General features: G+C 36.6%; 1 protein-coding gene across 3 annotated transcripts; it reads right to left on the bottom strand.

The window, feature by feature from the left end:
* Window positions 1–362: 362 nt before the first annotated feature.
* Window positions 363–60,399, bottom strand: CENPE (centromere protein E). Of its 3 annotated transcripts, XM_087826308.1 has the most exons (45): window positions 60,335–60,390; window positions 58,741–58,832; window positions 56,624–56,713; window positions 56,393–56,511; window positions 55,416–55,535; window positions 54,795–54,876; window positions 54,575–54,642; window positions 54,435–54,497; window positions 50,581–50,632; window positions 48,983–49,070; window positions 48,513–48,642; window positions 47,339–47,458; window positions 45,818–45,976; window positions 41,822–41,966; window positions 41,043–41,131; window positions 39,462–39,629; window positions 35,939–36,013; window positions 35,600–35,719; window positions 33,886–34,008; window positions 33,637–33,802; window positions 33,065–33,219; window positions 32,528–32,842; window positions 32,157–32,417; window positions 31,841–31,999; window positions 29,561–29,851; window positions 29,248–29,406; window positions 28,790–29,077; window positions 28,538–28,690; window positions 28,171–28,458; window positions 27,495–27,653; window positions 27,031–27,312; window positions 25,409–25,699; window positions 24,662–24,820; window positions 24,202–24,492; window positions 22,975–23,082; window positions 19,757–19,975; window positions 16,892–17,089; window positions 15,962–16,165; window positions 13,953–14,180; window positions 10,337–10,522; window positions 9,219–9,331; window positions 7,359–7,456; window positions 5,593–5,776; window positions 3,604–3,857; window positions 363–730 (listed from the first exon to the last, which is right to left on the bottom strand). In XM_087826308.1, exons 1-45 carry the CDS (start codon window positions 60,388–60,390, stop codon window positions 636–638), a joined length of 7,263 nt encoding a protein of 2,420 aa, XP_087682434.1. In that variant the 3' UTR covers window positions 363–635. The 3 variants fall into 3 exon arrangements, with proteins under 3 accessions (XP_087682434.1, XP_016079111.2, XP_016079113.2); XM_016223625.2 differs by lacking the exon at window positions 24,202–24,492; XM_016223627.2 differs by lacking the exons at window positions 24,202–24,492; window positions 35,939–36,013 and having other exon boundaries at window positions 60,335–60,399.
* Between the last annotated feature and the right edge of the window lie 61,497 nt (window positions 60,400–121,896).

Genomic DNA, 121,896 nt, shown 5'->3' with positions numbered 1-121,896 from the left:
CAACAAATTTAGAGTGTTGTACAGGAAGTGGGGTGGGTGGGTAACGGAAAAGAACTTCTGCAGTTACTACAGTAAAAGAAGATTAAGACTAGAAAATAAAAAGGTCATAGCACTTGCTATCCCATAACTTAAATCTAGAGATCATGTGTGTATTTTCACAGCAAAATTCTAATGCCAACAAACAAGACAGGAGAATCAAACGTACTCTGAGTACCCCACTGAGAAACCATTAATTAATATTAGTTGCGATTCAGTACTAATCAAGTATTAATTGAATGTTCAAGGTACTAAATGAGGAGCTTATAATTTTGTTAAATCACAAGTGAATAACTTTACAGCAATAAAAATGGGTACAATTAAGATTAGAAGTTTCCTTCAATAACTTTATTCTTTAAAAAATATATAAATAAATAAGACAATTCCACTTCTGAGTATGACACCATTCAAGACAATGACATTGCTATCACCATCCTAAATTACTAGAATGCATTAATCTCCTGTCCTTTCACCTTCCAATTCCAATGGCAAACTAAAAATTGAATTGAAATTAAGTTGGACTGTGACATAATTGCCAGGGTTAGACACATAAACTAACAGCTGAGGAATGCTGGGCCCCAGAAAAGTGACAGAAGAGGCTACTGCATCTTGCACTCGGGCAGGTCTTTTTCCGAGAAGGCCTGACAAGCAGCTGACTGAGGATCCACATTTTCTGCTCCAGCAGTTGGCTCTTCTGAGGAAAAAAAACAAAAATAAAAAACAAACGCAATCTTATTTAAAAAATACACAAAAACCAAATATGGCTGGAAGTACAAAGGATGTTAAGACAGTAGAGATATGAAAAATGAAATTGCAACGTGATCATTAACTTCCTCATGTCTGGTTGCTAAAAACGGTGCATTTCACTTCATCAGAGATGGAGAAGTTTATTCTCCATTTTCTCATAAAGTGAATTGCAATTGCAAGAAAAATCATGTTGTCCATAAAACCAAGAAGCGATAGTCTTATTTGAACTCATAAATTTGAGATACAAAGTGAATCAAACATGGATTGAGTTTGATTTCCTTGTGTCCTATTTTCAGAGGAAAAAAAAAAAAAAAGGTGCCCTAAAATAGTATATATTTTAGAGAATATTTAGACATCTTTGGAAAACTTGTTTGAGCCTTTAAAGCATTTCAGCTGCATCTATTCGTTTATTAATGATACACATTCAAATCATGATATTTATAAAAGTATAGGTGACCCTTGAACAACATGCTTGAATTGCACAGGAATAAAAAAGAATTTTCTTTTCTCCAGCTTACTTTATTGTAAGAATAGAGTATATAATACATATAATATACAAAATACATTAATTGACTATGTCATCAGTAAGGCTTCCAGTCAACACTAGGCTATTAGTAGCTAAGTTTCAGGTGGAGTCAAAAGTTACGTCGATTTTTGAAAGTGAGGGTGGGGGCACATTGTTCAAGAGTTGGCTATAAATCTAGCATAACTGCTCTTACCAATTATCTCAAGGTCTTGAGATAATTTAGATTCCTTTTTATAATTAAGATTTTTAAAAACAGACTTTTTTTAGACTGATATTTTACTAATTTAAGCTGGGACTATGTCTTTTAATTCTGAATTGGTCAGTTCTTTGATTTGTATATACCTCCAGCTATTCTTTTTGTTCATCTCACTGAAAAAATAGTACCAGACAGATCCATATATTGATAAAAAGACTGATAAAGTTTTATTTGTGGTTGGATTAATTCATATTATGCCTGTGCTTCAGGCACCATCAGATAAAATAAGGTGGTTATAAAAGTTTGTTTTTCAAAACCCTTCTAAAATAGTGTGTATGCATATAGCAAAAATTCCATGGAAGTGCTAGCTATGGAAGGCCCTTAAATGTCTATTAAATACTATTCCAGGAAGTGAATAGTTAAAAAAACATTCTGCCCAGCCAGTGTTGCTCAGTGGTTGAGCACAAACCCATGCACAAGGAGGTCACTGGTTCCATTCCTGGTCAGGGCACATGCTCCATTTGTGGGCTCCATCCCCCAGCAGGGGGCATACAGTGGGCAGCCAATTGATGTTGATGTCTCTCTCTCCCCCTCTTTCTTCCTCTCTAAAATCAAAAACATATTTAAAAAAATTCTGAATTGTTTTGTGCTTTATAATATTCCCAGCACTTTCAGAATGCTGACTTGATACACTTTTGATGTGCAGTTGATGAGAACAAATTGATTTCTTGTGTCACAAAGGAGAGCTCTCATAACGCCGACAACCTTTGGTGAGGGCTTTAAGATGATTTGGCAGGTGTCTTTCTTAGTGTATAATTTTGTTGCATTAGATATCTACAGGGTATTTCAGACAGGCAGACACACTGTCACACAGGGCTCAGGCTATGCACAAGTGGGTACAGTGAATGCCACATGGTGAGAAAGACAACAAGCAACGCAACACAGACCTTCCCTTGCAATGATTCCCACCTGTGTGCAGCACCCCTGTAGAGCCGGGGGTCTTCCTCGACACTGCCCCACTCCATCCAAACAAGCACCTTGTACTGCTGATTTTACTTCCCAGTCTCTCCCATCTGTCTACTTCTCCCCATCTCTGGTGCACCTGCCAAGTCCACATTACTGTCACTCTTGCTAAGGTAACTGTCACAAACTCTTGCTCTCATTCTTTGTCGGTTACCTCACAGCAGAGGTAATGTTTTCAAAATGTATAAATCATTATGTTCCCTGGTCATTGTTTAAAATCTTTCAAAGGCTTTTCTCTACATGCTTTCAGGAAGAAGTAAAAATTCCTTTATACGGTCTACAATGCCCCACAGGCTTGGCTCTTCTCTCTCTCTCTGGCGCCTCTGACTTCATCCAGAGGCCAGTGCTCTGGCCACAACAATCTCTTTCAAACCTTCTCTGGTTGTGGTCCTCTTACCCTGGGGCTGTCACTGTTCCAACTGCCTGAATGCCTTTCCCTCCCCTGTTTGTTAAGCTAACTCACATTAACCTCTTAGATCTCAGTTCCCTTCTTTAAGGAAGACTTCCTTAGATTCCTAGAACAAAAACCCTATGATAAACTTTTGTGCTCTGAATTTTACTTGGTTTTTGATTACTTGATTACCAACTATACCTTCTATTAGACTGCAAGCTCTAGTGGGCAGGGACCATGTCTAGTTTTGCTCATCAATGTACCATCGGGGTCTAATGTGTGACACAGAGTTGTCAAAAAATTCTGTTTACTGAGTGAATTAACAAGTCTGTGAATATAAAGCTATTGAGAATACTGGCCTACTGAATGGATGAGAGTCTTTTTCAGTAAAATTTTTGTTTTTAGGGTAATGTCTTTATGTCCTTAAGTGAGTTGCCTTGTCTATCTTGGGAAAAGCCTGAGGGTTTAAGAGGCAGTATAAAGTCTTCACTTTATGTCCTTGAGAATAAAAAGTGACTGGACCTCAGAGCTGTGCGTTGGAGAAACTCTCAGAGACAGCAAACGAAGCCTGTGCACTGCCACTGGCTCACCTCCTTCTCTTGTCTAAACTTTGGGACCCCATATTAAAGATAAGTTCCAACTGTTACCCTCCGATTTCCAAGTAACCAGTATATATTTACCCACCTGGACAAAGGCCTAAACCAGAGTTATCAAAATAGCGAACTGGATGTGGTACTGGAAAAGACTTCGATCGGCTGTCAAAAAACCACGATTTTGGTGATTCCTTTGGCACCAAAGGATCTTGTAAATTATGTTCCTTGCACTGAGAGGGTGTACGTTGTCTCTTTTCAGAAGCTGTTCTAGTCATTTTAGGAGTCCTTGGAGAATTCTCACAAGTTACTTCTTTGAGAACTTCATTGGAAAGATGGTGATTATTGCTTAAATTAGGAGAAGAAAGAAGACTGTAAGACTGCTCATTTCCTGAAATGTATTCAACATAAAATATTTTTTAAAAATTATGGTAAACTATACATACACATAATTTACTATTTTATTATATATATATTTAAAAGACTAGCTTATTGATTTTGAGAGAGGAAGGGAGAGGGAGAGAAACATAGATGTGAGAGTGCAGTGTCCATCAGCTGCCTCCTGCACGCCCCCTACTGGTGATAGAGCCAGCAACCCGGGCATGCACCTTGACTAGGAATCTAACCAGCAACCTCCTGGTACATGGGATGATGTCCAACCGAGCCACACTGGTCAGGGCTCATATTTATATTTTAATTTCAACTTACTGCTTCCTGTTTGGTCTATTTCCATAGTTTAGAAAGTAAAATGAGGTCAATAGAAATTGAATTAATCTCTGTGATCATGGAGTTTTGAAAAGAAAGCTCAGGGCATGACATCAGGTTTTCAAATGAAGCAAATAACCAAAGTGGTTTATCTGCTGATAGTCTTCTGGATCAATGAATCTTTAATGTACCTTTCTTATTTTAAAATATTACACTGTGCATTTCTGGATGATAGTCTTGCTTCTTATAGGAAATGCCACCAGCATTTACCTAGTTCCTCCAAAGAGAAACCTGGGAAGCAATCCTAGAGGCACAGCTCTCCTTCATTTGATCAGTCAGCCAAGCCTGTTGATATAACCTCATTCTTATCCCTCAAATTCTCCTCTGTATTTTTATTCCCCATAGTCACTTTTAGCTTATTTTAATTTTTGGCCTGGACTACAACAAATAAGGTTCCTCCATTGGGTTCCCTTACACTGTTCTAGGAGCCAGAGATGCTATCTGAGCTCACCAGGCCCTGGCTTAAAATCTTCCAGTGGAGGTAATCCTCCCATTACATTTAGGATACCACCCAAACTTCCTCAGAATGACCTATAGGGCCGATGGAATCTGGAACCATTACCTACGGCACCTCATCTTGCACTGGTCTCATTCTCGATGCTCTGGCCACAGTAGCTGTTTTTAGTTCCACCGACTGGTTACTCTTTCTCACTCACAGCCTGTGCACATGCTGTTCCCTGAGCCCAGAAAGCTTACCCGTCTCTCCTTTCATCCAACCCAACTAGTACTCATTTCCCAGATCTCCTCATAGATTAGTCTTCTTGATCACCGCCCCTCCCAACACTTAGGTAAGCTTTGATCCCTCTGGTGAACTCTTTGATAATGTTTCATTTGTTGTTTTTGTTGTTTAACAACACTCATTACAAATAATTAGTTATTTGTATGATTATTTGTTTAATGCCTGTCTTTCTTCTACTACATCATTAGATTAGCACAAGATTCTAATCTTTGGTAGAAGACAAATAAGTTGGCTAGAATTGTTTATAAAGTAAAAGGAAACAGGCTACAATAGTTCTCTGTTAAGTGAAGCCTCTGTTAAGATATAGATGAAAATATATTTAAGCTGCCCCCTCAAAGATCTCTGTTTACATCTTGGTTCTGGGCCTAGTCAAAAAGAGGTCAGTTGATAGATAGCAAATATCTGGAATAGTGTTACCATAGTCTTATTCCTTTTAAAAAAGACACATTACGTGAGCTCTAAAAATTACTTTCCCAATGTGTGAAGAGTTGCTAACTGGGGGAAAAAAGTGTATATATCGTCCTCCCCAACATGTAACAGCCATAAGCATAATTTCTGTATCATGTAAGCAGATCTTACCTTAACGGTTCATTCTTTTGCTTTATTAGCTGTTCATTTTGCTGCTTCAACTTAGAAATTTCCTTTTTTAGTCGTACATTTTCACTTTTCAAAATAAGAGCTTTTGTACTCTGCACAATGCCACTGCCACCCCCACAGGTGAGGGGTTTATTTGAAGGTTTAGAATCATTATCTTCTAATACCACTGTGGGAGGAAAACACAGATAGGTGATGCTTTTAATTATCTCCAAAGTTCAAAATAAAGGAAACATTACTAAGTGCAATAAATCACTATAAAAATCAACATATCTCAGCCACCATCTCCCTGGAAATCATCCTTGAATTCCTTCTTCTACCTGACTTCCAATGTCAATTCCATTCATTATCAATTCTAAATATCTCTAGAATCCTTCCTGCTATTCTGCATCCACCAATTCTGCTACCATAATCCTGTAAAATCTTTCACCATGATGGCAGCAGTAGCGACCCTCTCTAATTAGAGTTGTACTCCACTGACCTATCTCCTACATGAGTGGAACCACCAGAAGGGCTTCTTCCAACACAGAATGTGTGTATGGGGTCCACCTGCCATTCAGTACACTATAAATACTCCACACTTTTCTGTTAACTAAACAAACCTCAGAATCATATTATAGCATATATTATTATATATTCTACACTACCTGTATAAAAAGTAGTATAAGAAATTGTTTTGTAAATTTTAGGTAAAACTGCATAAAAATCTGAGACGCTTATAAAGTTGAATAGTCCACTAAATCACTGATAATTTACAAAAGGGGTAAGGTGTGAAGATACTCCGTGTCCATTTTCTTTTCAATTATTTTGAATTCAGGTACAAGGTGTACCGGAAAAATCACTTATAATTCAAGAACCATTATCCTGACCCTAATGTAATATCAGAGAGTCCTCGGTTCTATTTTTATCCCTTTAAGTTTTCCAGGTAGGAGTTACATTAGACACTAGGGATGTTCAAACTAAATATGTATTAGAGACAACATCTTTAACACTATCTCTAAGTTCTTTTAAATAAGTGGACAACAATACACACATCATCTTATGTTTGCTTGACACTTAGAGTTTTCAGTGTGCTTTCACACACCCCTTTTAGTGTGATCCTTACAAGAAGTGTACACACATATGCTAGGAGGTCAGGTGTGGTCCCCTTGATTTCTCACAGCCATTAAGTGAGGGCACACAGCTGAGAGACCTGCCCCTGACTTTCAGAGATACAGAATAAGGTATAGTTTGAGGAATGTATATGCAGAAATTTGATCATTAGACTTGACAATTGTACCTAAGATAAATTTCAAAGAGTTTGCAAGTAAGCATAAACCCTGTATTTTCAGTGTTAAGAACAAGCAGGGTAATATTTACTTATCTGTATTGTGCACTAACTATATTTTACTATGCATATTGTTAAAATCTATTAAGATGTGTTTGGATTTTTATTGGGAAGGGTACTTCTATCTTGAAGTTAAGTCATTCTTTTATAGTACTGAAGTATGTTACTAATATGTAAAGATATGATAATGCAAAGTTAAAATTATATTTTTCAAGACTCTCTAATGGGTAAACAGCTGACATTACGGGACATGTCACAGGATAAATACAATTGTAATGGATACATTTTAAAAGTTCTTTCTAAATTAGTGATTAATCTAGGTTTATTCTTGACTATCACATATATAATAGTAGTCCTCAAATGTAACAAGTGTATTGAGAAGTAAAATGGACAGGATCTGGAAATACCAGCATTTTCTACTTACTTGAGGTATCTTGGGCCTGTTGATTTCTTCTAAGATTTTCTCTCAATACCCTTATAGCTTCTTTTTGATATTCTACAGTGGCTTTTGTAGAAGCAATTCTAATAAAAACAACAATAGATATACGTAAAAGCCCAGCAACTAACTTTTAATGGAAGAATAAATAGAACTGTTGTCAAGAATTTTCTATAAAGATACATCACACTGACATAATATCCATAAGTAGCAGTAGATAAATAGCTGCCCTCATGACATCCTCCCTGGTATCATGCACTTTGTAGCTGTAACACCACCAAATTGGAAGTATTCTGTTTGGTTGAAGGAGCAATGTTTTTAACATTGAAAAACCAATTCTTTTTAAATTTCTGGAAGCTCAATAGCTATTACTTGGATATTAAGCAAAATAATATTCAAAGGCACCATAAAATAATTGGGCTGTTTCCATGAGGTTCTCGAAACACCTTGAAGGTACAATTACTAGAACCTGAAAGTGAAAAGCAGCTTCCTTTCTATCTAATCATCAGGAAAGCAAACCCTAGGCTGCTAAGGTGATACAGTAAAAGGTCAAATTCTGCTCATTGTTCCCCAGTAAAAAGAGACACTTTATGAATTGTGGGCTTACGCATTAGTCAGTAATGATAAATTAGAAGGATTTCTGAGAGATTTAAAGTATCTGCTGATTTTAGTCTATAAGTAAAATGGCTCTGATAACGAAGAACTTAACTATGCATTATGTTTCATTACAACCAATAATCTTATTAATGGAAGGCTGGTTTGAATGCATCAAGATTCAGACTGCTATTTTTTGAGCAAAATTAGATATCACCATTAAATATAGGAAGAATAAAAAGTGTTAGGAACCAGAAGGGATCTTAAAAAACCTAATACAAACCTATCCTTTTATTAATTATGACTGTGAGGAGCAGAGAGATTAAACAACTTGCATATGTGATATATTAATAAGTGGCAACATTGTATCTCTAAATCAGTTTCCCCAACTATCTGTTTAATGTACTTTTCATTAAGCTATACACAAAGAACTTCAGGCATGCTAGTACAGTACGCATAGCGCCATATATAGATAAATAAATAAAAAGAGAATATGCCCTTGGGCACTAGGTACTATTATTTCAAATGAATTACAGGCTGTGGCAAAAGTGGGTTTACAGTTGCATGAGAAGGTACAAGGCACTTATTAATTACTGTATTATTTTCCAGACGAACAACTGTGAACCCACTTTTACCCCACCCTGCACAACCTTTACATAAAAACACAAGAGGGAGAACAAATGAAATGAAGAGAAGCAACAGACACTGCAGTCACACTGCTAAACACACACACACACACTCTTTTCTCTTCTAATCCTCATGGGGGGGAGGGGTGAGGGGGATGTGGGAGAGAAACATCCATCAGTTGCCTCGACTGATTGTCTCCCACAGGCACCCCAATCGGGGATGGAACCTGCACCTAGTTATGTGCCCTGACCGGAAATCAAACCTGCAACCTTCTGGTGCGCAGGACGATGGTCCAGCCAGCTGAGCCACCCGGCCGTGGCCACACACACATTTGCTTAACATGCACTTTCAAGCATAAAAAGGCCATTTTAAGCTGTTTATACATGATTAAGCAAGAAGCATCCAAAGACATAGTATGTTAATAATTGATCAGAATTATGCTTGTTTTTAAAAATCTTTGCATATGTAATGAGAATTTACTAAATTTAAATTTAAAATCTGTGGATGTTTGTATTTATTTAAAAAAAGCTATAATAATATTTTCAAAAGTTAACACAAAGAAACTTGTATCATTTGGAAAGAAAACTTAAGCTATTAAAGTCATGTTCAGTTAAGGCAAAGACGTACTCCTTTTCAAACTCCTTGGCAATTTTAATCTTCTCTAGATCCACTTCTACCAGCTTCACTTTGAGATCTTCAATTTCTTCCTTATAGGGTTTAGCTCCCACAGCAACTTTGTCCTGTTGTAGAGAAAAGTAAAATAATTTTAGAGTAGTTTCAAAGAGTTGTGAATTGCCTTTATCTGGTAGAAACATTTTAAAACAGCAAACTCTATACGAAAAGTGGGAAAGGCACAAATTTTAACCCTAAAATGAATAACAAATAGATTTTTGATATGAAGTATATTTCAAACTACTGGAAACTAATATGTAGAGAACACATGAAGAATTTTACTTCTTAAAACAAATTCTTTTCCCAATTAAAAAGTACTAAGCAAAATAAAACACTAAAGTTAAAAATAAATAAATGGGTAGACAAAGGTAATCAGAAAAATGTAACAAGAAGACATGAGAACATACTTTTTTATAATTTTTTAAATAAGTAATGTCTCATTGAATTAAGTGTTAAATAATGAAAAGAGCAGACATTCTTGACTTCTTTCTAATTTTAACTGGAATGACGAGACACTGGGGCCATAATAGCAAACTTAATGTCTACTAGGGTCAGACTCAAGTAGAAGTGTGAGAAGAGGCTGGGGCTAAAACAAAAGAGTGGTAAGGATGTGATGAATGAGTGTGTGCCATAAAATGGCATTCAAGCTAAAAACCATTGAAATGACTGCTATTTCTAAAGAAAACAGGTCATATTCAGCCTATAGGCTATTGGCTAACAGGTGAGACTCAATAATAGGGGCATTAAATAGAGAAAAATTCTTTTAAATGTACTTATCTAGCAAGGAGTGTTAAATATTTAGATAAGCATTTTAAAAAAATGAACATACATCTTAAACTATAAAAAAATAATATCTATGTCTTTTAAAAATTTTTCCAGAAAGATCAAAATAATCATTATTATACTCCTGCATTTCATTTCTAAATTGTCATTCCCTTTTTCAAAGCCTGAGTATTGAACCTGAGACATACCTAGCTAACAGGAAATTGAAATTGGTTGGATTCCCAAATGATCTGCCAAATTCAACAGTAAAAGGAAAACAATCCTTTTTATTTATGAGTTTGTGAAGTTACCTGAAGTACTTGGATCATTTCTTTTGTTTTTTCTAGGCATTTAGTTGATTCATTAACTTGCGCTTGAAGTTTTGCTATTTCACCATAAGTCATCTCAAGTTCTTTCTGCATCTTTATAATCTTGCCTTCCTTATGAATAGCACTTTCTTTAGCTTCACGTAGTGAAGTTTCCAGCTCTTGAATTTTCTATCAGAAAAAGGACACATATGGGAAAACTGGACAGGTACGTGCAAAAATATGAAACTAGATCACCCCCTTACACTATACACAAGAATAAACTAAAAATGAATAAAAGACTAACTATAAGTCATGAAACCATAAAAATCCTAGAAGAAAAACATAGGCATTAATGTCTCAGGCATCTTGAGTAGCAATATTTTTAATGTTGTATCTCACAGGGCAAGGGAAACAAAGGAAAAAAAAACAAATGGGACTACATCAAACTAAAAAGCTTCTCCACAGCAAAAAAAACCCCATCAATAAAATGAAAAGAGGGAATCCACTGTTTGGGAGGACATATTCACCAATGATATATCTGATAAGGGGTTAATTTCCAAAATATATAAACAACTTATACAACTCAACACCTAGAAAACAACCCAATTAAAAAATGGGCAAAAGACCTGAATAGATGCTTCTCCAAAGAGGACATACATGGCTAATAGAAATATGAAAAAATGCTCAATGTCACTAATCATCAGAGAGATGCAAATTAAAACCACAAGGTATCACCTCACGCCTGTCAGGATGGCTGCCATCAACAAATCAACAAACAAGTGCTGGTGAGGATGTGGAGAAAAGGGAACCCTCATGCACTTTGGTGGGAATGCAGATTGGTTGCAGCTATTCTGGAAAACATTATGGAGTTTCCACAAAAAAATTAAAAATGAAACTGCCTTTTGACCCAGAGATCCCACTTCTGGGAATATATCTGAAGAAACCCAGAACACTAATTCGAAAGGATATATGCACCCCTATATTCATAGCAGCACTATTTACAATAGCCAAGATCTGGATACAGCCTAAGTGCCCATCAGTAGATGGGTGAATAAAAAAGCTGTGGACATTTACACCATGGAATACTACATGGTTCTGAAAAAGGATCTCTTACCCTTTGCAAAAGCATGGACAAACCTGGAGAGAACTATACTAAGTAAAATAAGCCAGTCAGAGAAAGACAGACACCATATGATCTCACTAATACGTGGAATCTAACGAACAAAATAAATTGAGGAACAAAATAGAACCAGAGGCATGGATACATGCAGCAGAGTGACAAATGTCAGAGGGGAAGGGGTTGGGGGGAACTGGATGAAAGAAGGCGAATTGAGTAACCAAAAAATATACATACATAGACCATGGACACAAACAATAGAGTGGTGAAGGCCAGGGAAGGGTTTTGGGGGCTGGATTGGGGTGGGCATAGGGGGGAAAAATGGAGGACATCTGGAATAGTGTCAACAATATAAAAAAAAAAAAATCAGGGACACATATAAAAGGTCTGCCATGAAGACAGAATTACAGTATGTAAACTTAAAACAAAGATGATCACATATAGATATTAATTTTTCACAGGTTGCATTCGCAAAAGATAGAAGAGAAACCAAATGTCACACAATTTACAAATGTATTATTTTTTCATTTAGAAGCTGATGATTTTTGGACTAAAAATGCCCAAATTTTACATTATAATGTTTAGTGTTTATTTTATTTATTGGTAAGCACAGTAAAGTCCTAAGCATATTAACTTTGCACTCACATTTTAAATTACCATTACTACTTCGACTCTTTAAAGCAGGGGTGGGGAATGTACAGCCTGTAAAATCATTTGGTCTGGCCCTGCCAAGGCCTCACCAAAGAGAAGCAGTTCCAGCCATCACATTAGGGGTGAATTAATTAAATGTTTGACCAAATACAGCAGGCTAATTTTTAAGTTGATAATTTTTATGGCCTGCGAATGATGCTATAAATATCCAATGGCCCTTGGCAAAAAAAAGGTTCCCCACCCCTGCTTTAAAGTAATACACATCTTTCCCTTTATTTTTATTACCTAGATTTTAAATGGAAAAATATAAGTGGAAAAATTCAAAGGCATACAATGAAGGGTAGGTTTCTCCACCTCAGCCCCTCAGTTGACCCTGAAGCAATTACTGAACACTTTCAAATGTATCCTTCCAGAAACTTTCTATATGTACCTACACATATAAAAATATAGTTTATAAAAACAGTGAGTCATACATACAATAGGAACATACTAAACATACAGTTCCACATCTTTTTTGCAACCTGACAATGTGTTTTCCAGATCTTTCCATTATCAACATGTATAGATCTCTTACATTTTTGTTTTCATGGATACATACATCCTGTTTTATGAAAATACCATAAGTTAGTTAGCCCATCACCTACTGGTGAACATATAGATTATTTCCAATTTTTTGCAAGTAAAAAAATACCTGAATTTGTGCATGTTTATAAGATTATTCTCATGTATACACATGCAGGCTTTTCTGGAGAATGTCTGTTTCTTTTTGGCTCACCTAGATTTTATTTTTATTTAAAAAGTGAGGTAGGAATCCAGACCTATTTTCTGCCAGATGATAATCTGGTTGTTCCGGGTCAAATATTAAGTTACCATTATCATATATTAAATGTACTACTGAACTCCCTATGCTGTTCCACTACTCTATTTGTCTATTCCAGTATCATTATCAAACTAGTCTATGCTACTCTAATTTGGCTTAAACACTAAACTAAAAGCATATATTTTATTATCTGGTAGGGTATTTTCCCTGGGGTCACTGAAGATGGAGTTTCCTTCTGCTTCTTTATCTTACTGTTTTGGTAGATGAGCTTCATATTTCCACTATTTTTATATCTACCAACTGACTAAAGTCTGTTGTGATCAGCAAACCAATAAGCTGTATACTCCGGTTCTTCTAGTTTCCAATGGTAATTATTAAATTGTATGTATTTATTTTGGTAAAAGTGATAAATATAATTAACTCTTGGGTTCTTCAGTAACTCGTTTGTAGGCTAACGAAATAAAATAGCATGTCTGCTTTACAGACTCCCAAGTAAGGGTAGTTAGTAAACTAAGTGGATTATTCAAATAAGTACTAATTTTTGGACACAGGTTAATCTGCATAAGAAATGGATATTTTTAGCCTCTTATATTTTTTATTATAATATTAACCAATATTAAAGATGTTGATGCTAGTTGGAAAAAGGGAAATTGCTCTTTCCCTTTATTAGTTCTATATATAGACACAGATTACAGTTTAATAGAAAGTCACATGATTTAGGAAATTTATAATGGAGGGTAATAATGCCTTACATGACATATATACTTATTATTCAAATTAAGCTATGAGTTACTTCTGTTTTATAATCCAAAGGGAAGACCTCATATAATGTCTAGGTTTATAATTAATTGAGTGACAGTTGCAATAGAACTATATTTAATATACAAGCCTATCTCACGCGTACACACAGTTGGTCCATGTTCCTTAATTAATACATTCAATACTATAATTCTGCCCTGAAATGTTATATGAGAGACATCATTAACTCTGCGATGAATCTGCAAATTGAAAAATATAAAAAATTAACATACCTCTGTGATTGGTTGCGTGGCTCTCACATTATTGGATGTAATGTGAAGTTTCTCATCATCTTGTGTAGGAGGATTAGCAAGGGCACCATGTGTCTGAGAGACCTTCAAAGTTTGGTAGTTTTTAAACAGTTTTTCATTCTCCTCTTTCATTGATTTTAGGTCACATTCCCATTCTTCGGCTAAAGTAGCATATCTTTTCTCAAACTCTGTCGATTCATTCACTATAGCCTATTGAACAGTAAAACTACCATTACAGCTCTAAAGTGAATTACATACTTAAAAAAAACTACTATGTAAAATGTCAGAATTCTGGGAAAACATATATGTTGAAATTCAGTTTCAGAACATTCTAGAACAGTATGTGAAGAAATGAAAAAATGTAAACATTCTTTGTGGTTTGCATTGGTTCCTGAAATTTCAGATGATGTTGGATGTTGAGGAGAATAAAAGAAGGATAAAGACTGGAGAGGATTCAAATTGACTTGAAGATGATAATCTTGCCATCAGATCAGTACAAACACGTGAAAAGGAATTTGAGATTTGTGGAGGTTAAAGTCTTTATACGTTATGGCTCATAGCAAAACGTTAACTGACACCTAATAGCAAAGCACACCCAGTAAACTTAAAAACAATCCATTTTCCTGCTTCATTCCAAACCTCAATGTTTATAGGAAAAAATTCATTGACTTAGTAATTAATCTCAAAAATCTTACATTTCTGTGCAGGGAATAATAATCAATACCGTCTTCTACATCGAGGATAACTATCTCTGAGTTACTCATCCTTTTTATTCCCCAGTTCCTATAGGATATTCTTTTTGCTCTCATCACAAGTGGCTTATTGGTCTTATCTTCAACTTTGCGGTTTTATGGTCATTCTATCAGACCTGGATCCTAAATTAGTTGTTTTCTTGCTGGTACCCTGAACTCTCCTTGGCTCTGTACTACTGACCTCACACCATACAAAGTTATCAATTCCTACTGTCAGGGTGCTGAAAGGTGCCTCATATCCATGCTGTTTCACACAACAGAAATCCCTACTTTCTAATCATGACTGCAGCCTCCATATTACAAAAAACTGAATTATATGGAGCTTTTCTTATCTAAACATTGGTTTTATTCTTTTCTCTATTGATTACAGACTTTTTTTTTTAATAGTTCATTTACTATATTGCTACCTCTGGGTATTCAACAGATTAACTATGCATTAAACATTATCTATATTTCAATGTGATTTAAGTATAACTTCCAGATGAAAACAAGTGTTAGGGAAAGAACTACCCAAACACTTGAAATAAAAAAACCACACCCAATCTTAAAAGCTACATACTCTAGCTCCCTTTGCTCCAATTGCACATATAAGAAGCCACTTTCTGATTACTACATATTTTATCAGACATGTGAAGTAGGGATTACTTCAGAAAGCAGAATTAATATTCTGATCAGTGGAAAGTATAACAAATTAATAAACTGATTAATGCTGGTTCTTGTGAATCTGTCTACTAGGGTCGATCACCTTGGGAACCATGATACAAACCACATTTTGAATCTCAAGTTGAAGGATAGAGCATATGATAGTGACCCACTGAGATGAAAAGCACGAGGCCTCAATAAAGTAGCTTTCCAGGCCTGTCTATGGCTGTACCATGAGTCATGTCTCACTTGTCTGAGGCTACATAGGGAAAAGGCTCGATTCCTTCAGAAGCAGTGAAAAGTGAGAAAGAAAGGAGAGTGGCAAGAGGATTCAAGATTTTATAAGTGGAGATTGATAATTACACATCCATGTTCTGTTTCTTTAGAAGTCTAAATTAGTATATTTAAGTATCTTAAGGAAGCATAATATGTTAGAGGAAGAACATGTTTCACATAGTCAATTTTTTGCACAAACCATATACAAATAAATAAAACATACTTAAAAATCCAGTTGCTCTAAGTCCTTTTAAGAATGAGGTAGAAAAATTAAAGTGAATAACAAAAAGAATGAGGTAGCATAAAAAAATTACTACTTACAATTATTCTGTTATTATAGAACTTATTCACTTGAAAAATCCTGTCGTTTTCTTTCTGGATGCCACTTTTAAGCTTTTCTATATCAAAATGAGTATTCAACCACTCTTCCAAAAAGTGGGTTATTTCTTTCCTTTTACTCAGCACTTGTTGAAATTCTGTCTTTATGCTGTGGAAGTCACTTTCTGAAAAATCTCTGAGAATTTCCTGTGTTAAAAAGTAAGCAATGAATTGTGCAAACATTAGGAAAGTTCTTATCTAAATATCATATAAATATCATAAAAAGGGGAAAATACCTTACTGAACTCTCATTCTTAATATTTTTGAAGTAAATATAGTTCTAGTTATTCTAATTATATTAGAAATAAAATTCTAATTTAAAACTTTATTCTAGTTATTTGAATAATAAAGTTTTGGCAGTATAGGCTATATAACAGAGGCAGGCCTACAAATTTTGCCTGTTAAGAGTTAAAACGTGTCAAAACCATAAATCTGTGACTAATAATCACAATAGGTGAAGTGCTTCTGGAAGTAACTTTTCTGTGCATATAGCAGTCCTTACCTGCATGTTAGAAATTAGATGCTAGCCTCACATTTCTGGCTGAGAGCAGGACATTCCATGGGGAGCTGTTGCAATAAAAATGTTTCTGACTCCTAGTCACAGGTCTAGAAGTTTTAGAAGGCATTTAGAAACTTATTCTGGGGTCCCATGAGTTCCCACTTGCTGATATTATGTAAATTTTTCTGAACTAGCAGAGTTCTGAAAGGAGGCTACTCTATTACTTGGTACTCTTTACATCTGGCCAGCTGTTACTCTGCAGCTTATTTTTAATTTTTGGTAAATGAAAATGCCTGTAAGCACATGAAAAGGTACCCTTCAACTTCATAAAAAAGGCTTAAAATCTAATTAAATCCATTTAAAGTAAATTATACCTCAATATGTAGATCCACCTTCTGGCTCAATTTGAGGTTCCTTAATTCTCTGGATGGTGCATCATAATCTTGTGGAAGGTGTGAAAATTGACTTAGCAGCTCATTTTGCTTTTCCACTTCATCAGTAAAAATCATTTCAAATTTATTGATGGATTCGTGCTGTTCTTTCTTTATCATTATAACATTGCTTACCGCATACTTGCAGAGAAACAAAGTGGGAAATTAAACTTACATTACATTTAAAGAATGTTTTAAACCCTCATGACTAAAGGTGGGATGGCATCTGGTTTATCTAGATCCTCTGATAAGTGAGGAAAAAGGAGAGAGACCCTATCTATCCCCAACTTTCTCCTCTCAGCATCTTGGAAGAGTAATTTCTGGTTCCTTATTTCTGACTTCCTACTGGATATACCTGTGGATGTCCTAAAAATACCTCAGAATCAGTTTAAAATGTAACACGATTTTTCCCTCCTAAAACCCCCCCAACTTTCTTTATTGCCCCTTTTTTGGTTAATTATATCACCAATCACCCATGTTTACCAGGTATACCTGATAATTCATTTTCAACATCCTGTTCTGCTCGTCTTGGTTTGGTAACCAGTATGGGTATGTCATACCTCAAGACTTACTTGTCAAGCACATTTAGATGTTTGACTTCAAGGTGACAATAATTTGAATGTTATATGTTCCATGGACTTCATGAATAAATTCTGGATATCTGACTGTCAGGATTTGTGAAAAGACTATCAGAACCTGAGGGGCAATTTAACTAGGTAGGATAGGCACCTGCTCCCCTCCCTACTTTCTCAACTTCCACCATTCCTTAACCTCTTGTAATTTGGCCTTTTCCTTAACTACTCAACTAAAGCTGCTTGGACAAAGGTCACCAATGAGCTCTATTATCAACAAATTGAGGGAATCTCTTCAGTCCACATTCTGGCTGTCTGATTTGAGATGCTCCTCCACTGACCTGAGTGATAGCACTTTTGTTTGGTTCTCTTCTGTCTGACTTTTCCAACCTCGATCCATGTGTTACTCTTTTCTGCTATTGTCTCCTGAAAATTTATCTTTTCCAAAGTCTCTTCTCATTCCAAGGCTCTTCTTCCTCTATTATGCTTTCTGGGTAACCTCACTCACATATATTGTATTATCCATCACCTATATGCCAATGAACACCAGATCTTTATATCTTTAGTCCTGACTCTTCTCCTGACAAACCTCAGACTTAAAGCTAAATACTGAGCCCAGAGAAAGAAAGATATCTACTAAGAACGGCTACTGGTGGCAAACTGGGCTCAAATAAAGAAAGCAGAGCCTAGCAGCCATTTCTGCACAGGAGCCTCTCATGCAAATTACACTTCATAAAGAAGCCTGCACTGAACTGCCTGCTTGCATTGTGTTTCTGTCCTCTGAGCCAGCCCTTATAAAGGAGTTCCTATTTTGATCAATAATAGGGCTGAGGCTTTCCCTATCTAATCAGAGCTGCACAGCTCCAGCCAATCAGAGCGAATCTATTCTGACCAATAAGAGCAGTTCTATTCTGACCAATTAGGACAGTGCCTTTTGGACCAATCAAACTGCAGGATTTGGAGTCCTCATTTGTACAAGGGCAGATCCATCAGAGACAGGGCCCCAAACTTCTGCCTATATAAGCCAGCTCTTCTCTGGCTCCGAGAGCGTACTTTCCCTTTCCACCGAAGCCGGGTGACTGCATCTCCCTGGCTGAGATGAAACACAAGATGTCTCACCAGGGCAGAGCTGAGCAGACCAATGCAGCACAGGATGGAATGGCACGGAGCAGTGCACGGCAGACCACCAAGGAGCAGAGCAGCTGTCTAGCTGGAAAGAAGCCTGTGCTGTTTTCACAGCTGTGCAGTTTCACAATTGAGCTGTGTTGCCCTGAATGAAGTTTCATTCTTTACCACAGCCCATACTGGGGATTCCTGTTGGCACTGAACTGGCACCAAGGACCATAGGTTGACAATGCCTCCTGAGTTTCTCTTCTTGGTGCTCCATCATAGGTATTTCTACCTCAAAACATTTCCCAGAAAACGCTTGGCCTTCATCCTGCCCCACTCCCCCTGCCCCTCTTCCTTTTCTCCACAAATCTGTCTTCTCACTATTCACAGACCTGGCTAAGTTCAGGTCCTGGATGCAATCTAAACTCTCCCTTACCTCCACTACCAAACATAGGCCTATTATTTTAAGTTGCCAGATATTTAATTTCTTTCATCCCTTCCATCCCTATGAGTCCTTCCCTACTAGTACACTCACCCATAATATCTCATCTGGACAACTGTAACTGCCTTATCTTTTCTTTCTGCCACTAGCCTTATCCCCTGCACACTCATATCTTCTTAATCTGTAGTGAAGTATCTAAAATGGCAATCTGATCACCTTACTGCCACCACTTAACATAGCTGTCCAGTGGCTCCCCATCATCTGCAAAATGAACTCCATCCACACTTTACTAAATGAGTCTATTTTCCATTAGTCTTATCTTCTTTAACTTCTTCCCTGGTATGTCATAGAACCCACGCATACATCTTATTATGTACTTATTATCGCTGCACTTATTATTACCTATCTATATATCTGCCTCGCCCACTAGACTATGAAATATTTGAGATGTTATTCACACCTGTCTCCCAAGCACCTAAACACAGTGTTGAGGCCCATAGGCAGAGCTCAGGTTTTGTTGAATGACCAGGTCCCAGGTGCACCGAGAATCTGCACATGCTATTCTTAGACACATGTAATCTTTAATTCAGTCAATAGTACATACACTAAGAAGCAAATATGTCAACTCACAATGCAGGACTTAATTTATAGCAATATTTACAAAGATATTACTAAAAAGGTTACCTTAAGATTCTTCATGACTCTGTAGAATTCCATGGAACACCTTTGGTTTACAGTGAGAAGTTTTTGAATCTCTCTGGTTTGTGGAAATGGAAGTGAAAGGTTTGCTTTTATTTTAATTGAAATCTCTTTTTGGCTTTCAGTCTCCTTCTCCAAGTCATGAGACAATCTATTTAAGAATTCATAATGATTATCCATCTCTGAGTATCTCTTCAGAAGCTCCTAAAGAAAATTAGAATTCATTCAACTTAATAAATGATTCTAATTTAACAATAAATAGTTCTAGCCTTAGAATTGTAACAAAACTTATGCTTTAACATTTTCTGTAGGAGAGTAATAAATTAAAACTGTTGTGTTTAAAATAAAAAAAGGAAACTGATATTATTGATTTTGGATTATAGAAATAATGTATAATTATTGTGAAAATTAAAAAAATGTAAACAAATATAAGAAACCAAAAAATAACCCTTTTTATCATTTTGATATTTTCTTTTAGTCTTTTGAACATCCATGATGTGAATGAGCATTTACAAAATCTGAAGAGAAATTTGATTGAATTCTATCTAGTATATATTTTAGCTCAAAAATGAGTACTGGCTTATGTGTACAATGGCAGTGTGAGGTAGCAGATAAAACAAGTGACTAAGAATCAAGCTAGCTATTTGCTAGTTTGGTATAGCCTCTTCACACCTTTCTATTTGCCTAGAATCTGAGTTTTCTAACCTTTTATCAGAGTTCAGGTTCTAGCTCTGCCACTTCCTGAGTGGGAAAATCATCGAGACATTTTCTCAATCACAAAATGAAGACTACAATAACAGCCACAAAGTTTCCTAGGAGAATCAAGTAAAATATTTCAAACTATCTATATCTATGTACTCTATAAAATATACACACATTATGTGTTAAAAGAAATAAAATTAAAGTTGTAAAAATGCTTCTATACCCAAATTTTAAACTTAATCAGATTTGGTTTCAAATCCTTATTCTACCAACTTACTAGCCGTGTGACCTTGGAAAACTACTAAACTTCCTCTCTCAACAACTTTGGTTACTTTGTTTATAAATGGAGCAATAAAATCTATTTTATGAGGTAAAGCACCAAATATAGTACCTGGCATGTGGTAGACACTCAGTAAGCCTGGGCCCATATGCTCAAATGACTAGAGGCAATGCAGGCAACTTAGTGGTCTGAGTATAAGTGGAGGAGCACGTTACATTTAAGTTGATAAAATCATGTAATAAATAACCCGTGTAGTTCAGGGTGATAAACAATAGAACGAGGGGCTTCTGACTATAATGAGCTCTCTTTTTCATAATTTAAAGAAAAGCTAGATAGATGTTCATTCATCTGGGATGTTGGCAAGGGGATTCCTGCCTTTGGCCTTGGGATAAATCACATTATGGTACTGAGCAGTCATTCATTCTTACTTGAAATAGATACCTATTGAGAGAAAACAAGGAAATCAAAGAGGAAAAAGAGAAAACAGAAATCAGAGAGAATTAAGAGTGAACAGAGGAAATGGAGACAAAAAGAGAGAATAGAACAGAGGAAACTAAAAAAAGAGAAAAAAACAGAGACCAGAGAGAATAAAGAAAAAAGAACCAAGAAAATCAAGATAACAGAGAGAGAACAAAAAGAAAATACAGGAATAAAGAAAAAAGGAGAAAACAAAAGAGAAATGAGGACAGAGGAAAGGAAAAGAACAAAGAAAAAAAGAGAAAACAAAAATGACAGAAGAAAACAAAAACAGAACAACAACAAAAAAAACAGAGAAAGTGAAAATACAAAGAAAAAAGAGAACTCAGACAACAAAGATAAAAGAGAGCGGACAACAAAGAAAAAGTAGAGAAGAGAAAGGGAACGAACAAAGAGTAAACAAAGAGACCCAAAACCCAAGAAACAAGGAGAAAAGAGAAAACTGAGAGAACAAAGTAAAAATACAGAAAACAGAAAAACGGAGAACAGAAAAAAATGAAGAAAACAAAGAACAGAGAAAAAAGAGGGAAAAGAGAGAACAAAAGAACCTAAGTGGGAACTTAAAAAACAAAGAAAAAACAAAAAGAGAACAGAGTAAACAGAGAACAACAAAGAAGTGAGAGAACAGAGAAAAAATAAGATAGGTATTGAATGCTGACTTCCATCCACTAGGAATGTGCTAAACACCAGTCTTCACGGATCTTGCATTCTAACAGGGGTGACGGTAAATCTTGTTGGTTTTACCCTCAATATACAGACCAAACATTTCTCACTACTTCCACTGCTACGTCTCTGGGCCAAGCCATCATCTCTCTGCCTGGATTACAAATGGTCTTCCTGCTTCCACTCTGTTTTCAACACAAGAGTCATCCCTTTAAAATGTAAGTCAAATCATGTCTCTCACATGTTCAAAATTCTGCCTGCCTCCTCCCCATTAACTTTCTGACCTCATTTCTAGCTTTCCCCCTTCGTGATGTTCCTGGAACTCATATGGCAGGCTCTCCACAGAAGCTTTGCACTTGTTGTGCCCCCCTGCCTACACTGCTAGTCCTGCAGATAGCTGTATGGCTCAATCCTTCACCTCGTTCAGGTATTTACTCAAATATCATCATTCCAGCGAAGCCTTAAAACCACAAGCCCCCACTGTTTTATGTATGTATATATGTATACATACATGCCTGCACTAGAAAGTTTAGAAACATTGACCACTATCTTTTCATTCCCCAGAGGTTCCTCATAGACCAAAGATTTTCGCCTTTTTCATCTCAAGGCACACATAAGCTAATTACTAAAATTCTACAGCACACCAAAAATATATTTTTTGCCTATCTAACAAGAAAAAAAAAAAAGGTATAATTTTGATTCAATCACACTGGATGGCTGTTGTTGTGCTGGCTGTTGTCATATTTTAATTTTACAATCTAAGGGAAAAGAGGTTGGTGCCCCAGACTAAATAGTCAGGTACTGCATGTTTAAAAAATAAAAAAATTAAAAAAATGGGGGGGTGGGGGAGAGGGAGATCAATTTGTTTTTCCATTCATTGGTTGATTTTTGTATGTGCCCCGATTGGGAATCAAACCTGTAACCTTGGTGTATCGAAACGACGCTTTAATGAACTGAGGTACCTGGCCAGGGCAGGTAGTGCATGTTTTAAAAATTCTTGCGGCATATCGGTTGAAAATCACTGCCATAGACCTTTGAAGGGTACCAATATTCCTTTGTAATTTTAACAGGGAAAACTTACTTTTATCCTAAAGCACTTTTCTCTCAGGCTTGCTGTAAGGTGTTCTTTTTCATCACACAGTAACTCTTTTTCATATTTTACTACCTCTTTGTGGGTCTGTTGGTCCTGCTTTGACACAAAAAAATAAATAAGGCTTCAGCTATAACTAAATTCAAAGGAAATTTCTACTCATACTTTTTAAATTACATATTATATATTAAGTTTCAATCATGGAATTAAATATTACACTTGTAGTTCAAAAGCAATGTTGAAAATGGTAAAAAATGAGTAATAGTACCACTGAGTCTTGTAGTGAGTGATCTCAACTCATTGGGGGGGAATGGGAAAACCATGTACTTTTGGGAACTAGAGTTTGTTCCTATAGTCTTCATAGTTGCAAATTAGGTTTTAGATTTATCTGGTTCCTACTTTTCCAAATTTCTGAATAAGAATCACTGCTGCCAACTAAACATACTAGCAAAAACATCTGTACTATCTAGTGTTCCAAGCCCCACTAATATGTTCTTCCCAGCACCCTGAAACAGAAAACTCGTATCCTATTTACAGTTTGTATTTCTGTATAAAACAAAATTTTCTCCCACTTGTTTATCTTGTTCACAAGAAGACCTAAAAGAATAACCAACTGCTCAATAAAAAACTTGAATGATTTAAATCTCTATAAATTTAGTTAGGGCCAACATAAAGATGATTCCCAAGTGTGTGACATTTTTTGTCTGATATTTCTATTGAGATTACAAATGATATTGTTTCTACTTTATTCTTTATTATTGAACTATGAGAATGAAAAAGGTTTTTTATAGATTTCATATAATTTCTTGTCTGAATTGTTTCTTATTCAATTTAAACAGTCATACTAGAATAACTTCCTTTTTTTGTATTCACCGTGCCTTTTTTACCTTCTAACTTCATTAAGAAGAGCCGATGTCTAAAACTCTATCATGTAGAGGTAGTGAAATGGGGTATTTAATCTTTTACAAATCTAATCGTTCAAATATTTCTCCATTGAGAATAACACTATTTCTTGGTTTTAAAACCCTTTAAAAACCATTTTGACTTTTTTAAAAAAATGTATTTCCTACTTGTGTGGAAAATTATAGTAATAGTTTCCCCATTACCCTTTATTGTTTGCAGACATCTGCAGAAAAACAACAAAACAAACTATTACTCTTTTAAAAAAAGCATGATTTTTACAAATAGTTACTAGATGGGGGAAGATTCTGAACTCACTCTAGCTATCAATTTTCTTAAGGTTTCTCTGAATTGGTCTCTTTCCATTTTGAGAAACTCCTTTATTCTCCTTAGCTCATCTCTTTCCTTAGCTACAATTCTTATTTCTTCAAAGCTTTCATGAAGTTTCTTAGTCAAGTGTAAGTTATCCATTTCTATACTTTGCATAGATAAATTTCGAGTCTCAAATTGCTTCTGCAAATGTTCCATTTCATTCATTTTTTTATGAGTTTTATTGATATCTTCTTTCATTTTAAGAAGGTGAAGCTCTTTTTTTTGAAGTTCTTGGATCTTGAGATAATTATAAAACAAGTTAGAATGAAAACAGAATTCTTTCAAGGAAGGAAACTAGTGTCTATTTGTTATATAGGTACATATTTATCTATGTCCACATTTATATCTATATCCACTTACTTCACAAATAATTTTGGACACTCCCCAAAGAACAAAAAACACTTACCTTTTTCTGTAAATCATCTTTTGATTTGCTTAAATCCTTTTGAATATTTGAAATCTGAGTTGTTTTCTCTGAAACTCTTTCTCTGAATTTATCAATCATTTCTTGGTGCTCTTTCAAATGCATACGAGCAATTTTTAGTTCCTGTTGTGTTTCCAGATTCTTTATTATTAGAAGAAATTGAAAAATGAGGATATAAAGAAACATTACCTTTTCCTAATGATGAACTGGTTAAACAAAATCTTACAAAATGCATGCTTATAGTTAAAAATCACCACCATTCTACCACTAAATTAGAACAGTGCAGAGGATATAAAGTAAGAGTTCCTGGGCCAAGCCTCACCCACCCCAGTTCTGCTCCCTGTTGAACTCTGCCACTTACTTTTCACCTTTCACATCATTTGGGCATCCCTCTAAATCAGTATCACATACCCCATTCTTATGGTTAGTATTCCATTACACAGATGAGCCCCACTTAGCCAGTGCCTTATTGGTGGACATTTGGATTGCAATGTTACAGTAAATGCTGCTGTATTTCTGTCCAAATGTGTGGCTATACTGATAAGATAAATTCATAGAAGTGGAATTGCTATAGCAAATGCATATGCTGATAAATTTTTAGTATGATATTGTCAAACTGTCTTCCTAAAAGATTATATTTACATTTCACCAACAGTATCATTTATTTTCAAAGAAGGCAGCCTCTTGTATTAAAAACATGCTTACTGGATAGAAAGGAGCACAACTCACTCTAGCTGTGGTTTCTTGTAGGTTTGCCTTGAGTTGGTCTCTTTCCAGTTTGAGAGTCTCTTCTACTCTCCTTAGATTATCTCTTTCTTCCAGTACTGATTTCATTTCTTCAAGGTTTTCATGAAGTTTCTGAGCCAAATTTAAGTTCTCCATTTCTATTTTATCCAGAGTTAGACTCTGGGCTTTGAGTTGTTTCTTTAATCGCTCCATTTCAGACATTTTCTTCTGTGTCTCAGTGACATCTTCTTTTAACTTCAAGAGTTGGTGTTCATTTGCCTTAAGTTCTTGGATCTTAAGATGATTATAAAATAACATGTTAAAATACAGATGGTTTTTCAAAGAAAAATAAGCAATAGTTTCTAAATTGATTTAGACAAGTTTTCCCATGTCACTCTTACAAATACTCTACATAACTCCACACAGAAATTATTTTCTTTTGAGGTTATAATATACATAAATGTTGTTCTTAAGTGTATAGCTCAATTATTCTTAACATGTGTATATATCTATGTACCAAAACCCCATAAATTTCCTGTATATCCCATTCTATAACCATTATTCTGACTTTTCTCATCCTAGATGAGTTTTGCCTGCTTTTGATCTTATAAATCACAATATATTTATCCACTCTCCTGTTGATAGGCATTTGAGTTGTTTTCAGTTTTTCGCTATTATGATTAGAACTACTATGAACATTCTTGTACATATCTGTATGTTGAAGCACGCACTCTTTTCTCTTAGGTACATACACAAGGAGTAGAAATACTGGGCCACAGACAGTTATCTGTTTAGTGTTAGTAAAAGTTGCCAAGCTGTTTTCCAATGTGGCTAAACCATCTTACATCCCCAGTAGATTTTAGGCACAAATAAACCAGATATCTAATCAAAGCTCACCCCCCCATATATATCTTGTAATATAGTGTTTAAATTTTCTAAAGCCATTTGTATATTTCATCTGTCTTCTCAGAAACAAACCCTCTGAGTTCAATAGTTTCCTGGTTCTTCTTCAGATGCATGTGAGCAATTCTTAGTTCCTCTTTTTTTCCAGATTTTTTATCATTAGAGAAATTTTAAGAACAGTGACATATGGTAATGTTAACTAGTAATTTTTTAATGAAAGTGATGTTTTCTTAGTAAAAAGAATAAAGCTAAACCTTCTTACTTTAACTAGTATTTTTTAATGAAAGTAATATATTTTCTTAGTAAAAATAACACAACTATTACTTCTTACTCTACATTTTTGTTAGAAAGTTAAAAGCTTTTCCCTCTCCTGTCCTCCCCTCCTCATAACCTCTACTTTCCAGAGGCAAACACATTATTTACATACCATTCCACAGCTTGCTTTTCCTACTAAGAGTTATTTTGGGATTCCAAATTAAATCTATGTAAATTTTTTTTTTTTTTTTTTAACCTGTTGTATAGCATTCTGACATATTGCTCATCTTTACCCAGTTTCCTTCTGATGGACATTTTGGTTGTTTCCCATTTTTTTTTATTACAAATGGTTACAATGAACAACAATGTGGTTTATGTGTGTGTTTGGGTATGTCTATATCAAAGAAGGATTCACTGCTGTCAGAAAACACATTTCCTCACTAGGAAGGGGTATGATTGTAACTTACTTTAGCTTCAGTTTCTATGAGGCTTTCTCTGAGCTGGTCTCTCTCCATTTTCAGGGTTCCCTCCATTCTTCTTAGGCTATCTCTTTCCTTGGTAACACATTTTATTTCTTCAAGGTTTTCATGAAGTTTCTGAGTCAACCTTAACTTCTCTGTTTCTATACTTTCCAAGACTGAATTCTGGGCCTCCAACTGCTTCTTCAGCTGCTCTGTTTGATACATATTTTCCCTGAGATCATTTTTTACTGTAAGAAGTTGATGTTCTTTCTCCTGAACTTCTTGGATCTTGAAATAATTACACAATAAATTAAGATATAAACAGATACTGATAAAAAGCTAAACAATAGTTTCTAAATTATCTAGACAAACCTCTACATGTCCAAAATTTTAGGATGACTCATATCCTATTTCATTACACAAAAGACTTCATTCAAACTGTCACTTAGGTAACAACTTAAAAGAAATACCTGTGCTTTTAAGGCACTATTTTTGTTTTCTAAATCCATTTGCATATTTGATATTTCATCTGTCTTCTCAGAAACAATCTTTTTGAGTTCATCAATAATTCCCTGATGCTCCTTCAGATGTATGTGAGCAATTCTTAGTTCCTCTTGTTTTTCCAGGTCCTTCATTATTAGAGAAAGAAAAATACATTCAGAGTAACACACTTCAAACCATATGTGCAAAAGAACAGGGTAAGAAGTAAAAATTCCCCTCCCTCCTTATACCTCCTAGTGCTCATCCTATAATTGACTCTCAGATGTTAATACAGGCTAGATATACAACTCTACAATTTCGCCTTTCCCTACCAGGATACTTCCAAGTCAGCACCATAACTCTACCTCATTCTTTATCTGTGTCTTCTTATTCCACGGTCTGAATGTGCTGCACTTATTAACCAGTCTCCTAACACTATACAGTTAGAACTTTCCCTATTTTTTGTTTGCTTTATTTTGTTATTGCAGCTTGCTGCAATGAATATCCTTCTACAAATATATTTGCACAGTTGTGCTAATGTATGCAGGATAAACAGCTACAATTGAACTTTTCAGGTAAATGAATAAACTTACTAAAATATTTGGAAGATATTACCAAATACACTCCCCCTTCCTCTTTCAACCTTCCCCAAGGCTGGTAACTCACTCTAATTGCAGTTTCTCTTAAGTTTTCCTTGAGCTGATCTCTCTCTACTTTGAGAGTCTCTTCCACACTCCTAAGGTCATCTCTTTCTTTTGAAACAGATCTCATTTCTTCAAGGCTGTCATGGAGTCTCTCAGTTAACCTTATGTTCCTCATTTCTAGGTTTTCCAGAGTTGACTTTTGGGTTTCAAGTTGTTTCTTCAAGTATTCCATTTCACACATTTTCTCCTGAGTCTCATCTACAGCTTTCATCTTAAGAAGCTGATGTTCTTTTTCCTGAAATTCTTGAATCTGAGAAAATCATAAAGCAAGTTAGGGCACAGGCAGAGTTTTTAGGAAAAAGGAGGTTTTCCAATCTAACAAGACCTACCTTTCCCCATAACTCAGCATCTGAATTTTCTAAATCTCTCTGAACATTTGCTCCTTGATCTATCTTCTCCGAAATAGTCCTTGTACTAATAGTTTCTTGGTGCTCCTTCAGAAGACTGTAAGCAGTTTTAAGTTCCTCTTTGACTTTCTGTCCCTTTATGATTGGAGCAAAATGAATAAACCTTAATAGTAAGCATCATTACCACCTCAACAATATTTTTGTATCCAAAAATATCAGAAGATGGAAACTTACTTCAGCTACAATTTCTTTAATGTTTTCTTTGAGTTGGTCTCTCTCCATTTGAAGGGTCTCTTGCACCCTCTTCAGTTCATCTCTTTCTTTAATTATAATTTTTATTTCTTCTTCACTCTTCTGAAGTCTCTCAGTTAACTCAAGCTTCTCGCTTTCTATGCTTTCTAATAACAAACCTTTGGCTTTGAGTTGTTCCTTTAATTGTTCCAGTTCACTCAGTTTTTCTTGAGTCTCACTAATTTCTTTGACACAAATAAATTGTTCCTGTTTTTCATGAAGCTCTTGCATCTTAAAATAATGATAAATTAATAGCCAAAAAATATACACACATTACTTTAGGTAAAAAAACCAGTATGTTCTCTAAAACAATTTAGTATGCAAACAGGAAGAATTATTTATAATTCAGTTAGCTACTTCCCTCAGGTTTCCCCCCCCACTGTTCCTTTATCCCCATTTACCTTTTTCTGTAATTCATCATTGGTTGTTTCTAATTCCTTTTGAAAGCTTGATAGTTCAGTTTCTCTCTCTGAAAGATTCATTCTTAGCTTATCAATAGTTTCCTCCTGTTCTTCCAGGCGACAATGAGCAACTTCAAGTTCCTCTTTGGTTTCTTGGTGCTTTATTAATAGAGAAATTGTAAAAAATTTATAGAAACATAATAACCATTGCACTCTAATTCTTTTTTCCAAAGGTTTAGTTTCTACAAAAATATCTGATTACAAATTACTTAAAAAACACACATACATACATGGGGGAAAGAATGTAACCTACTTTAGCCAAGATTTCTCTCATGTTTTCTTTGAGTTGGTCACTTTCAGACTGAAGAACCTCCTGCAGCCTCTGTAGGTCATCTCTCTCCTTTGCTGTAGATTTCACCTCCTCATGACTTTCTTGAAGCCTCTCAGACAACCTGAGCTTTTCCATTTCTAATCTCAACAGTGCCGACTCTTTATATTTGAGTTCCTCCTTCAGTTGTTCCATCTCACTGATTATTTTCTTAGTCTCACTGTCTTTTTCCTGTAGATCAAAGGACTGCTCTTGTATATCTTGAGCCTCTTCGATCTTAAGAGAATCATAAAATATATTTGATATCCAAAGACACTTTATTTTAGGGGAAAAGAAATCAGGATACTTTCTAAAAAATTAAGCCAGGATTTAATGGTTCATTTACAGAGCAATCTTCCCACTTCCCTACTTTTCCATTTTTCAGGTATTTAGCACTTCTTTATTGAGGGCTCGCTGTGATGTCAGTGTATTATTGGAGGCTGGAGATAAAACAGGAAATGAGAATTACAGGATCTCTGCCTTTTTGAGACACTTTAGGGGGAAAGTAGATATATGTCAAATCTCACCAAACAGAACTACTGGGTTCTCCTAGGGTATTAGTGGCAAACCTAACCTACAGTGAGTGGTTAGGAAGGAGGGAGGGGTAGGTATGGTAATACTGTAGGTAGGGAGACCAGAACATCTGAAAGCCATGAGATGAGGAAGAGCAATAGACTAGAGTTGCTGGAGCATGATAAGCAGGAGAAGGAGAGAAGTGAAATAACACTAGAGACCAGTAGGTCTGGAATCCAGGGTTTCCTAGACCTCGCAAAGGACTCTGGTCTTGATGTCAAGTAACGTTTCGCTATTAAAGGATTTTAAGAAGAAAAGATTGCCTGGGCTCAGAATGAAAAATCAATTAGAGAAGTATAAGAATGAATGTGGGAAGATCAGTTAGGCTATTGCAGAAAGCCAGGGAAAGAAATAATGGTGGCTTGGATTACAGTGCTGGTGATTTAGAGAGAAAAGTGGGAGGATTTCATACATACATACCTCAAAATACATAAAGTTTGGGGTTTGGATTATAGAGTGAGTTGGGAGGGAGAGATGGTAGTTGGGTGATCCCCAGATTTCTGACCGAATCAATGAGGAATAGAAGTGCCTTATGAGATGCTGAAGGAACAGATTTAGGGAAGGAACAAAAATAAAGGTGTTTTTGTTTTCAGCCTTTTCTATATACTATAGAATTGCTTTTTCTAAATAATTCTGAATATTTCAGAAAAAAGCTATCATCTCTGAAACTCATTTTCAATACTTTTAAGTATTTATAAGCAATTTTTAGTTCTGTTTCCAAATACTTCATTACGGGCTGATTTTTTTTGTTGTTGTTGTTGAAGCCCTAACTCCCAACTGGAGACAGGGCATTTAAAGAGGGTAATTAAGGTTAAATGAAGTCACAAGGGTGGGACCTTATCCCCTAGGGCTGGTGTCCTTTAAGAAAAGGAGGATATAGCAGACACTTTCTCAGCTCAAGTGCACAGAAGAAAGGTCTCGTGAAGACACAGAAAAAAGACCATCTACATTCCAGAAAGAGAGGCTTCTCCAGAAACAGAATTTTTAAGTGCCTTAATCTTGGCCTTCTAGACTCTACAACTAGGAGAAAATAAATAATAAATTTCTGTTGTTTTAGCCACCTAGTCTATGATATTTTCTTATGGCAGCCTTAGCGTACTATAATATACCTCCCTTAAAAAATTATCATTAGCATCCTAGCCTTTCTTGTGTATTAAATAAGCAGTAAAGCAGTTATTCTCTTAAGGTCTCAGGAAAAAATGAACCGTATTACCTAGAATGAATTAAGGTAGGATTTAAACACCTAATAGTAAAATTATGGCCGAAGACCTAGAAACAGACATAAGTAGGATACACACATTGATTTTATTGTGAACTCTATAAACAAGTTTAGTATACAAAATCTGATGTAAAATAAGTATTTTGGCCATAATAATAAGCACTGAATCTTTCTTATATCCCTAAAGTTCAGAATGGCTTTTTAAAGATGTTTAAAGAATATCAACCCTCTGAAAATATCAGCTCAAAGTTTGAACTAAATTTTTTTGTCTTTTTTCAAATTGATTGTAAGCAGTTATATTTGAAGTTATTTAAAAGATATTAGGGTGAAGTTTATGAATTACTGTTAGTTATTACCACTGTAATAAGTAAGACTGAGGTTAAGGAGAAAGCTCATATATAAATATATGAAAATTTTGAACAGAAACTCTTTACCTCTTCCTGAAATTCATCCTCAGTTTCTCTTATGTTTTCCTCTATATTCAAATTCTTGGCGCTTTCCTCAGAAACTTTCATTTTTAGCATGTTAATAGTTTCTTGGTGTTGTTTCAAGGACTCAAGAGCATTTCGTAACTGTTCTTGGGTATCTATATTCTTTGTCAGAGAAATACAATACCATTTCCATTAGAATAAGGAGAAACGGTGAAAATAATTTTATAGTTTCTACTTGATCATAAGTAATAAATGATGGCTCCTATAATGTTTTCAAAGATGCTCTGAGTTTTCAACGTCTAATCAGTTAAAATCTTACCATGTTTACAGTATCCTCAATGTCACTTCTGAGTTGGTCTCTCTCAATTTGCAGGCTCTCCTGGAGTTGTCTTAAGTCTTCCTTTTCTTGGGTTAAGGTTCTTACTTCTTCTAAGGTTTGGTGAAGCTTCTCAGTAGTCAGTATTTTCTCCCTTTCTATTGTTTGCAGCCTAAAATCTCTACTTTCTAATTGTTCCTTCAGCTCTTCCGCTTCATTTAACCTTTCTTGACTCTGCTGAAGTTCTTGGGTTTTGTGAGAAAGCTTTAAAATAAGAAAGTGAATGTGAAAAGCAGAATATTCTATGGCATACACATGGAAGCCAAACCCCAGAACACTAAAGATGATTTCCCTAGAAGGTATCTTATACCAACCTCTGTCTTTAAAGCATTCAAACTTAAGCTGAGTTTTTGAGATTCTTCAGAGAGATTTTCTATTTCCTGATTTACTCTTGCATTCTCTTCAAGGAGCTTATTATAGTTTTGCTCCAATTCAATATGACAATTTTTAAAATCTTGGAATTCTTGATCCATGTTTTTATAATTCATCTGGGTAGTTGCTAGGTCATCTTTAGTTTTTTCAATTTCTTCAAGTAAATCTTGAATTCTACTCTCCTTATGAACTACTTCAGAAGACAATTTGTCTTTTTCTGATGTTATTAGATATAGCTCTTCAGATTTATCATTTATCTAAGAAAAAATCAATACTCAGCTATGTTAACAACGTATGATCTACTGAAGCAGTTTTCAGAAAACAAAACAAAAAAACCTTTTTCTGCAAAAAGAAAGACAATGAAACTAAGCAAATATTTGACTGAAAAAAGGCAGTATTTTTATTATTTCTTTAACAGTATATTTTCTTGTTTAACTTTATCATCAAAATGAGAGTTATTTGCTTAAAAATTTGTTTACCTCTTTCCTTAGCATTTCTACTTCTGAAGGTAAAGATTTCAATTCTGAGAGCAAATTAACTTTTTCATGCAAAGTTTTATTTACTTCAACTTCTTTCTTCAGTTCTTTCTGGAGATCTGTGATCTTTCGTTCCAATTCCAAATTACAGAGCAAATCTATGAAAATTTTGGTAAATTAAACAGCTCGCAGTTATTGAGTCAATTTAAACTACATATAAATTTTTGATCAGATTATATAAAATTTATTTTAAAAAGAGGCAAAGTTGATAAACAACTAATGTAATTGTGACTACATAGTTAAAAAGTTTCAGATATACAACATTATAATTTGATATCTGTATAGACTACAAAGTGATTATCCCCAAAAGTCTATCCATCACCATACATGGTAATAGTTCTTGAATCACCTTTTTCAAAATCAGGTACAATTTTTAACTCTTAAGATCTGAAGTCCATAGAAACATTCATATATACTGGCACAAATAATGAAAGTTGAATGTTGTTGCAAAATCCTTAGGAACATTTCTACAGAAAGTCAGATTTGCAAAGAGGTAGTCTAATATTACAAAATACCTTTTGGAACTTTGCCGTCTATAAGGGAGGTGAGTTGTGTTATTTCATTAAAAGAATATTGTAATTCTTTCTCCAGATCAACTTGTACTTTCTTTTGTGCCGCCAACCGGCTTTGATATAATTGATTATCATTTTCCATTTGCTTGCATATACTTTCAAGTTCATTCTATTGAGAGAAACACTGCAAATTCACAAAAATGTACTGATCATTACAAACGCTTGATTATAAATATTGCAAAAATCACTTACCAATTTCTCTTTCAGCTCTAGATTTTCACTCCTAAGAAAGGCTGATTCTCTCTTGGCATCAAGGGCTATAATTTCAGCATCAAGCTGAGTTTGTTTTTTTTGTTTTAGGTCTTCAGTGTCTTCCTATACACATGACAAAAAGAATTTAGTAAAATCTAACATTCTCAGATTGGAAAATGTTAACACACTTTTGTTCAGCTAGCATGGTCAAGTTCTCTATGGATTTTAAGTTATTTTCTCCAAAACATGACAGGCAAGTAAAGTTAAGAATATTAAACCAGCCTTGGCAGGGTGGCTCAGGTGGTTGGAGCATCAGACCGTACACCAAAAGGTTGAGGTTCAATTCCGTCAGGGCATATACCTAAGGTGTGGGTTTGATCCCTTGTTGGGACGCATACAGGAGGCAATGGGTCGATGTTTCTCTCTTTCTCTTTTCCTCTCTCTCTCCTTCTTCTTCTCTCTAAACATATCCTCAGGTGATGATTATTTAAAAAAAATTAAATCACATATTTAAAAGAAAATTATCCCATAGAAAAAGAAAGAAAAGATATAAATAGGTAACTCAGTGAAGAGAAAATGCAAATGACCTATAAATATATGAAAAAAATCAGAAGTCTCATGTTTAGAGAGAAGTAGCATTTTAACATGACTTTAGCTTACATAAATTCAAACATATGTCCGTGGCAAAATATTAATGCATGATTGAATGAATAAAATGAATAAAGAGTAAGAAATAAACAATTTTTAAAAAGTGGACAATTCTGCTTGCTACTCTATTAATCCTATTCTCCAGGATTACATGAAAGCACCTTTCTTACCCAGGGATCAGAACAGTGAGAATACTTTTAAAAAGGATGAATTGTCATTAACAGGAGGTAACAAAAAAGTACTAATAGGAGGTAATAGAGTACTCTGAAAAACTCAAATAGAGCAGAAACTAATATTTAAAAAATTCAAGCTAGAAACTGTTACCTTTTTATAAAGGGTGCTAAAAAACTAGAATCAAACTGATACTATTGTCTGTGTCCATGGGTTATACATGTAAGTTCTTTGGTTAACATGTTCCCACCCTCCACCCCTCTTCCCTCTGAGATTTGCCAGCCTTTCCTGAAGTAATCAGGCAGATTGATAGCAAATAGAAAAAAATAAATCAATAATTTCACCATGAGATTCAATGTTACTTAATGCCACAATCTTGTACAAGCTAATCTAGAACAACAGCTTCTAAAAACTACTTCAAACTTTCAAAAATAGTTGCTGAAATTATAATGAGAATGCATTAATATCATGAAATTAATGACATTTATGAAAACAAACTCAATTACATGTTTTAGAGTTCTAGATTCTTGACAACATAAGTGCTTACCTGAAGATACTGACTATGCACTTATGCATGCATTTGTACAAACCACCGAAGAATGAAAAAGTTTTTTAATTACTAATTTTTAATGGAAACTCATCACTAACTTATTTACATTTCACTCAAAGGATAATATCCTCAACTCTCTATGAATGGCTCTTTATCGGGAAAAATGGCAATGTTCGTAATGTAGTCCCTCTCTCACAGGGTTATTGACAAGATAAAATAAAACACTATATGTAAAACAAGACAATGCCCAGCACATAGTTGGCTCAATATAAGCATTTGCTATGATGATGATGGCATACTATAAATATTAATATGATTACACAACAAAATAAACCTGATTTTTACCGATGAGTATGACAAGTCCATTTTCACACTTTCTGAATTCTGAGAGTCTGCATGTTTCTGCAGCTTCTTAATCTGGTCTTCCTTTTGTCTAAGCAGCTCTACTTTTGAACTTAGTTCATTCTAAAAGAATCAAAGGAGAGTAAAACAATTTAACTGGATTTGAATGCTAAGGGATTAAAAAGAACTTATATTTAGCAGTTTAAATTGGTAGATAGTAAAATTGATATAGTTATCATTTAAAAATGTAATTTCTTTTATTTTCTGAAATCATGTTCAACTACATGATTTGTTTTATAGTTCTAGTTCCTTATCAGTAAAAATACCAACATAAATGCTCACCTCAAGATCTTGATTATACACTTCTGCATGCTTAACTAAATTCTTTAAGTTCGTAATTTCATGAATTAGTTGCATCTGTAAAAGCATGTGAACAGGCAACAGAGCAAACCAATAGTTAATAAAGCAAAAAATTAAAAAAAAATTATTGAATCACTTCAGAATCACTCCACACAGTAAGAAGGGACAGAGAGATCAATTGTTTGAGCTACTGTAACAGAGCACATCATTATTTAAAAGTACAAAACAGCCCCAAATCCAACACCAAGCCCAACCACCAAAACTAAAAATCTGCAAACCCCAGGAAGCAAGCAAACAAGAAAAATATCTCAGCATGACCCAAATAGCAGATTTGTCACCTGTTAATAAAGCTACAATAACTTAAAAAGCAAATTAGTATGCACTACTTGGAGGAGATAAAGTCGTAATCAAACTTAGAAAAAATATACTTCTAATTAATAGACTCCTGTTTTAGGTAAGTACAGAAATGTATTTATCCTAAAAAAATTTTTTTCTTCCCAATAAATTATCCATTTAGCTTTATACTGGCATACTTTTTAATGAGTTGTGATTTGAAATTTAGGTTTGGATTAGGGTAGTTTCATGGTGCCTTTACAATATTACTGATTACCAAAGCTACAGAGATTTGTATGGGATTATCAACTATTACCTTGACAGTTTATTCTATGGGAAATATTGGAAAGTTAACGTTCTTGCTTTATATTGTTCAACTGTCTAAAATACAAATACTTAAAGATACAAGTATGTTTATTAAAGTTTCCTTTCTATCATGATATCTGTAATAAAAAGTGAAAAGAAATGGGGAGAATTAATTTTAATATATTTTATCTAGCCAAATATATCCAAAATATTATCATTTCTTCATATAATCTATAATAGAAATTCAGAAAATATTTTAAATTATTTTTTTCATATTTAAATCAATTCAGACTGATCCCATTTCAAGTGCTCAATTGCCACATGTGATTAGTGGCTGCCCTCTTGTTCAGCAAAGTTTTAGAGATCTGTATTGGTTATAACTTTAATTTGCTCTATCTTTTACCTTTGCTTTTGTTTCTAACTTTTGTGCAACAAAATCACATTTAATGATAAGGAACTAAATAACCAATCTTAATTTTTGAAAGCATTCAGAAAGAATAATTCTCCCATTTTTATTTAAAACAGTACTTCATTTTAAGTATTGGAAACAGGGAAAGATTAAGTGATTTTTGTAATGATCTGAGTGTGACCGATCAATGATGTACTGTTTAATGAGCACAAAGATAAAATGTACAATATGATTAAAAGATCATCGATGATTACATAGAAAATACTGTAGATTTCAACTGTAACTTGCAGCAGGTGAAACGAAATGTAACTTTAAGACAAAAATCTCCAACGTGTGAAAATCATAAAAATTAAAAAGATCAAAATAGGTAGAGGGTTGAAATTTCTCTTGTTCTCTGAGCATGATACTTGACCTCCCTCTAAAATTACTGTTTAAACACCCTATATTATTATATTCCCACTTGAAAATTATCCATAACTTTGGTGATTTTTGATGAAACCCTTAGGCAATCCAGGGCACATATCCTCGGGCCATAATATGGCTTTCACTCCTTTTTTGTTAAACTTTTCCCCCAAATGTACATTTTGGAACATATTTTACTGTATACACAGACTTACGTTTTTAATTTAACATGGAATGGATATTATAAAATGGTCTTTGAATAGAGTAAGTTTTTATTATTTAATCTTTTAGGTTATCTTTTAGAACTGAGAATTTTAATTTGTGTTCAAGTAAAACTGAAGTGAACAGTATTATTTTCCTCTCTGACAGTGATTAAAAGGAAAAAAAAATTGGGTTGTAAGTTTCAAGTCACAGATTCTGTGTTATTTTGTAATCTTTTTGTGTGTGCTTCAATTTTTATTAATTGAATGTATAAATGATATAAAAAAATTAGAGAAATTATTGTTACATGTATGCCCAAAGTTAATTTTATGTCATGTAACAAGAAATATGCAAAAAAATTAGATGAAATTTTGGAGTTAGAAAGGACCTCGGTAAGCACCTGACTTAACCTCAAGGATGGAGATATACATGAAGTAAGCCCTGAAAGATTCAATAACGTGCTCAAGACCTTGCCAGTAATACACACCAGGCTTGAATCTGTGAGCTAGTCAGCAGCAAAACTGGGGCTCAAATCCTGGTAGTTTGGCCGTTAACCATGACACTAGACTATACCCTCTCACTAAAGCTGGTTTTATTGATTGAAGTCCAATATTCTTTGCATGACATTTTGCATTTTGTTTATATGCAAATTTTAAAACAAGTTAAATGAAACTCTGGAGAAGTCACTGACTTTTGCCTCCCAGGATATAATTCCTGTGAAATGTAGGTGTCACTTTAATTTGTAGGTACAATGGAAATAGTAGTTTTGGTAAAGAATTATTTTTTTCCTTTAAAAAGGTAAAGAGGGTGAGGAACTAAACAATGATACTGAGGAAAAAGGACTGTGTCCCTTGGGACTATCCATATAGAAATCTAAGAAGTATCTGCAAAGTAATTAATACTTTACAACAAAACACTGGCTCTTATTTTTCTGAGGATTCATGGATCACTTCACAAGCCTGATACTAGCTATGGATTCTTGTTCCAGAAAAATGATTATGCATTCAAAAATTCCGCAAAAGAGCCCTAGCCAGTTTGGCTCAGTGGTTAGTGTTGGCCCGTGGACTGAAGGGTCCCTGGTTCAATTCCGGCCAAGGGCATGTACCTCGGTTGCAGGCTTGATCCCTGGCCAGGTAGGGTTGGGGTGTGTGCAGGAGGCAACTGATCAATGTGTCTCTCTCACATTGATGCTTCTCTCTCTCTCCCCCTCCCTCCCTCCCTCTCTCTGTAAAGCAATGGAAAAAAAAAAAAATTCCGCAAAAGAATTCATAGTGTTTGTGAAATTAATGACCCTCTGCACTAAGAAATTTAAGTCCCCAAAGTTTCATGGTTGGCTGTTTTAATATGTAGCCTAATATTATATACTTAGAAAATTTAAGTGATGTTTTATTTCTAAAAATTCCATTAAAACTATTTAGTATTAGTTATGCTAATCTCCACAGTAACTCTCTTATATGGAAAAAGAAATGTGCAAAGTTAGCTTTCTAATAATGTTCTATTTAGGAATATAGTTTCTATGGAAAACAAATTCCATTCACATGTAGTATCCATACATAAAACATTCAGCTAGATATTAAAACTTCTTCAATACAAATCCATCAATAGGGAGATTCACTAAACCTTCCCAAAGATGTTTTTAATTCGTTCTTCTTGTGCATAAGCACAAGTGAAACAAATATGATTTAACTATTTTAAAAACAATATAAATGAATTATTTCTTAAATTCTCTAAATTGTGTATGTATGTAGAAAATGGCTGGCTCCTCAATCTCAACCTTACAAATAAATATCTTTAAGAGAACGATACTTTGTACAAGTGTTGTTTTAGTTTAGTTTCATGTTTCTGTATCCTTACCTCTTGATCTTTTTCTGCTTTTCTTTCTAGGGCCTCAAATTCGTCCAAGTCATTCTTTTCTTTTAATTTCAATTCCATTTCTTCCTTTTCTTTTCTTAGTTTTTCATTGTCTAATACCAGATTATCATAATCAGCACGAAGTGAATTCAACTCGCTTTCTAAATTTTCCTATTGTAAACAAAACCAGATTTTCAAGCTGGAGAGAATTCAGACCATGTTTGTTTCCTCAACTAAAATTTGGATTAGTCAAATAATTTAACCCTGAATCATTTGGCAGTTTAGGCCATTCTCTTTTTCAACAGCATCCAAATGGTTTAGCTTGATCCACAGTAATACAAAGGGTTTGCATTTTGGTAAACTAGCTAACTTAGAATAGAAGACTATTTTTAAAAGGGTAGAATAAAAAATAATAAAAAAAGTTCAGATAAACAAATGATCTGCCTGTGTCTGATTGGAAAAGTATGGTCAGGAGTAGGATGTAGGATACATAATGGAAAGTCCATTTCACCACAGATTCTTAAACTCATTAGGAATAAAGCTGATGGTTTACTTCAACTGTCTGATTCCTATTTTATTTTTCAGATGGCTCTGAATTTAGGAAGTGAAACAGAGGTATTACTTAATGATCTCTAAAACTAACGGTTGCTAGGTTTTTTACCATCCTCAGTAGAGACCTGCTTCTGTTTTCTATACTATTAAGAGAAAGAGAAAAATTATGAGTTAAAAAAAATCCAAACAAAAACCAAAAACTAACACCAGGGATTTTACAAAAACAACAAACTTCTGGAGTATGCTTTAGGGACACCAAAGCACTTTACCAATAATACTTAACTAATTATAACTAATTACAGTGGTTAGCTAATAAAAAGTCCTAAGAATAGCTGCAATTTTGTTCCACAATGAAAATAAAATTTTCTTTAACAAATACATATACAGAACTATATCCCCCGAGTATGTATACACACACTTCAAATAATTATAAAAGCAGTGTTTATTAAAATACATTTCATTTTCAAAATCAAGCTATCAGCTGTTAAAGCATATATACATTTTTTGGGGGACACCCTGTATATTTCTTTGAACATTAGCAGGCTAGAAAGTAAATATGGAATTTACATTTACTAAATAAGGTATTCACTACTCCTTATTCCAAAGTTGTGATAAGACCACATATAATACATTTACTTTTATTTTTCATTATTATTTAGCAATATTACCCCTCCTGATGTATCATTATACTATATGCCTGATAATTTTGACTCTTTTAATATCAGTCCTTTTTTACCCTCAGGGGATTTTCCAAGGCAAAACAGGGAAAATAAATCACAGATACCAAGATCTGCTGGTAATGAACTGAATAATTTTACCTACTACCATACACCTGTTTTATTAAGTTTTTAGCTTCCCTCTGGAGGCACAGTTATCAACTGGGAGTCTAACAAGTGGAGAAGCCTTAATTAGAACCAATGCTATTACTGAAATTAAGTCAGAGTAATGTGCTACAACAACAGTAAATACCAATAACAAATGAATTTTAAAAAGAGTAAGAGGAAAATGTTTTGTAAAATACATTTAAGTTACCTGATTTAGTAGCTTTGTTGCTGGATTCCACTCTATGTCAGTTACTGTATCAAAGGTGTTACTGAAAACATCAGCCTCTGAATAGACAGCTATAATTAGGGGGAAAAGAATTTATCAATAAATATGCTAGTGAGTTTTCTAAAACTCAAAGTAAAGGTTATTTAAAAACTTCTGATCCAATGTAATAAGATCAAATTATTATGTGCTCATAGTATGAATGACAAGAATACATTAACAACAGATGTGATTGTTTATACTGTTTTGTGAATTAAGATCACTGGCTAGAATTAGTGATAAAATATAGGATCCTTAATAATACAATATAGGTAAAAAGAACAAATTCTAAATTTGAGATTTGACTACTATAAGTAGTTTTTAAAATGCTCCTAAAAATACATAAAATGTTGAACATAATTTTAAAAGTTTTCTGTTCAAATTCCACCTTTTCAAGATTAGCAAAATTTAAGGCAGGTATTACATGAATACTAGCTTAATTGGATGACTACAACAAAAACAAACAAAAATATCTGCCTTATGTGTTTTAATGACATTGTATCATTCTTATGAAATGTGGAAGTAGAAAGCTTCAGGAATGTTCACTTTCTTGTTTATTTTTATCATTTTCTCCATTGTAATTACGTCTAAAATACATATTTTATTTAAATGTGTTTGCACATTAACTGAGTTATAAGCAACTCAGTTATATATTAACTGAGTTATAAGTAGTCTCCCATTATAGGGATACTTTTATAATAAAAAATGGTTGAAAAAGCACTCACATTCATCAATTTCTCCTACTGAAGCTGCAGCAGTCTTATGTCTTTTTGTTCTATTTGTTGGCATATTAAATTCATTTACATAGTTTGAGTCCTTCATTTTGTTAATTTTGCCAGGACACCAAGTGACTCTTCGCTTAATTTTAGCCTAAAGAAGAAAAAATAAAAATTACTTCACCCAGATAATAAAACAAAGAAACTAGTTTCCATTTTTTAAAATGACTGACTTGGTAGAATTCTTATTAAGCCTAGTTTAAGATCTTATGTCTAAGGACATACTTAGACAAGAAAAGATACTCAAACTTTTCAAATCAGTGATTAACCCCATAATAAATTTGATGAAACTATTTTAATATATATATTTTTAATTTAAGTTGAATCTTTACTTACAAGCCTCTCTGGGGCTTAATTGAAAGAAATTGGTTAACTCACAATCCTTAAAGTAATGTGGTGTTATTGAACGGCCAGCTGCAGCTCCACCATCATAGCTACCAAAAGCACCTTTGGGAAACCAGCTTGAAGTGGGAAGGAGCAGACATGTAGCCCATGTTAATTTCCTTCAGCAGTTAAATTTTTCACTGGGCCCTTCACAATGACAATTCTCTTCCAATTTGGTAAAGCTAATGCCTTCCACTGGTGTTCCTGATCTCATTTTATTCCTGTCTCCCTTGGGACCCTGGCTCCATCAGTGATCTGTTCATCTGTCCTTTTCACTAGGTTCCTTTCTCTCAGCTTTAGGAATGCTCAAGCCTCTGTTTGCTTTTGATAAAAAAACCAACAGAAAAACCAACAAAAAACTCTTGACTCTACTTCTCTCTGGCTACCATTCTCTTTTAGTTTCTACATTGTTTTCTTCCTGTCTCCTGATTTTCTCCCACTCAGCTAGCTGTCCTCACCACTCACTCCACTTCGCTGGTTTCTCTTCCTCTGCCCCACTCCTGTTTGTGTTTTTCCATGAATCATAGATACCACTCTTCTCTTGTCCCTTTACTAGTACAAGCACTATATCATCATATTTGATTCTCTCAGCAATCCTCTATTACCACATCCATTTTATAGAGAAGCTAGGGGTCCAAAAAGTTTGGAGAAGTTGTGTGCAATCTTACATCCAACTGATGACTAAGCCCATTGAATTCTACCAAGTCAATCATTTTAAAAAATGGAAACTAGTTCCCTTGTTTCCATTAGGCTCTGTAACTTCACAGCCTATACACTAACCACTCCACTGCATTGCCTCTCAACATTTTTTGTATAATACAGATATTTGTGTAATGCAGATATAAACATTTGTAAAACTGCATGCTTTCATGCTCCTACCACATAATACCTTTTTGCTTGAAATTGACAGCCCTTTCCACAGCCTGCTCTGCAAAAGCCCAGTCATAAAAATCCTTGATGCCAATGACCTTCAGCTCAGCTCCATTTTCTCCCAAATCCACTCCTGGACCTTGTTATTATCTGAAACTCATAAACCTAGACTTCCTGCTCTATCTAAAGTTTCTACCCTTCCATCTCACTGATTCAGTCAATTCCATTTTGGCTATTAAGCTTAAGAGGGACTTCTAGTCCCTTGATCCACTAGTTTCTTCTTGCCAGCTCCTTTTTGGGTCTCATCCCATCATCTCAGATTACATAGATGATCACCTGAATCATGTTTTTGGGTCAACAACCTCAAGTCATTTGACCCATTCATTGCTACCTATACCTATTCCAATAGTGTACACTCAAGTGAATTATACTCTCCTGAGCCTTTAGCAGTGTCCTGAACACTGTCAGAGCTACACAGCCAGCCTCACCTGGGTCCTCAATGCTGCCTGGCCAGACTCCTGTCCACGTGGGCTTCCTTTTCCATTCCTCACAAAGGCTAAACTATTTCAAACCCTTAGCATGTCTACAAACTTGTGTCTCTATCATCTCCTGCCATCATAGCATGAAAAGTAAACCTATTTCACACACAAAAATACAAGCCTAAAGTTACGAAAGCGTTACTTGCACTGCTGCCTGTCCTTTCCCATCCTTGATATAATGAACAGGTGTTTCTCCCTCTATCTACGGCCAGACCCTTCTCCTGTATTTAAGAACTCATTGCTTTGGGCCATCTCAAGTCAACACATAACACAAATTGCTTTTGCAAATGAACTTTTTCTAAATCCAAAAAATTTTTGTCTGCATATATCTTATTTAACTTCTCAGCAGAACATGGCCACACTACCTCTCTGAAATATTATCTTCCCTTCACTACCACTTTCACTTGGTTTGCTTAACTCTAGAGCTAACCCCAAGCTTCTTTACAGATTATTCTTTTCTGCCTTTACCTATGCAGTTGCTGTTTCTTGGGGTTTTGTCTTTGGCTTTCTGTTTTTTTTCATTCTCAACAGGCTTCCAAAGCAACCTCGTCCATTCCCAAGACCTAATTTGGATCTGCAGTAGTTAATATCCAAATGGGTGTCTCCATCTCAGATCTTTCACTGGATTTTCAAACATTTGCATTTTCAACTGTCTGAGACCTTAAACTGGAGATGTCCCAAATCAAACATTGAGTGGCTCCACTGCTCTACATTCCCTGTTCCTTAACTCAACGAGTACTGCTACCAGCTACCCAGTAAGCCTAGCAGTGCTTGCGAGTCATTCTGGAAACCTCCTTCTCCCTTTCCCTGCCTCCCACATCTAAACAATCATAAAGTCCTGTTAAGCCTACCTCCCAAATAGCTCTTCAGTTTCTCCAATATTTTCCAACTCTAGAGCCACCATCCTCGTAAAGCAGGGTGGGGAACGTCTGGTCTGTGGGCCATATACAGCCTGAGAAATCATTTGGGCTGTTCCTACCAAGGCAACCGCAGACGGGACTCGAAACTCAATAAAAATAGGAGCTTTTTTCATAGCTAATTTTTAAGTTGATAATTTTATATGCCCTGAGAATGATGTTATAAATATCCAATTAGCCCTTAGCACAAAAAAGGTTTCCCAGCCCTGTTGTAGAGGCCCAATCAATCTGACGTGCACAACAGCTACCTCTTTCTAAAATGCAATTCCAATCATGTTACTTCCAAGGCTTTTTTCCTGTCCTTAGCATAATGTCACGTTCAAAACCTTCAATGTGGTTTAAAATGCCCTTGCCACCAGAACATTTTAAGTCTGAGAAATATGTTTTTTCCTCAACTTCTGTACATGTAAGTGTCTTCCTGAACCACTCATCTCTATACTTTCCATTGGGCTATTTCCTATTCATCACTCAGTCAATAATAGTTCGAGTGTCTTCTATATACCTTGCGTGGTGATTTAAACATAATGTATATTAATAATAACCTCAATAGCATACATTTATGGAGGATTTGCTATGTGGAATGTTAAGCACATTCTACATTACTTCTCACATCAATCCTATGAAGCTGTCTCATTGATTAGGAAACTGCAGCAAAGTACAGTTAAGAAATTGTTCTCAAGGTCAAGAGTCAGGGGCTGACAGAACCGGGATTCAAATCCAGGCAGTCCAGCTCCAGAGACCATTCTCTAAACCATGACACCATCATAGCCCAAAAAGATCTATTGGATAACAGAAATCCAACTACCCTAGAAGAAACAAAAAGCACACATACTGGAAGCCAGAATTTTGATCACTCTGTTGACATATTCTAGGTCAATTTTCCTGAGATTAACATTTGCTTAAATAGAAAATATTCCCACACACTCCAGATACTTATGGTTTCTAATCACCTAATCAATTTCATTAGAATTTCTTAAGAAGTACTTTTCAAATTGATTCCTTGACTATATTCCAGACTTCTTCAATTTGGATCTCTACATGTGGGAATCAGGAATAGGTATTTTCAATGAACCTTTTAGGTGGTGTTGCTGTATAGGCAAATACACAGAAAGTTCTGGGTTTCTTGAATATACCTCATCAAAGGATAAGATTTATATAACTATAGAATAAACATATAGGAATGCCAATTCTATTCTCTATATACCAAGTTTAAGCTGTCAACTTTTAAATTTTACCTTTAATTCCTGTTGTGATGTGAGGGAAGAAGAGGTCACAAGCATCCGCGTTAAGTTTTGAATTTTCTCATCCTTCACTTTTTGAAGCAATTCTTTTTCTTCCAAAAGTTGGGTCAATTGGTCTGTTTTCATTGCCCGGGCCCGAGTGTCTAAAGAAACCTATAGAATATATTAGGTTATCTTATAATAAATATAGCTAGGTTTTAAAACCTTGAAAATTGCTTAAAAGAACAGAATGTAAATGTTTTGTGAACCATGAAAATTTTAATGTTATTGAATAAAATATCCTACCTGCAGAACACCAATATGCAGTTACCATAACAACTTCCCAATCTTATAAAAAGTAAAATATACAGTTCTCCTCATGTGACTACTCCATATGCCATGTATAAGGTTATAACAATGGTGTTATAGGGGACCATAACGATGAAAACAAATAAACTGCAACTGCAGGTTTAGAAGAGGAATTCAAGATAATGTGAAACTGTAGAAAGTCATTTTAAGTAACCATACATGGTCTTTTTAACCTAATTCCCTATATTTGTGATAATTTTAAAAAAGTACCTATACCTGGCCCATTAAAAAATCTCTAATTTTGCCCTTTGGAAATGAAAACTAAAATCTTAGTTTCAAGAAACCAAATCTTTCAGTTTATAGTGAATTAAACTAAAACTTTTGAGTTGATTTCTTCTTAGTTGAAAACTGTTTTAAAGTTAGGTTACAGCCTGGCCAGGTGTGGCTCAGTGGTCGAGTGTCCACCTAGGATCCAGGCGATTGGGGTTTGATTCCCGGTCAGGGCACATGCCCAGGTTGTGGGCTCAATCCCCAGTCGGGGGCGTGCAGGAGGCAGCCAATCAATGACTCTCTCATCATTGATGTTTCTATCTCTCTCTCCCTCTCCATTCCTCTCCCTGAAACCAATAAAGATATTAAAAAAAAAAAAAATAATGATGTTAGGTTGCATAACTCAGATATTGATGATTTAAGAGTCTGAGCATTTAGGCAGATCTCAATTCTATTTCTGTTCCACTCTTTTTTTTAAATATATGTTTACTGATTTCAGAGAGGAAAGGGGAGGGAGAGGGAGACACAGAAACATCAATGATGAGAGAGTCATTGATCCGCTGCCTCCTGCACACTCCCAAATGGAGAACTGAGACCACAACCTGGGCATGTGCTCTAACCGGGAATTGAACTGCAATATCTTGGATCCTAGGTCGATGTTCAACTGTTGAGCCACGCCCAGCCAGGCTATTCCTTTTTTTTTTTTAATGTTTTTATTGATTTCAGAGAGAGGAAGGGAGAGGGAGAGAGAGAGAGAGAAACATCAATGATGAGAGAGTCATTTCATTAATGGGCTTCCTCCTCTGCATGCTCCCCACGGGGGATTGAGCCCAAAACCTGGGCATGTGCCCTGACTGGGAATTGAACTGTGACCTCCTGGTTCATAGGTCAACAACTGAGCCACGCTGGTGGGGCTTTCTGTCCCATTCTTTACTGAGATACATGATTCATACATACCTCCTCTAATTGTCTTTTAAGATCCATTATTTCTTCTCTGTATCTTTTCAGGAGAGCTTCCTCACTCGATACCTCATTAACATAAGGAGTATTCTTCATATATTTGGCAGTACTGGCAAACTGGAAAATACACGAGTATTAAGTGCTCGACACTGAAAAATTTATTTTCGTCACTATTTAGGTTTTCAGTAATTAAGTTTTTTAGAGAAAAATCAATGCTCTTTCCATGTGGCTTAATATACTTTTGAACACAAAGAGCATTCTATGTTCCTGTAACAATGCCTGTAATTTACCCTGGTACTGAAATATCTTAAAGAAGAGAAAAAAATATCTTAAAGACAGATGCTGACAGAAAACCTACAAAAACGGCTTACTAGAATCCCACCTACCCCTCAAAGTCCAGTGCCAGTGCTTCCTCTAGCTGAAGCTTTGCTTCTAGTCAAAAGCATCTGTCCTTCCTTTGAACTCTATCCTACTTATTAGCCATGTAACTACGATTCCAAGGCAATCATGTTGGAAGACAGTCTAATCTTCCCTATAAGGCTATAAATTCTGTGAAGCCAGGGACTCTATTTTCTATCTTTGTTTCTGACAGTACCTTGATCAGTGCTCAATAGCTATTGAAACAATGTGTCTTAGAGCACAAGTATCAGAAGTAATTTTAAGTAGGAACATGAAGATTATCATTAAAAAACACTGAATTCTTCATCGAGAAAGCTATTCTATTGACATCTCTCATTTTTCTTTAAAACACAAAAAATGCAGGCCTTAAGCTCAGAGCCAAGGCAAGCAACAATTAGCTAGCAGGAATTTAAGAATTATTGTTATACAGACACACAAACATTTTTTTGAGTCACCTTCCACTTGTTGCAAGTGATACTAGTTTTCATTTATGGGAATGATATAAAGTTTCCTTCTATAATAAATTAAGTTAAAAAGTGAGTTGTTTAAAGAAAAATATCATGTTAATTTCAGTAAGTGTTAGATGTGGCAAAAATTGTGGAGCTGAGATATGAGGTTTGGGAAAAGGAAAAAATGCTGTTTAGTAGACAATACATTAATTTTAAATGGTTTGTTAGGCCAATTAAAAAAACTATAGCTAATCTTAGTAAGTATTTTTTTCTTCAAGATAATTTCCCCCCCATATTAAGTTGAGATAAAAAATCAAACTCACCTGGAGAGTACTAAGAGTTTCATCAAAAGACACTGGAGTAATTGTGCAGATAATACGCGTTTTGGCATTTCCTCCCAAGGAATTCTGTAGAATTCGTGTTAATTTGCTATCTCGATAATTTATGAAACCACTTAGTGAGAAATGAGTTTGGGAAGAAAAAGAATAAGAATTTTTATATAACAAAAATGGTTGGTTTACTAATGCAGAACCTTAAATTAGCTAGTTTTAAAAAAAATTCTTCACAGGTTAAAGGAAGCAGATCAAAATTACTGACAAAATATTTAAAATAAAAAAGTAAACTGAGCTGGTCAAAGTCATAGGTATGTGAAGTCATGCGTTCTTGCAGAATCACAAAAGCTTTTGAGCATATGGAAGAAATCAGTACTTCTGTCACTGAACGAACTATTATAATTTTCAAACTAATGAAAAATGTAAGCATTCATAGGTAAATGACAATGGGATACACTTACCCAACTTGTCCATCACTAAGTTTCTTGATCACTTGTCCCAAAATAAATAAACTTCGATTTATATTACAGCCTTCCTTGAGTCGCACACCTGCATTAAACAAATACGAAAACTAAAATTGATCTCTGTACTAGATGATGAATTTACCAGTAAGTTATAAGGGAAATCAGAAATTAAAGGGTCAGGTGCTAAAGTCTATGCTTTGGATTAGATCTGAGTCCACCTTTAATACCACTGGTAGAAGGAGCTCTCTCCCTATTCCTCCCGTCTATTAAGTGAATCGGCAAAGTTGTCACCTGAGAGAACTAGCAAAAGGAAAATGATGACTAAGAAAAGAATCAGAAGGAAGAAAAGCCCATTTCCTAAAAGAGCCTCTCTAAGTCCTCAGTTCAAATCTATTTTTTCCAAACCTCCAAATACCAGCAACTACAAACTTACAACCAAATTAAGTTCCTATGGCTCACAACCAAAAATGTTTTCATTTTAAAATTGTTAATATGCTCAAATGGCTCAAACATTAAAAAAAAAAAAAAGTACACCGAAAAAGCTCTCTCATTTTTATGCTTCATTTAACCTATTCCTATTCCTATACCAGGCAACCATTTTTCTTATTTATTAGTTTATTCTTCTAGAGATATTTTGAAATACAAGACCACGTAAATTAATTTCTCCCTTCTTTTTTACACTCACAGTAGCATACTAAATACACTATTTTTGCACTTTGCTTTCTTTCACTTGGCAACATATCATATCAGTAATCATTGGTCTATTTTATTGCATAGAACTCCACTGTATGAATGTATTAGAATTTATTTACCAGCACCCTGTCAAGGGACATGTAGGTTTTCAGTCTACCACGTATACAAAAAAATACTGCAGCAAATAATTTTGAACAGCTATTATTTCACAGGTGCACTATTCAGCTATGGCTGTAATATGGCTGCAAAACAAGCCAGCTTAAAACAAGCAGCATTTATTTCTTGTTTACAAGACTGAGGATTCACTGGGTTGGTGGATATAAGTTATGTCAGGCTGCAGGAAATTAACAGAGAGGCTTGACATGTTGATGATTTTGAACCTCCCCATCTAAGCATGCTTTTCCATTTGTTTAAGTATTCGGTTATGTCCTTCAGGTCTATTTTAAAGTTTTCTTTATTTTGGTCTGTGAAATTTTTATTGAGTTTCTTCCTAGGTATTACATCATTTACGTCACTGTTGTAAATGGAGTCTTTTGTACACTTAACAGTCTAAGTGTACACTGTATTGTTGTTGATTGTATTCTGAGAGTTATTAATGTTAGAATTTAATTTTGTACCCTACTACCTTTCCGAATTTCCTTGATTATATGAAAATTTGGTTTTCACGGTACTCTCATGAGCTTTCCAGCTATACAATCCTATCAACTGCATAGTTTTAGTTTTTTAATTGATGCTACAGTAGCCTGAATTAGCTAGATACAGAAGCTGATTTTTACATTAAAGGCCTTTATCATAAAATTATTATTGTCATTACTTTGTTTCTAAAATGCATGCTGGCACTTTTTATTCTGTAAAAGAAAAGGAAAACATTCAGACCAACATATTGCATGAGTGTTCATTACCTTCAGCACCTGTTTGAGCAGCTCTTTCACTGCCTGCAAGATCAACCAAATTCTGAAAGATGGATGGAAATAAACCTTTAGAAAGGGTAACTTGAATAATGAAATCCAAACAACTGAAAGGACATTTTTAATGCATGGTTTATCTGACACCGCTGCTGTCCCTCACCTCACTGTTCAGGCTTCCTTTTTCTGAGTCAAACTGATCTCTATACCTTGTTCCTCATCTATAATGTATCTTCCATAATGCTGCCAGAATAGGTTCTCTATTTCCTACACAGAGTTCAAAATCTTATCATGGTGACTATGACTCTTTACAATCTGGCACCTGTGTTGCTCCAGCCTTATACCTATCCATCACTTTCTCTTAACTGCTCATGATGCACACACATCTCAAGACTTCTACACTTGCAAGTGCCATCCTTTGCTACTCCCTTTTGGTTAGTTTGAATGTTGCAGTACGCCCTTACTCTTTAAGCAGGAACAAAGGCAAATGCTAGCTCCTCAGTGTAGCTTTGCCAACTTTATCCCTCACCCCTACAGCCTGAATGAATTGCTCTTTTAGCTGTGAACCAAGAGGTGTTTATAGATATGACTTATCCTTACAGTGTTCAGCTAGTCATTTGTGGCTCTGAATACACTGTATCATCTTTAAAAGCATGGGCCTCTCTCTCATTTCACAAATGTTGTTGAAAAAAATTGACTGCCTTTCATGCTGCAGGCAGTATGTTAGGTGCTAAGGATACAGCTGTGAACCGGACAAATAAGATCCCTGTTCTCACAGAGCTTATATTCTACATGGGGTGGGATGAGGAGAGGAGAAAGTTGGTGAGAAGAGAGAAAAAGACAAACAGATAAGAAATATATCATGGTAAGTGTAATATAATACAGATAATTTAAGAAAGTGCTGGGAGAGAAAAGGGGAAGGGACAGAGAAGGTTCTTCAGATTGGGTAGTTGTGGAAGGCCTCCCATTCAGCTAAGATCAGAAATGACAGAGAAGAGGAACCCAGTCATGCAAAGACCAAGGGAATCATACTCTAGAGAAAAAAAAATAGACAGTACACTCAGTTACAAAGCAGTAATGAGCTTACTGCATTCAAAACACAGAGAAGGTAGCATGGCAGAGTGAAGTAGGGAGAGGACAAGATAGGGTAAGCAAGGGTAAGAACTCTGGATTTCCTAACTGCAATGGAAAGCCATGAGAGGGCTTTAGACAAGAGTGACATGTCTTGAATTAACTTTCTGAGGGATCGACTGTGAACCCTAGGTGAAGAAAGGATTGGGGAGGGGCAAGGGTGGCAGCAGGGAGCCCAGTTGGGAGGCTGCTGCAGGAATCTGTGTGACAGACAATGGTGGCTTGGGCTAGGCAGGTAGCAGTGGAGACAGTAAATAGTGGAGAGATGTCTTCTTTATTCTTTTACTCTCAAGAGCCCAGTACTGTGGGCTCATGACAAAGGCTCAGTAAATATCCCTTCTTTTTTAAAAAAAATTTTTTATTAACTTCAGAGAGAGGAAAGGAGAGGGAGAGAGAGACAGAAACATCAATGATGAGAGAGAGTCATTGATTGGCTGCCTCCTGTATGCCCCTTGCGGGGAATTGAACTTGCAACCCAGGCATGTGCCTTGACAGGGAATCGTACTGAGATCTTCTGGATCACAGGTCAATGCTCAACTGCTAAGCCATGCTGGCTGGGCTCAGTAAATATTCTTAATGCATTTAAAGTAAGAGATTTAAATTATTTCTCTGTGGAGACTTGCAGGGATGGCAGGTAATTCTGTACCCTTACTTTATAGTTCTATCTCAGATACTTCTTTCTCTAGAATACTCAGAGAAGTTTAATCTTTCTTGTAGACTATGTACTACAGATGACCTAGATACATAATAACAGGGCAAAGTGGTGATGAAGGCAGCATGAATTAAGGCATAAAGTGGGAACAAGCATTAGTGTTCAAAGACATGAAGAGGCCCAAGCAATCTATAAGAAAGGAGCTCATGTAGAGTAGAAGTAAAGTTAGATGGGTTAAGAGTGGCCAGATCTTCTCTAGGAAAGTGACACAACAAAAGCAGTGCGTAATAACATTCAAAATCAGTGTAACAGACTGAAGAAAGGAAGATCAGAGTCATGGAGGTCAGGCCCAGGAGAACAATACAGTAATTCAAGAGAGATGAGAACCTAAATGAATATGATACCCATAAGGATGTTGAAAGATGAAATCAATAAGAAACGGTGATAACTGGACAAAAGGCAAGTCAGAAAGAGAGCCAAAATGACCTGGGTTTCCTGCCTAGGTGATTAGGTTAATACTGGTATTACTGGAAAAAAGGAATAGTCACATGCTAGGAAGAAATTAATTTGGTTTTAGACATGCTGAAGTTTGAGACAACAGTGGGACATACCATTAAAATAATCTTTAGGAGGACATGTATGAGAACTCCAAGACTCTAGACAAAATAAACATTTGGCCGTGATTAACGCAGAAATGATAACAATATCTGAGGGCAAGCATTTGAAGTAAGAAAGGCCACAGAACAGCTTGTATTTCTGTTAGAAGGGTAGGAGAAAAGAGGTCACACAGGGGAATAGAGAAGCACAGCTAAGAGAACCTAGATATTATCACAGAAAGGCTAGGAAACACTCAAAGGCCACCTACAAAGAGCCAGAAAATGACTCTGGGGAAGACTTCTTCCCAAGAAGATACTTAAGAGTAAGTGAGAAGGCTGGAAGGTTGCTGGACCAGATCGCGTCTATGGTCCCGAGATGAGAACATCAAACAATATGAGAAAAGTCACCAAATGGATCACTGAATACGTAAAGAGTATTAATGCCAAATTATTAACAGTAAAGTTGGAATTGTAGTGAAATATCAGAGGCCAGGTTTGGAAAACAAAACAGAAATTAGGATTTGTGGGGTTTTGTTGCTGTTAAATTAAAGCAAGACTAGTCTACTAAAATAAATTTTATATTTGTACAGTAAGTGAGGTAAACTAGAATTAGATATTTAAGACTGATTTTTCAAAATCTAAAAATGAACTACATTATAGATTTATTATTTTTTTCTCCTGAAGTTTTCAAACCAAACAGAGTAAACTTAAATCATATCCCACATCAAGCTAAAGAATTTAAGCCCTGAAGATGGAAAGTAAGACAATAGTGATAAGGGAGAAGGAAGCATGAAAAGAGTCAGAAATGATATAGTGAAACAATGTGAGGTTTACTTATGTGAAAAAAAGGAATGTTGGCTTAATGCTTATAGTCACTTATTCAACAAACAGGAATTGAACATACACTATGTGCAGTGTGTTGGGGCTACAAGATAAAGGCTATCACTCTTCCCTTCAAGGGATTTACAGGCTAACACTGTGTTTATAACAAAATATATTCTTATTGTACTTAAGAATGAACTTGAATAATGTGACTTATTTTTAAATCATCCCACTTAAGTTTATCTCACAAGTCTCAATTCTATTGGTTGAGACTAAAAAACCAAAAAGACAAAGACCCCCCAACCTCAAATTCCAAGATCATGTTAACTCTTAAATGTGTATAAAAAACAACAAAAAACCCAAACCCCCAAACCCTCCTTCATTACTGGTCAGAAAAAGCCTCAAATCCTAGAGTCCTAAGATCTAAATTTTAGGAGATGGCAGCCATAACATAACAGGAAGAAAGAGTCTCTGAATTCTTCCTATATTTCAGCTAGTAATTACATGCTACATGACACCAGTTATACTACCAATTTATAGATGGTTCTTACTAGTTCAGTTAATAGTCCTCATGACACCAAACATCCTGCAGCTGAATTAAATTTTGTTTTGCCCTCTATGGTACATTATCATGGTTCATCAATACTCACCAAATGGGACACCTTGACAGATCCTTCACAAGAAGGTTCACCTTTCTCTCTACTTTCCAAAATCTAGATGGAAAAGGCAACTTGTAGAAAAATTAGTGCATTCTTAATTGGAAAGACCAAACAGAGAGAGAATTACCTACCATCCTAAAAATGGTATGAGAACGACTGCTTCTTTGATTCATTTTTGTAATTCCATAATGTCTGTTCTCTGTAAAAAAATAAGTCCTATTTCAGCAGTGTATATTAAAATAAAAAAATTAACTTTTATTTTAGCTTAAAAGTAAAAGTGATTCGAAATCTAAATACATTTGATTGAATAGTTTTTACAATGTTTTGAAGAAATGCGGCATAAAGTCTTACTTTCTCCCTTTCTGATCCACTTCAAAGCCATTTCTGATGTATAAATAACTTCTTCTGTGAGGTCAGACACATACACATTCCTCTGAAGTTTAATTACGGGAAGAGTAAAGAAATAGAAATCACTTAAAAGTTTGCATATCAAAAAGTTACAAACTATGACAGAATTCATTTGTAGAAGTTAAAAATGCAAAATGAAAACTATAGTAATGAAAATAACAAGTAAACCTGTAATATTTACAATTTATTTCCTATATCAAAGCACATCCAAATTCTAACCTGAAACTTCCATCTTCATCTTTTTAGGAACTTACACCAATATATTACAGCTGTCAATATTTAAAAACTATACATACAGGGGTGGGCAAAAGTAGGTTTACAGTTCTGAGTATGCAAAACAGTTTATTATTATTATTATTGTATTATTTGTGTTACAGCTGTAAACCTACTTTTGCCAACCCCTGTATTGCTTAAAAGGTGATCTCTATAAAGGCTTACTGAAGAAAACTAAAAACAAACCATAGATACCAAAGACACTTAAAAAATATAGAAAGGTATATATTCAAGAACAATAATCCGAACGAATAAATCTCTTTTTTGAGCCACTTTAACTCCACTACTTACATTGAAGTCTTCCCGAATTATTAAAGGCTTCATTTTTCGAGTGTCACAAAGTAAATCTGTAATGGTTTCATTGTATATCTCCATGTAAGACACACGTAAGAGAAATTCCCTATCAGGAAACTAGAAGGAAGAAAAAAAAATAAAAACATCAGAGATTACCCAATTAGGAAAACCTAATACTAAATGCTTATGTGCTAATACTAAATATTAAAATATTGTTTGAGAAATTATCTTCATAAAACAAACAAAAACACACACAAAAAAAATCCCATAGTTCTGTATTAACAATGATAAACACAAAAGTATAAAAGCAGCCCAGCCAGCGCGACTCAGTAGTTAAGCATTGACCTATGATCCAGGGGATCTCGGTTCGATTCCCAGTCAGGGCACATGCCAGGGTTGTGGGCTCGATTCCCAGTAGGGGATGTGCAGGAGGCAGATGATCGATGACTCTCTCTCATCACTGATGTTTCTCTCTCTCTTTCTCCCTCTCCCTTCCCCTCTCTGAAATCAGTAAAACATATTAAAAAAAAAAAAGGCAAATGCACTGTTTCAGAAAAGTATAGTATCATAGAATTGGAAGATTGCCCAGTCCAACTCTATAAGCTCAAAATAAAACCCTACTCACAGATGTTCAAATGAGAACATTAAAAATCATTAAAATAATAATGAAAAAAATTAATTCAGATACAATCATCTGTTAATTAATAAACACAAACCCCAAAGGCAGTGAGGAGCTAACCATTCCGATAAGACTTTCCTGAAGATTTAAGGCAAAAAATTAAGAACTTGAAGGTCTGAAGTAAGTTTGTGGGGAAAAAAGTGAATCTATGCCAGGCCTTTCTCCCCTCCCCGTGGATAATCAAGAGATAACTGTCAATCTATTTCCTTTCATCATTACAAGAGAACACTGAAGTTGCTATCCTATTATTACTACTTTTACCTGTAAAAAGTAGAAATTTAGCTAAGTTATTTACCTTCTCAATTTTTTGGAAAATGTCATGAATTGCCCTGGGTATTACTCCCAAATAATCTCCTGAACCCATCATAGTATATGTTTTTCCTGAAGCAGTCTGCCCATAGGCAAATATAGTACCTGCAAAAACAACACAGACACATGCAAAGATTAAAAATGAGATGAGTGTGTGAAGCTTATTATTTGTTGAACAGATGTCCTAGACCAAAATATTTCTGTAGTGAATACAAACCATTGTAGCCTTGTATGGCAGAATCTATGATGGGCACTGCTATTTCTTCATAAACATCTTTAGTGGTTTCATTACTATCAAAGACACGATCTAAAAAAAAAATACACATAAGTTAAACCAAACAAACTGCGTTTTTATTCTTAATAGCTGCTCAAAGAAATAAAATTGTGAGGATACGGTATAAAATATTTAAGACACAGTATTTTCTTCAACTTTTTGGTCCTCTGAAAATATACTTCTCTACAAGGTAAAATGTATTGGTTCCCACACACAAACAAACAAAAACATGTCATCTATGCTACGTGCCTTTCAAGAGGCAGTAGGGCATAGTGGCTGAATATGCAGTGTGGAATCAGATTATCTGCAAATACTGGTTCTGAGACTTATAAGCTGTGTAACCTTGGGCACGGTGGTCGATGTTTCTGTGTCTTAGTTCCCTAATTTTTAAAATCAATACACTATATTGTCTTCCTCATGGAATTATTGTAAACATTTGGTTAATAATTAGGAAATGAGAATTATTACTACTCTTTGAGAAATTTCAATGTTTATAACATATCTAGCAAGAAGACCTAGCTCAAACTTAACTAACAAATGCAAACATTTGGAAAAAAGTGCTAAAAAAAGTACTGACTTTAGAAGGAATGACTAGTTTGCTGGTTGCTAAAGGCTGGGTTTAGGATAGCATTTGCCCTGATGAATTCACTAGTCTAGAATGTTTTTCTGTTTTGTTAAAAATGGACCACTCTTGCAGTGGTAACCTCATTAAAAAGCTCACAAGAAATGAATTTGTGAATCAGGAGGGAAATGTATTGACCTGTGATGAGAAATTCAGTGATCATACTGCTTGCTTGTACCATGCCCACACATCTACCCTGTTGCAAAACTATATCGAAAACCAAAGTGCCATCTGAAGGCTGCTTAGGCATCATGATTTCTGAGCAAGGAGAGATGGCAAGATGATTCAAATCTTAATGACACCTGCTTCAGGTGGATGAATGAGGCAAAATCCTTTATGGGCATATATGACTACTGAGAACCTGTAGTACCTGAGTCGAAATGCTTGTCCATTCCTTACTTTCGGTTTTATAATCTCTGGCACATATTGTTTTACCTTTTAAAAAATTATGGTAATGCCCTCAAACAGTCCTTTACCAGGAATCATTTTCTCTACTATATATCTTTGCTCCAGAACCTTTTAAGTTGGCTTTCTACTTTAACACTGATTTGACAACCTAATCACTCTTACTGCTAAAGGTTGTTGAGAAGACCTCACTGTCGCTCTTTGGTGCCTAAGTAGTAGCATCGTAGTGGGGCTGGAACACGGAACTGGAGCCTGACTTTCTACTTGCTGGCTGTGTGATTCTGGGCCTCTGTTTAAGTTCCGTTTTAAAATGGGAAGATACCTATCGCATAGTACCTAGTACACATGTTTGTTAGAAGATCAAATGAGTTAATATTACAAAATGTTTAGAACAGTGTCTGGCACATTGGCAGCACTATATACATAGTAAATCAATATAACAAACCAGCCTAGTCAACCGTTAGGGCCTTCAAGTTCCTTTGTCCTAGCTAGCTTTCCCTCATCCCACAAGTCACAGTTTAAGTGGTAACATTTCAGATACCTAGACTACTTAGATTCCCCGCTATAAACTTCCATAAAGCTTATCCTAACTGTACTTACTCGTTTAAAGTGTCCCTTCTGACCACATGATAAGCTCCACAAAAACTAAGGTGGGTTCTTGCTGTATTCCAGCAAAGAAGGGATATATTCACTATTTATTGTTTAAAGAGATATCTTGAAAATAATTGTGGAAAAAATACTAAAGATCTTAAAGATGCCTTGACATTAAGTAACATATTTTGGGCTTATGGAGTTTTAGGCCACAAACACACTAATGAACAAGAGGAAAAAGGCATTTTGACTATCACTGTATTTTAAATATCAATTTTATTATCTTACTTATCATACATGGGTGACACTTTAAGGTTTCCACTGAAGCAGTTAACAGAAGGCTTAGTCTCATCTTTAACGACAAATCCAGTATTACTTATAAGCTTTTGTACTCAATAGGAACAGAATAACAGGTTAACTTTTGATGCTCTTATAAGCTTACCAAAACTGAAGGATTTACTCCCATCCACTTGATAAATAGCATTATTGCCAGTTTTCCAATAAACCTGGGCAGCTTCTCCAAGAGCTTCCTCTCTAAAACAATAAAACACTGCATTTTACTATAAGTGGTCATAGAAGCCATGTTATATATGAAGGGTAACTTAAAATATTTCATCTTCTGAAGAATATTTTAAAAGACAGTAATGACTTATACCTAAATCAGAGAAACATGGAAAATCCACCTTTGAGGGGTCAACACTTTTAAACAGGGCTTTAGTAGGCTCCTGCCCTCTCTTGGGAGTTTCCATGGGAAGCTCTTCAGTCCCTCTGTCTTACCCAGTATCGGCAGTTGAAAAGGCACATTCAAAATGCAACTCTGCTTATATCCCTCTCCCTTAAAACTTTTAAAAGTCATCAGAAGTCCTTAATATGGCCCATGAGACCTGGATCGTGTTTATTTCTCTTCAACCTTATCTTCTAAATTCCTATATATGTCCTAACTCCCTACAAATCAACTACCAGAAGGTTCCCACAAGATTCAGCCCCTCTGTGCCTGGCATATCCTGACTGACCTTTCCATTAAGTAACCTTATTTTTTCATTCACGAAGTGTCTGGAGTTTCCTGGCACGAGCCCTGCCTCTCCCCCACACTGTCATCTCACTGAAGGGCTCTGACTCCTCTAGCAAACACTCTCCACCTGCCTATGGTAACTTCACTCGTCAGGATGTATTGTAATAGTTTCCTTACGGGGCGAAGGGAGAGACCAGAGAAGCGAACGGACTTTTTATTATTGCCCCTCCCGGCTTTTTCTCTATGGCATTTATCACTCCCGCATTAACGTTTAACGTTCTCTATTTTTTAACTGTATTTTCTGTCTCCCCCTCGCCCCGATGTAAGATCCACAGAGCAATGTATGTATTTGTTTATTACAGTACACTGTAATAAAAAAAAATCCATATTGATAAATATCAGCCATTCAGCAGTCGGCACGTTGTATTCAATCACCGTCTGCGAAGTCTCAAGGGCGACCAGTCCTTGCTCGTGAGGAGCACACAGAAAAAGGGTGAAATGACGGCTGAGCGCCAGTAACGACCTTCCCGACCGACTCTCCTGGGGGATGGGTGGGGTGGGCTGGCGGGCAGGGGAGAGCGGCGCAGGGGTAAGTCTTTAACTCAGCCAGACTGAATTTTTTCGATTAAGAGAATCCGCGTCTGGAATGTATCTTAAGATCCTCCCGTCCTTCCCTGCCACTTGCCAGATAAGGGAACTCAGGCCCGAAGACCAGGAGCGGATGAGGACAGAGAAGGGATTAGCTAAAGCCCATAAATGCAGGCCCCACGGGCACCGACCACAGTTAGGTGAAGGCCAAGGGAGGGGGACGGGGGGTGGAGATGGGTAAAAGGGGGGACACCTGCAATAATGCCAACATTTAACAATTTTTAATACAAAAAAAAGAAAGAAAAAGAGGGTGAGCGGCGGAGTTACTAAGCGGCGGCGCCCGGAAGCGGCAGCTCTGGGAAACGCCGCACGACTCCCGTCTCCGGCGGGCCGGCGGGGGCCGCAGGGGGGTCCGGTCGCGCTCTCGCTCCCTTACCTGCTGTTGAGCGGCCGCACCCGCACGCACACGGCGACGGCTCCTTCCTCCGCCATCCCGTCGGGTTAGACCCCGGGAACCGGCCCAGGCCCTCCGCGGCCGCCGCAGCGAAGCCCACGGGCCGCCCCGCCTTTAAGTTTAAATTTTCCCAAACGCCGCAGCTGATTGAGCGCGGCCTGGTGACGTCACGGGCCGTTCCACCTGCGCCGCGGCGCGGGGGGCGCGAGGCGGGCGCGCCCACGGACGCCGGGCGCGGGGTGGGAAGGGCCTGGAGCGGGATTGGCCGGGGCTGGCGGCCCGGGTGCTCTGGGCGCGCGGGGAGCGCCGGTTCCGTGCAGCTGGAAGCGCGACCAGCTGTTAGACGCCGCCTACGTGCTGGCGGCCGTTTGCCAACCTCGTCCTCCACGCCACCCTAAGAGTTTGCAGTCTGTAGAAAAAACAAGGTAGAGCTTTTTTTTTTTTTTTCCCCCCCCCACCAGCAAAGAGAATTACGACCTTTAAAGAATCACAGTGCTTAAAAAAGCCCCCAAACAACAAACCCCCTTAAAGTTACTGCCCAGCCGGGAAACATCAGAACCTTGTTGTGCTCAGAAATCCTGAGGTTTAAACTCTCCCTTTTCCTCTTCAGCTCTTTAAGCTCCTGTTTCCATTGGCTGTGAGTTCGGAAACGACCAAAATTTTGCCAGCCGGGAGCTGCCTTTTGGGATACTGATTTTAAGTTGTTTATTGAGAAACAAAACACCCAGAAAGAACCTTTGACCCTTCCGCTTTCCTGCCCCAGAGACCAGAGAAGCTCGCTCTAGGAAGGGCGCCTTGGCTCAACCACCGACCTAAGAATCTGTTAATTTCATTAGCTCAACTAGAAGATGCTGGGCTGGATCTAATAAAATAATAAGAGTTAAGAAAGCTGTGCTTTAACTTAAATTGAGTGGTCGGGAAAGGCAAAGAGATTTGTTAGATAAACAGGCATGTTTAAAAAATTTAAGTGTATTTGAGCAAAAATCTATTCAAATCATCCAGTATCTCATGTAGCAGATAGAAAAGAACTCCAAAACCTCTACAAAATGAAAGACTTTTATAGGCAGAAAGGAGTGGAATGAGGAATTTATACTAGGATTGGCCATTATAGTTACTTCCCTTTAGGGGATGGCAGGGACCTATTCGGCAGTTTAACTAACTAGTGCTGACTTGGTGATTCCTGATTGATTAGTTTAAAATTACATTTCTGGGAGAACCAAGGTCATTTAATCTTAATTTGGTTACATGGGGCTTAGCATGAGCAACTTCATTTTGGGCCTGTTGTCTGTTTTTAACAGATTAAGAACTTGTCTAAAGTTATGGAACATTTGGAGAGAGAGTTTTAAAATTTGCATGCATACAACTTCTCTAAAAGGTGATTAAAATATTAACTTTTTTCTTACCTCAAAGATTAGTACACGCATATGATGAAAAAATTTAAGAGTATAAGAAGAATCACAGTGAAAAATAAACCTTCTTTCCACATCTGATCCCCAGCGTACAAGTTTGTCTCTCCAAAGGCAACTCTGCAATTTCCTAGAGTGTTGTCCTCATACTAATCTACAAATATGCACATACATATCTCTTTTTCTATATTGCATATCTTTTAAAATAAATAGGTACCTGCTATACATGCTGTAGTGCACTTTGCTTAAAATGTGATCTTTACATAACTATTTTTATTCAGTTCAGGAAGGTAAAATGAATATCTGAGGCATGCATGTTAATTACACATGCTTCCATGTTGATGTTTAAATCACTGTTTTTCCATCCAAACTTTGTTTATTTCTGCTAAAGCTGCAGAGGGCACTGTAATCCTTCCAAAAGCATGGCAAAGCCTTGACTAGTGTTTTGCAATTCTTGAATGCGGTGCCAATTTTAGGATTCTGAGAAGCTCCTGGTATTATAAATATACATCAATTCAAATTACTCACCTGTGCTCACTTCTTATAGATGCATTTTATATAAAAATAATTGCCATATATGTTTATATTATGTCATCACAACAGGGTAATTTTTTTTGTAATAGATACAACATTTAATTTTCAAAGCACAAATCTTGTGTTTAATTTTGTAGCTATGTCTGTAATGATCACAGACATAGTATCCCTTTCTTTTAAATTATGATTACACAGGATTTGTGTGGAATAATGGAAACTGCACTGACCTAGGTCTGTCCTACTCCACCATTTATAAACTATGCCACACTAGAAAATAATTTAATCTCTGTGAGTCAGTGTTTTCTCATCCACAAAATGAGGAGATTGGATTACAGTATTTCTAAGGTTCCTTTTAGCTTCAGTAAGTCTATGACATCTTCCTTAAAAAAATAAACTTGTTAAAATTGAGGATGGATGAGTGTTAAATAGAATATGGATGTGTGAAGGGGTGGGAAAAGCAAACTAGGTTACAGAGAAAATCTAAGGCAGTCACAGTGCTCTGGGCACTGATGACAATCCACCCTAATTCATTCTCCTTTTTGTGGCCAGAAAGCAAGACTACACTCCCAGGCTGTCTTGCACTTTGGCTGCTACTTCTAGGCCTAGATATAAAAGCTTCGCGAGTGTGCTTTTCCTTCCTTGTCCTTGGTGATCAGCTCTCCCCTTTCCCTCACTGACCCATGAAACCTAGACCATTTTCCTCAAGGTCAGGTCCATGCTCATCCTTACTGAGAAACCAGGGCCACTGGGTAAGAAGTCTCCCCCCCAGTTCTCCCACCCCAACAGCCTGCACTCCAACTGATTGATTTCCCCACCAACTCTTGCCTTCTTTCATGCAGCTCCTGAGAATCAGGTGTCTTCTGGTCTGAGACAGATTCTCTTATTGATGCCTGCAGGTCCTTCCTCTTCAGGACCTTGCTCCAACAATTATTCTCTATTTCAGAAAAACCTTACAAAACAATGAGAGAAGAGTCACCTGTAGTTCCACTACCCTAAAAAAAAAAGTAAAAATCTAAAGTTGTCAAGTGAATGTTCTGTATCACTTACCCATCAAATTTCATCTTCCCTAAAGTGACATGTTAATTTTCTTTCTGATCTTTTCTTGAATACGTGCAAGAAACCTATATAGAAAAGTAGCCACAGTTATACAGTCAAGAATGGAATCATTCTCTACTTGTTGATGTGCAGTTTGCTTTTTATGCTAATAAATCAATATGTAAATCTGTCCCTTTTTATATGTTGACTGCCTAATTCAACTATGTGGTTATATTGTAGTTTATTCAGCCATTCTTTTATGGATATTTAGATTGTTGCCAATTTTTCAATACAGCTTATAATACAAAAATCCATCTACATACATCTTTACACTTTCATGTTTTATTTTCACAGACTAGATTTTTAAAGTTGAAATATTGAGCCAAATGATATGCTTGTTTTAAGTTATAACAAGTGTTACCAAATTACTTCCTAAATAATATGTACCAATTATACTACAACCAAGAGTGAGCATTTACTTCCTTATTCCTTCACCATCACTTGATATTACCAGTATTTCTATTTTTTCGATTCATGGGTAAAAATATATATTATTATTTTAATTTACAGTTCTATGCAAAAAGGATTGCACATCCTTTTATTGTTTCTTAGTAATATTTACATCTTATTTTGCGAATTGTTCATTTGGATTAAATAGTCCTTTGCTCCTTTGCCTATTTTTTCATGTAGATTGTTTATCTGCTCCAATATTTTCCTCACTTTTAAAAAATATTGTTTTTTTCTTACCTTTGAGTCTTGAGAATTCTTTATACATATATTCTGGATACAAGTCTGGATACCATATATTCTTTATACATATATTCTGGATACAAGTCTGGATACCAGATAATTTACATATATATGCTTTGAGTTTATGATCTGTCTTAACAGTGTCTTTCATACAACAAATGTTTTTTTTTTAATCCTCACCGAGGATATTTTTTCTATTGTTTTTCAGAGAGTGGAAGGGGGGGGAGAGGGAGAGAGAGAGAAACACTGATATGAAAGAGACACATCGATTGGTTGCCTCCTGCACTTGGCCCTGGTTGAGCTGGGGATTGAGCCTGCAACCGGAGGTACATGCTCTTGACTGGAATCGAACCTGAGACCCTTCAGTCCACCGGCTTATGCTCTAACCAATGAGCCAAATCGGCTAGGGCACAACAAATGTTTTTTAAATTTAATTTTTATGAAGCCCAATTTATCATTTTATTCTTTATGGATTATGCTTTTGATGTCATATCTGAGAACTCTTTGCCTAACCTAGGGTCACAAAGATTTTCTCCTATGTTTACCTGTAAAAGTTTCATAGGTTTGCATTTTAAATCATGCCTATGGTCTATTTTGAGTTAATTTTTATATAAGGTTTATTTTTTGGCAGGCACATAGTCATTTGTTCCAGCACCATTAATTGAACGATTGTTTTTACACCATGAATTGCTTTTATACTTTTCTAAAAAAGTCATTTGATCTTATTTGTATGGGTCTATTTCTGGATCCTCTATTTCATTCCATTGATGCATGCATCAAACTTTTAACTGTTATTGTTTTAAGCTACTAAATTTTAGTCCAGTTTGTTATACAGCAATATAGAACCAACATAGTCACTATCAAGAACTGTGAAAGGTCTGAGATTTTCTTCTTACAAGCTAACAAGTTAGTCTACCACAGTATCATGTATCCTGACAGAAGACCCAAGACCTCTGGGCCAGGGATGAAAAAAGTTTATTACTCTTAAAAAGGAAAAGTTTATTATTCATGACTGCAATAGCAGTAGCCAGAGTATCAGCATTTTTGTGCTGTTTTTCTGAACCTCATTTCTCACAAGGTGATGCAAAGAAGGCCAAGTGACACCTGTACACACAGCGGATTAGAATATAAGACAGGAACCCTGAGTTTAGGAAATCTAAATCTTCTGTCATGGGCAGGAAGTATGCCTTCTCTTTGCTCTGCAGTGAGACAGTATATTCCTTTTCCAAGGCTGGTCCTTATATAAATATCCTTGAAAAGATATTTTGGAACAAAGGACATGCAGTGATTCACTTGCAAGACCTTTAGAAACATGAGACCCAAGGAGAATTGTCTTCCAATAGTCATGATTACTTCTTTCCTGAAATACTCTATGTCCAATAGAAATAAAATGAAAGCCATGATACCTATTAGCCGCTTTTAAGAAGTAAAAAAAGAAATAAATGAAATTAACTTTAGTAAAATTTTAGTTAACCAAGTATATCCAAAATATTATCATTTCAATATACAATCAATGCATGAAAACAATAATAAAATATTTTACATTCTTTACACAAAAATCTTCAAAATTCAGAGTATATTTTATACTCACAGCATACATGTCTCAATTATGATGCTAAATTTTTTAAAAATTTATCTTTAGTGTTGAAAATATTATAGATGCCCCCTCCCCCTGCTCCCCAGTGATACCTTCTACCTGGCATCCGCCCCCTGCCCCCCCCAGGCTTTCTCCACACTATTGTCTGTGTCCCTAGGTTATGCTTATATGCATGTAAGTTCTTTGAGTAATCTCTCCCCCAACATGATGCTAAATTTTGATCAGTAATAATTCTGTTTAGATTTTATAAAATTTACCATTGAAAGTGCCCAAGTTGTCCCAAACAAAATCAACTTTTCAAATAACAAAATCATGTTTTTAAATTAAAATTACAAATTTAGTTCCTGAAGTGCTCTAGCTATATTTTAAATTCTCAATAGCCACATGGAACTAGTGGATACTGTATTGGACAGTGTTGCTCTGCTCCCTTAGGCTCTAATATACACTCCTTCCCTGGTTTCTTTCTTGCTGTCTGGTCACTATTCTTTGGTCTCCTCGGTAAGCTCTCATCTTTGCCTTAGTCCTAGTCCTGTGGTTCCTGATGGCTTCATTCAAAGTTCTCTGCTCTTGATTCTCTGTTCTCTATCTTTGTTTTAGTTACCATTTGTAGGCTGATAATTCCCAAATATATATCTTTAATCAAAAATTTCCCCTAAGTTTTAGACATGTATGTCTCACTCTTTATTGGAGAACACATGGGCAATCTCAGTTTCCCAAACTAGCCTCATACTTTCCATTAAACTAGCCCAAGAGAAAAAATTGAAAGTTACATTTAACACCTGCTCTTGCTCGGAGCCCACAACTAACTAATCAAGTCATATTGTTCTGTATTTTGGTTGTAATTCTAGTTAGGTCCTGGGAGGAGGTGCGTGTAATTTCTGCCTACCCTGCTGTCATCTTGAACCTCTATTTAGTGTTTATAGATTGCCAAATATGTAGGACTTAAGGTAGGGCTGTGTTTTAGTCATCTCGGTTTGCCTCCATATCCCATAACAAGCAAAGTACATTTATCATTTCAGACACTAAACGCCTTTGCTAATTTCTTAGGTTTGCTGCCACTGTGCTGTATTACTCTAGATGTGTAACAACTTCCTCTTTCCTTGATGTTCATGAAAAACAACTTGACCAATTTACTAACAAGGCATTTAGATGGGCAGTTAATTTTTCAGGTGGGAATAAATGGAGGTGGTTTACATGATACGTGCAAATTAATTCCTCTACTTAAAAGTTCTTTGGTAACATTTCTTGTAGACCAGTCATTTTTGTAGGCTGTAGCCTTCTTCCATTTTGTCTCATCTCTTTCTTTCCATAAACACTTTCCTCTTCTCTCTCTCTCTTTCTTTTTTTTTACCCTTTCTTGCCCATCCATTTCTTCGTATAAAAATAATTCAGAATGACTTCTTCGTCTCATTGTTTCTCTCCAATTTATACCTCCAGAGTCTTACCTTTCATTCCTAAAAGAAACAATTCTGCTTTAAGTGGAGCTTAGGCACAAGCTATTGATAATACTTCCTCCCGCCAGGGTGTGGCTCAGCAGTTGAGCATCGACCTAGGACCCAGGAGATTGGGGTTCGATTCCTGGTCAGGGCACGTGCCCGGGTTGTGGGCTCGATCCCCAGTCAGGGGTGTGCAGGAGGCAGCAGATCAATGACGACTCTCTCATCATTGATGTTTCTATCTCTCTCCCTCTCCCTTCTTCTCTCTGAAATCAATAAAGATATATTTAAATAAATAAATAAATAATAATACTTCCAACCTGACTATAGCAATTAAAAGAAAAACTTTTTGGCCTGGCCAGTGTGGCTCAGTGGTTGAGTGTCCCATGAACCAGGAGGCCACAGTTCGATTCCCTGTCAGGGCACCTGCCTAGGTTTCGGGCTCAATTCCCAATAAGGGGCATGCAGAGGCAGCTCACCAATGATTCTCTGTCATCATCAATGTTTCTATGTCTCTCTCCCTCTCAGTTTTCTCTAAAATCAATTAAAAAAAAAAAGCACATTAAAAAAAAGAACTTTTTGGGACAGTTTGGGGTATAAGTAAATAAAAGAAAGGTATGTAGAAATTTGTACATATGTGCATTAAAAAGACATATAAAAATATTCATAGCAGCATTATTTGCAATGGCCAAAAAGGAAACAACCAAGTGCTTATCAATAGCAGAGTAAAAAAAAATAATGGTATTTTCATACAATGAAATTAAATACAGCAATGAAAATGAATGAAGTACTGCTACCTATAGTGACATATGCAATATTGAGCAGAAGAAATTGGACACAAAAGAATACATACTGTTATAGTATAGTAAGAAGCTAGGAAAATTCCAGGACAAGTGGAATAGGGAAACTGAGACAGATAGTTACTAACAGCAGTTTGCAGCCACCTAGTAAATTATATCTTCCCTAAACCAAGGACACTTGAGAGTAAATGGTTTGTATTAGATGGGCCAGGTACAGAAACCAGGTGCAGAAACTAGGTTACAGAAACTCACCAAGGTAGGAAGCCCCAGATGCCTAGCAAGGGGTGAAGCTGGGAAAACAAGAACTTTGTCCCCAGGGTAACCTATCCTTCCCTAACATATCGCTTGTGATGTGATTTAGACATCCCCTTCCCCCCAGTGTTTCCTTTATAAAGATAACGTCTTAGAGAGGCCCATATAGGCGGTGAAACCAGATGAGTGGCACAGTGGCTGCCTCAGGACCAGCTACATTGACTAATGACTCCCTGCCCTGGCACCAACCAATCAATGGAGACCACAACCCTGAAAGAGCCCACCTGGAAGGCTGATGAATATTCTATTGAGAGACTCCTCTGAGACCTCTCCTAAAATTTCCTGCCAGTAAGAAAGAGATAAATACTCTCAGGATGGAGGACCCAGCATGCTCTCCCCTGCCCCAGGCCAGAGGAGCATGCCAGCACCATTTCCTTCTCTCCTCCAAGGGGACCCCACTAGACTTGCAACCCAAGGAGCAATGGGCAGCGGCAGCTCATCCTGGGCCTACCCCCTGAACCTGTCTCCAAGGTCCCCAAACCTATTTTCAAGGCCCCCTTCTCTTTCTCTCTGACTTCTCAGTGAGCCAAAGCAGCTCAGCCCAGGCTCTCCAGTTACTTCTGCTATGCACCTTCCTTGTTTCACTGTCCTCTGTATATTTTTGCTGTAGCCAATAAATTCTTGCTTTCTTTTCTACACTTTGTCTCTTGATTGAAATCTTTCCCTCAAGAAGACAAGAACTGAGGTCTCCTCGGTAACAATACTGTTTGTTAGTTTTAAGGAAGTTCAGAAATAGGCAAAACAAGCCAATAGTGTTAGAAATGAGGAGCGTGGTTTCTTTTTGGGAAGAGGAGCATTACAATTGGAAGGTGGCTTGATGGGGACTCCCAGGATCCTCGTAACATTCTATGTCTTCATATTCACAGGGTTGCAAAAATGTGTTAAATTTGTGACTGTTCATTGAGCTGACCCTTGTGGTTTCCATATTATGTATATTATACTTCAATTACATAGTTTATATTTTTAAAATATATTTTTATTGATTTCAGAGGGAGGAAAGGAGAGGGAGAGAGATAGAAACATCAATGATGAGAGAGCCATTGATTGAGCCCGCAACCCGGGCATGACTGGGAATCGAACCCCAATTGCCTGGATACTAGGTCGACGCTCAACCACTGAGCCACGCCTGGCCGGGCTACATAGTTTATTTTTAAGAAGGTGAGTTAAGTATTCTTATTTCTGTTTCACAGTTGAGCAAGTAAACTTAAAAGATTGAGTTATTTGCCATTGAATCAGAAGCGTAATGCAGGTCCAGTGCTTTTGTACCACTACTGCTGCTTTAAAAAAAGGCTTACTTGCCTGGCCGGCGTGGCTCAACGGTTAAGCATCGACCTAGGATCCAGGAGATCGACGTTTGATTTCCAGTCAGGGCACATGCCCAGGTTGCGAGCTCGATCCCCAGTCGGGGGCGTGCAGGAGGCAGCCGATCAATGACTCTCTCATCGTTGATGTTTCTCTCTCTCTCTCTCCCCCCTTCCTCTCTTTAATCAATAAAAGATATATATATATATATATTTAAAAAGGTTTGCTTAGTATCTATTTGCATGATTAAACTTTTTCTGATACTCTTCACACTTTACTTTTTCCTAAAAAGCCATAGCCATATAACAAATATTTTAGGCTTTGTGGCTATTGTAGTGTGAAAGCAGCTATAAATAATTCATAAATGAATGGGCATAGTGATGTTCTAATAAAACTTTATTTATAAACAATGAAACAAATTTCATTTAATTTTTACATATCATATAATATTATTACTCTTTTGTTTTCTTTTCAATATTTAAAAATGTAAAAGCCATTGTTGGTTCCTGGGCCATACAAAAATTAGTGGCAGGCTGGATTTGTTGTGTGGGCCTCAGTTTGCCACCCCTTGTTTTAGGAGATCTATTTGCAGTGTTGATATGAATTGCAGTTTATGTCCATAATTTTTGTATTTCCTTATAGACCTGGGCAAGGAAGCAGCCAACCCTGTATTGTGAAGCTCTTTAAATGGTAAAATTTCCAGCTTATTTAACACATCACTAATTTCATGGCTCATAGGTTTACGCAAAAAAGTTCTCTGAAGACCAGTTTTGTCCATAGTCTCTCTCTTGTGTTTGCTTTCATTTCTTCCCTTTGCTTTGAATGAGAATAAGCAAAATGTTCTGGGATAAGAACAACAGGTTTTATCAAATGTTAACAGCTTTTGAGCCATCTGTTACTGAAAAAGAGTTTGATTAGCACCCTAGAGCAATTAAGCCATTTTAGTTTGGGACGTACTGGGAGAAAGAGGAAATAGAAGGCATAGCTAACCAATGATGGGTATTATTATTGACAACAGAGCACACCTCACTTGGTAAACAAAAGAAATAGTAATTTGAAGACTGATAAATTATCTTCTTTTGAATTTTTATATTTATTTTGGTAAAAATGTAAAATGAAGCAAGGCGCTTGAAAAGAAAGAGCTGGAAAAGTTAGTTGTGAATTTGTAAAAATAAAATTTGATGGTCTATATATCAGTGATTCTTAATTCCTTTCCTGGGGCATGCTTGTTATAAATGTCCTCACAAACATACTCCTGGATTTTGCTTGTTGAATTTTGGCTACAACAGAGAATAGAAACTATTTTAGTGATATCTGGCAGACTGAACCCACAGCCATGAGTGTACTAGGATGTGGTGAGCAGTGGAGCACAACTTGCTGCAAGGACCATATGAGAGGTGGCATCTATCACCAAGCTGGCACCAAGGAAAAGCTCATGTTTACTGGAATGAGTGAGAATTTGGCCAGGTGAGTTTATGGGATGAAAGTCAAGGCGGTAAAAACTTGAACTCAAACAGCAAGATAGTGCTGAAGGTCATCCAAGGGTCACCTGTAACAATATGTAGATACAATTGCACCCTTTAAATGTGCAGCTAAATATTCTAATATTGAAGGTGTGCTATGAACACAATTATGGCCTAAACATGTGTTTCTCAACATGACCACTATTGGGACTTTGAGAAGAATAATTTTTTGTTGTAAGGACAACATCATAGGCTTTCAGGATGTTCATTATCTCTGGTCCTATCCACTAAATGGCGACAGGATCCCCTAGGTACTGTGACAACCAAAATGTCTTCACATTCTTCCAAATGTGGTATGGTACCACCACTCCTGGACCAAAAATACTGGTTTAAATGATATAAGTCTTCTATGTCACCAGCCTTACCTTTTGCCAGGCTGTTTGTTGCGTAGATGGCTTATATACAACCAGAATTTGCAACAATAGACACCTTGGCAATAACACATAAAGATATAAAATATTTCTTCCATCTTTCAGATGAACAAAGCAAAAAAGACACATTAAATAAAAGATATATTATACCTAAAGTATATTGTTCTTTATTTTCTCTTTATATACAAGGCTGGTACAGTAGAAGGTTGTGTTTGGCTGTTGCTAATAAACACGGGTTTTCACCGATTTCAACACATTGATCCTGTTATTCCATTTTGGGTGATACATATTGTGTTTGCCCTTTCTTTCACAGGTCAGGATTGTCTTGTGTGTTGCAGGACGGTTAACAGCCTCTCCTGCCTCTATGTGCAGATGCGAGCCTCACGGCCTAGCAGTGACAACCAGATGTCCCCTAGGGGACACTATTTTCCCATTTCAGAAGCACATTGAAAGTGGTAGAGACAGAGTGGAGGGGTAGAAAATGGAAACTGCACTTATCAGAATGTATCTTTTGTTTTTAGATTTGACTTTGGAACCATGTATATGTTTTATGTGATTATGTAATAAATTAATTCAAAATAAAAAGCAGTTCCTAAAAATTGGGAGCAAAATGAAACAAATTGAGTGGCTGGGTTAACCACACAGAGAGGAGATATTTCTTCTTTTTTTTAAAAAATATATCTTTATTGATTTCAGAGAGAGGAATGGAGAGGGAGAGAGAGAGAGAAACATCAATGATGAGAGATTCATTGGTCGAGCCCACAACCTGGGCACGTGCCCTGACTGGGAATCGAACCCCGATCGCCTGGATCCTAGGTCGATGCTCAACCGCTGAGCCACGCCTGGCCAGGCAGAGAGGGGATATTTCAAGTGACTTTAAAATATAATAATTTGACCATATAATTCTCCAGTGAATATACCCTAAGGAGAAAAAGAACAGCAAAGAAATATTAAATTCTTTTTTTCAGAAATCAGTGTTAATAATAATATTGATATTATGGTTAAAAAACTAATAAGTAATTATGTTAATGATAGAAACTAATGTCTTTAGCATAAGAGAAGAAAAATAGAAAAAGTACAAACAAAAAAATTAAGTAAAATATCTTATCCTAAGTTGGATTGGAAATATTAACATGAATTCATGATATATTTTTTTCTTAAAACAAGTGTTTCCTGGTCCTATTTGCTGAAAAAGTCCCGAGACAATACCTTATAGTACCCAAGCTGTGGTCTTCAATGATTTTTCCCACATAAAAAGAAACCAGAGTTTTTTTGCAGAAATGAGTGTTTTTAGGTCTATAGCAGAAAATGTACAAGAGGAGTCTGAAAGATCTTGCCATACCAGAAAATGAGGAAGCTACCAAATAAGTATGAGTAATGACAAAATGACACAGAGCCAAATTAAAAAGGCTTCCCAGATAAAGAACAATAACTGCATTGGGGTAAAGCACATCAAATATGTTAAATTTCATGACATAATAATACTTAAATAAAAAAGCCTCATTGGGTACCTTCAGAGAATGTTACAGAACCAATTCATTATTCTGAATCCTGGTAAATAAAAGGAAAGTATCAAGCGTCTGTCTGTCTTTCCTGTATGAAGAACCTCTGGGTAGCCATATAGTGGATAAGGGATATTTTTCTTTGTTGAAACATTCCAGCTAATAAGTAAAAAAGAAATCAAATAATTAGAATAGTATCATTTTCTAATCCCTAATAAAAAATGGCAAAGACCAACAATAGTTGTTAAAAACATTTTTAATAAGATCAGGCCAGTGACACTTAAACTCACAAAAAGAGGGTCAACCAAATATTGTGTACTTCCTAGTAGAAGTACACCACACAAACTATGACGTAGTCTTGCCAAAATATCGACCTGAATCTGATCAGGCCTCTATATCTAATTACTCATTTACAAGAAATACAGGAAACAGAATAATATGCTTTATGGGGATACAATTAGATGAATCTAGAATGTGGAAAACGCTACAGGAATAATAGTCTTTTGATTCTTCAATTTAAAAAAAATTATGAGAAAAAAAGAAGAGGAAATGTGTGAATTAAAGAGATTTAAGAAACGTATCAACCAAATGCAACAGGTGGACCTGGCTTGGCTCTTGATTGAGATAAATCAACTCTAAATAAAACATTAATGAAACAATTGGAGACATCTGAACATTGACTAGATATTTGATAATATTAAAAATGTTATTGTTAATTTTAAAAAGAGCAGTATTGCTATTTTTTTAATAAAAAAGAATCCTTTTCTTGTAGACATATTTACTAAAGTATTTTATGGGTGAAATAAAATGTCCAATATTTGCTCCCCATTTAAAAGAACTACTTACTCCCGTCTCACTGGTCCTCCAAAATTTGTTTAGAATTTGAAGTTGGTATCTGAACAGCTCAGGCAAGATGAAAGGGAAACATATTCATAAGACTGTACTTGGAGAATATGAAAATAGCTTAATAGCTCCTTGTGCCCTCCTTTATTATTCATTAATATCCCATTATCTACCTCCAGCAGGGAAATAGAGATTTCTTGTTTATTTCTTCCCTGGAATTAGTTAAAAACATAGTACTTGCTTTAATGTTTTCCACAATTTTAACATATTCTGAGCTTAAAACTTTCTAGAGCTGTTTTAAGGCTTTATGTCACTTCTGTGATGTTTATGTTGAAAACTTTGAGGTGGTCATTTTTCTCTCATTTTCTTTCTCAAATATTCAGCGTTTTTTTCCCTTCAAATCTGCAATTGACTATGCCCAGTATTTCCTCCTCTTATTACTTATTCCAAAATGCAGTGGTCATTTTCTACCTAAATTTCTATCACATCTGTATCACTAAACAGAATGTTAATAGCAGTTTAACATATTTCTTCAATTTTGTGCATGAAAATATTATCAGAAAGGCAAGACATGGGGGCAGGGGAGAGAATTTCTGAAGTGGAGTTTTGTTTTGTTTTTTTCAAAGAGGATTTAACTTTTAGTGGTAACCCGGCAAATGAAACTCCCCATCACTAGTACCTCTTGCCTTAGTGCTGATTTGTAACCTGTTAGGGAAGCGTCACTCCTTTCCTCTGCGTGGGAATCTGTAATCACGTCATTATTTCTTCCTCCCTCATGGAAATGCTCTCCACTAGGTTGGCACAGTGGGCTTATGAACTAACAAACCCTATTCTTGTGCGACATCTATATAGCTGCTGTTCAGTTTTCATTTTAAAAATTATGATCTTCAATAGAAGCAGAAGGAGCACCACCTGTGCCCTCAAACCCTCCCCTTCCCACGTAGGCTTCAAGGTTGCTGAAGTTAAATTCCACTACTTTCTGCTCCCTTGTTCCTCCCAGTGAATCAGCAGAAATGAGTCCACATCCAATATGGGTTTTATATTTTGCCTGACTCACTTCAGAGCTATTTCTTCTCTATTAGACTATAAAAATAATTATTATATCTGTTTCATGCTTTATACTCTGTTCTGTCTCAGTGATCTAACTACTTGAGGTCATTTCATTTCTTGTGTCAAAATTTTGAGTTGATTAAAAAAATTATTAGCCCTTACTCCATCTGCTGTTATGGAGAGAGAGCACATTTAATAGAAAGAACACACACACACACATGCACACACACACACACACACACACACACACACACACACAAAATAAAAAGAACGCTGAAATGCATGTCAAAAATAAATGCTGGCATTCTGGCTCTAGAATTTACCAGCAGTGTAACTTACTGGCTTCTCTAATGCTTTACAGTACAAATAATGCTATCTGGGATTTTTATTAGTATCAAATGAAAAAAAAACATGCAGAAGCGCTTTGCAAACATTTTATGTACACATGCAGTGGTAAGTTGGTGTTATTACTTTTGATACACCAGTCCTTGGGGCCATGTTATTTTTGTTGTTGTTGTTTTCTATTGTTTCTTCCTGCTCGTGATTAGGCACCACCTCCGTCAGGACTTTTCTTGGTTGGTCAGACTTCTATCTGAGAGGCAGGTGCTGAGATAGAGTCTCACACCCTGGGTTTTCATCTGTTCTGTAATTTACTGATTGGTTCTTCATTTATAAGATTGGAATGGCAATACTGCACTCATAAGGTTGCTGTGAGAGTTAAATAGAAAAATGGTAAAGCAATCTAGACTTTTTGTGTTGAAATCTCTCCTGCACCCATGCATCCCCCTTTGATTTTCACTCTCTCTTCTATCTCAAGTTCTTTAAAACTGAAGTCATTTTCTTATACAAATATCCTCCTGTGTTCTCTATCTTAATGAATAATACTGTGATGCACTGCTAGCCCAAGCCAGAAATCTGGGACTCATCTCTTAATATTTGATCAACGATTAAATAGCATTGAGTTGATTCCCTTAAAAATCTAAAGTTTGTGACCCTCTCCATTCCTCTTGTCATTACCTTAATTCAGGCACTAGCCCTTTTATTCCTGGATTATCACAACAGCTTTCTAACTCTTCTTTTGGCCTGTAGAATTCTTTGTCCCCCCTCCTATTTATTCTCCTCACTGGTGTTGGTAGGTGCTTTTTGGAATCGTGTCTGATCATCTAACTCCCTTGAAATGTGAAATAGAACTAATGACAGTAAGCGGATGGTCTCAGTAGACTTGTGCAGAAATTCATCTAATGTTCTCCCATTAAAAATACGATCAGATGAAGGAAACATCCAGTAAGTCCTGTTTCATTAACTATTTTCTGCCTTTTTTAAAATCCAGAATTGCTGTTAAATTTTGCCAAATGCCTTTACAGTACCTGTGAAGATAACTGTGTGAGTTTTCCCTCCTCTGAGCTACTGATGAATTTTCTAATATTGAACCATTTTTGCATTCCTGGAATAAAATTCACTTGGTCATCCTGTGTTTTCCTTTTAGTGTACTACTAGAGTACATTTGCTAACACATTATTTAATTTTTTTTACGTTGATAATCATAACAGAGATTGGTTTGTAGTTTTTCCTCCATATAAACGTTGTAAATTTAAGAATTAATATTATCCCTGTATCTTTAAGTTGAATTTAGTTTTTCTCTGGTCCATATGCTCTGAAACAATTTAAATAGCATTTAGTAGAATTCTCCCCAGAGACGTTTGGGTCTGGTGCTTTTTCCTGGAGTAGCTCTTTCACATTTTTTCCTATTTTTTTTTTGTGTGTGGAAATTGACCTATTTAGAGGTTTATATTTCTTCTTTCTTTTGTAACTTGTGCTAAATTGTAATTTACTAAAAATGTGTCCATTTAATTATTTAAACTTATTTATTTATAATTGTGCAACATAGTCTTTTGAGATATAACAAATTTATCTATTTTTGCGGTTATTTGGTCCTTGTCATTTACTATTTTATTTATGGTCTTTAAAAAAAGTTGATTAAGTTATTTAGTGTTTAAAAAAATTTTGTCCAAGTACCACCTTTTACTTATATATTGGTTCCACTGTTTTTCTGCTTCCTAGCCCATCAATTTTGAATTGATACTTAAAGTGCATATACTAGATGACTATAGGTGCATGCACTTGACTATAATATTCTTGACATAACACATAAAAGAAATTAATTCAATAAATACTTATTGAATGGGATTTTGGTCTTTTGTACATTGGAGAATATTTGAATATATTACATAGAGAATACACTTGGTTTTTCTAGTATTTCATCAGATATGCCTTTTATGCTGAGTGATTAATCTGTCCCTATTATTTTTATCCAAATATTTTAGCTATAATTTTTTATTGGTTAAAAGTTCTGGAGTGAAAGTACTAAAGATGGTAGCTTCAGTGAAAAGTGTGTTAAATTGTAGCCATGGCTACTTTTGGGATTTTTGAACTTTGATTTTAAAGACTGTTTGCAAAATAAATAGGCTTTATCATTGGGAAATACAAGCCACTCAAGACGATATGGTTAAAGAGTCTAATGGCATTGCTGATTTCTCCATAGATATTTTAGATCTCTTGTTGTAATATAGGAAGTGTCACTATAAAGTAATTAATAAGGTAAGGTGGCTTATACAAACCTGCCACTATTTTCAGCAATGATTCTAAGAATGAAGAAGCCATAATGAGAGTATACACAGAGAGGCTAACGGAAAGAGAGTTGGAATAAGAGCAACAAGAGTTGGGCACGGGCGTTGACTCTAGCAAACGCTGGCTGAATGAATGTACTTTGGATTGTTTTACCTGTAAAATCAATGCACTGTCCCAACTGATCCCTAAGACTCTATTTTATGTACTGTGATTTCAGGTTTTAAATAAACGATATGACCAAAGAAAATGTTGAGATTATGGTCATTTAAGTAGCTAATTATCTCAGAACCATAGATGCTTAAGAGATTAAATGTGAATTAAGGTTGTATATGTGTTTGGGGTAGGGAGAGAGAGAGAGGGAGATAGACTGAAAAGAAGGAAACTTGAAAAGGATGACTTTCTGTAAAATGCAACATAGAAGTAAAACTATGCAATAGTCTAGTTTGAATATGATAATTGAGTTATTTTGTTTGTTTCACTGAACTTAGAAAAATATTTACATCAAATCTAAAATGATATGAGCATCTCCAAATACTCTTTATTAAGTTAAATTTTCACTGAGCTTAAAATGCAGTTTAGGAGGAATGAGATGGGAAGTATAGGGTATGAAAAATTCTTATGGGAAGAAAACTGATACTAGAGAATTTAGAAGCACCATTTCATTTGCTAATCCTTCTCTATATGCCAGCATCTGGCACAATGCCGGGCCCGTAAATGAGTGCTCAATAAATCTCTGTTGGGTTAAACTATAGTAGTAAATGTCAGCAAAAATAAAATATAGAATAGGTCAGCCACTGTTTTAATTTGATGTCTATACTTAGATATATATGTCTCTGTAGTATATGTGGTTACATTTCAGCTCTTGCTTTGCAGTACTGGCATTTAAAAAACTTAAGGTTTTTCTTGAATGAAGCATCTTGTCGTGAGCTGATGGCTGGTATTTTAGTCTCATTCATCCTGTGCTGTACATAGAAAACAGATTCATTTTTTCTTTTTATTTGAAAATATGAAACACCAGGAAAGTAAAAAAAATTAAATAGTACTGTATGGGAAATATTTTTTACAGTGCTTTTCACAAGATGAACACAAACTTCCCTAACATTTAGTACCCTTCTCACAAATTCTTATTGTTATTTATTTATTCCAATCACAGTTTCACCCAAAGACTTTAATTTGCATGTGTTTAGTCATACATTTTAAATACTTTACTTGAAGTCCGAAGCTCTTCTTGGATGTCTGCAGTACCCTGGACTGTCAGTCAGCTTGAGGGTAAATGCTTTTGTGTCTCCTCCTGGCTACCACCTATGGCTACTTACACAGTCCTCTGACTATTTCTATCTTCTGTTCAAGTCATTTCACACAGGTTTCTATTTCTCTGTCTTTCAGAATTCTTTCCATTTTTGTGCCTTATAAAATAATTCTCTACTTTTCTAGAAGAGTGGAAGCTAGTAGTCTGTCTTGTTTGCTGACTTTTGCTACAGCACTAGCACAATATTTACATTTAACATAGTTATGCGCCCATATGGCTCATTCATTCACTTTTTCTGTTTTTAAATATTTCTCTACATTTAAATGATTGAGCACAGAGACTGCGTCACATGAAGTTTTTATGTTTTCAACAGCACTTATCAATTGAGATTCACTCAGTTTTTATCTAACGCTTGTTGATTTATAAGTGGAAATGGTTTCAGGTTTGCTTCACTCCTCTCTTTTTTGGTGAACCTGTTCAGACTCTTCAGAACACTTATATTAACAGTAAAGAGAAGAGCTGAGAGGGAGTCAGGAGAGAAGGCCCACCAAAGAGTAGAAATCCAGGATCCTCCCTCTCTGTTTCTCGCGCCCCCCCCCCCCCCCCCCCCGTCTCTCACAGGCGTATGTTCTTTTGTTCTGTGAGACACACCTCAATGACAGGGCTTGCCAGAAGCAGAGGAATCACCAAAGGGGACAGCACTGGTACCAAACCCACATTATATCCCGATAATTTTCTGATTATTCAGGGGGCATCTTTCTGAGTGAAGAGCTCTCTAGTATTCCTAGTTGTCTCCAGATTACAATCTCCAGACTGCAATAGTCCAGTAGACCAGGTAGTTTCAATTCATTTTTTCCAAATGGAAGGCACGTACCATTTGTAAAGGAGATAATTTTAGACAGTCATCTGAGGTACATGGCCTTAAATAACAATGAATCACAGATACATTAACTTTTACAATTTCCCTGATTAATAATCACAGTTTGACCACAATACACATTTAACAACTAACGCTTCATAAAGAAGTAACTTTTTATGAAGAGAGAGGGGTTTCAAATCCTGAGGTTTGGCAAGCAGCAACAAGCAGTTAAAATTTAATAATAGTTTTAATTTTTATTCCTTTTTTCATGGTTGCCTTTGAGTTTTGGGAAGTGGTGCTGGATTTCCATTCATGACAGTTATAAAAAGTTTCCATTTAAGATACACTTAAGTTAAATGGTGGTTAGCTGATTTAAAAATAAAAATTAAGGAAATAATTGTATGGATTGTTCAACAAACAAATTGAAGCTACCGTTGACTACAATTTAGATTTACCCCAATTAAGTGCTTTTATTTACAATTAGTGTATCTTGTTATTTGATGCCCAGAAGTAGACACAATGCTTCATGAAGAGTCTGACCAATGAAGCAAACAATGTACTCTTACAACTCAGTCCTGCACAGCATACTTCTATTAATACCATCTAAAACTGCATTTGCTCTCCTGCAAGGCCCTTTATTTATTTTTATTTTTTATTTTCTACTTTTTAAGAATATATATTTTTGTTGATTTCAGAGAGAGGAAGGGAGAGGGAGAGAGAGAGCTGAAACATCAATGATGAGAGAGAGTCATTGATCAGCTGCCTCCTGCACACCCTCCCCCCAACAGGGGATCGAACCAGCAAGCTCGGCATGTGTCCTGACCAGGAATCGAACCTCAATCTCCTGGATCCTAGGTTGATACTCAGTCGCTGAGCCATGCCAGGCCCTGCAAAGCCCTTTATACTTTTGTCTCATATTGAACTTGAAGTCAACTAAAACACTCAGGTTTTTCATGAGGACTGCTACCATGTTAGGTTTTCTCCTCAACACACTAGCACAGAACACAAAATATCACACTTACAGTTAAAGTTCACCTTGATTGCTACACATCAATGACTCAGCCTATTCAGAGAGTTTTGGATCCTGAGTTTCATTTTTGATTTATTAGCTATTATCCCAGTGTTGTCTTTCTGAAAATTCATTAAAATTTTTTGTATGTTTTCATCCAAGTAATTGAATTTATAAAGTTAACTAAGAAAGAGCCAAGGGTTAAAAATGACCATATTTCATTAGAGACACCCTTTAGGTTGATGCCAAACTTTGATCATAGGGGTAAAAATCCCTTTAAGTTTACAGTTGAAGAAACTAACGATCCAGTGCCTCTGTGTTTAGTTGCACAGGTTGTGTAGTGCACAAGTCTGGGTATATGTTCACAGACCCCAGTGCACCATCATGTACAGCATCCCAGCTTTGGATGCTATTTTTCAAATATTGCACATTCACTTACGTAAGCAGTTCACTTAGGTCACATTTTCCTGTTTTAGCCATAAAAATAATATAAAATATTTTGTCAAATATCTTGTTAAAAATCCAAACAGCATGGAATCAATAAGATCCCTTTGTTTCCCACTTCAGAAGGAAACTTACCAATGGAAGAAATTAGATTAATTTGGCATTATTTGTTCTTGACAGACACTTGTTATCTCTATGTAATCACCTTTTATTTCTCAAAGCATTTATTAATCATGTGGTACATGATTTAGTTTTGAATTTTGTTGAAAATTGATGCTGAGCTTTCATACTTTCTGAAGCATATTATTTCAAATAAAATAATGTGTGCAGATTTTTAAAACTTACCACAGAGAATATAGATATTACATACAGAATTAGTTAAAATTAACTTTTTAAAAAATACATCTTTATTGATTTCAGAGAGGAAGGGAGAGGGGGAGAGAGAAACATCAATGATGAGTCATTGATCGGCTGCCTCCTGCGTGCCCTCAGAAGGGGAATCAAACCTCGATCTCCTGGATCCTAGGTAGATGCTCAACTGCTGAGCCATGCCCAGCTGGGCAGAATTAGTTAAAATTTAACATTTCTACCTTGTTTAATAATTTAGGTAAACTTTTTGTTCTCCTTGTTCCAGAATAAAAGTAAAAATAGTAAGGAATTTTTTGTGTTAGTTTCTGGTTTTTGAATTGGAGAGAAATCTACATATGACACAATTATTCAGGTAATTAAAAAATGCATCTGATATTTGAAATTGTGAAAGTGGTTTCCTTGTTTATGTGTTCAGTGCAGTGGAGCAGAAGGTGGACAAATTATGAAGGACACTGTAGGCCATGGTAAGTCTCGTGGCTTTTACTATGAATGAGATGGGAAGCCATTGAAAGTTTTGAGCAGAAAGTGACATATCTTTATTATGTTTTAAAGGATTGTTCTAGATGCTCAGTTGAGAACAGATTTTTGGATGTAAGAGTGAAATCAGAGAGAGTATTTAGGAAGGAGGCTATTGTAATGATCTAGGTGAGGGATAGAAGTGGATTGGAATGGGGTGGGAGATAAGTAGTGCAGATGAAGAGAAGTGGATTCAGTATATAATTTAAAAGTAGAGATTACAGATTTACTGGGGAATGTGGAGTGTGAGAAAAAGAGATAAATAAAATATGTAAATCCAAATATTTTGGCCTGAGAAAGTGTTAGATTAAAATACTATATTTGACAAAGTACGCGACTGAAAGGTTGGCAGGTGTTGAGGAGTATGTCTTCATGTTCGGTGAGGCTCAATATATGTCTCTTGCTGCTCTTTGGCTCAGATTTGTAGACTTGGTAAATGTATTTACTTTTCCTTCTTGCTAGTTGCCACCACATAGGGTGCCTGGAGTACCCTATAATTTATGGAGAGTGAGCGTTACCCACTGCTTGCATAAGGCATACCAGTGACAGAACATGAACCTAAATATTAGGAGTGCAACCCAAAACACTCGGGCAGGATGATTTAGAGTGCCTGTCATTTTGTAATTGTGTTTTATACCATTGCATAAAAAATTTTATATGACTGCTTAGCTGGGCCCATTATTCTTTCTGTTCCTCTTTTGTCTGTCACATTCCTGCTTATCTCTACCTCCAAGACTAACCTAAGTTATCAAAGTTTTTTTTTCTTAAAATATACCTTTAAAATTAACAGAAAAGACTGAAGGCTTTCTTTTAGAAAAACTAGTATATGCCATCTTTCAACACATTGAAAAAAATGTTATTGTCTAGAGAGAATAACAATATTAATTTTTTATATGGAAATACTTTAGCTGTTTTCTCTGAAGGATATTTTTGGGTTTCTCTAGGGCACAATCTAAGTATTTTAGATATTTTAATTTTAATTTATAGAAGAGTTTACTAGCTTTTTGCATGTTTGTCTCTATGGACTAATTTTACTGGAAAATCTGTGTTAAAAACACTTGTTAATTAGTCTCATAATATTAGAATATAATATGGGACTTTGCTTTAGGATACAATGAGAGAAATATGAATATGGATGGGTCCTGGAGAATAGGAGAAAAAGAGTTAAACATACAGTTATGTACTAAGACCATAATGATCCATAAGTAATTGTACTGTTGGGGCAGATTTCGATTGGCCTTCAAGACCATTAGGAATAGCAGAACTCCAAGAGAGAAACATATGTAAAGGCTCCAATGGATAAATCAAATAAGATCAAAATATGTACCTTAAGGGGATGTCGTCAAGAAACATGATCATGCCCAGCCGGTGTAGCTCAGTGGTTGAGTGTCGACCCATGTACCAGAAGGTTGCTGGTTTGCTTCCCTGGCAGGGCATATGCCTGTGTTGCAGGATTGATCCCTGGCCGGGGGTGTGCAGGAGGCAGCCGATAGATGTTGATGTTTCTCTCTCATCGATGTTTTTATCTCTCTCTCCCTTCCTCTCTCTCTAAAAATCAATAAAAACATATTTTTTAAAAACAGAATCATGAACATGATTAAAATGAGCTGTTGTGGGCCAGCAATAGTGGAAGAAAACTCACTGTCACTGAATGCTGTTATGCAGGTTTATGGGTGGGCAGTGAAGCGGGCACTGAAACCTCCTTGTTAGCATAGAGTGGTTATAAGTGCCTTTCTTTAACTTTGTAATGGCATCACCAAATGCCATAAGGAAAAGTGGGCAGAGCAATTTGTGGATTGTTCAGGATGGAGGTGGCTGCCTGAGGGTCATGTTTTGAGAATCTCAATGCAGCTCAATGGGTAGTACTTGAGAAAGGCTGAAAAAATGAAATACATGATCCAAAGTAATGGGAATCTCATACTATAAAGTCATTCCCTTTCTTCTATATACAGCTGCTCCTTGAAGAATGCAGGGGTTAAGGGTGCCAACTTCCCACAAGTCTGCATATAACTTTTGACTCCCCAAAACTTAACTATTAATAGCCTACTATTATTACAATAAAGCAAGTTAGAGAAAAGGTTATTTAAAAAACCATAAGGAAAAGAAAATACATTTATAGTATTTATTTTAAAAAAGTGGACTTGCGCAGTTCAAACTTCTGTTGTTCAAGGGTCAGCTGTATATCCTTTGACTGCACACTGCTTATTTATAGCTACTATCTCCACAACAGAGCTCCTCTCTAGGGTTATAAAAACTGCATGGGTGTTGGATCCTTACTTGATGAAAACAAAACCAAAACCAAAACCAAAACCAAATCCAAACAAACTCAGGAATGGGGAGAATTAAACAGATGATCATAATGGGAACATGTTTTGGAATCAGATGTTCTGAGGGAGAATTATAGGTTTACTACTTAATTTGGTGTGTAATCCTGGGAAAATTACTTAACTGCTTTGGGTTCCAGTTCTCTGATCAATAAAATGGAGTTTCTGATAGTGTCTGCTTCATAGGATTGTATGCAGAATAAATGTGATAATACACGTAAAGTGTTTAGCACATTACTTGGCTCAATAAATGTTGGCTCACATTAATAGGTGATTAAATTGGCCTACTAACACATCTCTTTCCTTTTCTAAAAAATAAAGTAAAGAGATAAACCATCTCTGTGTCATAGAGTAGGCACTGATAGGTAGTATTTATCTCTAAATTTGCTATTTTAAAATAAAAATAACTTCTTTTTTTAATGTGGGAATTTGTCTAGTGGTAAGAACATAACATTTTTGTCTAAAATATTCAAACTATTATAGAAACTTAGATTTTTATTTTTATTTTTAATCCGCACCCAAGGATATTTTTCCCGTTGCTTTTCAGAGAGAGTGGAAGGGAGAGAAAGAGAGAGAGAAACATCCATGTGAGAGAGACACATCGATTGGTTGCCTCCCGAACAGGGCTGAGGATGGAGCCTGTAGCCGAGGTATGTGCCCGTGGCTGGAATCGAACTCGGGACCCTTCAGTCTGCAGGCTTATGCTCTAACCACTGAGCACAACTGGCTAGGGCAGGAACTTAGATTTTTATGGGGAAATTTTTAAATTTTCCTTAAGGAAGATATCTTCTATTTCTTAATGGTTTATACTATATATGTTAAAAATATTCTGGAATCAGCTATCTTTTAAGGTGAAGCTTAAAACTAAAAACCAGCAATAAATATTTCACAGGAAGTGGAAAAAGTCAAGAACAACCTGTCCCTTGGTGTTAGACGTCTCCAGTCACAAAGAGTGACGCAGAAAGGAAAGCCCATGCTGCTGACCGGCCGTAGTGCGGGGACAGTTCCTTCTCCTTCCTCTAGAGTGGACGCAGGTTTTTAGTTGCTTTCTGGCTGCCTTGCGCTGGGCTGCGGTTTGTTTTCTGTTGGCTGCCCACCTTCTCATGCTCCCTGGGGCATGACCTTAAATTGACTACGGTGCCCCTTCCCCTGTGTGGTCAGCTGGATAACAGGAAGGGAGCTCAGGCAACTCAGGCTTAGAAATTCACTACAAAAGGCAACTCTTCTCTTTCAATTTCTCTATCAGTTTGTTCTTCACTCCTGAAACAGTACACTCTGCGGTGACATTTTATTTTGCATATATTATTTCCCTAACTAGTGAAGTGTAGGTGTTAGCAAACATATATTTCAACTTGCCACCCACCTCCAGACTCTTCTCCCACCCCAACAACTGATTATCTAGCCCTGCATCAACACATCCAGCCATTGAGGTCTTACACTGCAACATATTTGGATAGACAGGTATCTTCCCTTTGATTCAGCTGAAACAACTTTATTGACACAAATCATATATTTTAGTTAAAAAGGAATACATTTTATTCTAGTTCATTTTCTTTTTGCAGAAATCTTTTTTCACTTTTCTTTTAAAATCTTGATCAGAATTATTGTTTTCTTGAATATTATGTTGGATAAACATTTAAACATATTCAACTTGCTCATTAAGTCCTTTCATTAAGAACTTTCATTAAGATAGTTATTCTTTCACTTATTTTTTCAAAATTATTTTACTATAATTATGAATGGTATCTCTTGCTTTCTGGTGAAATTTTGTAATTAGTCATTCGATTAATGTATTATTTATTATTAGGTTGCAAAGGCAATGACAATACTTCTCTTACCAATCACTGGAGATTGAGTGAACCACTCATAGATCTCTCAGTGCTAGTCCCACAAATTCTTTGTATATTTCCCTTGTGAGTATTTGATACTAAACACACGATATCTTAACTATGGGTCTGGGATCAAAGGAGTTCATGAATCCCCTGACATTACATGCAAAAGTTTGGTTTTGCGTCCATGAGCATATTTTAGGGAAAGAAATTCCAGAGACTTTCATCAGGCTTTTAGAGAGTTCTATAAATTTCCCTCCCCCAAATGTTAGAAACCCTGTTACTGTGGGAGTATGTGTGAGTTTGCTAGAGCTGCTGTAACAAATACCACAGACTGAGTGACTTAAACAACTAAAATTTATTTTCTCACTCTGCTGGAGGCTAAAAGTCTGAGACCAAGGTGCCAGCAGGGTTGGTTTCTACTCCTTTGCTTGCAGATGGCCATCTTCCCTGTTTCTTCACATGGTCTTTCCTCCATACACGTTTGTGTCCTAATCTTAAAAGGACACCAGTTATATTAGATTAAGGCCCACCCTAATGGCATCATATTAACTTAATTACTTCTTTAAATATTCTGTCTCCAAATAGTCACCTTCTGAGGTATTGGGGGTTAAAACTTCAACATATGAATTTTTGGGGGGCACAATTCAGCCCATAACAGATCATTTGAAAATTAAAAATCAAAATATGAAAACTGCATTCAATTTATTCCAGAACAAGTTTTCCCGAGTCAGAATCTGCTTGTGCAGTTCCTATTAACCTGCAACTCAAACACAATTTCATTTTTAAAGTGGTTGTTTCTGTGTGAGCTCTCTGGACCACTGGAGCCGGAATCAATCAGTCAGCAATATTCATCGAGCGCCCACTGTGTGCAGAAAGCTGTGTCAAGAGGTCTGAAGTCTGCAGTACTGATTGTGCCTGCCAGCCGGGCTCAGGCTCTGTTGTGTAACCACTCTGGCATTTGCTTGGTGCTGTGAAAGGAAGTATGGAAGTGTGAATAGGGTATTCCAAACCCTGAAATTTAAAGAGCCTTATCTCAGAAGGGAAGTCTCCAAAAGTGTCTTTCATCCATAAACCTATGGTTCAGACACTGATGGTGTCTGTGAGTAGGTCATTAGAAGATCTTAAAATATGCATATTAAAATGCATTCCCTTTACAAAGCACTTACAGCTGTATTAGGGAGCTGAGGCCAGATGCAGCGGGAAAAAGAGGAGGAATATAATAAACACATGCTTCTACCTAAACTAAGAAATAGTATTACCAGTGATGTTGAGGCTGCTTTTGCAACATTCTTCTAAAGCAAGTAGCAGATTCCAACAAATGTGGAAGCTACCTTACTGCATTTTTATTACTGAAGGCCTAAGATTTTGCTTGGTCTATGGTGGGCTTCTTTGAGACAGTGAGTATGTGGTGGTGGCAGTGGCTGGGGACATGGGACATGCTTCTTAAACATGACTGAAAAGGCTCCCAATTTCTCTATACACTGGCTGGCTAAGGAGTCATTTGCCTTTAGCTTGGCCCATTAGTACAAAGTTAGGGGCTGTGTATCTTACATCTGTCCTTCCCATTCTGAATATGTGTTCACTACATTAATGATGATGTTGGCTGAAGGCAAGACCTTGTGCCTGCCTCTTCCGATTGCCTAGGCTCATCTCCTCCCTATGAGTCCTTATACAGTCAGATTGAGGTCTTAAATCTCTACTATTTCATTTTCCATAAGCAGAGACTCATATTCAAGGCTTGAGAAGAGTCCTCAGCGTAGCAATATAAATATGATGCCAGAAGGGAACTCTGTGTGCCAGGGTCTCACCGGGAAAAAGATGGCACACCCAAACTGGGTAACTGAGCAGGGTTTAATAAAAGGACAGTTTATAAAGGTGTAGGCAGGGCTTACTGAAGGCTCCAGGGGAGAGGCAGCTCCTCAGGGCTGGTATCATCTGGGAGTCTTTGCCTTCCTGGGCTAAAAGGGGCAAGGGGAGAGAAGGGACCTTGCACCTGGTGAGGGAAGTATAGAGAGAGGGTCCTGTGACAGCAGCTGGCTTTGGGAAGACAGACAGGGAGGGGGTTAGAGCAAGAAGGACTCTGGCTTCATTCTCCCCCAGCCTTCTGCTGCCCGTAGGTGCCTCAGGTTGACCGAACCCAAATTGACACTTGCTGCGGTCCACACAGGCCAGTCTCCCAGCCAGGAGACCAGGGCAGAAAAAGATAGAGGAGGATGTGGAGGGCAGACAGAAGCAATCAAGCTGCAGCCACATGATTTTTCTGTATTTTGAGGAATTTAAAATATTATCCAAGTAATACGCTGTCTCCCATGCAGGGGAGGCCTGGGCTACTAACTTAGCTCTGCTGAATATCTTGTCCTCCAAGAAGGCCTCCTCTCAAGCGCAGACAAAAGGAGCCTTAACTATTTTGTGAACATCTCTAGTACTATTCATAGACTACAACTGATACTGCCTTGGAGTCTATATGCATGAAAAGCTTTCTAGTAAATTTTTAGCTCCTAAGGCAGGGTTGATGTCTTGCTTATACAGAGTCTTGCAGTGCGAAAATATTAAGTTGAAAATTCCAGCAATAAACAATTCATAAGTTTTAAATTATGCACCATTCTGAGTAGCTCACTTCATCTCATCACACAGACATTGTATCATCTCACATCATCACAAGAAGATAGTGAGTGCCGTACAACAGCATATTTTGAGAGAGACCACATTCACGTAACTGTCATACAGTATGCTGTTAGAATTTTATTATTAGTTGTTGCTGTTAATCTCTTACTGTGCCTATTTTCTAAGTTAAACTTTATCATAGGTGCATATGTACAGGAAAAACAGTATATGTAGAATTCAGTGCCATCCACGGTTTCAGGCACCCACTGGAGGTCTTGGAGTATTCCTCACCCCTTTGATGGATGAAGCTGCTCTACTGTTTTTGTTTCTTCCAAAATGCCTTGCACAATGCTATATACCCAACTTGTCCACTAAAACTTTTGTTTGTTTTTGTAGTGGCAAGCCCCACCGGGCAGCAGGGAGATGAAGTATCCATGCCTCCTTGAGTGGAACACGTGCTTGCCTCACAGTTCCACTGTCTCGAAGAAGGTCCGGTCTGGCTGGACGGTAATGACAGCATTTTTCGCATGATTCACCCCAGCGTCCTTCCATGCAGTTTCTAAGGCACAGGGCAGCAGGGAGAATCATGAAGCTGTGATGGTATCGATGGTATCGGCATGACTGCTTCCCCTGTTAGTAAGTCTCTTGCTGTTTGCCTGCTTCCTGCCCTAACAGTTACTCCCAGCTGTTACCAGTTCCTCCCTCCAGTCTCACTCCTCTGTCCTTACTACTCTTTTTTATTTTTTATTGTTGACTCTATTACAGATGTCCCTTATTTCCCCCCTCCCATTGCCCCCCTCCACCCAGCCCCTGCCCCTCCTAGGCCTTCCCCACACTATTGTCTGTGGTCATGGGCTATGCACATATTCATATATTCTTTGGTCGATCTCTTCCCATCCTCCCCTCCCCCCTCCCCTCTGAGATCTGTCAGTCTGTTCCATTTATCACTACTCTTTACCTCAGGCTCCTGGCCCTAGTTCAGCAAAGTTGCTTGCTGGCTCCTCAGCAGGAAGAGCATAATTTGCTTCTGGACCTTTGCACACATCTTATTAAAGGCCCAGAACGCTCTCTTTCCCCCTCCCTGGGTTATTAGGGAGGTAGTGTTGCCCTGAGGTTGCAGGCAAGAATCTTAGCAGACCAGGAAAAAAATTACTTACTTATGGCATGTTTCCCTAATTTTGAATTTTGGAATCTGTAGGTAGTATTTTTGATGTTTCCTTTAAATATTATTTTATCTTCCTAATTTATTTTAGTATAGGTTGCATGTTTTGGATCTTGATCAGGTTCTCAAGGTATATTAATTATTTCTCCAATTTCTGTTTATTTGTAAATTTTATGAGCAGACAGTCAAAATTTTCAAACAAATATTGGTGAAAACATCAAAATAGGTAATTTATTATAGATGGAATTTTATGTATCAACCAATACTCTTTGGTTCTCATTATTCTTCTAGCTATTAATTCACTCATTTGTAATATTATCCATATCAGTTAGTAAGTTTCTCATTAAAATTTTAAATGACTTTCTGCAACCCAAATATAACATTTCTGGCCAACCTGGCTATCTGAAAAGGCTATTAGGTTAACGTGCACAACTTCTTCATAGGGCAGACAGGCTCCTAGTCATTAACACATAATGTTCACACACCCTATTCATGATTTGTTCAAAGTTTTGTTTGTTTGTTTGTCTTGTTTTTTTGCCAGTGGTTTAAATAAACTTTAGAAGTCTGTTGTTCCCAGAAAATATACTTGCAAAATGGAACATTTGCTTGCTTATCTTCAGCTTTCTGCCACCTCTTTTATTCACTACTATGTCTATCCTGCGTTGCACTTGCAAATCCTCTTACTATTCAGGTATAAAATTCATTCTGGTTGGATCCACTTGAACCTAAAGCAAACAAAAAACCTAACTATCCTGATAGAATCTCTCCAAGTCTCATCTCATCAGTTTTAGATTTCAGTTCTATTTTTTAAAATGTTTTTTCTACACTTTTCTGCCTGAAGGTTATTCTCCTTAAAGACAGAAGCAAAATGGGAGCCCTCATTGTCTCTGTATTTGTTAGCAAAGTATTGTAGCATAGCAGGTAATCCCAAGTAGTGAGCTTCTTTTTAAATCTATCATCTATCTATATGTATCTATATCTATCTATCTATCATCTATCTATCATCTATCTATCTATCTATCTATCTATCTATCTATCTATCTATCTATCTATCTATCTATCATCTATCATCTATCTATCTATCTATCTATCTATCTATCTATCTATCTATCTATCTATCTATCTATATCTATCATCTATCATCTATCTATCTATCATCTATCATCTATCTATCATCATCTATCATCTATCTATCTATCTATCTATCTATCTATCTATCTATCTATCTATCTATCATCTATCATCTATCTATCTATCATCTCTATCTATCACCTCTATCTATCATCATCTCTATCTATCTATCATCTATCTATCTATCTATCTATCTATCTATCTATCTATCTATCTATCTATCTATCTATCTATATCTATCATCTATCTATCTATCATCTATCTATCTATCATCTATCTATCTATCTATCATCTATCTATCTATCTATCTATCTATCTATCTATCTATCTATCTATCATCTATCTATCATCTATCTATCTATCATCTATCTATCTATCTATCTATCTATCTATCTATCTATCTATCTATCTATCTATCTATCATCATCTATCTATCATCTATCTATCTATCATCTATCTATCATCATCTATCATCTATCATCTATCATCTATCTATCATCCATCATCTATCTATCATTTATCATCATCTATATTTATCATCTATCTATATCTATCTATATCTATCTATCTATTATCTATCTATCTATCTATCTATCTATCTATCTATCTATCTATCTATCATCTATCTATCTATCTATCATCTATCTATCTATCATCTATCTATCATCTATCTATCTATCTATCTATCTATCTATCTATCTATCTATCATCTATCTATCTATCTATCTATCTATCTATCTATCTATCTATCATCTATCTATCATCTATCTCTATCATCTATCTATCTATCTATCTATCTATCTATCTATCATCATCTATCTATCTATCTATCTATCTATCTATCATCTATCTATCATCTATCTATCTATCATCTATCTATCTATCTATCTATCTATCTATCTATCTATCTATCTATCATCTATCATCTATCTATCTATCTATCTATCTATCTATCTATCTATCTATCTATCTATCTATCTATCATCTATCTATCATCTATCTATCTATCATCTATCTATCTATCTATCTATCTATCTATCTATCTATCTATCTATCTATCTATCATCTATCTATCTATCTATCTATCTATCTATCTATCTATCTATCTATCTCTATCATCTATCTATCTATCTATCATCTATCTATCTATCTATCTATCTATCTATCTATCTATCTATCTATCTATCATCATCTATCTATCTATCTATCATCTATCTATCATCTATCTATCTATCTATCTATCTATCTATCTATCTATCTATCTATCATCTATCTATCTATCTATCTATCTATCTATCTATCTATCTATCTATCTATCATCTATCATCTATCTATCATCTATCTATCTATCATCTATCTATCTATCTATCTATCTATCTATCTATCTATCTATCATCTATCTATCTATCTATCTATCTATCTATCTATCTATCTATCTATCTATCATCATCTATCTATCATCTATCTATCTATCTATCTATCATCTATCTATCTATCTATCTATCTATCTATCTATCTATCTATCTATCATCATCATCTATCATCTATCATCTATCTAGCTATCATCTATCATCTATCTAATCTATCTATCATCTAGCATCATCTATCTAATCATCATCTATCGTCTATCATCATCATCTATCATCATCATCTATCTATATCTACCATCTCAAACAGTGAACTTCTTTGTTTTCTTCTGACATTATTGTTTATCTTCCCCACCCTGCAAAATAACAATAGCAATAACAAACCAAAAATTCCCACAATAAACCAAGTCAAAATCAAAATTAAAAAAGCCCGAGGGAAGGGGCAGGGGTGAGGGTCTGGAAGAGGTGGGCAAAGGGGTGGGGGGAAATGGGGGCATCTGTAATAGTTTAAACAATAAAAATTAAGCTAAAAATAAGAGTTTATATATAACCCTGCATCAGATCAGGTCAGGTTTTGCTTTAGATGAGCTGTTTTTGGCTTTCAGCGAGTTTTGAACTTTGTAATTGAGAATAAAGGACTGTAAACTTTGTATTGCTGGGTTAATTATATCAAGACAAAGTAGAATTCATCCCAAAGATGTAAGAATGGCTTAACATTTAGGAATATATTAATATGATGCACCATATTAATAGCTCAAAGGAGAAAAAGTATGTGATGTCTCAACAGTTTTTAAAATGGCATTGGACAAAATCTAACATGCATTGCTGATTTTTAAAATAAAGAAATATGGTTTGTCTCAGTGGTTAGAGTGTCGGCCCAAGGACTGAAGGGTTCCAGGTTTGATCCCAGCCAACAGCACGTACCTCGGTTGCAGGCTAGATCCCCAGCCTGGACAAGGCTTGTGTGAGAGGCAACCAATTGATCTGTCTCTCTCAAATCATGCTTCTCTTTCTCTCTTCCTTCCACTCTCTCTTAAAAGCAATGGAAAAAATGTCCTTGGGTGAGGTTTAAAAAATAATAATAAAATAAAAAATAAAGGAATATGTGTGTCCATATCATTAAAATAAATGAACAAATAAATAAAGCCAAATTAAAAACAGTCTTCTTCAACTGGAAGATCTGACCCTGGCTGGTGAGGGTCTGGGGAGCAGGGTTGCTTGTAACCTGACTCCTGGGTACCATGGTGTTCAGCTATTCATGTAATGTTTATTCTGTTCTTTTTATATCTATGCAGCTTTAAAATGCATTTAGATGACTTTTTTAAAAAAGATATCTTTATTGATTTCAGAGAGTAGAAAGGAGAGGGAGAGAGAGATAGAAACATCAGTGATGAGTCATCACTGATCGGCTGCCTCCTGCACGCCCCTGACTGGGAATCAATCCTCGATCTCCTGGATCCTAGGTGGATGCTCAACCGCTGAGCCACACCCAGCCGGGCTAGATGACTTTTAAGTGTACAAATAATATTCTTCTTTTGTGGGTTAAGAATAAAAGTATACTTGCTCCAAGAACCTGGACCTGTAGCTTGCATTAGTGGAGAGGTGTTCTCTCAGGTCTATTTACCCAACATCAGTTTGATTTGATAATCTCACCATAGTATCACTTACTGGTCTTAAAATTAGTTACTTCTTTTTAAATTTTACCTCTCAACATTTGAGTCTGTTATTTTATTTCAACCCAGTAAGGTCCAAGTCTTATTTTTAAAGTCTTTCAACTACAACATGTAAGGCACATAGACCAAGAAAAAAATGCGTGCACAGAAAGGTTATATTATGCTTCTTCATTTGATTTATGCTCTTGTTGTTGTGTGCATGTTCTAAGTTTGGTTCTTTACTCCAGTTAGTTGGTTTTTGTAAGCAACGACCTTGATATGGGAAGCAGGTAGATCTGTGCTTTCACTAACGTGCAGCAGCTTGGTCCTTCTCAATAGTTCCTTGTACCTTATGATATATACGGTTACTGGAAACTACATTTTTTTCTTATTAAACTGAAGATCGAGGAGCAATTTAATAATGTTCTCAACTATAAGAAAAGATCATAAGCAGAGATTAGTGTTTGTTTATTGTCCACTTTCGGCTGAAGGAAGACAAAAAGAATTGATATTAAATTGCACATGAAGGATTGAAATATGTTTTGAGGAAAAATTCTCAACAGTGAGGGTTATTCCATTTCAGAAGGGAATTCTAACTGCTTTTGCAGACATCAGGTAGGGAGACGGAGGTAGAAATGGGGTCACTGAGAGGCAGTATCTGGGGTGGGAAATTATGTCCAATAATTTTCAGAGAGCCTTTAGCAGTAGAATAGATTGAAAGAAGTTTATTCTCTCTCTGGGAATTTGAGGAGGATACTGGAGGAAGACTAGACAACAAACAGTATTTTAAGACTTGCTTAATATTGAAAGTTTATGATTAAGTAATTCTCTCAGTTGCAAGTCTATTTTAATTTAAAAAATTCTATTTTTTTTTATTAAACCAAAGCATCACATATTATTGAATGTTGTTATACAGAAGGATTTTTTGGGTTGGATATAATTTGTATATTGCAAAATTCAGTTATTGGTGCTTAGCAAATACTGAAATGAATGCAGTTTTCCAAGACTGAAGGTGATTCAGTCTCTTTCTTTCCCTCTTTCTTCCTTTCTTCCTTTCTTCCTTTCTTCCTTTCTGTCTTTCTCTTTCTTTCTGTCTTTCTTTCTTTCTTTCTTTCTTTCTTTCTTTCTTTCTTTCTTTCTTTCTTTCTTTCTTTCTTTCTTTCTTTCTTTCTTTCTTTCTTTCCTTCCTTCCTTCCTTCCTTCCTTCCTTCCTTCCTTCCTTCCTTCCTTCCTTCCTTCCTTCCTTCCTTCCTTCCTTCCTTCCTTCCTTCCTTCCTTCCTTCCTTCCTTCCTTCCTTCCTTCCTTTCTCTCTCTCTCTCTCTCTCTCTCTTTCTTTCTTTCTTTCTTCTTTTTCTTTCTTCTTCTTCTCTCCCCTCCCCATATTTAGTGTATTGGTGCCCTATGTAAATTCCATAGGCCCCATATTTACTGTATTGGTGCCCTATATAAATTCCATAGGGTAAATTCAAGGAATTGTTTCTCAGACTTTTCTGAGTTGCAACTTTAAAGATATTTATGACATTTTGGCAACAATAGTTTTATAGAGAAGGTAAAAAAGTCAAGATGAAACAATACCAGTCACCAATAAAAGTACATAGAAACTGTGACCTTGAGACACACTTTGAAAACAAAGCAGGCTACCATACAGTTAGATGTTACAAGCAAATGAAATCGAGAAATCAGTTTTCATCTTTGGCTGTCAAACTGATATGCTCCAAGTGTCTAATTGTTTTCTAACTGATTATAAAAGGATTTTTTCAGAAAGAAATACTGTTAAGATTTTTTAGGAACTCTTCCCATTGTGACAGCATGGATGGGCCTGGAGAGTATTATGCTAAGTGAAGTAAGCCAGTCAGAGAAAGACAAATACCGTATGATCTTACTAATATGTGCAATCTAATTAAAAAAACACCTGATGAACAAAATAGAACCAGAGGCATGGGTACATGGAACAGACATGTTCAAGGGGAGAGGGGTGGGGGTACTGGATAAAGGAAGGTGGTGGGATTAATTAAAGAACATATATGCATACCCCATGGACACAGACTTGTCAATATTAAAAAATTTTATTTTTAATAAAAATAATTTTTTATAAATTATAAATTTTTAATAAAAAATAATTTTTCAGGAAGAAATATGAGCTTCCCTTTGTTTTTATTTTTGTTATGAGTTTAGAATAGCTGGAGGTGGCAAAGTGACCAGAGTGCCCTAGGATTCACAAAATTTAATAGATGTTTGACTCATAAGTCTGTGGTGCAGTAAACCTATGCCCAGCTCAGAATACAACAATATTTGAGCTAATTTTCTAGTGTATATTACATAGAACTATTTTATTCCTTATGCTCTTCCTAGGGTAGAGAGTGCACACAGTAAGAATTATAATTTCAACTTTTTCCAGTGGGGGAGTTGAGGCTGAGAGAAGTTGAAGTGACTTGCTAGGAATCACAAATATATGCAGTTATGCCTGGAATATTACCTGTCTTCTGAAAATTGTTTCCAACTGTTTTAATTATGAAAATATCTTGATCAAAATAAGTCACTATATAAAATATTACATGATGTAAAAAGTCAACCTGTATATAAATGTAAAGTGTATCATTAATTTACTTAGCAAATATTTGTTCAGGCTCTGTTCTGGTAGTGTGTACGCATCAATGAACACGACCGATAAAAATTCCTACCTTTGTGAAATTTACATTGTAATTGGAGGAGATAGATAATAAACCATAAGATAGTAAATAAATAAATTATATAATATGTTTGGAGTAATAACTATTTTGGAAAAAATAGAAAAAATTAAGAGGAGTTGGGGATGCAAAGGCAGGCGGGGAGGTTGTAATTTAATTGGCTTGGTGAGATGTCACAGGGTTGATGAAGTGACATTTAAACCAAGGTTTAAAGGGATTTGAGGATGAGTCATGTAGCTATCTGGGAGAAGAGCAGAGATAACAGCTGGTGCAAAACATCTGAGGAGACTGATAATGGTGGGAAATGCAGCAGGAACGGTAAGGAGCTTGACATGGCTGAAGAGGAGTGAGTGAGAGGGAGAATGGGAGATCAAGTAGAGGAGTGACAGCTGGCAGGAGAGAGGAAGGTGGAAGACAGCCTTGGGAGTTCTACAGTGACCAAGACTTTTCACTCTGAGAGAAACATGCAGCCATTGGAGGGTTTGAGCAGGTAAGCACTATATTCTGATTTAGGATTTAGAAGGAGAACTCCTGCTGCTTATGTTGAGAATAGAGGATCGGGAGCACTGGTAAAAGCAGAAAGAGTGGTTAGAAGATTATTGCTAAAATCCAAGTGAGAGAGGCTAATGGTCAGAACTGGGATGGTCACAGTGAAGGTAGTGAGAAGTGTCTGGATTTGGAATATACTAGTGGTTTGAGGACATAGCCAACAGGATTTCTGGGTTGGTTAGATGTGAAATGTGAGAGAAAGACAGGTGTCAAGCATGACTTTAACAGCTTTGACCTGAACTACTAGAATTATAGAGCTGCCATTAACTAAAATGGGGAAGATGTAAGTCAAAAAGGATTTAAGGGGAAAGATCAAGAATTTCAGCTTGAGTTGCTCATTGGACATCCAGATGGAGATAGTGCATATTGGCTAAGTAGGGGAGTCCCAGGCTAGAGACATAAGGTTGACATTGTATTTAAAGCCATGAAACTGGCTAAGATCATCTAGGGGACAGGTGTAGACTGAGAAGACAATGGCACCTGGGACCAAGCCCTGAGTATTCCAGTATTTGGAAGTGGACTGAAGAGGTTGAAGAGGAGGAACAGGTGAAGGAGACTGAGAAGGAGTTGGCCAGTGAGGGAGAAAGAAAACCAGGGTAAGGTGTATCTTGAAAATTGAATGAAAAGGATTTTTCCAGGATGAGGGAGTGGAGTCAGACAAATGCTCCTGACAGGTCAGGTTGAATGAAGACTGAACACTGACCACTGAATTTAATTGCGTGGAGGCCATTTGTAACTTAACAAAAGCAGTTTTGGTGGAGTGGTACAGGCGAAATCCTGACTGAAGCAGATTTAATAGAGCACAGAAAGAGTAACTGGATACAATTAAGTATGGTCAACTTTGAGATTTGCTATAAAAGAGTGTAGAGAAATGCTTAGTTTAGTGAAGGGAGAAGAGGGCACACAAGAATTCTTTAATGTTTGTTTTAAAGGTAGGAGAAACATAACAGCATTTTGTATAATGATTAAGAATTATCCAGGATAGACAGAAAAATTAGTGCTATAGGAGAAAGAAGGCACATGTTATGTACTTGAATAAGTGAGGGGGGTGTGGTCAAGTGCACAAGTAGCAGGATTTCTGGTGGAAGGAACATAGAAGGTTCATTCTCATCAACAGGAAGAAAGGCAGATTTAAGGATGCAAGTGCTCAGAGGATGAGTGGTAATAAGACAAGTCCTCAAATCTCAATTCTCCAAAACCTATCCCTATAAACTGTTGGTATGTATTCTTGTAGATACTTCTGGGAAATTGATATTTTCATTCTGTAACTCAGATGTGTAAAGAAAATGCAAGGTATTTGTTTTAAAGTGGATCTTCATGAGCATCCATCATGCTAGAAGTGGGGGGAACACTCCACCTACAGCCTCTATCTGTGTTCCTGTGGTCCTGTGGTCTACACTTTGTGGTCTTTTTGTATCAGTACCCAATGGCTCTTTGTGCACCTATTTTTTGCCATGTTCTCAGTACCTCTGCATTTCAATGGTATTACACAATGACTTCTGGTTCCCCATGTATGCAAGGCACAGACCACTAGGTATTTGGAGCTTGGACTTGGGCTAGATCCCATGCCCTGATCATCTGCCTGAGTCATAGTATTAAAATGAGCTTCTGAACTGACTTAAGGATTTTTCCTGGTATGGTGATTGTGGATATCCAGTAGAATCACATAATTTAGAGTCAATGATCAAACAATACCCGGCAGGTGCAAAGGGTAGTACGAGGCATCACTATTTTAAAAATCTCTTTAGGCACTTCTAAAGTTCAACCAGAGTTGAGGAACACTGCCTTCAAGACCTGTAGAATTTGTGAGGCTTAGCCCAAGGGAGGCTTATAAGTTCTTGCTGTTTTTAAGGTCACCCACACCTACATGTTTCTATGCTTCCTATTCCAAGATGTGGCCCGAGGGTCAGTGTAAACTGGGACCCAATAACTATTTAAAGATCCTGCATCTCCTGTGCTGGGAGGAGTAGGATATCCATCTACTTTTCTTCTCTGGAGAGGATCCTTTCTATTTATATTTGTGATCTGGGGGCCACAAAACTTCACAATTCAGTTATAACGACAGAAGGAGTAACTTGTCTACACTGAGGATCTCAGTGTCCTGCGCAAGCACGCACGCACACACACACATTCACACTCACACACACACATCCAGACTTTCTAGTTTCAAATACTGGCTTCATCATCACTAGTTGTGTAATCTTGTTCAAATTAACTTAACCTTTGTACTTTATAGGGATAAACTCAAGGTTGTTGTGAAGGGTATTGTGAAAATACAACAAAACTCTTAGAATAATGCTTGGGACACTAGAACAGTCCCTGGAATACAGTAGGCATTGACTAAATGTTAGCAATTATTTTTATGTTTATATATCAATATCTATATAGATATCTAAGGAAGGCAGATACTAAGAACAGACTCAAGTGAGAGTTAAGTGAATGAGGTTCTAGGAGTGAGACACAATGTTGGAGACCTAACTGATTCTATGTAAGCAAAAAGAGATATATAAAGAGATTGGAAAAGACACAGAAAATGGGAAAGCTGAAACTAAATAGAAAAGAGAGCTTGATTCGGGGGTTGTTTGAAAAAAAAAGATAAGGTGGATGGTGACCAAAGAGTAGTTGTATTAGTTATGAATTTTCTTTAGCTGTTGTAAGAAAAAGTTCAATTAACAGGGGTTTTTATTTTTTTATTACATAACAAGAGTCCCAGTATAGGCAGTTTTTGGAAGTAGTTTTGGGGTTCGAGGATGTCAGGAATGAAGTCTCTGATTTTCTTGCCTTTCTGTGGTTGCCTTAAGATTGCAAGGTGGCTGGTCAACCCAGAGCATTGCAAAACTGCAGGCATCCTCTCGATTTCTTCTTTAAGGAATCTTTCATAAAGCCCTACCCTACAATTTATGCTTACATCTAATCTACCACAGTAGTGTTACATGGTCCCTACCTGTAAGGGTGGTTGCATAATGTAATTTTTAAAAATCTGGGTTTGTTAATAGTAACACAAAAGTTGAGAATTGACAACATGTAGTCCAAACTACTTTGGCTCCTTAATATTCATTCATTCACATTCTTCCTGCCGTGTATGTTTTCCTTAAGGGAGACAACTCCATGTCCCATTCAGCTACTGCATTCTGTTCAAAGTACTCAGTCCTCTCTATTGGATCTAACTGTGGCTTTGACATTTATAAGATGTTCAACCTCCTATAAAACAAAGAGCCAATTATCTGCCCCCAGCATACACAAGTTGTGTAGGTGAGGCAAAACAAGGTAGCCATAGCAAAGCCACTCATAAAAAAAGGTAATGGGAAATACATAGTGGTCACTGCCCATAACAATGATTGAATGATGTTGGGCCAGACTGTCAAGGAGTTACTGCCTTGGCTGAGGGTTACGGTCCTTAATTAGGCCCTCTGGCAGATCTGATTCAAATGTCTGGGAGAAATTCTTTAATCCACTGTCCTCTCTTACCCTCTGATGGATTTTAACTTTTTTTCGTATACAGATATCTGAAGAATAAGTTCCTAGAAGCAAAAAACTTAAAAGTTAATTGAAAATTTAATAGATATTTCCAAATCACTCCCTATAATAGTTTATACCCAGTGTTGGATAGTTCCTATTTTGAAATCTCTCTTTATAAAACAGTATAAAGAATTTTATAGTCCCACATATCACATAGTTGGACTTACAGTTTTGTTGCTTGATAAGATATATAATGACATCACTGAATGTAAAAATTTGAATTTTAGCTTTCACAACAGCAGCATCCTATATTTTATTTAATTAATTAATTAATTTATCTATTTATTTATTTATTTATTTATTTACTTTTAAAATTTATCTTTATTGTTGAGACTATTACAGGTATACCATTTCCTCCCGCAACTGACCCCCTCCACTTCACTCCCACCCCGTCCCCAGGCCTTCACCCTGTTATTGACCGTGTCCATGGGTTATGCATATATGCATATAACTTCTTTGGTTAATCTCTTCCCACCCTCCACCCCCCTTCCCTCTTTCCTCTGAAATATGATCATCTGTTGCATGCATCAATGTCTCTGGATCTATTTAGTTCATCAGATTCTTTTGTTCATTAGCTTCTTCTTAAAGAAGACCCTTCAACATTTCCTGTAGTGCTGGTCTGGTGGTGATGAACTCCTTTAGCTTTTTCTTATCTGTGAAGCTCTTTATCTGACCTTCAATTCTAAATGATAGCTTTGCTGGGTAGAGCAATCTTGGTTGTAGTTCCATGTTTTTCATCACTTTGAATATTTCTTGCCACTCCCTTCTGGCCTGCAAGGTTTCTGTTGAGAAATCAGCTGACAGTCGTATGGGTGCTCCCTAGTAGGTAACTAATTGCTTTTCTCTTGCTGCTTTTAAGATTCTCTCTTTGTCTTTAACCTTTGGCATTTTAATTACAATGTGTCCTGGTGTGGGCCTCTTTGGGTTCCTCTTGTTTGGAACCCTCTGTGCTTCCTGGACTTGAAGGTCTATTTCTTTCCCCAGGTAGGGGAAGTTTTCTGTAATTATTTTTTCAAATAGGTTTTCAATTCCTTGGTCTCTTTCTGCCTCTTCTGGCACCCCAATAATACGAATGTTGGGCCTCTTGAAGTTGTCCCAGAGGCTCCTTTACTATTTTCATATTTCTGGGTTCTTTTTTCTTTTTGCTCTTCTGGTTGGGTGTTTTTTGTTTCCTCATGTTCCAAATTGCTGATTTGATTCTCAGCATCCTCTACTCTACTGTTGATTCCCTGCAAATTATTATTCATTTCAGTTCCTGTAGCCTTCACTTCAAATTGATACTTTATTATGTTATCGATTTTCTCAGTTATTTCCCTAACCATCTGCTTAAACATCCTATAACCATTATTCTGAACTCTCTGTTAGCTTGCTTGGATCTATTTCATTTAGTTTCTCTTCTAGAGATTTCTTCTGTTCTTTCCTTTGTGACATGTTTCTCTGCCTCCGCATTTTGGCTGCTTCCAGGTGTTTGTTTCTATGTATTAGGTAGAGCTGCTATGTCTCCTGGAATATGTAGAGTGGCTTTGTGTAGTAGATGTCCTATAGGGTCCAGTGGTTCAGCCTTCCCAGTCACCTGAGCTGGGCCTTCTAGATGCTCCCCTGTGTGGGCTGTGTGCACTGTCCTGTTGTAGTTGAGCCTTGGTTGCTCTTGGCATCCCTGGGAGGGACTGACCCCCAGGCCAATCAGCTGTGAGGACCAGCTGCAACTACAGCCAGAGAGCTGCTATGCTGGAGGCACCCCTATGGAGCAGGATTTACTTCAGTGGAGCTTTGGTTCACCAAGTGCGCCCCTTGAGTGTGTCACTTGTGGCTGTGGTAGGGTTGTAACCCAGCATGGTCGAGTCTGAGCACCAGGTGCACTGTCTCTGGGGCCTCCCAGGAGGTGCAAAGTCAGCCTGTGCCAGTGCCTTGCCCAGGACCACCCAGCATGAGCTACACAGCAAACCGTAGTTGGCAGCTACTTGTGCTGGGCTTTGCATTGTCCAGGAGAGGCCAAGCTGTGAGCCAATGCAGGCTGCCGCTAGTGCCAGGCCTGGGGCTGCTTATCAAGCCGTATGGGGCCCACTGCTGCTTGTTTGAAGGATTTTAGGAAAGTCCTAAGCATGAGGCTTGAGAGGCCACTTGCACAGAAAAGCCACTGGAAATGGCCTGGATGAGCTGCAGGTGGGGAGGGCGGGGCCTCCGGGAATCACGGGGCGGGGCCAAAGGTGTGAGTCAGGTGCTGGGGATTCAAATATGGCGCCTGCCTGCCGGCTGTGTGCGGGGAGGACTCGCCAAAGGAGCAATGGCCTCTGCCAGCCCTTCTGCCTGGGAGGAAGCTGTCCCTCCACCCCTTGCCCGGATCTCAGGCAGGTTAGTTCCCCCCCAAGTGTCCCAGGTCCTTTCAGGCTGCTGCCCGGCGCTGGGCTCAGAGGGAGAGCGTCCGAGTGAGTCCGTGCCGGGCCCTTTAGAGGAGCTGCTGGGGCTCCCACAGCCTCCGAGACCCTCAGGGACAGTCCCTGCTGGTTTCACAGCCCGGAGTTGTAGGGGCATCTCTTCCCGGCCCTGGAGCCCTGGGCTGGGGGCCTGCTGTGGGGCTGGGACCCCCTCCCTCCTCCGGGAAAACTCCGCCGCCGAGATTCCCTTCCCGGTTTCAACCGCGGCACCGGGTGTGGGCCCGCGGCACCGGGTGTGGGCCCGCGGCCCCGTCTCTGCGATTCAGCCCCGATCTGCCCCCTGTGCACCCCTCCTCCCGGTCTCGGTGCTTCTTCAGCTCCCTGGTTGCGGGGCTTCTGTTCAGCCAGATCTCAGGAGGTTCTGCGTGATGGTGGTTCTGTATTTTAGTTGTAATTTTGATGTGGTTGCGGGAGGCGGTGGGTGCAGCTGTTACCTACGCCGCCAGCTTGTTTTTTCTCCCCAGCATCCTATATTTTAAGAGAGGTCTGTACACAAATGTACAGATGACTTTTGACTCATTATGAATTAGGTGATTAATTATTAGTTAACTAATGACTTAGTTAACTGATAATGCTTGGTGTATGTACCTCAGGTGTCTGCTGCTCATGCTTAGGGACTCAGGACACTAGGCCATGGACTTATCCAGCTACAGCCTTCTTTTTGGTCCCCTAATGTACTTGGCACTGAGTTTTGCACCTGGTTGGCCATCTGGAAATATTAGTTGATTTGTATACCTTTTTTTTAAAAAAAAATTATCTTTATGGTTGGAACGATTACAGATGCCCCCTTTCCTCCCCATTAACCCCTCCCACCTTGTACCCACTCCCAGCCCCAGTCCCTCACCACACTGTTGTCTGTGTCCATGGGTTATGCATTTATGCATATAAATTCTTTGGTTAATCTCCCCCCTCCACCCCCCCACTCCCACTTTCCCTCTGAGGTTTCTCAGTCTGTTCTTTGTTGGCTCTTAGTTTCTTCAAACTAGAGGTCTCTCTTCTCCAACTCGTCATGGGGGAGAAATGTAGATTCCCACAGCTTTCCTCGCACCTTCCTGTTTTTAAAATGAGGATTTTTAGGTTTTTCTAAGGACTCTTTTTGTTAGTTTTGCTTTGGTGTCAACAGCCTTTGGGAAATAAGAAAATAGGGAAAAATCCTCCCACTTTCTGGCTGCTTCCGATTAGGTGACATCGGGATTGGGAGTTGCCAAGGATCTGAAAGGGCTAGGATAGGGGTTGCCAATAGAGGAAGAAAAGGAAGTGTGGGGGATTGGGGTGAGCTGCGTCAATTGTCATATGAAAATGTAAGTTTATGTTTGCGATATATTGCAGTTATTCAAGAGCAGTCAGAAATCTGGACTTTATGTTCCGTCATATTAAAACAAAACTAAAGTATGACATGGGGCAAACAAGACAAGTCTGTGGGCTATATTTGGTCTGCAGCTTACAGGTTTATAATTTCTGTGCAAGAAGGTCTTAGGCGTGGGCTTGTATTTCATGCCATTTGATATCTTTTTATTAAAGAGTAATCAATATCTCAGAACCATTTTATAATAATATTGTATCATATATGAAGGCTTGTTTCTGACAGCTAAACTCTACATTTTATTACTGTGTCTGGTCCTAGCATAATCAGTACTCAATTAATATTTGCTGACTATATTTATGCCAGGCAGAAAATTTGATTTTCAGATTTATTGGGTAAATACTGAGATCGATGGCAATCCTAATGTCTAGTAGCAAATATCATACAAAATATAAAATCTTCCAGAAAAAGTTGATAATATTCTTCATTTTCTACACTATTTGCATTTCTTTGTTTTTATTTTTCCCTAGTATTTTACTTTGTGTTTCTTTATTGCTTTTAGTTTATGCTAAAGGAAGAAAAATATTAGATGTAGTTTGCTGAGGACCGTTCAGAACAAGGAATTGTTTTGCCTTTTTAAATAAAGATGTTCTTTCTGTTTATGGAATATAGGTATCTTTTTAAAATTATATAGATTTTAAGTGTTCTGCTTCATTTATCATAAACTTCCTTAGTGTCTTAAAAATTTTAACATGTTGATATCTAGGCTGCTTCTTGGCTCTCAGAAATCACACAAAATAAATTTTTAGTCAGATTATCACCAATCTTGGTTCTGCAAAAGTGTTCAGTATTTGTTTTTCTTACCAAACTATGTCACTATCATGCTGTTTTACTTTTCTTTTGCAAAATCCAGTTTATCTATTTGGTTAAAGGCATGTATTATAATATCTCCTTTATTGTCATTCTCCTTCCAGTAGGGTGGCTCTCAAAGTATGGTCTGTAGAACCCTGAGGGTCCCTGAGCCCCTCTAGGGAGGCCTGTGAGCTCAAAATGATTTTCATAATAGTAAATTCTTTTGCTTTTTTTATTGTGTTAACATTTGCACCAATACTACAAAAAGCAAGGGTGAAAAAGCAAGATGAAACTATTGGAATTTACCTGGAATCAAGGCACTATGGACTTATGGCAGAAGCGAGAGGCTCATTTAAGAATGTCCTTCTGATGCATATCAAAGTACAATGTCTGTCTCAAGAAAAAAAAATTTTTTTGACTCCCAAACTAAGGCCTTTCAAAATAATTCGGAATTGCCTTTTGCCTGGGGTGGAAAGGGAGTTCCTTAGATAAGCAGTAGAATAGATAAGCAGTGCTTGGTGCAAAGGCTCCCTGAAGATTAGGGTTTAGGGCAAGAAAAACAATGTGCATTTTGATGATTTCTTGTAAATTTATAGACTTATGTAGACATAGCACAATCTATTTTTTAAAAGAGCATTTCCATTACTCACCAAATTTCCCTCAATCTCATTTTTTATTAAGCCTAATTCTAACACCTTTAGTCACAGACAATCACTAATCTGCTTTTTGCTTCTTTAAATTCTTTGCTTCTTTAAATTTTGCCTTTTCAGAATATTTCACATAAATGGAATCATATAACATGTAGTTCTTTGTGTCTGGCTCTGTCTCTCATCATGTTTTTGAAGTTCATCTGTGGTTCAGCAGGTATTGGTATTTTATTCATTGTTATTGTGGAATTATAGTCCTTTATGTGGCTATATGACATTTTTTTATCCATTCATCAATCAATGGGAATTTGGATAATTTCCAAATTTTGGTTCTTATGAGTAGGAATGCTATGAATATTTACAAGGTATCATTTTAATTGCTCTGTTGATTTTTAAAATTATATGTCAGTTATTTTCTTTCAGTTATTGTACTTTTCATCTCCAGAAATTCCATTTAATGTCTTTTTTTAAAAATTTATTTATTATTATTTATTATTTTTTTATCTCTTTATTGATTTCAGAGAGAGGAAAGGAGAGGGAGAGAGAGAGATAGAAACATCAATGATGAGAGAGTCATTGATTGAGTCCGCAACCCGGGCATGTGCCCTGACCAGGAATCGGACCCCGATCGCCTGGATCCTAGGTCGACGCTCAACCGCTGAGCCATGCCCGGCCGGGCTAATTTCTAATTCTATTCAATTTTTAGCTCTTTGTTGAGATTCTTTATTCATTGAAATCTCAAGTTATCATAAGTGAGATCAGGATACAGGGTCTCTTCCAAGAGGAACTCTGTCTTATAAGGGACAAAAAAGTTAAAGGTTACTTATTCCCTCTGTCCAAAGGTTCTTTATGTAGTTGGGATGGGGTATATTAATGATATTTATTGTCTTCAAAATTTGTTGTTGTTATAAATGTTATGCCCTGAATCCATCACAGTTTTGGATTTTGAGATCCAAAAGTTTCAATTTTTGAAACTGAAAAAGCCTTTGCTGTCAAAACTATTTTTTTCTGCCATGAGTTTCAGAAAGTTATTTCAAAACCCCATAGCCATGATTCAATTATTTTTTATTATTTTCTATGATGACATTCTTGTCTTGAGGTAATAGGAATTCTGCTTGAGTAAGAGGGAGGATCATGGGGTAAAATGAGTAGTCACGGCTAAAAAAATACCTCAATTAATATAGAAAAACATATTTTCACCATATGTATGTTCCAAAATTCCAAAGAGGTCATGGTTGAAAAAACATGGGGGTCATCTGTTCTGTGACATGGAGCATGAAGAAGTTGAAATTTTCAACTACAAGAGTAATTGTTCTTCTTCCTAACTTCTTATAATTCTCTTTATCCAAATCTAGTACCAAATCCACTTCTCCTTCACATTTTCCAGAACATCAAGTAGATTCTCTGTGTGTAGTGTGTTATGTGCCATTGAGTTGGCTCCAACTCTTAGTGACCCTGTGAATGAGTGATGTCCACAATGTTCAATCTCTGCAGAGCTCCTGTAGACTCATGCCCATGCTGAATGTATTTTCCTAGATTAATACTTCATATTTTCTCTTCTCTTTGTTCTTTTTTTAATTGACAAACTTATATTGACAGATATAATCACTCAGAGTCCATAATCTAATACTATTTGCCATCTCCATATCGTCTTTGGTGAAGTGTCTGTTAAGACCTGTAGCCCATTTTTTAATCAGGTTTTTAAAATTTTTATTTTAGATAATAGTCCTTTATCAGATGTGTCTTTTGCAAATATTTTCTCCCACTCCATGGCCTGTCTTCTAATTCTCTTGATATTGTCTATCACAGAGCAGAGTTTTTCATTTTAATGAAGTCCAGCTTATTAGTTATTTCTTTCATGAATTGTATTTTTAGTGTTGTAACTAAAAAGTCATTGCCACACACAAGGTCATCTAAATTTTCTCCTACATTATTTTCTAAGAGTTTTATAGTTTTTCATTTTACATTTAAGTCTGTGATTCATTTTGACTTACATTTTGTGAAGGGTGTAAGGTCTGTGTCTAGATTAAAATTTTTCTTTTCATATAGATGTCCAGTTGTTCCAGCACTATTTGTTGAAAAGAATACTCTTGGCTCCATTGCATAGCCTTTGCTCCTTTATTAAAGATTAGTTAGCTATATGTGGGCCTATCTTTGGGCCCTCTATTCTGTTCTGTCTTTATTTCTGGGATGTCTCATCTTTCACCAGTACTATGCTGTCTTGATTACTGTAGCTTTACAGTAACTCTTGAAGTCAAGTAGTGTGAGTCCTCCAACTTTGTTCTTCTCTTTCAATATTGTGTTGCCTGTTTCGGGCCCTTTCCCTGCCATATAAACTTTATAATCAGTTTGTTAATATCCACAAAATAACTTACTGAGATTTTGGTTGGGATTTCATTCGCTCTATAGATCAAGTTGGGAAGAACTGGTATCTTAACAACACAGTCTTCCTGTCCATGAACGTGAAATATTTCTCCATTTATTCAGTTATTTAATTTTATCGGTTTTGTAGTTTTCCTGGTATTGTGTTTTTAATTTCAAATTTCACTTGTTTATTGCTGGTATATAGAAAAGTGATTGATCTTTATATATTAATCTTACAAACTTGCTAAAATTGTTGTTAGTTACAGGGTTATTTTCTGTTGTTGGTTCTTTTAGATTTTCTACCTAGACAACAATGTTATCTGTGAACAAAGGCAGTTTTATTCCTTCCTTCTTTATACGTATACCTTTTTTTTGTCTTGCCTTATGGTATTAGCAAAGACTAAAAACTGGTAAGAGGGGACATCCTTGTCTTGTATCTGATCTTAGTGAGAAAGTTTAGTGGAAAAGTTTCTCACCATCACATATGATGTTTGCTGTATGTTTTTTGTAAATGTTGTTTTTATCAAGTTTGAGTGAGTTCGCATTTATTTTTAATTTGCTGAGAGTTTTTATCATGAACGGATTTGGATTTTATCGAGTGCTTTTTCCTGCCTCTACTGATATGATCATATAATTTTTTTATTTTTAGTCTGTTGGTCTGGAGGATTACAATTAATTGATAAATAATTGGTGAACCAGCCTTGCACACTTAGGATAAATCCCACTTGATCATGATTTATGATCTCTTTAATGATTTGGTTTGCTAATACTTTGTTGAGGATTTTTTCATCTATGTTTATGAGAGATATTGGTCTGTAGTTTTTTTTCTTACGATGTCCTTTTCTGTTTTTGATATTAGTATAATAGTGGCCTCATAGAATGAGTTAGGAAGTATTCCCTCTGCTTCTATCCTTTGAATGAGATTGTAGAGAATTGGTACCTCATATTTTCAACATTTATTTTTATTTTTTATGGTTTTTGATTTCCAAAGTATTAAAGAGATAAAGAATTCATTCAAGTTAGTTAATGAATGCTGATAAATGAAGGTGCATTATGTGTCTATCCTGGGTCATAGGTCAATGCTCCACCACTGAGCCACACTGGCTGGGCAGTGCAGGACTTTTTTAGTGATATTATTCACACCGCATCCTGGCATGGTACCCTAATTCTGCTAGCTTGGGGCACTTTATAGACACCTCTGAAGCCTGTTGCATCTCTTATGTCTGAGTACACTTTTAAATCTGTGTTTTAAAGATATTTGCTTATTTTTCTTTCTTTCTTTACAAACTTCATTTAAAAAGTTGATGGAGTCCTCTTTTACTGTCTTAGCCTGAAATCAGTCCTATCAGTAGGCGAGGTTGATAAACTGTCAACCCCAAAACCATCATTTCCATTTATAGAAACACAGCCAATGTTTTTTAGGGGTGAATTCTTTTGTGCAGGTAAATAGAATGCTTTTTAAAGATAATTCATATTGTACCACAGAAAATGCAAAACATCAAGCCTGATTATCTAATAGAATGACAGCCTTTGATAAATATTTACATTTAATATTAGAAAGGGAATGAGACCTACATGGAATAATCTGTATTTTCTGTATCATTTCCTACATTGTTGTGTTTTCTCAGCATGGTTTGTTTGGTATTTTAGATTCATTAAATGCATTCATTGTTAGGAATTTCCTGAGTACAAATATAAAAATATACCTAACATATATATTATAAAATACAACGAAAGTATTATTTTCTAATCTGATAAGTGAGAGCACCTACTTAATTTATGATTTTACAAAGACTTCAACTTGCCTCGAAATTGCCTCTTATAGAAACACTGGCTATTAATATTGTCAGCTTTCAGAAAAGACATTTTTCAAAAGTTAGATAATTTATATTTTCAATGCCATGTAAAATATAACAGTGACTACAAGGAAACAGGCTTGTTTCCTTTCTTTGTTTTTGGTGTAGTCTTATTATTTCTTGGCAGGGTAAGTTATACAACTGTTTGGATAATTTAGATATTTTCAAACTTGATTTCTGAGTATGCTAGTTGATCAAAATAAAGACTCCCCTCATTAGTTTATACAAACAACAGTTTTAGTTCTGTTTCATATAATACTTATGTCTGACATGGAGCCAGTTTTCAATAAACATTTGCTGGATTGATGGATGAATGCCTGTACTTGCCAAATGTTTACAGAGTGGAAATAATAGGTGAGCATGAATGTTACTTCAGTTGAATGAACTCTCTCGGCAGATCCTGCAGCTTAATGTTTTCTTTGCCTTAGGAGAGATATTGAAGAATAATATTTTAAAAGGCTCTGGAGTAAGAGCCCTACCACTGCAATATTTGGAGGGTCAGCCAGCCCCACGTATCTTGCTTCTTGCAGGGCTGCTCTGCTCTGGGAAGTGGCCCAGGGAGGTAGCCTTATTTTGTTGCTTCACCAGCCCTTAAAACAGCACTTCTCAAACTTCACGGTGTATATAAACTGTACAGGTATCTTGTTAAAATGAAAATTCTGTTATTTGTTAACCAGCTGTAGGCTGAGTGCTCTTTGTTTTGTCAGATACTTTATATTTTGTCTTAGTGCAGGATAAGAGCACAAATAGCCCGGCTGGCTGGCTCAGCAGCTGAGTGTGCACCTGTGATCCAGGAGGTTGCGGTTCGATTCCTGGTCAGGGCACATGCTCGGGTTGCAGGCTCGATCCCCAGTAGGGGGCGTGCAGGAGGCACCGGTAGATGTTGATGTTTCTCATTGATGTTTCTATCTCTCTCTCCCTCTCCCTTCCCCTCTCTCTAAAATCAATAAAAACATATTAAAAAATCATTCTATAGATGCCACAGATAAACCCCATAAATCTGTTATCAATATGTTTATAGGATTAGACTGTGTCATCTTCCTTCTTCCTTTCTTTCCTGGTAATGAAAGATAAATCTATTTCAGGCCATCTGCTAAACGCCTTACTTCCCAAACATAAACTAATCTAGACATTGCTAACGCATTCCCCACGAGAAACAGATCTATCAACTAGAATACAATTATTCTTTTTCACTTTCACCTGAAGATAAAGAATCAGAATATTCTCTTCAAAATTGTTAATTTTTCCATCCCCTGATCCTTTAATGTGGTTATGTTACTCACTTGAAATAGATTTGTTTCTGTTTGTAATCCATTTCTCTCTCCACAGTTTTGTTCATTTTATTTGCTCTATCTATGTATCTAACATCAAGTCTATCTATCCATCTATCTATCACCTATCTATTGAATTATTTACTACTAGCACATTATATCCTTTATTTTTACAAAATTCCACCCTTTATTCCATTCTTCCTCTCCCCCCTTTCCTGTCCTTTGGGATTTCCTTGACAGGTAAAGCTTTGCCCAGTTTATTTCAACCTTTTCAAGTCATTTTGCTTTAGATATTTCTTTTGTTATAACTTGTAGTTGTTTGCTTTTTTAAAATTCTCACCCGAGGATATGTTTATTGATTTTAGAGTGAGGAGCATGGGGAGGGGGGAGAGGCAGAGAGAGAGAGGAACGTCACTGTGAGAGAGAAACATTGATCACTTGCCTCCCATGCGAGCCCTGACTGGGGGGATCAAACCCAAAACCTAGGTATGTGTCCTGACAGGGAATCGAACCCAGAACCTTTTGGTGTAGGAGACAACTCTCCAACCAACTGAGCCACCTGGCCAGGACTCAGACTAAAGAAAACGTTACTGAAAGACACTGGGTTTTCCTATTGCAGACATTTAAAGAAATATTTTGGAAATTATCTTTTTTGCATGGCTTGAAATCATTTCCCTAAAAGATATAAAAGGAAGGACTGAAAAATGTATTAAAGGTGTAACACCAATCAGGTCTTTTGATTTATGAAAGCTGTGTGTAAAATTCCATCACCACAGTATAACCTTTGAATAAAGTTCTTTCTTTTTAAAACTTTTCTTTCTTTACTTTTTCATTGATTACTAGACCCCAGATATCAAGATTTTATTGAACAGATGAGTGTGGGGAAAAAAACCATGATAATCTCTTTTATGTGTATTTTTTTCTGGAATTGCTTCTGCATAGATTAAATTTTATATCCAAGCTTAGAGGGGAAAAGCAAGCGAGTAATATAATTGTTCTCTATTCGGTCTGGTCACAGCCTACTGCAGAAAGCTCATCAAATATGGGCTCTTCGATATTTCTGGCAGAAAAATAAAAGCTTTCCCTCTTGTTCACATAAATAATACCATGCCGTGCATCTTTATTAATCCTGGCTTTGTGAAATGAAGTTTTAAAATTTACTAAGTATCCCCTAATTCAGTGATTTTCAGCCTTTTTTCATCTCATGGCACATATAAACTAATTATTAAAATTCTGTGACACACCAAAAAATATATTTTTTACCAATCTGACAAAAAATAGGTATAATTTTGATTCATTCACACTGAACAACTATTGTTGTGTTGGCTGTTGTGAGTTTTTAATTTGACAGTCTAAGGGAAAAGAGGTTAGTGCCCCTGACTAAATGGTCAGATATTGCCTATTTTAAAGATTTTGCAGCACACCGGTTGAAAATTACTGCTCTAATTCACAGAATTGCTCTAGTAGAAAGAGATAAAACAACTGTTTTATTGCTCAAAGACCTTGTGCCTATAATACAGTCTGTTTCCTATCTCTCTGCCATTGCTTCATGGGCAGAACGCTTGCTTTCAAATGTAAATGAGTCCAATTTTATAACTTCTGTATAACAGTCTTTCCTTTGAGTGATGCTGGTGACCAGCTGTCAAAGGGCCTATTATCCAGGGTTGGCTTCTGCGTGTCACATGATATCTTCTTCCTAATACTGTGTAAGTTTACAATATTCTTTACGGAGTCCCTTAATTGCTTCGCTATTCCATGTTTCTAAGCAGTGTGTACCTGCTGGCTGCTGATAGGAGACTTTGCTTCACATATTTGCAGTACAGTTAAATGGGCTAGATTTTTGTGCTATCACTGATGGTGTAGCATAAATAAGGTCACATGGATTGTGGTAAAATTTGAACTCTGCTTTGAAATGGGATTTTTGAAGCCCCTCTCAGTGGCAGTGTTTCATGTGAGTTGCTATTTTTTCCTAAAAGTCTGCAACTGTGTTAAAATGTTAATCCCTTATATTTTACTGTGTGTAGTACTTTGTTCTGGGTGCTTTGAAAGATACCACAGAGCAATAAGGCAAAGTTTTTGCCCCATTCATTTATCCTACTCAGGAAGGAATTGGGTGGAATATAGTAGGCTTTTTGCCTTCCTGCCCCAATACCACCTCCAGTATTTGCAGCTCTTCTACCTCATGAGATGGCACACATCTTCCACTACAGGACCTCCCTTCCCAGCCCCTCATTCCTCTAGGCCTGGCCCTTGACCCAGCTCTGACAAGCAGGCAGACCGCTCAGTGGCGGGAGGAGACAGTCGGAATGCTTTCTGGCGAGGCGAGGCAACTGCATTCTCTTTCCAGATGCAGCAAGTGATGGGGGTAGAGTGGGAGCACCTAATAGCTGGCATTGCGGGGTTGGCGGAATCACCTAAGGTGTCTGCATCCATGGGTGGTGGCTATGATGTATGAATTTGGGCATTTTCCTGGTTGAGACGTCTCTATGACTAATTGCCAGGGGGTTTTGGATTTTGGGAGTTGTTCAAAATATTTAATAAGTGAGAATTGCTGCGTATTGCTTGTAACTAAGCCTGAAAACTATCATATCTTTAATGAACCACAAAAGAGAGGAAAATTGAAATTTTTGAGTGGACATATAAATGTAATAAGATGGAGACAGACAAGGGCTCAGGAAGATAGGAAAGATTCACAGACGAGGTAGATGTTGAGCTCTGGAGTCTCAACTCATTCAACAAATACTATACGGCAGCAATTTTCAATCTTTTTCATCTCATGGGACATATAAACTAATTACTAAATTTCTGTGGCACATCAAAAATATATTTTTTGCCAATCTGACAAAAAGTAGATATAATTTTGATTTATTCACACCGGATGGTTATTGTTGTGTTGACCATTAATTTTTTATTTGACAAATCGCAAGAGCAGGGAACCTGTTTTCTGCCAACGGCCATTTGGATATTTATAACATCATTAGTGGGCCATACAAAATTATCAACTTAAAAATTAGCTATGAAAAAAGCTCCTAGATTTATTGAATTTCAATTCCCACCTGTGGTTGCCTTGGCAGGGCCAGACCAAATGATTTTTCGGGCTGCATGCAGCCCTTGGGCCTGACGTTCCCCACCCTTGAAGGGAAAAAGGGTCAGTGCCCCTGACTAAATGGTCAGGTAGTGCATGTTTCAAAAATTATTGTGGCACACGTGTTGAAAATTGCTGCTTTAGGCTGTTGATATATACCAGATATGGTAGTAAGTGCTTGGGATAAAAAGGTGAGCCAGCATGACAGAGTTTCAAGGCAGCTTCATGAAGCTTACAGTTGAAAGAACAAGAAATTACTCTTTATTACAACAGCTCTGAAAACAGCTCTGTCGGGGGAGTAAGAGAATACAACGTGAGCTTATACCAGGGACACTTAGGTATTGAAGAGCAGTCAGGTGAGGTTTCCCTAAGCAGTGTCTTTGAGAAAAAACCTGAGCGATGTGTAGATTAAAGTTAACGATGGAGGAGGGTCTTTGGGTGAAGAGTGCCCAGGTAAAGACATCAGCATTTGTAGAAAGTTTTACAGTGAGATTAAATATGGCTCATTCTAAAAACTGAAAATTTTTTGGTATTGTTGAAATACAGAATTTGGAAGTAGAAAGTGGCTGAGATAATCTGTAAAAGAACCAGATATTTTTTCTTCCATATTTAACATGGATAGTTAGAGAGAGTTTACTCAGGCTAGTGCTTATGAAAGAGAAAAATCAAGCCTGAGAGTGACATGCAACATTACAGTGCTAGTATTAACTTTTGCAAATAAAGATGAATACTCTGCTGGTCCTCCAATATACTCTGTGTTCTACATAATCTTGAAACACAGCTTTATATGGGCTTATGCCTGGGTGAAGAATTGATATTATTACCTGAAGTTGAATCATTCTTAACAACTCTGAGTCAGAGTAGTACAGTTTTGTGGAAACAAGAAATACTTGATATGTGCTTTTAGAATAGATGGTGGACTGACTAGCAAAGTTTGGGAATATAAACTTTCTTATCTTGAAATAGCTGGGTATCCATACAATTTCTGTGATGGTGTACTGAACCGGAACAGGGCAAGTAGTAGTGTTCAAAGGGTTGAGGAGAAATAGACATATTTAAGATATATTTGGGAGGATATGATCATTGATTAAAAGGATAAGTAGCGTAAAGAAGGCGGTGCAACCAAGATGTTTGAAAGACACAGACTTGTGGTTCCTAAGTGTATCTCTGTCCACCTGTGGTGGATTACCCAGTTGGCACAAATAAATCTTGCCATGTTTGCATTTATACATATTTCAATTTAATTTTAAAGGTATAAATACCTTTAAAAACATAGTAGTAGTATATCTGAATCTGTTTCTCTTTTCTGTTGTCTAGCAAAACTTCAGGTAAAATACTAAGAAAGGGTTCATGTAGTGGCTGTGGCAAAATATGAATTACATTTAGGCATATATTTGAAGAATTGTATGTAATTTATTCATGGGGTATACCTATGAAAAATAATTTACACTGATATAACACTCTGCATTTCTTTTCAAAGATCTTCATTCATTATTTCTTTTATAGTCTCCAAAACTCTGTGAAAGGCAAAATAATCTGCATTGTACAGATGAGAACACACTGGCTGGGAAAGGTTTAATAGGTGTACATTCATGCAGGCTGCAGGGAGCAGAGCGTGGACAGAAGCTTGGCTTTTCAGGTCCCCATCCAGAGACAATAAGAAGAGTGAAGCCCTTTGTTCCCACTAGGCGATCGTGTTCAGAATACACTGCCACCCCCAAATCTGTCTTTTGATTTGGTTATTAAGTGATTTTGAGTTGGTTATTAAGAAACAAAAAACTCAGAAAGAACCTCTGAACCTCCGCTTCCTGGCTAATAGAATTCAGATAAAAAACCTGCTTCAGGAAGGGAACCTTAGCATATGCATCTTAGAACATATGAATTAGCACATATGTGCTGGATGGGAAGAAATCTAACAAAGCCTGTTTCCTTGTGTGTCCCATTATTCCTAAATGACCCAGCAAGAATTTGTTTACCATATATTTGATCTTACACTTACCCGTGAATTACCTACTTTTCCTTTGGAATCCCAGACCCCTACCCCCGCTCCTCCTTTGGCCAGAATGGCATATACGCCTCAACTCCCTGATGTGCCTTGAGTTTCATATCTTATGGCACCTCTGGCATGTACATTCGTCATAAACTTTGTATATTTTCTCCTGTTAATCTGCCTCTATTAATTTGGTTATTAGCCCATGTGGAAGGACTTAGAAGTGAGAGGAAAGTTATTTTTTTTATACCCCCACAAGATATATGAACTGCTAATTACGTAACAGTCAGTTATAATTTGGAAGGTCATGATAACTTTTCTTAATGTGTGTGAAAGCTATCTCTATTCAAGCAGAGTGAAATAAAGGGTTGATTAATGTCTCTCAAACACTGTTAAGTAAAAGATCATTTAGGTCATCCAGGCAATATTTCAAATCTTATTCTTTAGGGTCGTTTTTAGTTTTTTGTTTGTTTTGTTTTATTTTTGTTAATACTCACCTGAAGGTATTTTTTCCATTGATTTTTAGAGAGTGAAAGGGAGGGAGGGAGAGGGAGAGAGGAGGAACACCGATGTGAGAGAGACACATTGGTTGCCTCCCAAACAGGCCCCAGTTGGGGCCAGGGATCAAGCCTGCAACCCAGGTATGTGCCCTTGACTGGGAGTCAAACCTGAGACCTTCGGTGCACAGGCCAATGTTCTAACTACTGAGCTACACCAGTCAGGGCCTACCTTTTTTTATTTTGGCCTGAATTGATCCTTTAGTCTAGAAATACCTTTTGTAATTGAAGGTGAGGACATTATTTTCTACTATTTTATGTTTGCCTGAAGAGCTTGTACAGCACTGAGTTGATTGTACTCAAAACTCTTAGCAGCAGGAAGATGCAAATATATAAAAAATGCCTTTTAAAACCCAGCTTAGCTTTAGGAGGTAACTTGTTGAGAAAATGCTTGTAGCCATGGGATGACATTATTCAGCTTTGTGAGGTGCTAGCTGGAAAGCTACAATGTCACAGCTTAAGACTGTATTTGTTTATAGATGGATAATTACAAGTAGCTTTGGGGCTGACATTTTGTGAAAATATCCACTTGTATAGGTCTCCTGGTTGGCCTACTTACATATGTACAAACAGGTTTTCTTGGCATGAGGGCCAGAATACTGATGCTAACAAAATGTGACTGTTAAAAAAAAATATATATATATATATAATAACTGATGATCACAGTTGGCTTTTGTCAAGTTTAATCAGTTTGAAGAATAAATTAATGGTGCTTTGAAAATCTTATAAAATATTCCTCATACAAAAGCCAATTAATTTTTATTCTCTAAAGAACAGAATTAAATGATAGCTAATCACATACAGAATTTAAATATTATTATATGTTAAGAATTACAACCACACACATACATAAACATACAGCTTACATGTGCATATGTTTATTAGTTTCTAAATGATCTAAAAGCCTATTCTACATATGTTATTAAGCTGAGAACTCTAACTTGACAGCAGTCAGTTCATCAATCTGAAAACGGGGTAAGAGGGATGAGATAGTGAGAAGAAAAGTGAAGTGCTAGATATGAATATGAAAAAGCATCTTACCATATTATTTCTTAATTGAGATTAGCATGCTGAAGACTTTGAGAGATACTTTATTTAGGAAAAACAAGTCTTATTTTCCTGGATAGAAAATTTTAGAAACAACATGTGTTATTGTTATTGTTGTAATTATTTAGTTATTAATATTAATAATAGGAAGAGAGAGAAAGGGAAGCCAGATATTATAAGCATGGTATCTGGGCAGCTTCACCAGGAAGGTACAGCTTCACAGTCTCCAGGAAACCACCTGTCCTTTTCCTGCAGATCACTGTGGGAAGGGGTTGAACAGGGGAAATGGCACATATCCAGTGAAATCGGGGTGGCACAGGGAGGGTGCTTGCCTCTCAATCTAGCCTGGGAAAAAGTCTTTGGCTAGAAGGGTGAAGCCACTGCAAACATGCAAAATCTTGGAAGGTTAAAATCCCCAAAGGGTCCCTTCTCTTCCTCTTGTCTTTTGTTTCCTCTTACTCTCTCTTGCTCCGTGACCCATACTCGCCTGTGTGCTGTCTCCATAGCCATGTGGCCTTAAGCAGTCGCATGACCCAGGGCCACCAGACTCCGCATACAGGATGCTGGACCGGACTGTGCTTTAATGTGGACCAGAGACTCTGGGCAGTGGCCTTAATTCTAGCCCTGCTGAAGACAAGATTGGACTTTTTCTATCGCAGGACAGAAGAAATGGGACATTGGAAACCCAGAGCTTTAATTCCATGGAGATAAAGATCACTCATCCTCCCGTGCAAATCTCAGGAAATTCCTTTCCTTGCGACATCGCAAGAACTCCACTTCCACCGGTGGGAGATGGGGACGCAGATGGCATTCCACCGATAACATTATGACTGTGTTAATAGAAGTGTCATATTAAGTACTATAGGCTTTCTTGCATCACTGAGATAAAAAAATTCCATAACCAGTGAGTCAAAAGCTTGGCTTTTACTGAAAAATGATTAAATCAGAAGGAGAAGACAGGCAGCTAATGAGTTGGCTGGACTTATATGGACATTATCTTGAAAGGCCATGATAGGAAACCTGAACGGCGTGGTCAGAACTTAGAACTGTTTTGATCCAAAACTAATTTCCTTGAGTGAAAAGTAAGAATTTACTTTCTTGTAACAATTTCAAAAGGAATGAAATAGAGGGAAGTGGGTTTTTCAAATGAAAGGCAAACGATGTGATTAAACACACACACACACACACACACACACACACACACACACACACACACACACGACATTAGTCTCTCCAGAGAAGGTAGGAAAGGGTAAGAAAGAGGAAAACATTAGTGATCCTCATTTTTGTTTTCCAATATTTATTTTTAAATGACCACAGAAAAGTTGTCTTTACTCATTTTTAAGTGGAATAAATTAATACCTGATGGTATATGAGCTATTTAAAAAACATTTACAATAACCATCAATAAAGACATTCTTTAGTTTGAAAATTTTCTTTATTCATGAGACATTTTCTTCTTAATAAACAACTTTGGTGCTTCTTTGATCCATCCTAGAAGTTCTGACATGATTGCACCATCCAATGTAAGATTTTAAAAAATGCCTCTTAAGTGCATATCTATTGAACAACATGAGGTAACTCAGTGGAGTTATAATGTCAAGATTCATTTGCAATGATAATCACCATTACTATTTAGAGCATTTGTTGAGAAGATGAAGCTGCCATTCTTTTTTGAGAGCAAATTGACCGAGTGTGTAAGTGCCCTCTGAATATGCTGTAGAATCCCGTTTTGGCCTATTTCTTCACTCTGTTCCATGAAGTGGTGACAACTTCAGGGCCCAGGGTTTCAGTTGCGGTATCTATATTCTTTTTTAAAAAATTATGTTTTTACTGATTTCAGAGAGAGGAAGGGAGAGGGAGCGAGAGATAGAAACATCAAAGATGAGAGAAAGCCATTGATCAGCTGCCTGAAACCCAGGCAGGTGCCTTAACTGGGAATGGAACCGTGACCTCCTGGTTCATAAGTCTATGTTCAACCACTGAGCCACGCCAGCTGGGCACGGTATCCGTATTCTTGAACCATCTCTTTAATTGTCTGCTCTGCCTGAGCATTCTGCCAAAACACAGGAGGGCAGCATCAGGCTGGGAGAGGACATTCTCCCAAGGATTTTGCTTAGTTCGCACAGGTTCATGAAATCTTAGGGTTGTTTCTTTTGTGACTGCTTTTCCTATGAGATCTTCGCCCAAGGTAGTCATGAAAGTCTCAAGAGGTACCAGAATAAAAATAAAATTTTCTCATAAAAATGACTTTTTCTGAAAACTAGTCCATGTGAGATATTATTTCAGCATCTTATTAAAAGCCAAAGGTTGTATAAACACCCTTCTATTTAATAGGTTGTACCTTTCTACTATATCTGAAACTAAAATTTACAGCTTAGAATATTCTAACTATAGAAGATAAATATTTTAGTACTGTGCTTTATAATGTGGATAAAAGACGGGTTGTAAGGAGAGTAACCTCCCAGGGTGATCTGATCAGAAATTTCTAACTGGGCAGGTCATGGTAGGTAGTAATATCCCAGGCATATAACTTCTTTAGTAAAAGGTTATCTTTGCCTTAAGCAAGCCCTGTCCGCTGGTTCTGATCATTTAGGTTAACACATCTTTGAAATGCCTTTCTTAAAATCCCTCCTATATTGTGACCACTCTCAAGAAAGCATATAGTATAAAAATTATGTAATCCACAATATATTCAATAAAAAGAAATAAAAAGAGAGCATGTAATCTTTTTTTTTTTTTTTTAATATATCTTTATTGATTTCAGAGCGAGGAAAGGAGAGGGAGAGAGAGAGAGATAGAAACATCAATGATGAGAGAGTAATTGATCGAGCCCACAACCCGGGCATGTGCCCTGACTGGGAATCGAACCCCGATCGCCTGGATCCTAGGTCAACGCTCAACCGCTGAGCCACGCCTGGCCGGGCCAGAGCATGTAATCTTAATTGTTCTGTAATCCCATCCCACCTTGCTTTCCCTCCACCTTTATATAATCTTTCTTATGCTCCCTCCTTAATTCCAAATGCATAAAAGAAGCTGCAAACTGTAATTTCTTGGAAGCATTTTTCTCAGTTTGTTGAAATTTTCTACCAGGGGTATCCTCTATTTCATTCAAATTTTTATAAAAATTCTCTACCAGTTTGGACATTCTTATGTCTACAATAATAAGAAATGTGTTTGATCTGCACAGAGCTCCTAAAATCCTTGGGGTTTCCTAAGTGATAAAAGCAATAAAGATGTCTTTTGTTATATCAATGAGGTGACTTTTGGAATGCACCTAGTATGGGGGCTGGTTACCAGGAGAACCAACCATGTGATTAGAAGGTTGGAACATATTTCCCACTTTCCTGACCTCCTGGAAGGGGAGAGGGGCTGGAGGTTGAGTTCAATCACCAATGGCAATGATTTAATCAATCATAACTAGGTAATGAAACTTCCATTAAAAACCAAAAAGATGGGGTTCTGAGAGCTTCCAGGTTGGTGAATACCTGGAGAGTCAGGGAGAGTGGCATACCTGGAGAGGGCATGAAAACTCATCACCTTCTCTTCTTATCTTACCCTAGGCATCTCTTCTTCCTGGCTATACCTGAGCTATATCCTTTTATAATAAATCTGTCATCTATTAAGTAAAATGTTTTTTTCTGAATTCTGTAAACTGCTCTAGCAAATTAACTGAATCCAAGGAGGGGACATAGGAACCTCTCAACCAGTCAGAAGTGCAGGTATCAACCTAGACTAGCAACGGGCATCTGAAATGGGGGTGTGGGGAGCGGT

This window comes from Miniopterus natalensis, chromosome 1, assembly GCF_054644295.1.
Source record: "Miniopterus natalensis isolate mMinNat1 chromosome 1, mMinNat1.hap1, whole genome shotgun sequence".
Classification (NCBI taxonomy): domain Eukaryota; kingdom Metazoa; phylum Chordata; class Mammalia; order Chiroptera; family Miniopteridae; genus Miniopterus; species Miniopterus natalensis.
This window is presented reverse-complemented; position numbering and strand designations above follow the sequence as displayed.

What these genes read in the sequence shown, in the direction of transcription:
- CENPE (XM_087826308.1), bottom strand. Translation starts at nt 60,390, where the DNA reads ATGGCGGAGGAAGGAGCCGTCGCCGTGTGCGTGCGGGTGCGGCCGCTC. An exon ending in TTAAAGAAATTGTAGCTGAA is followed by an intron (nt 28,691 to 28,789) that starts GTAAGTTTCCAT and finishes CCAATCATAAAG; the next exon opens with GGACAGAAAGTCAAAGAGGA. An exon ending in ATAGTGCCTTAAAAGCACAG is followed by an intron (nt 27,313 to 27,494) that starts GTATTTCTTTTA and finishes AATTATTTCAAG; the next exon opens with ATCCAAGAAGTTCAGGAGAA.